The sequence below is a fragment of the Rhinoderma darwinii genome, chromosome 8 (assembly GCF_050947455.1).
Source record: "Rhinoderma darwinii isolate aRhiDar2 chromosome 8, aRhiDar2.hap1, whole genome shotgun sequence".
NCBI classification, from domain to species: Eukaryota; Metazoa; Chordata; class Amphibia; order Anura; family Rhinodermatidae; genus Rhinoderma; species Rhinoderma darwinii.
The window spans coordinates 23831541-23953436 of NC_134694.1; the positions used below are offsets into that span (position 1 = coordinate 23831541).

The 121896-nt window shown below is 44.2% G+C and overlaps 1 protein-coding gene across 1 annotated transcript; it reads left to right on the top strand.

Moving 5' to 3' along the window:
- The first annotated feature begins 48429 nt into the window (after positions 1–48429).
- Positions 48430–120145, top strand: PSMB7 (proteasome 20S subunit beta 7). Its single transcript, XM_075835506.1, has 8 exons — positions 48430–48560; positions 50433–50526; positions 52071–52168; positions 57097–57237; positions 67900–68015; positions 95486–95544; positions 115316–115467; positions 119920–120145. Exons 1-8 carry the CDS (start codon positions 48499–48501, stop codon positions 120029–120031), a joined length of 834 nt encoding a protein of 277 aa, XP_075691621.1. The 5' UTR covers positions 48430–48498; the 3' UTR covers positions 120032–120145.
- Positions 120146–121896: the final 1751 nt, after the last annotated feature.

Below are 121896 nucleotides of genomic sequence, written 5' to 3' on the forward strand. Positions count from 1 at the left end.
CCAGCTGTCCAAAACACAGGCTCAGGGGCACCATGACCAACCGCAGATGGCTAAAACGTCACATGTATTTACTCCTTGGGACCCCACCCAAATCAACCAGATCCCCCATAACATCATTTTGGGAGGGACCATCCCTACTATAAGTCCCTCCCCCACCAAATTTGACCTACTCCAAGGACCCCCCAACCCCGCCACAGCAAGCATATCTTGAACCCCCTCAAATATGCGAGTTCCCCCACAACAACATAGCCCGCTCGATTCCTTCCTGAATCCTCAAGACCCACAGATCCACACCCACTGCATTCAAATGCACACCATCCGCCAACCAAAAATTTCCCACACCATCCTCAAAATCAAAGTGACGCACAAACACCCCGCCATTTCTCAACACAAATGCAGACATAACCCGATTTATCTTCACCCGCGCCCTATTAATCGCCGACACCGACCTGACGGCCCTCCACGATCTACGAGGTACACTCTCTGACCATACCACAACCACATGTGGAAAAAAGGACCATAGTCGCAGCCGATCTAAACGTATGTCACGAATCAGTTCCCGAAATGGATGGACAACCAGGTTATTCCCCCCAACGTGAAGCACCAGGACATCCGCCTTCCTGTCCAGCCCTGCCAAATGATGGAGCTCCGGTAAAACCTTCGCCCATGACATGCACCGGAATCTGAGCCACCGCAAAGTAGCCAACGATCTTGCAAAACCCATATGGCGCCCATCCGGCCGAACTTCTGCCCGAACCGCCCCCCAATGGACATACGAGTATCCCAAGATCCACACCAGGCACACGGAATGATCCAAAAGAAAATCAAGAAACCGTTAAACATGAACACGATCCAGCGGCACGAACCATCGTAATATTTGCCCCAACCACGCGCCCTTATGCAAGCAAGTGGGGGCGAATGTATGAGTGAAAGTGCCAAGATTCCCACCTCCCGATATAGCGCACCACATCAGGTACCAAACCCAAGCTGGCCGCCTCCGTAGCCGCTCCAATCCAAAAGGAAGGCGGCGCAAAGCCTCCAGGCCAATGGACATCAAACAGTTACGGAAAACAGCCGTGAACTGAAAAAAAGAGACAAAAACCCCCATCCGCATGACGCAGCAATGGACCGAACACTACATCGGTACCCCGCAAGTAAAACATCAAGGAGCGAACAGGACACATGATTGCACCTGGCACTGTATCCAACACCACCCGTTTGCCCATTCCTCACTGATACGTTTTAGAATGGCGAATCCAGAACTCTACCCTCCCTTTCAGCTGCGTAACATCCTCCATTAACAATCCCCCCGGTGGCGAGATACTTGGAGACACCAGTTCCCCGAAAAATGCCCAGGAAAAAGCCAATCTAAACAAATCCGACTCATACCCGGAGGGGCCCATCCCATCCACTGCAGACCGCAGTCGTTCCAGCAACTCAAATGACACCGGGCGACGTCTATCACACACCACCCGCCCCCGTCTAAACCCCCTCAGGGCCTGGCCGACTAGAAAATCCTTGTTGAAGTCCCCCCCCGTCCCCTCCATTTGCACCCGAAAGCCAAGGATGCCACAAAGCAATTCACCTTAGCCAACCCACAGCCGACACATAGCCCAAGAAAGCAAACAAGGCAACCATCCAATCATCATCTGTTCCAACCCCATCCAGTTCCAACCACTCTTTCCATTCTTTCCAAGCTGCCTCGTATGCAATCCACATCCCTGAGCCAAAGAAGAACGGATCAGCCGATTCGCTCCTTGCAGACCAGATCACACAAGTGCGGAGGTCAAACGAGACCTCCGGGGCCAAAAGCCGGAACCGATCGCACTGTAAGCGAGAGAGAGAATAATCAATTGAGTTGTTGACCCCCGGGACGAGCACAGCAGTAACCCACGTATTTAAAGACAAACACAAGAGGACTAAGTACTGCAACAAACAGACCACCGGGAGAGAAGACACCGAAACGTTGTTAATTTCCATCACCACCACCATGTTGTCACAGTGAAACAGTACCTTCCTGTTCCTGAAACGCTCACCCCATATTGTAACCGTGACGACAATGGGGAACAATTCTAGGAAAGCCAGGTTATGAACCCAACCCAAGCGGACAAAATGATGAGGTGCCTTCATGCCCGCCGTAGCTCGCACCAACCGTCTACAAAATATCTGACCGATTGGCATAATTTGACATGCAAAATTAAGCTTCCCTAGGAGAGATTGCAAATCCCACAACCTGATTTTTTGTACGTGCCGCGTTTTGCCCACCAGCAACTTCAAATTTTGCAATTTCTCCGGGGGAATGCGGCATTCCATGCGTTCCGAGTCGATGGTGATACTGAAAAACACCATCACCGACCTGGGGCCCTCTGTTTTTGCAGGCACAAGCGCAACCCCGAACCGGCTAGACACCTGCTCTACTGTTGACAACAGATTGCTACACGCCGGGGAACCCGCTGGCCCAATGCAAAGGAAATCATCCAAGTAATGAATGCCATAAGCGCCCTCTTGCCATACTATCTAGAACCCAAGCAACTGCTGCATCAAAGGAAGTGTAAACCACAGGACAGTGAGAAGGATCGATGCCATCATTCACGGAAGCCCCCTTTGGATGTGACAGGTGATGGATAAGCCTAAACTTGTTGGGTTGCTTCTTGGGGACCACCCCGATCGGGGAAACCAAGTCAGAAAAGGGGGGCGAAACAAAAGGACCGCCATTCTACCCAGCCCCACCTTTTTGCTCAACTTCTCAGGCACTATTAATGGGAACTCCCGAGCCGACTTTAGGTTACGCAATGAAAAAGGGACCTCATGTGGAGGGGGGATACAAAAGCCAACCTTAAACACTAACTCCAATAACTTAGCCTTTTCCCTATTAGGGTATCTATCTAGATACGGAAACATCTCTGCCAGCTTCACCGGCGTCTCCCCGATGGCCACTTTTACTGCCCCCCTTTCCCTTCTTGAAGCAATGGGACGACCGATGGGATTCTCCACGGCAAACTGAGCAAGAGTGCTTGAATTTGCACCCTACTCTGAGTTTACATTGCACGTCATTAAACTGCGAGCATAAACCTGTTTGTTTTTTGCTGCTTGCAGCCCTGCCCGACTGTCCTCCCCCTCCCTGTTGTCCATACTGGCCAGAACCCCCGGCCCCACCTGGAAAGGACTTCATGCCAAACCTCACCAGCGCCATTACTCTCAGCCATAGGCCAATATCCTTCTGATCCCACCGTATACTCTGGCGGACTGCGTTACGCTGTCTGAACTGCTCTTCGTATCTGAGCCAAGTCATCCCACCATAAACCCTGTAGGCTTCCCCTATGGCATCTAAGTAGCATAAGAGGCCAGAGCAATTATCCGGCGCCTTCTCCCCAATTATGCTTGCCAATATGGCAAATGCTTGCAACCAGTTTGGAAAGGTTTGGGGTATCAATCGGTACCTACGCTTCTCCACCTCCTCGTTCTTACTCTCCACCCATTTTGGCTTGTCCAAATTAAACTTTTCTAGGGGTAACAGTGAAAATATTTTGACATACTCGTCTTTCCAGATTTTCTCCTTTACCTCAGGTTTTAAATGCGCTCCCAAGGGACCCTCAAAGCAAACGTAAAGCTCCCCCTTTGCCTTATCGTCTAACCGCACCCGATCAACCTCTCCATCCTTATAAGTCTGAACCGCCACCGCTACCCCGGACTCGAGAACTGTAGCCCCCTGCCCCCCAGAGCCATCCCCCACAGACCTTAGCGACACTCCCGTGGCACCTGCCCTTGCAGCAACTGGCGACGGACTCCCCAACAACCCGACACTCTCACACTGTGACAACAATCCCGCACACTCCCCAACAAATCACGGAAACTATTTTCCTCCCCCTGACCCAACCTACCCGCAAAGGATTGCCTAACTGCCCCCCATGGGACACCCTGCCCCGCCCTGGAGATCTAACATTAACGGGAATAATGTAAGGAAATGCGTAAGACTCATCGGGCTGCGCAGGAGCGTCAGCCGGGGGGACAGGATCATCCAGTCGACCTCCACGAAGCACCTAATTTCCAGGATCTTCCTCCACCTGTGTCCCATATCCGGACCTGGAGGGTCGCTCCCGCCGCCCATGCTGGAAAATGGCCATTGACATAGCTCTCCCTGGCCGTTGACTGCTGCCCACCGCCGTTGCCCTGCATGACCACCGACTATGGCCCTCGGGATATCCTGGCACTTTCCTCACGTAGACAGGCAGCCCGTCCGACTGGTACTTCGCCAGGTTGAACTGCCGTAGCTCCGGGCAGGAGTGTTTTACTGGGACTGACCCTGGGGGTAGCATCAGGGCTTAGTCGTGCAGGCGGCCATGCCTTCCTGAACCGCCGCGTATTCACCTTCTGGGAATCACGGTCCTGCGGTCCCCGAGCCGCCTCCCTGTCCCTAGCCTGCATCGCCTGTGCTCCCCCTGCCGAGAGCGTGGGCGCCCTGTCCACCACCGTTCTCCAAACCTGGCCAGCGAGCAGGGCCCTCAGCCATTCAGAGCGCCGCTCATCCGCAATGCCATGCAGCAATTCCGCTACTTGTGGACAAGCCCTTAGTGGTGAGGTAGTTCATTGGGTGACCTACCGTGCCAAACGCAGTAGATATATCTAGAAGGATTAAAAGTATTGACCATTGGATTTGGCCAAGAGATCATTAGATACTTTAGTTAATACAGTTTCAGTAGAAGGCAAAGCACGGAAGCCAGATCATAAAGGGCACAACAAAGATTTAGTAGAGAGGCAAATCCCCAGACAGGTATACACCAGACACTCTAGAAGTTTAGAAGCAAAGAGGTGGTTAGAAACAGGGCGATAGTTAGCAGGGAATGAGGTCTCAAGAGTGGGTTTTTTAAGAATTGGGGTTTGTTTCCTCTGTAACAGTGTCAAATAGAGAGAATGTAACGACGGGGGTAGGGAAACGAACAAGTGAGCCCTAATCTACCCGCCACTCTGTCCCTGCCTACTTGCAACGACCCGCCCTAGGCGACGGGGTACAACTGGGCGGCAGTCCCTACGCTCAGTAAGTGCACGAGACAAACATACAAGGGAATACAAAGCAAAGGGAAAAGGGCAGTTGCCCACGGCAACACCGTGAGCAGCCAGAGTGGTGAACGAGCCAAGTCAAACCAGGAGAGCACGAGGTACCAAACGCAGAGCAGGAGAGTAGTCAGTAAGCCAGGGTCAGTATGGAGCAGGATCAAATAGTAGGAGCTGTAGCTGGGCCAGGAAACCACACGGAAAGAATCACAAGCAAGGAGGAACAGGAAAGGCAGGTATAAATAGACAGAGGGTGGGAGCTAGCTGAGTCTGGCCAGGCTGCGATAGGCTCTCCCACTCCTAAGCCTGCCAGCCTGAGTGGTGGAAGCTGGAGTCAGTCTCAGAGACATAGACTCAGGTGAAGACTGATTACCTATGGGCGTTAACACCGTGCATGGCAGATCCTTTACAGTACCCCCCCTTTTATGAGGGGCCACCGGACCCTTTCTAAGTGGACCTGGTTTATTGGGGAAACGAAGGTGGAACTTCCTGACTAATACCCCAGCGTGAAAATCCCGGGCGGGTACCCAAGTCCTCTCCTCAGGCCCGTATCCTCTCCAATGGACCAGGTACTGGAGGGAGCCTTGGACCATCTTGATGTCCACAATCTTGGCCACCTCAAATTCCACCCCCTCAGGGGTGAGAACGGGAACAGGAGGTTTCCTCGAGGGATCCAAGGACGGGGAGCAGCGTTTAAGGAGGAAGGCATGAAACACGTCGTGTATACGAAAAGATGGGGGTAACACCAGCCGGAAGGAGACAGGATTGAGGACTTCAATGACCTTATACGGCCCAATAAACCGGGGAGCAAACTTCTTGGACGGGACCTTAAGACGCAAGTTCCTAGACGATAACCACACCAGATCCCCGACCATAAACAAGGGGTTAGCAGAACGTTTTCTATCAGCCTGAGTTTTTTGTACGCTCTGGGATGCCTCTAGGTTCTTCTGAACCTGGGCCCAGACTGTGCACAGTTCCCGATGAACGACCTCTACCTCGGGATTGTTGGAACTACCAGATGAAACGGAGGAGAACCGTGGATTAAACCCAAAATTACAGAAAAAGGGGGAGACCCCTGACGAGTTACTGACCCGGTTATTAAGGGAAAATTCAGCGAGGAGAATGAATGAGACCCAATCATATTGACAGTCAGAAATAAAACACCTTAAATATTGTTCTAGAGATTGATTAGTCCTCTCCGTTTGGCCATTGGTTTCAGGATGGAAGGCAGACGAGAAGGACAGATCAATCTCCAACTTTTTACAGAAGGCTCTCCAAAACAGAAACAAATTGTACCCCTCTGTCCGAAACAATATTGACAGGGACCCCATGGAGACGCAGGATATGTTTGACAAACAAGGTAGCTAACGTCTTGGCGTTGGGTAGTTTCTTGAGGGGCACAAAGTGGCACATCTTACTGAAGCGGTCTACTACCACCCACACCACCGACTTGCCTTGGGATGGAGGCAAATCGGTGATAAAATCCATGGAGATATGGGTCCAAGGTCTCTAAGGAATGGGCAAAGAACGTAGTAAGCCCGCTGGTTGGGACCTGGGAGTCTTGGACCTAGCACAAACCTCACAAGCGGCGACGTAGGCCTTAACGTCTTTAGGCAACCCAGGCCACCAATAGTTTCTGGCAATGAGGTGTTTGGTACCCAGGATGCCTGGATGACCAGATAGTGCGGAGTCATGATTTTCCCTAAGTACCCTTAGCCGGTTGTGCAGAGGAACAAACAGCTTGTCCTCAGGAAGGTTCCCGGGAGCTGAACCTTGATCAGCCGCAATTTCAGAGACTAAATCAGAATCAATAGAAGAAATGATTATACTGGGAGGCAAAATACAAGCAGGATCTTCCTCCGAAGGAGGGCTGGCCATGAAGCTACGCGACAGTGCATCGGCCTTAATATTTTTAGACCCAGCCCTATAGGTAACCAAAAAGATGAATCTGGTAAAAAATAGCGCCCATCGAGCTTGTCTCGGGTTTAGCCTCCGGGCAGATTCTAGGAAAACCAGATTCTTGTGGTCGGTATGGACCGTTACCTGGTGCTTAGCCCCCTCCAGGAAGTGGCGCCACTCTTCAAATGCCCATTTAATGGCTAAGAGTTCGCGGTTGCCAATATCATAGTTACTCTCAGTGGGCGAAAACTTCCTGGAGAAGTAGGCACAGGGGCGGAGATGGGTGAGGGACCTGGTACAAGACAGCCCCCACTCCCACCTCGGATGCGTCAACTTCCACGATAAATGGCTCCATTTGGTTGGGCTGAACCAGCACCGGGGCCGAGATAAAGCACTTCTTAAGGACCTCAAAAGACTGGACAGCCTCAGGAGGCCAGTGGAGGAGATCAGCACCTTTGCGAGTGAGGTCCGTAAGAGGCTTAGCGATGACCGAGAAGTTAGCAATAAATCTCCTGTAATAATTAGCGAACCCCAAAAAACACTGTAACGCCTTCAGGGAGGCAGGTTGGACCCATTCCGCCACAGCCTGAACCTTGGCGGGGGTCCATGCGGAATTCATGAGGAGTGAGGATTTGACCCAAAAATGGTATCTCCTGTACCCCAAACACACATTTTTCGGTTTTTGCAAACAGTTTGTTTTCCCGAAGGACCTGGAGCACCTTCCTGACATGCTCAATGTGGGAGGACCAGTCCTTGGAAAACACCAGTATGTCATCAAGGTACACTACAAGAAATATCCCCAGGTAATCTCTCAAAATCTCATTTATGAAATTCTGGAAGACCGCCGGAGCATTACACAACCCAAAGGGCATGACGAGGTATTCGAAATGACCTTCGGGCGTGTTAAACGCAGTCTTCCACTCATCCCCCTCTTTGATGCGGATAAGGTTATATGCCCCCCGTAGATCAAACTTAGAGAACCATTGGGCCCCCTGAACCTGATTAAAGAGATCAGGAATCAAAGGAAGGGGATACTGGTTCCTTACAGTGACCTTATTCAGGTTACGGTAGTCAATGCATGGCCTAAGACCACCATCCTTCTTCCCTATGAAGAAGAAGCCAGCACCTACCGGAGAAGTAGAGGGGCGAATGTAACCCTTGGCCAGGCATTCCTGGATATACTCTCTCATGGCTTCACGTTCGGGACAAGAAAGATTAAATATCCTACCCTTAGGAAGCTTAGCTCCTGGTACCAATTCGATAGCGCAATCGTATTCTCTATGAGGAGGTAACACTTCGGAGGCCTCCTTAGAGAAAACATCAGCGAAGTCCTGAACAAACTCAGGTAGCGTGTTCACCTCCTCAGGGGGAGAAATATAATTAACAGAAAAACATGACGTCAAACATTCATTACCCCATTTGGTAAGCTCCCCAGTATTCCAGTCAAACGTGGGATTATGCAACTGCAACCAGGGAAGGCCTAAAACCAAATCGGACGATAATCCCTGCATCAACAGTACAGAGCACTGCTCCAAATGCATGGAGCCAACAAGGAGTTCAAAAACAGGGGTATGCTGTGTAAAATAACCATTAGCAAGTGGGGTGGAGTCGATACCCACTACCGGGACAGGTTTAAGCAAATCAATCAAAGGCATAGCAAGAGACATAGCAAATTCCACAGACATGATATTAGCAGAGGACCCTGAATCCACGAAGGCACTGCCGGTAGCAGACCTACCACCAAAAGAGACCTGAAAGGGAAGCAAGATCTTATTACATTTCATATTTACGGGAAATACCTGAGCGCCCAAGTGACCTCCCCGATGATCACTTAGGCGCGGAAGTTCTCCGGCTGCATTCTTACGCTTAGGACAGTTGTTCACTTGATGCTTGTCATCCCCACAGTAGAAGCAGAGACCATTCTTCCTGCGGAAATCTCTACGTTGTTGGGGAGACACGGAGGCCCCGAGTTGCATAGGTACCTCTGAGTCTTCCGGGGAGGAACGAAGCAACGGAACCTCGGAAGGCATCATGGGGGAGTCGGAGGAGAAAACACATAAACGTTCACGTTGTCCTTCCCTGAGACGTCGGTCAAGTCGTACCGCTAAAGCCATAACCTGGTCTAGGGAGTCAGAAGAGGGATAGCTAACTAGCAGGTCTTTCAGGGCATTCGACAGACCCAACCTAAACTGGCACCTTAAGGCAGGGTCATTCCACCGAGAAGCTACGCACCACTTCCTAAAGTCAGAACACTACTCCTCAACAGGTCTCTTACCCTGACGTAAGGTCACCAGCTGACTCTCGGCAAAGGCAGTCCTGTCAGTCTCGTCATAAATGAGTCCGAGACAAGAAAAGAAACGATCAACGGAGGAAAGTTCAGGGGCGTCAGGAGCCAAGGAGAAGGCCCACTCTTGGGGCCCTTCCTGGAGCCGGGACATAATTATACCCACCCGCTAGTTCTCAGAACCTGAGGAATGAGGCTTTAAGCGAAAGTAAAGCCTACAACTCTCCCAAAAGGAGATAAAAGCCCCCCGGTCCCCTGAGAACCGGTCGGGCAATTTGAGGTGGGGTTCAAGAGGTGAGGTGAGGGGGACTACCATGGTAGCATCAGGCTGGTTGACCCTCTGAGCCAGGGCCTGGACCTGTAGGGAGAGACCCTGCATTTGCTGAGCCAGGGTCTCAAGGGGGTCCATAGTAGTGACAGGGACCAGGGTAGACTAGGTATGGGCTTGTGATTATGTAACGACTGGGGTAGGGAAACGAACAAGTGAGCCCTAATCTACCCGCCACTCTGTCCCTGCCTACTTGCAACGACCCGCCCTAGGCGACGGGGTACAACTGGGCGGCAGTTCCTACGCTCAGTAAGTGCACGAGACAAACATACAAGGGAATACAAAGCAAAGGGAAAGGGGCAGTTGCCCACGGCAACACCGTGAGCAACCAGAGTGGTGAACGAGCCAAGTCAAACCAGGAGAGCACGAGGTACCAAACGCAGAGCAGGAGAGTAGTCAGTAAGCCAGGGTCAGTATGGAGCAGGATCAAATAGTAGGAGCTGTAGCTGGGCCAGGAAACCACACGGAAAGAATCACAAGCAAGGAGGAACAGGAAAGGCAGGTATAAATAGACAGAGGGCGGGAGCTAGCTGAGTCTGGCCAGGCTGCGATAGGCTCTCCCACTCCTAAGCCTGCCAGCCTGAGTGGTGGAAGCTGGAGTCAGTCTCAGAGACATAGACTCAGGTGAAGACTGATTACCTATGGGCGTTAACCCCGAAGCTGTGCCTGGCAGATCCTTTACAGAGAAAGTACAAGTTGGAACATAGAGAGATGTGGATATCATTTGATAGAGAGTTTGATAGAATAGCTACATCAATCTTATCCTTAAAGGACACCATAAACAGTCCCCGGATGGTCTTAGTTTTATGGTCATATATCAGCTACCAAAAAATAACAGGGCTGGTAATCGTGATCGGTTGCTACTCCAAAAAGAAAGCATGTGGATCTATAATCTCAAATCCTTGAGTCCTTTCGGCTTGAATAACGAACTTAAACTACATACGTTTCTTTAGGTGCGACCTGGATCCCGAGACGCGATCCAGTATCCAGTGCGTGGCTCGGCTCTTGAGAGCCAGGTCGCATCTGTTTTCTCTCTCCTTTTTCTTCCCTTCTTTTCCTTTTATCACACTTTATTTTATTTCACTTTCCTCTCCCCTTTTTTTGTTGTCCTTGGGGATAGCCAGCCATCTGGATATAAGTCTAAAATGTCTGGAATTGTGTAATATTGCAATTACTTACCTTAGTCTGACTTGGGATAATTAGGGTTAAAAGCAGCTTCACAAAATTGATCCATATTATTGGCTGGTGGTTTCTTGATATGGACGACCAAGTCTGATGCCGCAACATACGCTCTGAGGAAGTCACATGAGTGATGAAACGAATCAGCGTTATGTGTGATGTCATACGCTGGAAGTCCATGGTTTGGTTTGGAGACATCTAACATCTGATGTACATGCTTTGCGTGTAATTTGGACGAAGCTGGAATACCGGCCTTTCACTGGATGCCACTCTGCTCAGGTTCGATGTCGGAGTGCGGATTATGCAATATCCAAGGTCGAGGCACTATCCATTTTTAACGACATCTACTGCATTTGATTTAAGTGTTTGACTGGCTCCTTTTGCACCGTGGTCTGGCTCTATAATTGATTGGGAGAACTTAACACTGAAGTGTGATTATCTGACTGCATCTTTACTCTCGATACTGAGAAATTTCTTCAAGCTGCCACTTCTACTGCAGGAGGAACGATACATTTAAAATCAGTGGCCGAGCTTATTAAAGGAATCCCTCGTTGGTCGTCATGTGATGCCATATGATAAATACCCCTTGCACCGACCATACCGTTGTACTGTGTGTCAACATTAATGCTTTGCAGTCCACACTTATGGGAAGCCAGGCCTTTCAGATCTATACTTCTATCTATTTGTAGGAATTACTCTTTGTCTACGACCGCTAAATCCATGGCTCATGGCCGCTACTTTACTAACCAATCTATGACATTATATTGTTAGGTATTTAGCCCTTATCTAGCGGCTTTATTGGATCTATATGGTCCTAATCTTGTATGGTTCTTACATATTTATAATCTCCATTATATTTCATTAATGTAATGTTTATGTGCATTGTGCAATTTTGATTTACCATATGATCTTTAGGAGGAATTGCTCTTCAACACTGGGAACCATGCTATTTATGTCCCGGCCGGGCTTGTGATGTATATGTTTGTTTGTCGGTAAATGCAGGATTGTATCTGCTGCTTTTTATTATATTTAATCAAATTTGTTACTTTTATAGTTATGTGTCTATACAAGAACCTTTTCTCTCCCTTCCCCTCCCCCCCCCTTCTTTGATAGTGTTATGACCATTTCTGGTTGGCACTGTACGGTTGTAGTGAGCTCTGATAGAATGATTATTAACTTAGATTCCCTAAGTTTTTTTTATGTTCTGCCATATAATATGCCAGCTTTCATAAATCTGACTTTTCTGTGTTACGGTTTTTGTAAACACAACAACAACAAAAAAAAAAATAATTTGAATGAAATTAAACATGCATTTTTATGATACAAATATCACTTGATGCAAAGATTCTTCTTTGCAATACATGAGTGAGTCTGAAAATAGCGTTACCAAAACGCCTTAAAAAAAAAGGTACGAAAACATCCATAGACAACAGATTTTCCCAAAAAGTTGTTTGGGTTTTTTTGGGCCAAAATATATTTGGAGTCATATAACAGGAGCATGTAAGCTCTCATTGTGCATGTAGTCCAAGTCTGCATTAATATGTGTATTGAGATATCAGCAGGTTAATATCTGTTCCTCTTTGCAAGGGGTTACGTGACATCTAAACTCAGCACGGAACGTTATGTAATTAAAAGTATTTTTTGTGGTGTGACAGTTTGTTTTAAAACATTCTTTGCCTTAGGGCCATTGTTAAAGATTATTCTGCAGCACAATACAGCTGGCCCAGTGGGAGAACAAGGTTAAAGGGACAGCATATTCCAGTAACTGACTATTCCGGTGAGAGTTCTGGTGCGATAGTTATTTCCCAGGATTCTCACCATCACAAGGTTTGTGGGAGTATAAAGCCAACACATAGGAGTGATGTCAGAGCAGCAAGATAGACATGTCTGGTGTGTGGCCACAGAGAGATTTGCAAAAGAATTGCCCTGAGCTGGGATGTGGCAAGGAGCATGCTGGTCTATAATTAGAGGCGAGAGGCTTTCTTCATTGGACCTGAACAACTGAGGATCCTCCCTAGGCGATAACCCTCAGAGCACCTAGAACACTGCCTTCAGCGTAAGAGAGATTCATCCCACATGTTGTCTGACAACACAAACAATCAATCTTCTCCCCAAGAAATCTATTAAAAGTGACAAACGGACAGGAGAAAAGTCAAAGAGGAAACACAGCTTTTCCTATAATGTATTTTGTGTAAGGATTTGCTATCTATATGACCATGCTTGGCTTTTACTCTGTAAGGTACCCTTCCTCCATTGCATAAATCTAGCACAAAATAGCTGAATGTTGCCAGGGATGACATTTAAGAGACATATTGCAGCAGTTGCGCTAGACCCTGCCAAGGTAGGGATCATACTGTTAAAGCATGTGTTAAAAAAAATAGAAGAATACCTCTGTAATACAGAATGCAATGCTGCAAACCTTAATTTAAAATCATAGGCATACAGGGGTACAATATGGGCCTATAGAATCTTATAGGTTTTGGATTCATATACCGCCATGTGCGTGGGTCCTCAAATGGATTTTTACCCGCCTTTCGTAATGACTAGTTTGGTGGCATTCCCATATCACTTCATAACCAACATTTATATAAAATTACAGAAATCTACTAAATCATATCAATGGTGGGCAGCAACACTGACATTTTAAATATGTGGGCCCCATACCATCAAATGGTCAGAGCCCTCTGAGTGCCATCAAACGTTTTCTATAATACATCACCCCTGTCCTGTGGCCCAAGCACTTGTTAATGATCTCAGTGCCTACGATCTTGCATTCTATTTTAACCCCTTAATGACCCCCCTATTTTAAACCTTAATGACCAAGCCATTTTTTACGTTTTTCCATCGTCGCATTCCAAGAGCTATAACTTTTTTATTTTTGCGTCGACATAGCTGTATAAGGTCTTGTTTTTTGCGGGACAAGTGGTATTATTTAATAGCACCATTTTTGAGGTACATATTATTTATGGATTAACTTTTATTAACTTTTTTTGGGGGGGGATAGAAAAAAACCTGAAATTTCGTCACTCTTTTTCGCGTCCTAAATTTACGCCATTTACCGTGTGGTATAAATAGCACAATAACTTTATTCAGCGGGTTGTTACGATTGCAAAGATACCAAATTTGTATCGTTTTTGTATGTTTTACTACTTTTACACAGTGAAAACACTTTTTTTCAAAAATTATTTGTTTTTGTGTCTCCATATTTGAAGAGCCATGACTTTTTTATTTTTTCGCTGATGCAATTGTATGAGGGCTTTTTTTTTGCGGGACGACTTGTAGTTTTTATCGGTATCATTTTGGAGTAGATGCAACTTTTTGATCACTTTTGATCACATTTTTTTAAGGCTGGATTAAAAGAAAACAGCAATTTTTGCATGCTTTTTTTATTTTATTTTTAACGACATTCACCGTGCGGTAAATTATGTAATAAGTTTATAGTTGGGGTCGTTACGGAAGCAGTGATACCAAATATGTGTAACTTTTTTACTTTATTTTGTTTGTTAATAATAAAGCTGTTTGCAAGGGGAAAAAGTGTTTTTTTCTTTTTTTTCACTTTATTTTTTTTTCACTTTTTCTCAAACTTTTTTTTTACTTTTTTACTAGTCCCACTTGGGGACTTCACTATGCGTTTATCCGATCACATTTATAATACACTGCAATACTTCTGTATTGCAGTGTATTATGCCTGTCTGTGTAAAACGGACAGGCATCTGCTGGGTCATGCCAGAGGCTTGACCTAGCAGGCATTTACTACAGGCAGACCTGGGGGCCTTTATTAGGCCCCCGGCTGCCATCGGAGACACAGACACTCGGCAATCTTATCGCCGGGTGTCAGTGGGATGAGAGGGAGCTCCCTCCCTCTCTCGAAAACAACTCAGATGCGGCGCTCGCCATTAAGCGCCGCATCTGAGGGGTTAAACGGGTGAGATCGATACTGATATCGATCTCACCCGTTCGAGCAGGGATGCCCTCAGCTACCTCTGATAGCTGAGAGCAGGGACATTTAACGGCTCCCTGCTCTGTTTCTTTATTCCGATGCAGCGGCGTAAAAAGGCTATTGCATAGGAATAAAGCCTGTTAGTGACTGCCGTAAAAATACTATGGGGCTGTGAAGGATTTGCCTGACACAGCTTCTGTGTCGACACCCGTGGTTAATCAGCCTGCATCTGTTCCTAGGTCTGCTAGAGTGACTCGATCTGCTACCACTCAGGCTGGTAGGCTGAAGAGTGGGAGAGCCTATCGCAGCCTGGCCAGACGGTTCTAGCTCCCGCCCCTGGTCCACTTATCCCTTCATTTGCTGCTTGTCCTTTGCCTATGATTCTCCTGTTTCCTGGCTCTGCTGTTACTATTGACATCTTCTTCATATAGACCCTGGCTTGACTGACTATTCTCGTGCTCTGCATTTGTTACCTCGTACTCTCCTGGTTTGAATCGGCTCGTCCACTACTCTGTTGCTCATGGTGTTGCCGTGGGCAACTGCCCTACATTCCTTTGCTTTTGTGTTCCCTTGTCTTGATTGTCTGTCGTGCACATATTGAGCGTAGGGACCGTCGCCCAGTTGTACGGGCTGTGCAAGTAGGCAGGGACTGAGTGGCGGGTAGATTAGGGCTCACCTGTCTGTCTCCCTATCCTGACATTACATAATCACAGGCCCATTTACCTTTTGTACCCCGGTCCCTACACACTATGGACCCCCTTGAGGCCCTGGCTCAGCAAATGCAGGGTCTCTCCCTACAGGTCCAAGACCTGGCTCAGAGGTGCAACCTGCGTGATGCCACCCAGGTAGTGCCCTCCACCCCACCTCTTGAACCCCACCTCAAGTTGCCTGACCGGTTCTCAGGGGACCGGAAGACTTTTTTCTCCTTTCGGGAAAGTTGTAGGCTCTATTTCCGTTTAAGGCCCCACTCCTCAGGTTCTGAGAGCCAGCGAGTGGGTATAAGTATCTCTCGGCTCCAGGATGGCCCCCAGGAATGGGCCTTCTCCTTGGCCTCTGACGCCCCTGAACTCTCTTCTGTTGACCGGCTCTCGGACTTATCTATGACGAGACTGACAAGACTGCCTTTGCCGAGAGTTAGCTGGTGAATTTACGTCAGGGTAAGAGACCCGTTGAGGAGTACTGTTCTGAATTTAGGAAGTGGTGTGTAGCTTCTCGGTGGAATGACCCTGCCTTCAGGTGCCAGTTTAGATTGGGTCTGTCGAACGCTCTGAAAGACCTGTTAGTTAGTTATCCCTCTTCTGACTCTCTAGAACAGGTTATGGCTTTAGCGGTACGTCTTGACCAACATCTCAGGGAACGACGACTTGAACGTTTTTGTGCATTCTCCTCTGGCTCCCCTATGATGGCCCCCGAGGCTCCGTTGCTTCGTTCTTGCACGGAAAACTCGGATGAACCAATGCAACTCGGGGCCTCCGTGTCTCCCCAACAACGTAGAGAGTTCCGCAGGAAGAATGGTCCCTGCTTCTACTGTGGGGATGGCAAGCATCAAGTGAACGACTGTCCTAGACGTAAGAATACGCAGCCGGAAAACTTCCGCGCCTAAGTGACCATCGGGGAGGTTACTTGGGTGCACAGGTATTTCCCGTATACATGAAACCTAATAAGATCTTGCCACCGGCAGTGCCTTCGTGGATTCAGGGTCTTCTGCTAATATTATGTCTGTGGAATTTGCTATGTCTCTAGCCATGCCATTGATTGATTTGCCTAAACCTGTCCCGGTAGTGGGTATCGACTGCACCCCACTTGCTAATGGTTATTTTATGCAGCATACCCCTGTTTTTGAACTCATTGTGGGCTCCATTCATTCGGAGCAGTGTTCGGTGTTGGTGATGCAGGGATTATCGTCCTATTTGGTTTTAGGCCTTCCTTGGTTGCAGATGCATAATCCCACGTTTAACTGGAATACCGGGGATTTTACTAAATAGGGTAATGAATGCATGACGTCCTGATTTTCTATTAATTTGGTTTCTCTCGCTGAGTTGGTGAACACACTACCTGAGTTTATTCAGGATTTCGCTGATGTTTTTTCTAAAAAAACTTCCGAAGAGTTACTTCCTCATAGAGAGTACGATTGCGCTATCGATTTGGTACCTGGAGCTAAGCTCCCTAAAGGTAGGATATTTAATCTCTCTTGTTCCGAACGTGAAGGCATGAGAGAGTATATCCAGGAAAGCCTGGCCAAGGGTTACATTCATCCCTCTACTTCTTCGGTAGGTACTGGCTTCTTCTTCGTAGGGGAGAAGGGTGGTGGTCTTAGGCCGTGCATCGATTACCAAAACTTGAATAAGGTCACTATAAGGAACCAATATCCCCATCCTCTGATTCCTGATCTCTTTAATCAGATTCAGGTGGCCCACTGGTTCTCTAAGTTTGATCTTCGGGGGCTTACAACCTTATCCGAATCAGAGAAGGGGATGAGTGGAAGACTGCGTTTAACATGCCCGAAGGTCATTTCGAATACCTCGTCATGCCCTTTGGGTTGTGTAATGCTCCCGCGGTCTTCCAGCATTTCATAAATGAGATATTAAGAGACTACCTGGGGGTATTTCTTGTAGTGTACCTTGATGATATACTTGTGTTTTCCAAGGACTGGTCCTCCCACATTGAGCATGTTAGGAAGGTACTCCAGGCCCTTCGGGAAAACAAACTCTTTGCTAAAATCGAAAAGTGTGTGTTTGGGGTGCAGGAGATACCATTTTTGGGTCAAATCTTCACTCCTAACGAATTCCGCATGGACCCTGCCAAGGTTCAGGCGGTGGCTGAATGGGTCCGACCTGCCTCCCTGAAGGCTTTACAGTGCTTCCTGGGGTTTGCTAATTATTATAGGAGATTTATTGCTAACTTCTCGGTCATCGCTAAGCCTCTTATGGACCTTACTCGCAAAGGTGCCGATCTCCTCCACTGGCCTCCGGAGGCGGTCCAGGCTTTTGAGGTCCTTAAGAGGTTCTTTATCTCTGTCCCAGTGCTGATTCAGCCTAACCAGGCTTGACTGACTATTCTCGTGCTCTGCATGTAAAGGATCTGCCAGGCAGAGCTTCGGGGTTAACGCCCATAGATAATCAGTCTGCACCTGCTTCTATGTCTGTGAGACTGACTCCATCTTCCACCACTCAGGGTGGCAGGCTTAGGAGTGGGAGAACCTATCACAGCCTGGCCAGACGGAGCTAGCTCCCGCCCTCTGTCTATTTATACCTGCCTTTCCTGTTCCTCCTTTGCTTGTGATTCTTCTTGTTTGGTTTCCTGGCCCTGCTGCAGCTTCTTGTACCATTGTCCTTGCTTCATATTGACCCCGGCTTGCTGACTACTCTCCTGCTCTGCGTTTGGTACCTCATACACTCCTGGTTTGACTCGGCTTGTTTACTACTCTTCTGCTCTGCGTTTGGCACCTCGTACTCTCCTGGTTTGACTCGGCTTGTTCACTTCTCTTGTTGCTCACGGTTTTGCCGTGGGCAACTGCCCCTTTCTCCCCCTAGCTCTGTGTACCCTAGTCTCTTTGTCTGTCGTGCACTTATTGAGCGTAGGGACCGTCGCCCAGTTGTACCCCGTCGCCTAGGGCGGGTCGTTGCAAGTAGGCAGGGACTGAGTGGTGGGTAGATTAGGGCTCACTTGTCTGTCTCCCCACCCCCGTCATTACATAATCACAAGCACATACCTAGTCTACCCTGGTCCCTGACACCACTATGGACCCCCTTGAGACCCTGGCTCAGCAAATGCAGGGTCTCTCCCTACAGGTCCAGGCCCTGGCTCAGAGGGTCAACCAGCCTGATGCTACCATGGTAGTCCCCCTCACCTCACCTCTTGAACCCCACCTCAAGTTGCCCGACCGGTTCTCAGGGGACCGGAAGACTTTTCTCTCCTTTCGGGAGAGTTGTAGGCTCTATTTTCGTTTAAAGCCCCACTCCTCAGGTTCTGAGAGCCAGCGGGTGGGTATAATTATGTCCCGGTTGCAGGAAGGGCCCCAAGAATGGGCCTTCTCCTTGGCTCCTGACGCCCCTGAACTTTTCTCCATTGATCTTTTCTTTTCTGCTCTCGGACTCATCTATGACGAGACTGACAAGACTGCTTTTGCCGAGAGTCAGCTGGTGACCTTAAGTCAGGGTAAGAGACCTGTTGAGGAGTATTGCTCTGACTTTAGGAAGTGGTGCGTAGCTTCTCGGTGGAATGACGCTGCCTTAAGGTGCCAGTTTAGGTTGGGTCTGTCGAACGCCCTGAAAGATCTGCTAGTTAGTTATCCCTCTTCTGACTCCCTAGACCAGGTTATGGCTTTAGCGGTACGACTTGACCGACATCTCAGGGAACGACGACTTGAACGTCTTGATGTTTTCTCCTCTGACTCCCCCATGATGCCTCCCGAGGTTCCGTTGCTTATTTCCTCCCCGGAAGACTCGGAGGTACCTATGCAACTCGGGGCCTCCGTGTGCCCCCAACAACGTAGAGATTTCCGCAGGAAGAATGGTCTCTGCTTCTACTGTGGGGATGACAAGCATCAAGTGAACAACTGTCCTAAGCGTAAGAATGCAGCCGGAGAACTTCCGCGCCTAAGTGATCATCGGGGAGGTCACTTGGGCGCACAGGTATTTCCCGTAAATATGAAACGTAATAAAATCTTGCTTCCCTTTCAGGTCTCTTTTGGTGGTAGGTCTGCTACCGACAGTGCCTTCGTGGATTCAGGGTCTTCTGCTAATATCATGTCTGTGGAATTTGCTATGTCTCTAGCTATGCCTTTGATTGATTTGCCTAAACCTGTCCCGGTAGTGGGTATCGACTCCACTCCTCTTGCTAATGGTTATTTTACACAGCATACCCCTGTTTTTGAACTCCTTGTTGGCTCCATGCATTTGGAGCAGTGCTCTGTACTGTTAATGCAGGGATTATCGTCCGATTTGGTTTTAGGCCTTCCCTGGTTGCAGTTGCATAATCCCACGTTTGACTGGAATTCTGGGGACCTTACCAAGTGGGGTAATGAATGCTTGACGTCTTGTTTTTCTGTTAATTCTATTTCTCCCCCTGAGGTGGTGAACACGCTACCTGAGTTTGTTCAGGACTTCGCCGATGTTTTCTCTAAGGAGACCTCCGAAGTGTTACCTCCTCATAGAGAATATGATTGCGCAATCAATTTGGTACCAGGAGCTAAGCTCCCTAAGGGTAGGATATTTAATCTCTCTTGTCCCGAATGTGAAGCCATGAGAGAGTATATCCAGGAATGCCTAGCCAAGGGTTACATTCGCCCCTCTACTTCTCCGGTAGGTGCTGGCTTCTTCTTCGTAGGGAAGAAGGATGGTGGTCTTAGGCCATGCATTGACTACCGTAACCTGAATAAGGTCACTGTAAGGAACCAGTATCCCCTTCCTCTGATTCCTGATCTCTTTAATCAGGTTCAGGGGGCCCAATGGTTCTCTAAGTTTGATCTACCGGGGGGCGTCTAACCTTATCCGCATCAAAGAGGGGGATGAGTGGAAGACTGCGTTTAACACGCCCGAAGGTCATTTCGAATACCTCGTCATGCCCTTTGGGTTGTGTAATGCTCCCACGGTCTACCAGAATTTCATAAATGAGATTTTAAGAGACTACCTGGGGTTATTTCTTGTAGTGTACCTTGATGACATACTTGTGTTTTCCAAGGACTGGTCCTCCCACATTGAGCATGTCAGGAAGGTGCTCCAGGTCCTTCGAGAAAACAAACTGTTTGCTAAGACCGAAAAATGTGTGTTTGGGGTGCAGGAGATACCATTTTTGGGCCAAATCCTCACTCCTCATGAATTCCGCATGGACCCCGCCAAGGTCCAGGCTGTGGCGGAATAGGTCCAACCTGCCTCCCTGAAGGCGTTACAGTGCTTCCTGGGGTTCGCTAATTATTACAGGAGGTTTATTGCTAACTTCTCGGTCATCGCTAAGCCTCTTACGGATCTCACTCGCAAAGGTGCTGATCTCCTCCACTGGCCTCCTGAGGCTGTCCAGGCTTTTGAGGTCCTTAAGAAGTGCTTTATCTCGGCCCCGGTGCTGGTTCAGCCCAACCAAATGGCGCCATTCATCGTGGAGGTTGACGCGTCCGAGGTGGGAGTGGGGGCTGTCTTGTCACAGGGTTCCTGGTCCCTCATCCATCTCCGTCCCTGTGCCTACTTCTCCAGGAAGTTTTCACCCACTGAGAGTAACTATGATATTGGCAACCGCGAACTCTTAGCCATTAAATGGGCATTTGAAGAGTGGCGCCACTTCCTAGAGGGGGCTAGGCACCAGGTAACGGTCCTTACCGACCACAAGAATCTGGTTTTCATAGAATCTGCCCGGAGGCTAAACCCGAGACAAGCTCGTTGAGCGTTATTTTTTACCAGATTCAACTTTGTGGTTACCTATAGGGCTGGGTCTAAAAATGTTAAGGCTGATGCACTGTCACGTAGCTTCATGGTCAGCCCTCCTTCGGAGGAAGATCCTGCTTGTATTTTGCCTCCAGGTATAATCATTTCCGCTATTGATTCTGATTTAGTCTCTGAAATTGCGGCTGATCAAGGTTCAGCTCCCGGGAGCCTTCCTGAGAACAAGCTGTTTGTTCCCCTGCAATTCCGGCCAAGGATACTTAGGGAAAATCATGACTCTGCACTATCTGGCCATCCAGGCATCCTGGGTACCAAGCACCTCATTGCCAGAAACTATTGGTGGCCTGGGTTGCCTAAAGACGTTAAGGCCTACGTCGCCGCTTGTGAAGTTTGTGCTAGGTCCAAGACTCCCAGGTCCCGACCAGCGGGCTTACTATGTTCTTTGCCCATTCCCCAGAGACCTTGGACCCATATCTCCATGGATTTTATCACCGATTTGCCTCCATCTCAAGGCAAGTCGGTGGTGTGGGTTGTAGTAGACCGCTTCAGTAAGATGCACCACTTTGTGCCCCTCAAAAAACTACCCAATGCTAAGACGTTAGCTACCTTGTTTGTCAAACACATCCTGCGTCTCCATGGGGTCCCTGTCAATATTGTTTCTGATAGAGGGGTACAATTTGTTTCATTGTTTTGGAGAGCCTTCTGTAAAAAGTTGGAGATTGATCTGTCCTTCTCCTCTGCCTTCCATCCTGAAACTAATGGCCAAACTGAGAGGACTAATCAGTCTCTAGAACAATATTTAAGGTATTTTATCTCTGACTGTCAATATGATTGGGTCTCATTCATTCCCCTCGCCGAATTTTCCCTTAATAACCGGGTCAGTAACTCGTCAGGGGTCTCCCCCTTTTTCTGTAATTTTGGGTTTAATCCACGGTTCTCTTCCGTTTCACCTGGTAGTTCCAACAATCCCGAGGTAGAGGTCGTTCATCGAGAACTGTGCACAGTCTGGGCTCAGGTTCAGAAGAACCTAGAGGCGTCCCAGAGCATACAAAAAACTCAGGCAGATAGAAAACGTTCTGCTAACCCCTTGCTTATGGTCAGGGATCTGGTGTAGCTATCGTCTAAAAATTTGCGCCTTAAGGTCCGGTCCAAGAAGTTTGCTCCCTGGTTTATAGGGCCGTACAAGGTCATTGAAGTCCTCAATCCTGTCTCCTTCCGACTGGAGTTGCCCCCATCTTTTCGAGTACACGACGTATTCCATGCCTCCCTCCTTAAACGCTGCTCCCCGTCCTTGGCTCTCTCGAGGAAACCTCCGGTCCCTGTTCTCACCCCTGAGGGGGCAGAATTCGAGGTGGCCAAGATTGTGGACAGCAGGATGGTCCAAGGCTCCCTCCAGTACCTGGTCCATTGGAGAGGATACGGGCCTGAGGAGAGAACTTGGGTACCCGCTCGGGATGTTCACGCTGGGATATTGGTGAGGAGGTTTCACCTTCGTTTCCCCAGTAAACCAGGTCCACTTAGAAAGGGTCTGGTGGCCGCTCATAAAAGGGGGGGGGGTACTGTAAAGGATCTGCCAGGCACAGCTTCGGGGTTACCGCCCATAGATAATCAGTCTGCACCTGCTTCTATGTCTGTTAGACTGACTCCATCTTCCACCACTCAGGGTGGCAGGCTTAGGAGTGGGAGAACCTATCACAGCCTGGCCAGACGGAGCTAGCTCCCGCCCTCTGTCTATTTATACCTGCCTTTCCTTTTCCTCCTTTGCTTGTGATTCTTCTCGTTTGGTTTCCTGGCCCTGCTGCAGCTTCTTGTACCATTGTCCTTGCTTCATATTGACCCCGGCTTGCTGACTACCCTCCTGCTCTGCGTTTGGTACCTCGTACACTCCTGGTTTGACTCGGCTTGTTTACTACTCTTCTGCTCTGCGTTTGGCACCTCGTACTCTCCTGGTTTGACTCGGCTTGTTCACTTCTCTTGTTGCTCACGGTTTTGCCGTGGGCAACTGCCCCTTTCTCCCCCTAGCTCTGTGTACCCTTGTCTGTTTGTCTGTCGTGCACTTATTGAGCGTAGGGACCGTTGCCCAGTTGTACCCCGTCACCTAGGGCGGGTCGTTGCAAGTAGGCAGGGACTGAGTGGTGGGTAGATTAGGGCTCACTTGTCTGTCTCCCCACCCCCGTCATTACACTGCATTTGTTACCTCGTACTCTCCTGGTTTGACTCGGCTCGTCCACTACTCTGTTGCTCATGGTGTTGCCGTGGGCAACTGCCCCACATTCCTTTGCTTTTGTGTCTTGTTTGTCTGTCGTGCACATAATTGAGCGTAAGAACCATCGCCCAGTTGTACGCCGTCGCCTAGGACGGGCTGTGCAAGTAGGCAGGGACTGAGTGGCGGGTAGATTAGGGCTCACCTGTCAGTCTCCCTATCCTGACATTAGAGGGGCGGTCACTAATGGGTTAAAGTGTATTGCCAGAGGACTCTTTGCATCCCCATTTTTGATATCTCTAATGTGTTCAGCTATTCGAATTTGAACTTCCCTTATAGTTTTCCCAACATAGAATTTATTGCAGGGGCAAAAAATTAAATACACTACCATCGAGGACCGACAGTTAAGGAAGCTTTTAATATCAAATTTATGACAATTAGAAGAATCAAAGAACACACTGCTTTTCTTCACAAATTTACACTGTGAGCATGTACCACATTTAAACATTCCTTTTAGATCATGTGTAGGCCAATTGCTACTTGTAGCCCTTCTAAATTCTGATCTTACAAGAAGATCTTGAAGATTCGGGGCTTTTTTGATGTCATATTAGGGTGGTCTCCTATCATTTCTTTAATTCTGTCACATAGTGTTAGATGTGACGAATTCTTTTCAAGAGTTACCCTGACTGTTTCCCAGTGTTTTCCATACCTGGAAATGAATCTAATTTTATTTTGTTGTTCAACGGGTAATGGTAGCGATCTTGAATTTTCCTTTTTAAATCCTTTTTGTTCAGAGTTATAAAGCGGAGACTCCCTATCAGTGTGTAACACTTTATTATATCCACGTTTAATACATTTTCCTGAATATCCCCACTGTCTAAAGCGTGTCATGAGCTCCTGTACTTCTTGCTTGAAATCACTAAGGTTGGAACAGTTTCTACATAATCGTAGAAACTGCCCCACCAGTATACCTCATATTAGAGGTTTTGGGTGATGAGTCTGTGCCAACAGAAGAGTATTACCTGCTGATGTTGATTTCCTAATGTACTCATTTCTATCCTATCATCGTTATTCCTAGTCATAAGATCAAGAAAATGAATCTCATGTTCACTGACTGTGTATGTAAGATGTATATTACAGTCATTGATGTTAAGTAAATCGACAAACTCTTTTAGTTTTTCACTTGTGCCAGTCTATACCATAAAAACATCATCGATATATCGAAGTCAAAGTGAGACATACCTCTCGAATAGTTTACAAAGATAGACAGTCGCCAATTCCCAGTATCCCAGGTGGAGGCATGCATAGGATGGGGCACATGATGACCCCATGGCCGTGGCTTCCACCTGCAAATAATATTTATTATCAAAGTTAAAACAACTATGCGTCAGAACAAATTCTAACATCTCTACAATAAACTCATTTTGGTGAGAAAATTCAGACCTATACCTATCAAGATAGTATGCGACAGCTTTTAGACCAGCCCAGTGGGGAAATGAGGTGTAGAGGGATTCAACATCCAGTCCCGCAAGTATGCGGTTAGGTGGCATACTGAAATGATGTAACTTAGTCAACACATCCCGAGTGTCTAGAACAAATAAAGGTAAGCATTTTACAAAATATTTAAATTTTCAGTCAACCAATTTCCCCAACTTATTAGTGAGTCCATCAATCCCAGAGATATTGGGACGTCCAGGTGGCAAGTGTCTATCCTTATGAACATTTGGTAGGATGTATATCATTGGCATTTTAGGCTCCTTTACATTTAAATCACATAATTCATTTTTAGTTATTAAGCCTTCTTCAAAAGCAAATTGTAATTGACGATTCAATTGTTGTGAAATGTAGAAATCTAGGATTATCAGTCACTCGTCTATAATTCGGGGAACCTAGTTGTCTCAATATCTCACCAATATAATAATCCACATTCAGGAGAACCACCTTGTCACCCTTATCACTGGGTTTGATTATAATTCCTTTCATGTCGCGTAGCTCATTCAGAGCAAGTCGCTGATCATATGGAAGATTGTGTTTGACATGGTTTGACCAGTTGGTAGAACCCAGATCGCGGTTAACCCCTTCCATAAAAGCTCTCACATATCGATTAGAGGAAATTGGTGGCATAGTGAGACAAGTAGGTTTTAACCCTGTAAATTCGGGAATGATAGGTTCAGAGTCAACAGGAGTCATAAATTCAGGATTTAAATCCTCAAGAGCACATAGTGCCTCTTCTTCATGGGGAGTGAGATTATTCTCAAAATCGTTTAATTGCTCCTGCATTCTTATTTGAGTTGTGCTCAGTTCTCTGAGAATGAAAGAGACGCAACAAAATCTTGCGTACAAATAATTGTATGTCTTTGTAGACTTCAAATTCATTGCCACCCACAGTCGTCACAAAGGAAAGACCACGTCAATAGAGAAATATGTGCTCTGGTAAGGGAAACATCAGTTAAATTAATGACATTATTTTTAAATCCCAAAGAGTCTATCATTTTGGTCTTTGGCAGTTTCTCCCTCAAGTAATTCTTCCCTCGTCTCGTGTTTCTTTTTCTAAAAAATCAACACGATTAAGGTTATTAGTCCTTGGAGCAGATTTACCTTGTGGAGGGGATACATTTCCGCGACTATCATCTCTATCACTCGAAGTATATTCGCTAGTGTCATATGAAGGTTACCTAGATTGCATTGTTTGTCGACCCTTCGGTCGTGTTCATTTATTTCTGTTTTTATTTCTATCTTTTTGACTCATTTTATTAGAGTGCGTCAGGTTGAAGGAAAATATTTGATTACGTTCGAAATCCAAGGTGTCCCTATGGATTTTTTTCTTTTAGTATTATGCCTCGGCAAAGAAGTGCAGGGCACTTCTTTGCAACGTAATTTGAGCCGTTCTTCATTGAACTCAATGAAGAGCAGCTCAAGATTACAGGCGTCAAAGACGCCTCGCATAATACGAAATTTCCTTTAGTTCTATTTCAACCTCCCTTTTGAGATTGATGTTAAGTTTATCGAATTCAGGATGTATATTAAAATCATCCAGTTTATGTACACATTGGGCAACTTCTAAGTCAATTTTCTTTAACTGTTCACGTTCTTCATCTATAATGAGATTCATGAGTCGTTTGATGTGACCTAAGGTCTCATCATCCCACTTTTTCATGAAATCCCCACAACGTAGATGATTCGCTGGGAGAATATACAATCGTAGGCCTCTTGTTTGTCAACACTACACTAGCGTAAGCTACTTACGCTAGTCTATGACTGGAATTAGACAAGAAGTTGTTGATAGGTTTTTTTTTTTAGCCAAAGCCAGAAGTGGATAACTAAAGGGAAAGGTATGCCGGAAAAACTGATACTCTCCCCTATTTTATATTCACTACTCAGTGGAGGATTAAGTGTACCATGGGTCCTGGGCTGTTGACACAACTTGGGCCCCCTCCTTCCACCTGACACGCATTTCAACCCCCCCAACCCGCTGACACTGTACCCGTCAGTGCCACTGACCTGATGGGTACAGGTTTTACACTAGATACAGCTGCTCTGTATTCAGGTTATAAAGCAGCTATATCTCAAAAAGTTAAAATCATTTTTAGTCAAAAGTATTTAGAAAGTTGCACCAAACACACTGATACACTGTTTTATTAAAGAAAAAAGAAAATAATAATAATAATAATATGACTTGACTAAGATGACTTCTCCCGGCCACGACCCATTTATTAAGTTTTCCGCTCAGATGTCTTCAGCTTCTTACTTTTCAAACATTTCTGCATCTATAAACAAAGATAACATTCTCATGGTGCCGCACTATACGTCCCTATATATAATAGTACCATACACTGCACCTCTAATTATAATAATGCCATACACTATCCCTGATTATAAAAGTGCCATACACTGCACCTCTAATTCTAATAACGCCATACACTGTCCCTGATTATAATAGCACCATACACTGTGTCCCTGATTATAATAGCACCATACACTGTGGCACACACACAGACAAACACACACAGTGCTCCCTGTAAATAGTGCCCCCATATAGCCCTCTGTAGTTAGTGCTCCCATAGATAGTGCCCCTGTAGATAGTGCCCCACATATAGCCCCCCTGTTGATAGCGCTCTACATATAGCCCCCTGAAGATAGCGCTCTACATATAGTACCCCCTGTATATAGTGCCCTACATATAGTCCCCCTGTAGATTGTGTCCTACATAAAGCCTCCCCTGTAAATTGTGCCCCACATATAGCACCCTGTAGACGGCACTCTATATATAGCGCCCCCTGTATATCGTGCCCTACATATAGTCCCCTGTAGATTGTGTCCCACATAAAGCCTCCCCTATAGATTGTGCCCGACATGTAGCTCCCCCCATCTGTAGATAATGCCACCCACACTTTTTAGTTGAAAACAACATACTTTAGATACTCATCGTGATTAGTGCAGGAGGGGGTGGCGGCTGCTGGCTTCAGTTGCGCCGCCGCCCCCTCAGAGAGGCAGCAGGCCGGATGGTGCGGCCCTGCTCTCCCCATTAGCAGCGACCCCATTCCCGCCACTCCTCCCCATTAGAGGCGCCAATATTCCCTCCCAGCCCGCCCCTCCTCCCCTCCCCATTAGCGGTGCCACTTTTCCCGCCCATCGCACTGCAATGCTGATTATTTAAAATGATGTGCGGTTCGGGCACCATATGATGATTTGCTACTGCCACTACTGTTTTTGGCTCATAAAACTGCATCAAAACTGGCATGTGTGATTTCAGCCTAAGGCCAGGATCACACACTATTTTGATGCAGTTTTTGGCTTCGTTTTTTGAGCCAAACACAGAAGTAGACACAAAAGAAAGGAGATGCATTAGTCTTTTCTTTATACCTTTAATTCCTTTTGCATCCAATTCTGGCTTGACTAAAAAAAACAGCCAAAAACTGCATCAAAACTGTATGTATGATCCTGGCCTAAGGCTGTTTTCACACATCTTGGTCAATTTGCATTTTTTTGCAGCAATTTTTGGTAAACCACAGTAAAAATGCACCGATTGTCCACGATTGTTTGAAAATCACGGAAAAAAATTCTAAGGCCCCATTCACACGACCATAAAAAACATCCGTTTTTGCGGACCGCAATTGTGGACTGCAAAAATGGACCCATTGACTTTCATTGAACGCTGACACTTTTCCATAGCGCTACGGATGGGTGTCCGTGCCGTAGAAATGTTCCGAAAATTATGGAACATGTCCGTTCTTTTGCATTTTGCGGGCCGTGCTCCCATACTTTGTATGGGAGCACGGCCCGAAAATGCGGGTGGCAGTCGGCCATGATTGCGGGCACGGTCGTGTGCATGGGGCCTAATTGTCTGCAAGGTGTGTACACAGCCTAAGGCCAGGTTGATACACATGCAGCTTTGATGCAGTTTATGGTGCTGTTTTTACCCAAAAACAGGAGTGGCCACAAAAGAAGGCGATGCATCAGTGTTTTCTTTAGACCTTTCCTTCCTTTTGTATCCACTTCTGACTTTGGCTCAAACAACTGTACCAAAAACTGCATCGAAACATTTGTGGGAATTTTTTAAGACTGTCATTTCGTATGTCAATCTTAATAGTAAGAAAAGTTAGAGTAAACTGCGACACATTTTAAAGAAGAGAATGTCCCTAAATAAATGTGCCGCATGTTTTGGCTGGGATCTTGTGCCACCATTGTGGCGAAACGACTGCAGCCATGCGCCATACATTCCCTTCCCCATCAGACATAAAGATAATAAAATACATACTCACCTCAGCGCTCCGCTACTCCCCTCCGGTTCCCTCATGACTCCAGCGTCGCTCGTACAAGGTCCTGACGCCAAGCAACGTCAGGGCATTATATGCGATGCAGCACTTCAACGTCATCAGTGCTGCGTCGCATACAACATCCTGACATTGCCCGGCGTCAGTACGTTTGAGGCGCATTGGAGTAATGTGGGAGCTGGAAGGGAGAAGAGGAGCATAATTTTTTTTTAATTATTCTTTTTTTAAAATTTTTGTATTTTTATTGTCTAATGGGAGGGATAGTCCATTCGGGGAGAGGCAAGGTAGGGGCCCAGCATGGGCGTCTATCTTGCTTCGCCCCATAGATTGTAATCTACGCCACCTAGGAGCTGGCGTATATTTAAAATATAATTTTTGCCAGTTCTCTGGTGCAAATTATAATAAATATGTTGGGTCTTGGTGCCCACACCCCCTTTCCCCGAGGCCCCACCCCATTCCCACAAAATTGGCAATGTGGCAGAAAAAAAACAAAAGTCGAAAATTGCGACTTTTTGGCCCTTTTGCGACTTTTGTACGCCAGAAAACTGTCTTAGAAATGTTGCTTCCTATATGTGTGATCCTGGCCTTGGGGTTTATTTAGATGAGTGGTTGAACAAAATGGCTTTGTTTTGCAGTGACTTTCATAATTGTGACAAAACTGCGACAACAAAGACTTATGTAAATATACCCTAAGTTAGGCTGGATTTACACCACACATTTACATATATACACCGTGTTCCAAATTATTATGCACATTGGATTTAAGTGTCATAAACATTTAATTATTAGTTTTTCAATTAAACTCATGGATGGTATTGTGTCTAAGGCTGGGTTCATACGACCTATTTTCAGACGTAAACGAGGCGTATTATGCCTCGTTTTACGTCTGAAAATAGGGCTACAATACGTCGGCAAACATCTGCCCATTCATTTGAATGGGTTTGCCGACATATTGTGCAGACGACCTGTCATTTACGCGTCGTCGTTTGACAGCTGTCAAACGACGACACGTAAATTGACTGCCTCGGCAAAGAAGTGCAGGGCACTTCTTTGCAACGTAATTTGAGCCGTTCTTCATTGAACTCAATGAAGAGCAGCTCAAGATTACAGGCGTCAAAGACGCCTCGCATAATACGAGGAGCAGCTTTTACGGCTGAAACGAGGCAGCTGTTTTCTCCTGAAAACAGTCTGTCATTTCAGCCGTAAAAGCCTCTCATCGTGTGCGCATACCCTTAGGGCTCTTTGGATCATTGTAATCAATCTCAGACACCTGTGATAATTAGTTTGCCAGGTGTGCCCAATCAAAGGAAAACTACTTAAGAAGGACGTTCCACATTATTAAGCAGGCCACAGGTTTCAAGCAATATTGGAAAGAAAAAGGATCTCTCTGCTGCCGAAAAGTGTGAAATAGTGCAATACCTTGGACAAGGTATGAAAACATTGGATATTTCAAGAAAACGTAGGCGTGATCATCGTACTGTGAAAAGATTTGTGGCTGATTCAGAGCACAGACGGGTTCGTTCAGATAAAGGCTTAATGAGGAAGGTTTCTGCCAGACAAATTAATAGGATTAGGAGAGTAGCTGCTAAAATGCCATTGCAAAGCAGCAAACAGGTATTTGAAGCCGCTGGTGCCTCTGGAGTCCCGCGAACCTCAAGGTGTAGGATCCTCCAGAGGTTTGCAAGTGTGCATAAAGCTGAAAAAACCAGAGAGGATCCAGCGATAGTGATGTCAAAAATGGGAAAAAACTTGGTTTCCACTTTATTGAATACAAGCTGTCAGAGCTTTAGAATAGAACATCAGGAGGAAAAACATGACTCGATATAGCCATGACTAAGAGCACAGCCTAGTGCTTGAAACGCGTAGGCTAATCTATTGCCGCATCACCACTTTGTTTTTCCTCCTGATGTTCTATTCTAAAGCTCTGACAGCTTGTATTCAATAAAGTGGAAACCAAGTTTTTTCCCATTTTTGACATCACTATCGCTGGATCCTCTCTGGTTTTTTCTGCTATTGCTGCCGTGTGCCGTCGCGGCTGACCCGGGCGATTACTAACACTGGAGTGTCAGATCGGTGAGCTGGAGGTTTCCTCCCATTTCCCTTTTCCTTCTATACTATTACACTTGTGCATAAAGCTATTATTCGGTCACCCCTAAACAATGCTCACAAGCAGAAACGGTTGCAGTGGGCTCAGAAATACATGAAGACTAATTTTACAACCGTGTTGTTTACTGAAGAGTGTCGGGCAACCCTGGATGGTTTAGATGGATGGAGTAGTGGATGGTTGGTGAATGACCACCATGTCCCAACAAGGCTGCGACGTCAGCAAGGAGGTGGCGGAGTCATGTTTTGGGCTGGAATCATGGGGAGAGTGCTGGTAGGCCCCTTTAGGGTCCCTGACGGTGTGAAAATGACCTCTGCAAAGTACTTAGAGTTTATGACTGACCACTTTCTTCCGTGGTACAAAAAGAAGAATCGTGCCTTCTGTAGCAAAATTATCTTCATGCATGACAATGCACCATCTCATGCTGCAAAGAATACCTCTGTATCATTGGCTGCTAAGGGCATAAAAGGAGAGAAACTCATGGTGTGGCCCCCATGTTCCCCTGACCTCAACCCTATTGAGAACCTTTGGAGCATTCTCAAGCAAAATATCTATGAGGGTGGGAGGCAGTTCACATCAAAACAGAAGCTCTGGGAGGTTATTCTGACATCCTGCAAAGATATTCAAGCAGAAACTGTCCAAATACTCACAAATTCAATGGCTGCAAGAAGGTGATATCAAAGAAGGGGTCCAATGTTAACATGTAACTTGGCCTGTTAAGTTTTTTTTGATTGAAAGAGCTTTTGATTTCTGTAAATATGACATCCTGATGCTGCAAATTCAACAAATTACCATTTTAGTTCTCTTTACAACCTTTAAAATGTTTTGATCTCTGTTGTGCATAATAATTTGAAACAGTGCATTTTGAGTTTTTTACTTCTAAAAAAAAATCTGTTATCATTAGGAGATTTGTTCAATAAAATTTGCATTATACTCCAACGGTTGATGGCTTGAAGATTATACTGACTGTCATTTGCATCGACTATTTAAGAAAATCAGCGAAAAATAAAGCAATTAAGCATAATAAATAAATTTGCATAATAATTTGGAACGCGGTGTAGATGTGATCGATAACAGGTGGATACTGCATGTCAGAGACAGTCAGGACCCGCTTTCACTGAAGCTGCCAGTCCTGCTGATCTGACAGATTCGGCTTTTACGGCAAGATACAGTTTCTATATATACACATAGGGCCGCCATCAGGGAGGTATTAGGGGTACTGCTGTAAGGGGCCCGGCCAAACCTAATTGAAAGGGGGCCCGGCAACGGCCGCGACTTGCCTTTGGTAGAAAAAAACAGGCCCCTGAAATGGGGCCCGTTCTTTTCACCAAAAGAATGTCATGAGCTGCAGGACCCCCCTCTCGTCATGGGGGCCGTCAAACACCGCCCGCTCGCGTGCACCCGCGAATGACGCGCGCACCTGCGGACGGACACGCGCAACCACGCGCACCTGCGGGCTCACACGCACACCGGCGCACACACAACTTACCTGGGCCTCCTCCTCCTCCTTCTCCTCCAGAGCGTATCTGCGTAAGGAGAGGGGGGGGAGTCCAGTTGTAGCATGGCGGCAGGCGTTCTCCGATCCCCACCATTTTCTGGAGCCTAGCTGAAGGTGAAGGACTGGACCTGGAAGACATCGCATGACAACAAGGACTGGAGTGGGAGCCAGCAGCTCTTCTGACACAGTGAGTAAAGTGTCTGAAAGTGCTGATTATGTATGGCCCTGTTCACACAGAGTATTTTGCAGACAGAAAAAATCTGCCTCAAAATTCCTTAAAGAATTTTGAGCCAGATTTTGACCTGCCCACACAGATTTCGATGGGAGGTCAGAGGCGGAACCACGGCAAGAAAGGACATGCTCCTTTTTATTTTTTCCGCGACTGGCTCCCATTGATTTCAGATTAAATCAATGTGAGGCGGTTTTGGAAGTTTTTTGGTGCTGATTCTGACGCAGTGTCCGAGTCAATATCAAGGCCCAAAAACTCTGTGAACTGGGCCTTATTGTTAGGGTAGGAACACACTAGGCGTGAACACTGCGGATTTTATGCAACACATTTCATTGCGGAAAATCCGCAGCGTATTACAGTCGCAGCAAAGTGGATGAGATTTGAACAAATCTGATGCACACACAGCAAAAAAAAATTGACCTGCAGTGTGGTTTTTTAAGCCACAGCATGTCAATTTATTCTGCAGAATCGCTGCTCCTTTGTTGCAGAAATGCTGCGGTTCTGCCGCAAAAATCACGAATGAGAAAAAAAAAAGGTATTTTTTTAATTTATAAAAAAGTTTAGACTTACCCCGTCCGTAGTCTAGGTGACGCGATCCTCTATTCTTAGCGCAGCCCGGCCTCCTGTCATGACGTTTCATCCTATGTGACCACTGCAGTGGTCACATGGTCTACAGCGTCATCCCAGGAGGCGGGGCTACCTTCAGAAGAAAGAGATGCGTCACCTAGACTACGGCCGGGGCAAGTCTAAACTTTTTTTTCCCTGCAGGATTCCCACAGCGGACATGCCTCACGAAACCTGCGCCACTAGTTGGTGCGGCCTAGTGTGTTCCTACCCTTATGATGCGCTCCTGGAGCTGCTGCCTGTCTCTAAATTGGTCCAGTAGAATTTGTAATTTTATTTTTTTTGTGAACCAGCTTAAAAAAATACAAATCTTTTGTGTTAGGCTTTGTTCACATCTGCGTTGGAGGCTCCGTTGCAGATCTGACAGAATACTGGATACAATAGTGCAGCATGCTGCACTATTGTTTTCGTTAAAACCACCGACACCCCAACGGAAATACGACAAAACCCATTAAAGTCAATGGGTTTCGTTGGCGGCCGGTGTTGTCCGTTGTGCAGCGGAACAGGGGCTTCTTATTTTTCCGTTGCTCTGCTCTGACAGAAGAGAATAACAGAAAGCTGAACGCAGGTGTCAACCCAGCCTAACATTTTGGGCATTTTGAGTAAAATAAAACTTGCACTCCCATGCAGGCGGAGCTTGTACGGAGCGGCGGTCAAGCATGTACTCTGCTGTTTCCGTCATTCCCATACACTTTGAATGAAATGGAAGCGTGCACACTTGACCACCGCTCAATTCAATGTCCGCTTCACTGTGGGGGGGGGGGGTGCAGTGAGGAGGTTCTGGGGGTTTGGGACCCTCATTCTTATAAACACAAAAAAAAATAATTAAACTGTAAAATTATTGTTAACCTACCTGCTGGCCTGACTTTCTTGCTTCCCGCTCTATCCCTCGTTCTGGTCCCCGTTTTCCAGAACCCAAGTTGGCTGCTACTGTCTCAGACTTGCATGTGGAGAGCGTTGCCTGCCAGTCTGAGACATGCCCAAACCTCCTTCACTGCTCTCAGAAGGACAAGCACCGATGATGTCAGCGCTATGTGTCCATCTCTTCTGACACTTCTGCTGGGTCCTTGATAGGCGTTCCGGCTGCAGCAACATTCTAACTGACAGCGCGTCAGTAGAGGATGGAGGAAGACAGTGCCAGGGTTGGCATGAATCATCTTCTGTATGTAAGTATATCATTGTATGCTTGTCTTATATATTTTATTGTCTGTGGTTTTTTTTACAAGTTTCAGTGTCTTGGACTACATCAGATCGTCGTAGGATCTAATTTTTACCAATAAAATGGTCAAAGCGGGCTGTAGGCGGGCAGTTTATTTCAATAAAGTGTTTTTTATAAATTTTTCCACTGTATAACAGAACTAGTAATCGAGGTGTCTGACTGACACCTCTCCATTACAATCGCTAGGGCTTGGCGTCAGCCAGAGGTGTGCTATGTCCACTTTTGGCTTACACCAACCCCTCCAATCTATTACCCCAGTACCCAACGCACCAGGTGTACTGGGAAGAGCCAAGGAATATCAGGAGCGGCCCATCTAATGTGATGGGTGTCCCCTGGGATGGCCACACGCTGGTGTTTTTAGGATGGGAAGGAACCAATAGCCATGGACCTTCCCATCCTGAGAATTTCACACTGCGGTTGTTGGTTTTTCTTGGCTGGATAGACAAATAGGAGGACCCCACATGCTTTTTTTGTTTAATCATTTACTTATTTTTTTAACTTTTTTTTTTTAAGAAAGGCATTACACTATGCTATAAATACAAAAATATATATAAAAAAAATAAAACTTGGAGAAAATCAATAGCTGCAGTCTAATTATCCGGATGGGAAGGTCCATGGCTATTGGTCCCCTCCCATCCTAAAAACACCAGCCTGCGGCTGCCCATTATGTTGGTTGGGCCGCTCCTGATGGTTCTCACCTCTTCCAAGTACCCCTGGTGCGTTGGGTACTGGGGTAATTTCTGCAAAAGGTGGACATAGCACATCACTGACTGACACCAAGCCCTAGTGATTGTAATGGAGAGGTGTCAGTCAGACACCTCGATTACAAGCGCTGTTACACAGTTGAAAAAAATATAAAAAACACTTTATTGAAATAAACTGCCCCGTACAGCCCGCTTTGACCATTTTATTGGTAAAAATTCGTTTCCACGACAATTCAACATAGGCCAAGAAACGGAAACCTTTAAACAAAACACAGACAGTAAAGCATAAAAGACCTTTACAAGCATACAATGATATACTTACATACAGAAGATGATTCATGACAACCCTGGCGCTGTCTTCCTCCGTCCTCCACTGACGCGCTGTCAGTGAGGATGTTGCCGCAGCCGGAACCCCTGTCAAGAACCCAGCAGGAGAAGTGTCAGAAGAGATGGACACAGCGCTGACATCATCGGTGCTTGTCCTTCTGAGAGCAGTGGTAGAGGTGGGGGCATGTCTCAGACTGGCAGTTAATGCTTTCTATATGCAAGTCTGAGACAGTAGCAGCCATCTTGGATTCTGGAAAAGAGGGAACCGGAATGAGGAAGCAGAGCCAGAAGCAAGTGAGGCCAGCAGGTAAGTTAACAATAATTTTGCAGTATTTAATTTGTTGTTGTTTTTGGACTGAATGGTTGCTTTTTAACCAGTAAGCAGCAGCTCCAGTGTGTGTCTAGCTGGGGTGTATTTAAGTTGCTCAGCAGTCCCATTCTGCAATCTAGCACACCTTGATGTCAAAAGACGGCACGTAAAAAGACGCCCGGGTCAAAGAAGTGCATGTCACTTCTTGGGACGTTTTTGGAGCCGTTTTTCATTAATTCCATTGAAAAACAGCTCCAATAACGTGCGTAAAATACGCCGCGAAAAATGCGAGTCGTTACAAAAAAGTCTGAAAATCAGGAGCTGTTTTCGCCTGAAAACGGCTCCGTATTTTCAGACATATTTTGCTAAGCCGTGTGAACATACCCTTATATGCGTGTGATATGTCCTTATGAGAACAAGGAAAATGATAGCCACCCATCGCACCTCTAAGGGTATGTTCACACGCAGTGGTTTCAGACGTAATTCGGGCGTTTTACGCCTCGAATTACGCCAGAAAAAACGCCCCTAATACGCCTACAAACATTTGCCCATTGCTTTCAATGGGAATTACAATGTTCTGTTCCCACAAGCCTTTATTTTACGCGTCGCTGTCAAAATACGGCACGTAAAATGACGGCTCGTCAAAGAAGTGCAGGACACTTCTTGTCACATTTTTGGAGGCGTTTTTCATTCACTCCATTGAAAAACAGCTCCAAAAACGGCCGTAAAAAAAACGCAGCGAAAAACGCGAGTTGTTAAAAAAAGTCTGAAAATCAAGAGCTGTTTTCGCCTGAAAACAGCTCCGTATTTTCAGACGTGTTTGCTCACTGCGTGTGAACATACCCTAACATAGATCTTCTATGTGGCAACTACTTTTTAGCTAGCAACAAAAATGTGTCCCTGATGATTCCTATAGAAGTACAAAAACTAGGCCATGTATACCTTAGATTGAAAACATGGATACCTATTCTCCAGCTGCCAAGTAGCTGTTACTAAGTAGTCCAGAAGTCTTTGATGTGTATCCCTTCTTTTATACTGTGATATAACGGCAATGACATGTAGTACACAAAAGTGGTTTAACAATAGCGAGATTCTTGAAATGCAATTTGCAGTCTCTACAGTATGATCAATGTGAGGTTTCAGTGATATGTCATTGAAAATAGACAAGATACATTCAGGTTCCTTATTCGTATCTTCTAGGTTATGAGTAATGCAAAGGTGATAATGCAATGTGGATAACTTGTTACAGACAGAAAGGGTGTTATAGAATAGCTGAAATTATTAGGGGAAATGGGATGTGTTAATTACTTTATTTCTGAATAGGAAATTACAATCTTTTACAATTTTTTGTGTATTGGTTAATATGGAGTTAAACCTCCTGGAACTAATGTAGATAATGCAATAGGGGTAGCCAAAAATGAAATTTGATACTGTATTTTTTCTTCTGTATAATAGACTGGTATTTTTTATATAAAATGAATAGATTTGGATTAGACCTTCTACATCACTTCACCTATAGTAGTACCTACTGTACCAGCCCACATAATCACAGTTATATACTGTACACCAGTGGAGTTTTGCATAGGTTCTTGCCACCCAGTAGCAAAAGTATTGGGATCAATTAGGACTACGACCCCTTTTCCAGAGGTCTGCCCCTATGGTATATATGCCCTTGATATACACAACGCTTAAGAAGCACTAGACCAGGGGTCTCAAACTCGGCCGGGTAGGTGGGCCGCATGTAGAAAAAATGTTAAGTGGTCGGGCCGCATTACTTTCAAATTTGATACAATATAAAATTATTGTTAATCAATTAGTTATTTGATCTACTATAACACTATATTACTATAATAATAACAATACTACATTACTATAATAATACCGCTAGGTTTAAAATTTGAGATATTTCTCCACATGCTTATTTCAACAATCCAGTTTTCCAATTTAAGTGTCGCTAAATGCAGTCCGGTGGCTCAGTTAGCAGCGTTTGGCAGACACACATGTCAAGATTGGGCAGCCCCTTTTTAGATAGTGCCACAGAGCCCTCTGTGGATGCTGCCGCAGTGCCCTCTGTGGATGCTGCCACAGTACCCTCTGTAGATGCTGCCACAGAGTCCTCTGTAGATGCCGCCACAGTGCACTCTGTAGATAATGCCACAGTGCCCTCTGTAGATAATGCAACACACCCCTAGATAATGCCACAGTGCCCTCTGTAGATAATGCAACACACCCCTAGATAATGCCACAGTGTCCTTTGTACATGCTGCCACAGTGCCCTCTGTAGATGCTGCCACAGTGCCCTCTGTAGATGCTGCCACAGTGCCCTCTGTAGATGCTCCCACCATGCCCTCTGTGGATGCTGCCACAGTGCCCTCTGTAGATGCTGCCACAGTGCCCTCCGTAGATGCTGCCACAGTTCCCTCTGTGGATGCTGCCACAGTGCCGTCCGTAGATCCTGCTACAGTGCCCTCCGTAGATTCTGCCACAGTGCCCTCCGTAGATGCTGCCACAGTGCCCTATGTAGATGCTGCCACAGTGCCCTTCGCAGATGCTGCCACAGTGCCCTCAGCAGATGCTGCCACAGTGATGTCCGGGGCTTGCCCAGAGCTGGAGTCCCGGAGCACAGCCGCTTCTAGCACTCTGCCTGGGATTCCAGCTCTGCTCCTGACATCACTGTCCATATATGGACAGAGATGTCGGGCAACCCCAGAGCTAGAGTCCCGGGCAGAGCGCTAGTAGACTCTTCCTGGGACTCCAGCTGTGCTCCTGACATCACTGGGACTCCTGCTCTGGGGAAGCCCCTGACATCATTGTCGATGTATGGACAGCGATGTCAGAGGCTTTCCCAGAGTCTCAGAGCAGAGCCTATACTAGTGCTCTGCCCGGGACACCGGCTCTGGGGAAGCCCCAGACATCGTGTGTCCAAACATGGACACCGATGTCAAGGAATTCCACAGAGTCCCGGAGCAGAGCCTATACTAGCGCTCTGCCCGGCACTCCGCTCTGGGGAAGACCCTGACACACTGTCCATATATGGACAGCAATGTCAGGGAATTCCACAGAGTCACGGAGCAGAGTCTATGCTAGCGCTCTGCACGGGACTCTGGCTCTGGGGAAGCCCCAGACATCACTGTTCATATGTGGACAGCGATGTCAGGGAATTCCAGAGTCTCGGAGCAGAGCCGATACCCGCGGGCCACGTGCTTGAGACCCCTGCACTAGACCATAGCAACTTTCCCAGTATGACAGAATGGTTTTGTGGACATATCCTTAAGGAAACTCCTCTTTGTATACTGTGGTAATCAGGTTTGATTGTATTAAAGGGGCTAAGTGCCGGAAATTGAGTTTTCTTCAATCCCGGAAGTTGTGGTGGGAGTGCGGCTGTGTATAACAAATAAAGCTTGTCTATTGTACTATGAAAATCTATGCAATTTGCTTATATACTTTGTGCCTCAATTGCTCATGGTTCTCAATGTCTGCTTGCTGTCATTGAATGTGAACTTTCATTGCTTACTTCAAGGTTATGAAAATATGTTCTGGTCATGAGATGCTCACACAGATGCATTTCTTTAGGATCTGTATTCGTGTCCATAATGATACCAGCACATATAAAACTAGGAAAAAGCAGATTTTCTATTTTTTTTAAGCTGAATCATTTTTTTTAAAACTGTATAAAAGTGCACAATTCATGGACTTCTTTTTACTGGTGATTACACTTTAGTATAAAATTACTGACGGCTGAAAATAAACTGGATTATCTATTTAACACAATGCTGGAGCCCACGTTTAATATTTTACTGTCAATCTTCCATTTAGGAGTAAAATAAGCATAAAAATGAGAACGAAATATTTAACATATATTCTTATGCTGCGACACCGAAAATATATACACCAAAGTACTAAATTATTACTTGAAATAAAACTTTAATCCTTCTTCATTGGCCGCCAATGCTCATTTCCACAGCATACATTCATATGATAGATAGCTCTTTAAAACATTGATGTGATTAAGGCCTTATCGTTGTAAGTTTAAGTTAAAAAAACAAAAGAGCCTGAACAAATGTAATGTCACAATATGGCATCTCCACACACAGACAATGAGGGAGCTTGTAGCTACTGTTTTCTTGCTGAAGGCAATAGTTTAGTAGGGACCATTAAAGGACTCTCAAGGGATCTACCTACCAGAATAATAGCTATCTTTTTTGACAATAGCTATGAGAGCAAAGCTTTGCTGCTGACAGCTTAAACTACTGGTGGACAGCAAAACTTAGCTGTGGTGCAGTGAAAGCCCCTTCAGATCCAGCTACAGACGGACGTGTTTCTAAAATACTTTATATAACTTTTTAGCTTATTTTTTATTAAACAACATATCATTGAATTAAGTATGGTACATTTAATTTAGCTGTCATTCGTGCTAAAACTATTGGTGGAAATGCAACTATAAGTCAAGAATCCTCGGGTTCTCTCTGCTTGGGTCAACTAGATGCCAAGTGGCAATATGCCCACTTGTCTGTAACAATATGCCAGGTTACCTCCAAGCAATAAAGTGAATAGATTCCCTTTTAATTTTTTTCAACCTTATGCAGTAGCATAAGCAGGGCTAGTTTTATAGGAAATGGGGCCCTGGGCAGCAAGTAGAGCACCTTCTCCCCCACTTTCCTCATAATTTTGAAATCCCTGGTTGTTTGGGATTATTGGCCAGTGTGAAAGGGCCTTAAGGCAGTGAAGAGGTAGTTTTGCACAGCAGAGTCACGCACATGGAGCCTGTGCAGCAGTGCACACAAGCCATACGGGTCTGTCATGTATGAAGCCATAATAAAACTCCCATTGAAATGCATGGGACCTATTCGGTACCTCTGTATGTCTCTGATTTTATATAAAAGCATACAGAGTTTTTTTCTGTCCGATTCTGTATGAAAAATCGTGTAGGCTGTAAGCGTAGAGGTATTCTCCAATAGAAGCAATATCTCCATACATACAACACCTGACAACTCCATCTGTACTCCAGCATGTGTAAGCCAAGGGGCTTTGCCCTAGGGAGCCTTACAGCATCCATGCTCGACCATATAGGCTCTGTGCACATGGCTCTGCTTTGTGCATGGGGCCTAAAGAGAATGTCTCCCATATAACCCAACACCTATCCAGTCCAATATAGTTTCCTTTACAGCATCCAATGGGTTTGTCGCCTCACTATCCTAGAGGCCTACAATAACTGGCAAATCTGCCTATTTATGCTGGGATACATCCTCCTGCTCTTGTATCACTCCATAACTAGTTCTTTGTCATTGAGGCCTCAAGAAAATCTGGTTGAAAACTCTACTTGGAGATGTATTAACAGACTTACAGCAGGTTCTCCAGAAACAAAAGTTGATTTACCCACGCAAACTTCTAGCTAATCTCTAAATGTGACCGTAGACGTAAAGATTTTACGATAATAAAAAAGCGGAATGAGAATGCTCGTCAGGTTATAGTCATACACAAAAATATATTTTCCAATAGAAAATGATTTGCATCATGGTGAACATTGTGTGTTTGCATTATATTTTTCAGTCCATAGTGAATTAAACTCCATGACTGAAGCATAAACGATTACTGTTCCCACAAAAAGATTCGATTTCCTTTGGATATATGTATCATAGAAGCAAACCATGAGGCTGATATGGTTGCCCGTAGAGAGAAGGAGCTAACCCTAGTTGTTCCCATCCCTAATGGGTGTCGAGAATCTGTGCAGAACTCCCCTCTACAGGAGGTTCCTGTGACTTTGTGAAGGTGTTTCATTTGTTTACTTGGTCCTACCATGACCCGTGCCTGTTCACCCATATTGCATCTACTCCGTCAGTCCTGACCTCAGAGTTTTATGACTAAGCATCGAGAGCCGCACCTGCCATGAGGCAAAGTGAGCCTCTCGCCTCAGGCGGCACATGCTGCCTCTCTGCAGGGGCGGCAGCGCCACTGAAACCAAATGCCACCACCCCCTCCCGCACTACGATTGTATCTGCGTGTATAGGACACAGAACAGATTACTAGCACACAGGGGAGGCTACATGTAGGGCACTATCTACACCGGGCTATATGTGGGCCACTATCTACAGGGGGATCTATGGAGGCCACTATCAACAGGGGGATCTTTGTGGGGCACTATTTACAGGGGGCTCTATGGGGGCACTCTACAGGAGGCTCTATGGGGTTCACTATGTATGGGGGGCACTATCTACAGGGGACTGTATGTGGGGCACTATCTAAAGAGGGCTCTATGAGGGGCACTATCTACAAGGGAAAACTATGGGGCACTATGAGGGGTATTATCTACAGGGGGCTCTAGGGGGCACTTTCTACAGAGGGCACGATCTACAGGGGCACTGTGTGTGTGGTACTTTACTTTACAGTGTGTGACACCATTGTATGGTACTATTAGGGCATGGCCCGATGTGTCGGAATTACTGTGGAATTTCGCAGAGAACAGTCTGCAGTGGAATTCTCCTGCGGCCGTTTTTTACATTTGTTTCAATACATTTTTAGGTGAGTTAGTTCAAACATTGCGGAAAACTCCGCTGCGGACCATAGGCTGCAGTGCGGAATTTTCCCTCCGGAGCATGCACTGTCTGTTGCGGAGAAGAAGTGGAATTTCACTGCGGATTTCAGCCTTTGCAATGCAAAAACTGAAGTCTGTGGCAAGTCCGCTGTCTTTTCTGCAACGTCTGAATTACCTGTCAAATATGCAAATGTTGGTGCAGATTCGTTGCGTAATTGCCCCAAACCTGCACCAACATTTGCAGCGGAAAAACTCCTCCACGTGTGAACATGCCCTTATAATTAGAGGCACAGTGTATGGTGCTATTCTATTTAGGGGCGTAGCGTGTGGCACCATGAGAATTTTATCTTAGTTTATAGGTGCGGAAATGTTTGAAAAATGAAAAGCTGTAGACATCTGAGCTGCAATAAGCAGACTAAATTTTGGGTTTTCATTAACTGTTAGCCATAATCATCAACATTAAAAGAAAAAAAAGGTCTGGAAATAAATCACTCTGTGTGTAATGAATCTATATAATATATGAGTTTCACTTTTTGAATTGAATTACTGAAATAAATTTACTTTTTTATGATATTCAAATTCATTGAGAAGAACTAGTATACGTATAAGGTTGGTTCTAGTGCTGTATTTATGTACTGAGCTTGGTTCTGGTGCTGTATATATGTACTGAGCTTTGTTCTGGTTTAGTATATATGTACTAAACTTTGTTCTGGTGCTGTATATATGTACTAGTCTTTGTTCTGGTACTGTATATATGTACTGAGCTTGGTTTTGGTGCTGTATATATATGTACTGAGCTTTGTTCTGGTGCTGTACATATGTACTGATCTCAGTTCTTGTGCGGTATTTATGTACTGAGACTTGTTCTGGTACTGTTGTCAGGGTAAACTTCCTTTTCCCCTGTTATCTCACACCGAATAACCACCCCTGTAAATTGAAAACTGAAAGAATGCATGGAAAAAAGTACACCAGACAGACAAATGTTGGACATCTTTCCCTCAGTCAAGTAGGAAGTGAACTGAAACTTTTTATTGAACAAAGAAAAGAAACACAAATCTCCTCCCTAGAGATGTGGGATGTGCTTAAGCCCCATTGGCTCCTCAGCTGTGAGTTCTTCTGTACACTCCTCTTGCATTCCAGGGGCGGTGTCTCCATAGGCGTGTTTCTCATACAGACTCAATCTTGTTTCATTTACAAATCTTTGTGTAATATACTGATTTTTAGTTTATATAAAGTAATAATGTTTTTGCAAACAATATACATGGTAATGATCCCTGACACTGTGTGTATATGTATATATATGTATATATACATATATATATATATATATATATATACTGATCTTTGTTCTGGTGCTATATATAAATATATATATATATATATATATATATATATATATATATATATATATATATGAATGAGCTTGGTTCAGGCATTGTATTTATGTACTGTGCTTGGTTTTGGTGCTGTATATACTGTATGTGCCGATCTTGGTTCTGGTGATGTATTTATATACCAAGTTTGGAGATATATATATACACATTATATATAGATATATATATATATATATATATATATATACACATATACAAACAGAGAAAGCAGCAGCACTCAATCTCAGTAAGAGTGCTGCAAGATTTATTTCTCCTGTATATATATATAAATCAGCATCATGCACTCCTCTCCATTCATTTACACAGCGCATAGGGATCCTGTTAGATCTCGTTGTAACCTGTCATTTACAGCGAGAGCTCGCGAGATTACGCTTCCTCTGCTGTAACTACCACAGACAGAGTAACGAAGTGCAGGGATTGTGAATAGACATCCCGTGGAATGTCTATTCACTGTCTAAACACTTCAGTATTGTTAATGTGTTAGTATAAGACAGCACATAAGGATCTAACCAGATCCCTATGCGCTGTGTAAATGAATGGAGAGGAGTGCATGATGCTGATTGGTCAGCGTCATACACTCCCCTGTACAACGCCCACTTGGTCTAAAGTAAAAATACGCCCACTTGGGCATTAAGCAACTCATTAGCATAAATCTAAAAACGCTAATAAAGTGGTAAAATAGATCGTTTTTTTAAAATAAAAAGAACTGCTGTCACCTACATTATAGCGCCGATCTCCTTATGTAGGAGATAGGGCACTTATAATGTGGTGACAGAGTCTCTTTAAGTATAATAATATTACAAGTTATAGTTACTAGATTATCGTAGATGGGTCATTGAGTTAGGAAGGCATTTTTCCCCTAATATGAGGAAATTAGTTTTTTGCCTTATGGGGGAGGGGAATTTCCTTCCTCTGGATCAACATTGTAGGAGAACAGGCTGAGGGATTGACTTGTCTTTTTTCAACCTCATAACCTATGTTACTATACTACCATGTTACACCCACGTATTATTATATCACATATCATATAAATTAAGCCCTATCCCATACTGTCGGAAATTGTTATTTAACAGAACATTCAGTTGCATATATATTGTTAGAATATATAGCAGTGGGGCTGAGCAAAATCAGTAGTTTTAGACAGCAAAGCGCCATATCTAAATGCAACCAGCATCAAGATATAATCTTCTGTCAACGGCGAGATATGAAAGGCGGAGACTCTGCACAACACTCGGTATATACCATTCAGGCAGTCACTTTATTGTGGTGACATAGTTGCCATGTAAACTTTGTAAATCAGCCAATATGGTGGTGGTGATGTTAGAACCAGGCAAATTTGAGTAGATTCCAGGGCCCACATGTGGTGATCTGGTTAAACACCTTCTATACTTGTCAAGCCAGGGTAGACAGAGCGCCCACTATGTGTCTGTTGTCCAACAGCCCACATACACCTGGAGTCAGCTATTTACACCCCAAGGCAGGGAGATCTCTCTACACAGCGTTATTAGTGCGCTACAGAAAGACAAAAGGAATCCTATACATGTTACATCATTAGGATTTCCTGTACAGTAGAAAGTCCCTGGGTCTAGATCAGAGCTGCAAATCCTGTGTCCCAGGGGCCACATTCTGCCCACGATGCCGTTATGTGTGGCTCCCCAACCATCAGGACACAGACATACCTGTCTGTGTCCAAATGGTCAGTAAGATGCTGAGAACGAAGTGTGGACATTAGATGGCAGTTCCGTTCTCTCTTCACTGCAATGATCATACAGTAGATAGCAGGTGCAGGACATGAAAGGTACACGTGAGCAACCACTAGAGGGCCCTGCACTAGGTATACGTTTGCCAAACTTCTGACATGTCATAGTGACATGTCAGAAGTTTTGATTGGTGGGGGTCCGAGCACTGAGACCCCCACCAATCGCTATAATGAGGCGAACAGACACGAAGCGGCTGAGCGCTTCTGCCCCTTCGTTATAGCTATTGGTGGGGGTCTCAGTGCTCAGACCCCCACCAATAAAAACTTCTGACATGTCACTATGACATGTCAGAAGTTTGGCAAACGTTTAGTTACCCTTTAAAGCGCACCTATACTTTCAAAAAACTTTTGATATGTCATGATGTCAGAAGTTTTGTTCGGCGGGGTTCCGAGCTCTGAAACCCTGACCGATCGCTAAAACGAAGTGGCAGAAGTGCTCAGGTGAGCGCTGAGCCGCTTCGTTTCTGCCCGGCTCTGCTCGGCTTTCCTCAGAAATGTATGCGCTAAATAGAAAGTGTCCGTACACTGCTCGCTCAGCTTTTTGAGGAAAGTCGAACAGAGCCGAGCTGAAACTAAGCGGCGGTTTATAGGGGGTGATTTTTTCACATCTGAATTTTGTTTCCCCCCAAGAACTATATTGGAATTTATGGCTTATAAAAAAAAAACCCTGTATCATATGTATATTTTGTAAATCCGCCTTTGTTATTCTATACAGCAAAAAAATTATGCAGATGTTTACCTGTCAAACACTTATTTGCTACACAACCTATGAGTACGTCACAGTATTCCTTGGATGTTTTTGTTTTGCTATACAAACATATCTTTCTGAGATAGAGAGAGGCTTAGTGCTTGTCAACACATAATGGAATTGCTGCAGAAAATTTCTGCAGCAATTCTGCAGAAAGTAGCAGAGATTCTGCTGCGGAAAAACCGCACCATTTCCTGCGTTTTTTACTGCAGAAAATGCAGATTTTGCTGTGTTTTTCTCAATGTTGGGAAATGGTGAAATCTTCTCTGAAAAACGCAGCAATTCAGTCCACTTTCCGCAGCAGGAATTGAAATGCTGCGGTACTAAAAATACGCACCGCGGGTCAATTTCTGGTCGGAAATTTTACACAGCGTGTGGATGAGATTTGTTAGATCCCACCCACTTTGCTGCTACTCTATTCTGCTGGGTATTTTCCATCCGCAATTCTGGACGGAAAATACGCAGCAATTCCGCTACGCGTGGACAAGCCCTTAAAGTGTCAGTCCAGTTACACTCTCCAGCTCGAACTAATATCGCACGCTGGGGGGTACTGTTGTCATGGCAACTGCAATATACCCGTTGAGTATTCATTCCTAATTGCCATGGCAACAGTATTGCCCAGCATGCAGCAGTGTTTCTTCACGCTCAATGTTAGTTTGTGTGGAAGAGTATACCTGGACTGTCTCCGTCAGCCTTATAGACAGTGATTGGAGCGGCAGTGGACATGAGCAACCGCCGCTCCATTTGAAATCCTCCTGTGATTGTGTAGTGAGGAGGAACGGAGGTCAGTTCTGGAGATCGATGGGAGTCCCAGTGGTGGGGCCCCTAACGATCATACAGTTATCACTTTGTGGAAAGTTAATAATTGTGGGAAAAACCCCTTTATCTGGCCCCCGATGCAAAATAACAATATTGTAACATGGCCCCCACCTTTCATTTCCCATTTATGATAGCAGTGTTTTTTTATGTGGCAGGAGGGCCTTCGAGCCCCTTCAGGCATCAGAGCCCGGGTGCGACCCGTACCTCTGCACACCATATAGCTACACCCCTTGACTTGGCCTATAAAGTGGTAAGAAAGAGTTTTTAGTTCATGTTTCCAGGAAGACACCTGAGGTAATACTTTTTGTTTAGATTTTGCTGCGGATCTGTGAGCTCTTGTGTGTGTGTGTTTACCAACTTTAAAGAAATTACAGGGAGAAAGTAGGTACAGCACCCCCGGATAGCCTGATCACAACGCCATTCACAGTGCCCCCCAAATTTATTGAGACTGAGTTGCCCTATAATAAAGTCTCATCTAAATCAAGATATTTTGCATCCAATGCAATCTATAATAATCAGTATTTACAATATTTGTCCCATGATCAAATCTGTAATTCACATCACATAACAATTCTGTTTGGAAATGGTATAGTATACGCATACAATATTCATTTACCAGCCATCCTGATTGATTTGAGCCCCCTGAATTGAGGACACATGTGGTGTAAGAATGTGAAAGAGATAATTAAAAGGATTTATCAAAACAGTTGCAAAGGAAAAGTGGAGCAGTAGCCAATCATATTCCAGCTCTTATTTAAAAAAGAGCTTCTGAAGAATGAGATCTGCAATCTGATTGGTTGCTATGGGCAACTCCTTCACTATGCACAGGCTTTAATAAATCTCCACCACTATGTGTAAAAAGAAGCATATTAGGGTGTAGAAGATGGTGACTGGCTTTAACATCATTTAGAAACCCTATAATAATATGCTATTTCTGTATTAAAACTTTGATTCGTATTTGTTGGATAACGACTGCTGTACTACAATTCCCATAATTCCGAATTGGTCTTAGGGACAGGCAGAGAATTGCAATGAATTATGGGAGTTGAAGTTCTATAGTATCGGAAAAGCAGCGGCGGTGACTTTGCATTTGTATGAACTTTATTGAGAACACAAGACGAACACTAGACGAACACTAGAATAGGAAGTTATCACATTTGTTCTCCCGGCACCGGAAGTAGTCTCATTCTCAGGAAAGATGGCATCCGTGACTGTGCGATCTCCTCTTGTTAGCGGGTTTGAGTTCGGGAACTGCAGGAGGTGAGAGCGCAATTCTCGGGAGGTTCTGCGCTGCCTGTAAATGACGGCTCCAGTGATGACCATAGAGGTCCCCGGCATTATCCTACAGAAGGAATAGGGAGAGCAGACTCCTGACAGGCTTCACGGCGTGACTCAGGGTTCATAGACATGCACCAGACAGAGCCTGCACGCTATGTTACGTCTATAATGTAACCAGGGGACCCTGAACCGCCCAAGCCAGTAACCAGGGGACCCTGGGCGGCCCAAACCAGTAACCAGGGGACCCTGGGCGGCCCAAACCAGTAACCAGGGGACCCTGGGCGGCCCAAACCAGTAACCAGGGGACCCTGGGCGGCCCAAGCCAGTAACCAGGGGACCCTGGGCGGCCCAAACCAGTAACCAGGGGACCCTGGGCGGCCCAAACCAGTAACCAGGGGACCCTGGGCGGCCCAAACCAGTAACCAGGGGACCCTGGGCGGCCCAAACCAGTAACCAGGGGACCTTGGGCGGCCCAAGCCAGTAACCAGGGGACCCTGGGCGGCCCAAGCCAGTAACCAGGGGACCCTGGGCGGCCCAAGCCAGTAACCAGGGGACCCTGGGCGGCCCAAGCCAGTAACCAGGGGACCCTGGGCGGCCCAAGCCAGTAACCAGGGGACCCTGGGCGGCCCAAGCCAGTAACCAGGGGACCCTGGGCGGCCCAAGCCAGTAACCAGGGGACCCTGGGCGGCCCAAGCCAGTAACCAGGGGACCCTGGGCGGCCCAAGCCAGTAACCAGGGGACCCTGGGCGGCCCAAGCCAGTAACCAGGGGACCCTGGGCGGCCCAAGCCAGTAACCAGGGGACCCTGGGCGGCCCAAGCCAGTAACCAGGGGACCCTGGGCGGCCCTAATCTGGTCGCTGCGCCACCCAATCCGGTCACAGGCTGGCGCTGGGCCGCTCAATCCAGTAATTGCAATAAATGTTTTAATGGGGGATTCGTTAATTCATCTTGAGGTGGGATCCCAATTGATTCAGAAAATATAGTAGGTAGACAGGTGCTCGAATCCTATGGCACTGCTGTGAGATTTCCATCGCTTGGATTGTCAGACTCGGGTCTGGTTATACAGCGGCATTTATTCCTTGTACTGAGTGCATGTCCGAGATGCCAAGATGAATCTCATGACTACCTCTGATGTGGCACGAGCACTGCAAGGACTTTTTGATTTTTCGACTCTCTGCATGTGGACTCCTAACCAATGTTAGATCCTAAGATCATGACAGCCCTAATCATGGGGGGGTCGCGGGTCTGGTGGACTTAATGCACCCATGTATTACATCCACTACCCCCTGCGTAGCTCGCTGCAGCTTCCCCTGGCAATGACATTTGATTATATTGGGTAGAAGAGCTTCCCTGGCGGCTTCACTCACATGAAGGGTTCTGCAGTTGGGACGACCCCTTTAAGTATGAATTCCCCTTTAAACATAAATATTCATGTATAAGCCGAAAACACTTTGTGACCGGTTAGCATAAATCACTGTGGTGAGTGAATATGGGGGTGTCTTATTCCAAACTGTTGGGGGAAGTGTCCCCAAGAATACTGATATGTATAAAGCTTACACCCTAAAATATTACACACCCCTATAAACTGCTCTACCCTCACCTACGGTCTTTCCATCATAGATTGTAAGCTCTTGTGGGCAGGGTTCTCTCTCCTGTACCAGTCTGTCACTCAGAAATCTCATGATTATTGTACTTTATTATTCATGTTATGTATTTATACCCCTCTGTGTTATATATAATATGTACAGCGCCCTGGAAGTTAATAGGGCTATGAAAATAAATCCTATATAAATCTGACTTTGCCAGTTCTCAGGTGAAAGCTCTGGTAATAATTTATTATGTTCCTTTCAATAGAAATGCTCTTCTGCAAAAGGAATTGACACAAAAAGGACACAAGCTTCCGGCAGCGCGCAAAACTGGGACCACAATTGCAGGAGTGGTGTTCAAGGTAAGAATCTAGGAATGTGCTGGTCACTCCTTACTATACAATACTTAGTATTCCTGGCAAATACACAAGGTCCCTTGATGTTGTCTCCAGAACTGATTAATACTTGGAGGTCATGATCCAGGACCTATCCCGTCTGTCAGGACTTGTAAAGTGGTGTCAATCCCATTGACTCGTTGAATGTGAGGAACACTTGTGTGCAGAGATCTGTCATCCGCCAGCAGCATGTCAAACATATTTCGGAAACATATCGCTGTTTAGGAAATGGCACAGAAAGGGAAAAAAATTAGTTTGGGAGTCCGACTTTTGCAGGATTGACACTGTACTGACCACAGAGGACAGTTTCAGTGCAGTCAGGCCATGTAATTGGCCATCTTAAAGGGGTTGTCAATTCACCTGGTCCACATAGGTGATCAGTATGTGATTGGTGGGGGTCCGTCACCTGGACCCCGCACCGATCATCTGCTTCGGCTGCCTCCGGATGTTATGAGGGGTTTTCGGAGCCAGAAGCGGATGGCTTCGTACAATGCATAGCGGCCGTGCTGCAGAACAGCAACTCTGCTCCTATTCACTTGAATAATAGCAGTACTGCAGCTCGGCCGCTATTCCGTGACCGGAGCCATCTGCTTCTGGCATAGACATCTGGTAGCCGGAGCAGCTGATTGGTCCAAGATATGGGTGTCGGACCCCCACCGATCATATACTGATGGCCTATCCTGTGGATAGGTAATCAGTTGTCCATGCGTGGACGACCCCTTTAAGTACATGACGTTTGGTCCATACATCTGACGTATGTTGGCAAATTAAAAATATATCTACTAAAATATACTGGGATGTTCCCAAGCTTGGCGAAGTGTATGTCAATCATGTGTCCTGTCAATATACGTTTCACCAGTTTAGGTGTGAAAATCATTTGTTTAAGATATTAATAGTATAGTATGGTTCGCTATTTGGCACTTTGGAGAGAGAAGGGGAATAAATGTGTATTCGTATTTTCTCATGAGGACTACCCCTTTTCATATGCCCTGTTGTCATAGAAGAGGGTCCCTCGCATCTGACCCCCTCAACGAGCTATAGTTTAGAGCTGCTCACAAAGCTAGTCTCACTCTGGCAGACAAGCCCTTCCATGTATTGTCAGCCATTCACCTAAATGGCCAGTGTGTAATCCAATATCTCCCCTGACTCAAGGATTCCAGACTGGAGGGTGCATTTGAACCTACTAAATGGACTAAAGTTGGAGCTGGACAATAGCTGCCTACCTATGCCCTTCCGGGCTGACACTATTGAGCCCTCTTGCCCATTCAGCACAGGTGATCAGGTTTATTGTACACACTACCCTACAGTCCTGTCTCTTTAGAACAGGAGGCTTCCACTTTCTCAAGGTGCAGTCATGTAGATAATGCAATGAAGTCTTCTCATTTGGAAACCTTTCCTTATGTGGAGTATTATCCACAATCCATTAGCGTTTCTAATAAAACAGGTACCCTATAGCTCTTCTTTCAGGTTACATTATCAGCCGTTCTAAGGACAACTGTTTTTCTCCATAGGATGGAATTATACTTGGCGCTGATACCAGAGCCACAGAAGGGATGATTGTAGCTGACAAGAACTGTTCTAAGATCCATTACATCGCTCCTAATGTCTAGTAAGTGTCTGTGTAATAAAAGGTCATGGAAACAAATATTAAACTGTAAACTATTCACTGCTAAAACAAACAAACAGTTCAGGGGTAATTTCCTACTTGAAGACATTAAATGAAGCCGCATGTTTTTGCATTTATAACAGGAAATTTATCAGTGAATTGGATAAAATATTGAGCGCTGGTTTGTCCATCTGAAAACCGAATTTATTGGATATACGTGTCAAGGATGACTTTTTGGGAGTTTAAGGGTAGGTTCCCACGTGTAGAAAATCCACAGCGTTTACGGTAGCAGCAAAGTGGATCAGATCAGTTCAACCAATCTCATTCCCATGCTCCGAAAAAATCTGCTCATAATTTGTGCAGAGTTTCAGCTGCGGCGCGACTTTGCATTTCGCAGCATGTCAATTTATGCTGCGGATTCTGAGCAGAGATGCTGCGTTATTTTACCCATACACTTGTATAGGGAGCATATAATGTGTTGTAAAAAAATTTTCTTTTGTTGTGGTCTTTACAGTGATTCCACAGTTAAAACCGCAGTAAATCCACAGCTGCATATCAATTCTTCACACTAAATCCGCAGGTAAAACTGCTGCAAAAAATCTGCGGCTGTCCCTGACTAATTTACCTGCGGTTTTATGAGGTTCTGCTGCAGATTTTCCTTTGCGGAAATCCGCCCTACTTTAAGGCCTGATTCAGACGAGCGTGTCCGTTTTGCATTTGCAAAAAACGGACCATATTTAAATGCATTTCAGTTCTCTGAGCCATCCGTATTTGTTCCATGTGGCATCAGTTTTTCATGTTAGGGCTGGTGCACATTTTTTTTTTTTTTTCTCAACATTTCTTTAGCAACTGTTGCGTGAAACGCAGACAGCACACGGATGACGTCCGTGCGCTGCCCATGATTTTCACCCACCTAAAGACTAAAATGGGCGACGTGGTTCGCAAAAACGGACCAGAATAGGACATGCAGTGAGTTTCATGCAACGGAAACACGCGGAGTGAAAAATCACGGACGTCTGAATTTCCCCATTGAATTGCATAGGTCCGTATTGTTAACGGGCATCACACAGACGTATACAACATTCGTCTGAATAAGGCCTCGGCTTACTCACACGAACGAGTTCAAACTCTGTCGTGAAAAACAGCAGTTTTTCATGTCCCAGTTGCACCCTTGCGGGACCCGTTTTCACGGATACTTCATAAACTTGAGTCTATCGAGGTGTCCTTGAAAACGGAAGAAAATAGGACGTGTTCTATTTTTCCAACGAACCCTTCACACGGTCCGTTAAAGGGTTTTTCCGATATCGATTTAACGTTTTTCTATTGGGATATTCCGGTTGGGTTTAACAATGCTGCCCAGCTTTTTTTTTTGGCATGCATTTTACTCAGTGTCAGCGCGCAGTGGCCGATCTCCGCATTGCTTACATCAGGTACTATCGCTACTCACCCGTTTCTTGTACTCCCATAGCCTGCAAAGGGGAATTAAGCGTAGGCTGGGGGGAGGACAAGCCACGCAGGCGCTGTGAGAGCAGAGGGTTGAGCCTGCATGGTGAACACTGTGTATCAACCACGCATGCTCCAAGACGGGGGAGGCAGAGCATCCGTCCACCCCTTCCCACAGTGTACAGTGACGTCAGGAATGACGTGTCCATACACTGAGCCCACCGGAGAAGGGACGTGATGGCGGAAGTGCGGATTTACTGTGGGTGAGGCATCAGGTGACCGCATGCGAGATATAGCATTAGGTGCAACTATGGAAACGCAAGTATATTACAAACTGCATTGATTTTAGATGCTTAGTTAGGCCCCATGGACACGACCGTAAAATCGCCCGTAAATATGGACCGTAATTACGGACCCATTCATTTCTATGGCCGACGGACACCTTCCCGTGTGTCTACAGGAGGGTGTCCGCGCCGTAGAAACCTTTCTGAGAAAAATAGGACGTCCTATTTTTTTTATTCTCCTTTCTAATGGGAGCACGGCCCGTAAAAACGTCCGCCTATCGCCAGCCGTGCCCGCATTTACTGGTCGTAATTACGGGCACGGTCGTGTGCATGGAGCCTTAACTAGGAGTTAGTTACTTGGTCTTGGACGTTTTTTTAAACGGTTTTTCCGTGTGACCAGCCCCATTGTAATACATGCGTCCGCGTAACGGCCGTATACGGACATATACAACGTTCGTGTGAGTAAGCCCTAAAGGTGTGTCATGTAGCAATTCATTCTGCTGGCTTCTACGTGTGGTCTTTTAAGGCTGGATTTTCACGTCGCCTATTTGTGGCAGATTTTGATGTGTTTTTTTTTTAAATTTTATTTACCAAAGCCATAGATGGAGGAAGGAAAAGTATACATTTTTATTTCTATATTTTCCATTTTCTTTTTAAAGCTGACCCAACTCTCCAATCCGTGGTAAGATAGAACATGTCCTATCTTTCCGAAGATCACGAATGGTACTCGGGTGGCACACACGGTCGTGTAAAAGAGCCCTTAAAGTTCGTCCCGTAGTGTAATAAAAAAAAGTTACATTAAATAAATATAAATTAAAAATAGTCTCACACCAAGAGAATAAATTTTTTTTTTTTTAATAAACAAATCACGAGAACAAAAAATATTAATATTTGTTATCCTACTTTATTTTTTATTTTTTTTATGCGTTCTGCCATTATAAAATAAGTTCACAGAAATTAAACGCTGTTTTATAAGTATCCCACAATGATGACTAACAAAAAAAACGGCAAAACTTACGTTATGGCTGTTGAATTTTCAGGAGATTAACCCTTTCATGACCAAGGGTCATTGATGCCCCTGTGTCCAGGTCAAATTTTCCACTTTTGATATGCACATAATATCTTTGCAACTGCTTTGAATATCACAACTATTTTTACAAGACTTATGAGGCTTTCATTTTCTAGATTAGTTGAATTAATTCCGTGTTTTTAATTTTTATTGTGAGCAGACAAATCACAAAAAATGTGAGAGCCCCTTTTTTTTACATTTTTTTTATATATATATTTATATATATATATATATATGTATGTGTACACACACACACACACACACACACACACACACACACACACACACACACACACACACACCAGAGCGCTGTAACAATTATGGCGGATTCACACTAATGTGATTTTCACGCGCCTCGCATGGACCTATGTTAGTCTATGGGGTCGTGCAGACAGTCCGTGATTTTTACGCAGCGTGTGTCCGCTGCGTAAAACTCACGACATGTCCTATATTTCTGCGTTTCTCGCACATCATGCACCCATTGAAGTCAATGGGTGTGTGAAAGTCACGCGCAGCACACGGAAGCACTTCCGTGTGGCGCGCGTGATTCGCGCAACAGCAGTAAAAAGTATGAATGAAAACAGAAAAGCACCACGTGCTTTTCTGTTTTCAAACATACAGTGTCATAATGATGGCGGTTGCGCGAAAATCACGCAGCCACGCATCCTACGGGGCTGACACACGGAGCGGTTAAGTACCTTTTGCGCGCGCAAAGCGCACATGTTCGTGTAAATCATAGTCTCTCTCCGTCACCCTGGATCGAGGGGAGAGTGTAGAGGGCTATAAGGCTATGTACACACTACAGTGAAAAAATAGCAGTCAACAACTGATCAACTGTGTCAGTTTTTCATGGATGTTTTTCATCAATGTCTCTTAAAATTTGTATCCATTTCTCGGCCGTCTAACCGGTATTGGCCATCCATTTTTCATGAACGTTAAAAGAATGTTTACTTTTTTTTTTTTGGCCCAACCCCCTGAAAACACCACAGTGCCCATGTAGATAGTGACGTAATACCACTGTAGATAGTGCCACATTGATGGTGCCAGTGCCCACATAGTGCCCACTGTAAATAGTGCCACACACACTGCCCATGTAGATAGTGCCACAGCGTCCCCTGTAGGGAGTGCCAATATAATGCCACAGTGCCCATGTAGATAGTGCTACATCCCCTGTATATAGCACCCTCTGTAAATACCACCACCCCCCCTGTAAATAGCGCCACCCCCCCCCCCCCCCCGCTGTATTTAGCATCATTACGCCCTTCCTGTAAATAGCACCACTATAGCTCCCTGTAGGAGCGGAATCCCTTTGGCCGGGGATTCCGCTCCTACAGGGAGCCCCTGACGCCTCTGTCCATATATGGATAGTGACACCAGGGGCTTCTCCAGTAGCGGAATCCCTGGCGTGTGTTGGCCGGGGATTCCGCTCCTAGAGAGAGCCACTAACGTCAGTATCCAAATGGACAGTGACATCAGGGGCTCTCTCTAGAAGCGGAATCCCCGGCCAGTGCGATATTATACCAGGGATTCCACTCCTAGAGGGAGTTCATATGGTGCTATCTACAGCGGTGGGTTGCTATCTCCAGGGGTGGGTGGCACTATCTACAGCGGTGGGTTGCTATCTCCAGGGGAGGGTGGCACTATCTACAACGGGGATGGAGAGAAGGTGGCGGCTCCCTCAAGGAGGGCAATCCCTGGCTGGGGATTCCGATGCTGGAGGGAGCTTAGGTGGCGCGATCTACAGAGAGTTTGCACTACCTACACGGTGTTGTGTGTGGCGCTATGTACAGTGGGGGGGTGTATTCCGGTGCTCTCAAAGCGCTGGCAGACATGAGTGCAGCGCTGCTGACAATGAAGCAGCACTGCACTCATTAAACCCGTTCTAGGCTGTCAACGTCTACATACGTGACAACTGCACGGGGCATCAGCAGTTAGAACGTAAATAGCCGTATGGCAGTTGTGATGGGGTTAAAGTAAAAATATTATTTCTTGTCCCGAGTATTCGTCCAGATCTCAAGCTGACTCCATATGTGAGGAAAATGAATGGGTTAATGGCTTAGTACAGTCAAACTTCTGGTTCGATAACCTTTTCAATGCCATTACATTTCTAACGTGTTGATATATTTGTTTCTTAGCTGTTGTGGTGCTGGAACAGCAGCTGATACAGAAATGACCACCCAGATGATCTCGTCCAACATGGAGCTGCACTCTTTGTCAACAGGACGTTCACCCAGAGTAGCGACCGCTAACCGAATGCTTAAGCAGATGCTGTTCAGGTAACAAAACTTTCAGCATTAAAGATAAAGGGCTTATTTTTGTGGCAACATGTGGGCAAGGTGTCTATGTGGCCCAGGCCAGTTGTGTGGGTGCATCAGTGCAGAGGGGACTTGAGTGCACACATGCTCCAGGGTTTTATTCGGGACAGTTTACATGATTTGCCATTTACTCAAGTACACATACCCTTCAATTTTGTGTGACTATTTTCTGTATTTGTTTTTGTAACTATTCAGAGGTATGATTAAAGCGTGCAAAGCTTGTCAGGGGACTTCTCAGGATAAGCTGTCATTTGTGTGTACATGAGGAATAACACTATTTCTGGGCATTATAGGACTTGTATGTGGCATTATTTAGCAGCTATCTCTAATTCTCAGTTGTCTTAAAGGGGTTTTCCCATGAGGGACATTTATGACTTATCCACTGGATATGTTATAAATGTCAGATGCCGGTCCCAGCTCTGGGACCCGCACCTATCTCTAGTACGGGGCCCCCTAAACCTTGTTCTGCCGCTCTATTGCGGCTGTATTCCGACCATTAAAATGATCACATGGTTGGGATTTACGAAAACAGCGTACCTCGCTGAGCTACGCTGTTTTCGTAAGTCCCATAGAACTGAATGGTAGTTACAGAAACAACGTAACTCGCATGCTACGCTGCTTCCGTAACTGCCATTCACTACTATGGGCTTTACGGAAACCGCGTAGCTCAGCGAGCTACGCTGTTTACGTAACTCACGACTATATAAGCTTTTTCATGGTTGGAATTCACCTCATTCAGCCGCAACACAGAGCGGCTGAATGGAGTTAAGTCGGCCCCGTTCTGGAGATAGTTGCGGGTCCCAGAGCTGGGACCCGCATCTATCTGACATTTATAACATATCCAGTGGATATGTCATAAATGTGTCTCATGGGAAAAACCCTTTAAGGCTAGTGGGTGGAATTTAACAGCTATCATGTCTTCTACACACTGCACACATAGAAGAGGAGAATCCTGCTCTCCTATCTCTATCACATATATAGAGGCTGCAGTAGCATGGAGGAGATTATACAGCAGTAATAAATAGTGTAGATGAGAATCCAGCACTGGGGTGACACAGAAATCTAACCATCCTTGTCTGTCTGCTCCTGCTCATCCCCTCCATAGACTTACATGCAGCATGTGTTGCTGAGTCGCACTCTCTCTGCTCCTTTCTCTTGCTCACCCCTCTCCTCCATAGACTTGTATGGATAGACAGTGAAGTGACACACCCCCACCTTCTGAGAGAGACACCTAGTGGCAGTAACTTCACACAGAATTTGCATAGATAAAACTGAATTTCAAATGGAAGCTGTCATGATTTATTTTTTTTGGTATTTATTAGTGTTGTGACTTTCTAATTTTTACTGTTTTCAAACTTTTACTTCTCTATGGGGGCTGCCATTTTTTTTTTTTCATCTCTATGTGTCGATTAAGGACACATACAGAGATGCTATACGGCACATACATCCCCCATAGAGAATGCGAACGGGAGCCGTTCCATTCTCAGAAGCGTACTGTGTCTGTGTGGGAAAGGCGCATGCGCCGCTCCCACGCTGACCAAAACAAAGCTCGTTCGTAGAGAGTAATCCAGCGCCATTTTCATGTGGACCAGAAGCCGCTGCCGCACAGTAAGATGACGACTTCCGGCCATATGTTCAATGAAGCGAAGGCGCAAGGAATAGGAGCGTAGACCAGCGGAGGCGGCGGCAGGAGCAGGTAATTTATGTACGCGTGATACTGTCTGCTGAGCCCTGTATCTAATCCTCCTAGCACTGTGCAGTAGCTCAGAAAATGGAGGCACATAGTGTAGAAGGTTTGAAGAAATTCAAACCCCTCCTTCTCCTGGCACTAGCCAGAAGAAGGGATTGTGTGAGGACACTAGAGGAGAGTGTATGCACCCCAAATTTGCAGCATAAATCAATGAGGTTGCTTTACCACAGTGACTATGCTGCAGTTTTGGGAACTGCTCCCTCTAGTGGCCAGCACATGGAAATTTTATAAATTAGAAGCTAATTTATATTTCCTGACTTCTGAAAAAATTAAAACAATGTGTAATCACTCAAATACGAATTATTTAACCTCTTAACGCCGAAGGACGGATATATCCGTCCTCAGCAGCTGCTAGTTCGCGCAGGAGGACGGATATATCCGTCCTGTGATCGCGTGGGTACTGACAGTTTACCCACGCGATCAGCGGCAGGAGCACGGCTGTTATACACAGCCTGGCTCCAGCTGCAACTGCCGGAATCGAAGCGACATCTAATGTGTTTGACAGAGGGAGGGAGCTCCCTCTGTCATCCGATCGCTCCCCCGCAAAGAAATAGCGGGTCGCCGTCGGGTTTCCATGGCAGCCGGGGGCCTAACAAAGACCCCCAGGTCTGCCTTGAGCAAATGCCTGTTAAGCGATGCCGGAGGCATGACCTGTCAGTTTTACACTGACAGGCAATAATGCTTTGGTATACTAAGTATACCAAAGCATTATATATGCGATCAGCAGATCGCATAGTGAAGTCCTCTGGTGGGACTAAAAAAAAAATGTAAATCAGTTAAATAAAGTTTGAAAAAAATAAAAAATAATTTGTCAAAATCAAATAAAACGATTTTATTTAGTAAAAGTGCCAAAACAAATCACACATACACATATATGGTATCCCCGCAATCGTAACAACTTAAACAATAAAATGAACACATTAATTAAATCGCCGGATGAACGGCGTCCAAAAAAAACGCAAAAAACAACGGCAAAATTCCTTCTTTTCTCCCACTCCCCCCATAAAAAAATAAATAAAAATTAATCTATAAGACCTATGTACCCCAAAATAGTACTAATGAAAACGACACATTGGCCCGCAAAAATCAAGCCCACATACGGCCACATCGACGGAAAAATAAAAAAGTTACGGCTCTTGGAATGCGGCGATACAAAATCAAGTAATTTTTTTCTAAAAGGCTTTTTATTGTGCAAACGTAGGAAAACATATAAAACCCTTACATATTTGGTATCCCCGTAATCGTGCCGACCCATAGAATAAAGTTAACATGTTATTTGCGCTGCATAGTAAACGGCGTAAATTTATAACGTGAAAATCAATGCTGGAATAGCTGCTTATTTTCAATTCTCTCCTAAAATAAAGTTAATAAAAGTTAATCAATATATTATAAGCATCTAAAAATGGTACAATTACAAAATACAACTCGTCCCGCAAAAAACAAGCCCTTATACGGCTATGTCGACGGCATAAAAAAAGAAGTTACGACTCTTGGAATGCGACCGTGAAAAAAACAAAAAATAATCCTTGGTCATTAACGTGCAAAATGACCTGGTCATTAAGGGGTTAACTGAAAAAATAATAATAATTTCTAGCGACACATTCCCTTTAACAGTAAGTAAGTTACAAATTTCAGGTTTACTATTCGATCAGCATAAGTTGTTTGAAAAGTTAGTGTCCATTTAAGATTTTAATGCCACTTTCCAAAGATAACCTAAGAATTTAGGATCATCCTAATCTGTGCTTTCAAGGGGATTCCTAGAATCAAACTAGATCATCTATGCACAGGATAGGTGATAATTTTGATGATCGCTTGGACCCCCACAGATCGCCGGAACGACGGTCCCGAATACCCAGAACTCCTCAGTGTCCCCCTTTCCACCCGCAGTGTGGAGGTGCTTGTTTGGATCAGCAGTTGGTCTATGAGAGTGATGGAAACAGCTGATCGCTGTATTAGGCTGTTACCGTCATTCCCATAGACTTTGAATAGAGCGGCACCGCACATGCTCGACTGCTGCACATCTAATGTCCTGCTCGCTGCGGTCTAGCAGTGAGGATGAACAGGGGGATCTTGCGATTGGTGGGGGCCCCAAGTAAACAGAAAATGATCACTGATCCTGTGGATAGATGATAATTTTTGATTCTGATACAACCCCTTTTAGTCTTGAGTTCCAGGTACTTAGAATGGTGTCTGGGGTAAGTCCAGAGATGTATTAAAAAGTTCCCGCATTATAATAAACTCTTAAGAAAGCAGCAGGGGATATGAGAATAGACTATGCTTAGTAAGCACTGATCTAACAGCATTGCTCTATGGCTCCTGTTAACCTGTATAGAAGCCAGATATAAAAGAGCGTACCAACCAGGCCTCTAGTGGTCAAACTGGGAGGGAGAAAAGCTCATGCTCCTCTAAATAACATTGGAGAAACACAGATTCAGTATAAGTCCATCGCAGTGTATGGGCATTGTGTTACAGAGCTGTACAATACAGATCCCCGATGTGGCAGTGTGGATAAGGCCTCACCATGATTAATCATGTATATAAGGGAATAGTGTAGGGCTGGGCTGTTGACATAAATAAAAATCAAGATTAATTGAACATGTAACCTTGATTGCAATTCATCAACACTTTTAGGCCACACCCGTTTTGCATGCCACTCCCCCTATTTTCATGCCACGCCATTAAATTAATATAGATCTCCTAAGCCTGCTGTGTACTACTGCATGAAATATACCTCCTGACACTGCTCCCCACACGGTATAATGTCCCTATAGCTGCCCCCACGCAGTATAATGCCCCCATACAGCCCCAATAGTGCCTAATAAAAATATTAAAATTCATTCTCACCTAACCCCGTTCCATGACGAGAGGAGGAGATCCCTCTGCTGCTCCGGTCTGTGTGGCTCGCCCATATTTTCGGATTCTGCTGGACTTCTGCCATATTCCGGTGTTGAATTGTCCTCGCTCCTCCCCCTCCCGCCCCATTTACTACTTGTTTACATGGTTGATAGAGGTTATATATAGGGCTGATGGGAGTTTTGTACGGGGATCATGGCGGGCTGGCATATACAAGGATGATGGGGTCCCTGTATATTATTCCTGTATATTACCCCCGTCATCCCTGTATATTACCCCCGTCATCCATCAACCGTGTATGTAACCCCCATCATCACTGTATATACCGGTCCGCCATCAACAGTGTGTGTAACCCCCATCATCCCTGTATATAACAGTGAGCCATCAACCGTGTGTGTAACCCCCATCATCCCTGTATACACTAGACTAGGGTGTGATTTTTTTTTATTTTCTCAAAGACTGTTTAATAGTTTAAAATAGTTATTTGTGAATCAAACATTCATGTCCTGTACACAGGGTGGGCCATCAATGTTTGACCGGTGGATGTCGGACTCCTGGCCCCCTGCCGATGGGGCTTAGCGGCAGTACCAGGCCGCATATGCATGGTCCATAATGCCAGGGTAAACAATGAAGGCCCAGCGGACTCTTCATTCTACTGATCGGCGGGGGCCATCAGTGTTTTGATTCCTGCAAAACCCCATTTAGGCCGCTTTCACATCTCATAATCTGGCATCTAATGGGTCCTATCCATTCCAGATTGAAGGAAATTTGTGGTATAAATAGGGCGTGGTGCCAGAGGTAAATAGATTAGCCAGAAAAGATCTTGCCGATGATATGTCAGAATTTTAATACATTTTTACATATAATACGATTTTTATGCAAAATAGTTCTCTTATGATGGGAGAGTCTTTCTAGTGTCACCTATAGTTGGCGCTAGAGACTTTTTTTTTTTTTTTTTTATGGAGATCTATTTTCAAACTTTTACCCAAGCAGCATTGCCCTAAACCATTGCTTCTCAAGCTGTGAGTGGTCTTCCTGGTGAGCTGCCCCCTTGTTGATGAGGCAGTTTTCACAAGTGATCATGAGCTGCACCGTTAGTCAGTAATGTCTGGTTTAGCATCACAATTGACTCCTTTTGTGCTTATATTAATGCTATACTGGGTTGAGAGAACAAATAAAAGGTAAATTGAGCAATCGTTTTTCATTTTGGCATGGACTACAACACGTCGGGGTGAGGCCCAGGCATTGCAATGTTTGGCTAGATAAAAAAAAAAAAAGTTAAAAGTCCTGACCTAAAGACCCCCTGCCAGCTGGATCTCACCAGGACAACCCATACTTTTAATTCTTGCATTTGTCATCTTGTTTCCAATATGAAGACCTATTCTTATCCATAAATGCCAGAAATAAATTTCCTTCAAATTATGAATGGCCAAGATTTAATTCCTCTTTAGTGGAGGTTCTTGCGTGTCTTGACCCTGCGGTCGGTTGACTGTTTTTTGCCGCGCCGGTCAGTTGTGCTTTATGGTAAAACGTCAAGCTCTGCTGCCGGCTAAGCATTATGGAACGTGTCAGCATGCGGAACGCTTGTACGTGTAGCTCTACATAAACCCTCTTGTTGACAACCAGTGGGGAGAAAAGCTTAGACCCCACTGAACAGAAGACAATATTCAAACTGTGCTGACAAATGATATTGTTTCCAATTCTCTGGGCTCCGTCCTGTCAGCCATTGTTCTAAAGCTTTACTTTACAGGAATTTGAAGCGTTGTCTGCGCCGGAGATTGAATCGCTTCTCATTGTGTTCATTTGTCTGACAAGGAAAAGCAAGCAGGAGAGAGGCTCTGCATGGCAGCTCCACCATGAAATATTTATACCAATTGTAGCAGCGGAACAGTTTAATTCTGCAAGGAATTTTCAGCAGCTCTAGGCAGACGCCGTACATCACTGCGTGAAAGCAAATGGGGAAGTGCACAGCATTTTAAAGTTTTACGGAAAGGAGATCTGGGTTTCTGCCTCTGGCTTAGTGTCAAGCATCAGACTTTCGCAAATCAATTACATTGGACTACTTTAGTTTTAGCAAGTTTGGAAAAAGGTGTCAAATAAAAGGGAGCTTTGTGCCGTTTACACAGATGAAAAAATCCGCTTTATAAAGCTAAAGCTCCCGTCTCGTTTAGTCAAGCGGGGTGTCGGCGTACGTCTTTATACGCAGTTTAACATTTCAGCTGTCGGATAAGAGGCAAAGTCATTGGGCGGATGAAAAATTAAGGCTCTGTTCACATCTGAGTCGTGACTTCCGTTTATAATAGAATCGGCAGAGCTCTTGGCTTCTATCGTTAGACTGATAGCCCGGCGACTGACAGACCCCATTGACTAACGATGAAGTCCGTCAGTGTTCCGCCGTCATTTTAAAGGAAAGAGCATTGCTTGAAGCGCTCTTCCTTCAAATCGGACAAGGGCTTTGAACGGCTGCGGACTTTGTGGCTGTACGAGTTCTAGGGAATATAATGTACAACAGTAATCAGTTGAGTAAAAGGGGGTGCCTGGTTCAGAAAATCAATTTTTGAATACCCTATTCTGAATTAATAGAAGGGGATGCCCCATTGAAAGTCTCTTGCTCTGTAGTGACCTGGCATGCCTGTGTGTTATATGGACAGCCTGTTGATTTCAGTGGGTATTGTGTAATGCTTTACTTTTCCTCTATGGTGGCGCTGCTGGGAAATGGAGTACTTGCTAACCGGTTCTCTCACCGATTCCAACTGATTACTGGAGGTCCCACAGTGGGGCACCCTTATCATTCGTGAGATCCTTAACAAAAAGAGATTGACCAAATTGGAAATCCCCCTTTAGACTGGGTTCACACTGAGATTTTTGCAGGAGGAAAATCTGCCTCAAAAGTCAGTTTAGAATTTTGAGCCAGATTTTAATCCGCCTTCACGCCGATTTTCGCTGCATTTTTCGCCGGCGGCCATTGAGCGCCGCGGGCAAAACATGCTGCGAAATACGCTTTCTCTGCCTCCCATTGATGTCCATGGGAGGTTGGAAATGCTTGAAAAAAGTCCAGTTGGACTAAAACGTCGCATGGGTGAATAAATAGCTCTTGCTCTTTTTGGAAGTGCTGCCTCTGTCCATTTTTTGTCTGCTTGATATCCAGGACCGCGGACCAGGTCTAATTGAGGCGTGCACCCACTTGCAGTCCAGTGCTGTGGAATCTTTTCGTTTCATGGGAGGTCGGAGGCATAAATGCCCGAAGATAGGGCATGTCGCTTCTTTTTCCCGCGAGACGGTTTTTCTGCTCGCTGGAAAAAAATGCCTCCGCCTCCCATTGAAATCAATGGGAGGCATTTTTGCCCATTTTTTGGCGCGTTTTCCGACGCGGTTTCCGCGTCCAAACACTTGTCAAAAAAACTCAGTGTGGCCTCCCCCTTAAAGAGCACTGAACATATAAATAAATATAAACAGGGGACAAACTTGCCCACACTGGTCACAGTCTGCAGCATATTTATTATTGTAGGAATTTTCTCTCTCAATCTAAGCCCCCAGTTGTTCAAAAAAAGTGATATCTAGTATGTACTAGCTGTGATAGAAAGTAAATGATCGCCTCCCTGTCGTTCTCACCACTTAGGCCTTATTCAGACGAGCGAGTCAGTTTTGCGTCTGCAAAAAATGAACCGTGTTTCATGCATTTCAGTTCCGTGTTGCGTCAATGTGCTTTCTGTGTGGGATCAGTTTTTTCACGTCTGTTTCTCCTCTGCAAGCACTTCCAGGGTTTTTTTTTTCTCTGCATTTCTTTATCAACTGATGCGCGAAACACGGATGTCTTCCGTGTGCTGTCTATTTTTTCACGCACCCATAGACTTCAAAGGGCGACGTGGTCCACAAAAACGGACCAAAATAGGACATGCAGTGAGTTTCATGCAATTGATGGAAGCTGCGTGAGAAAACAGGCGTGTGAGAATAGCCCCATTGCTTTGCATGGGTCAGTGTGCAGTCCCTAACTTTAACGCGCAGCACACGGACGTAAAATACGCTCGTCTGAATAAGGCCTTAGACTAAGTATCTTCATGCTGTTGCTCCAAGGCCCGTCGTTAAAATGTCTGAATCTGTGCTGCACATGCTCAGTAGTGAAGTTACTCCTCTGAAGACCGGAGCAAGAAGTTCACCACTGGGCGCAGGGCCGTGTTAGCACTTTATTGGGCCCAGTGCAAAAGTTTAATGAGTGGGGTCCCCCTACCACCTCCTGAACAGACTGGAGAGTTGAGGGTTAATATTGTCTTAGTTCCTGTTGATCGGGCTGCACTGAGGACTGAGTGTCCTGTACTTATCACACTTAGGGTATGTTCACACGGCCTATTTACGGACGTAATTCGGGCGTTTTTGCCCCGAATTACGCCCGAAAATAGCGCCTCAATAGCGCTGACAAACATCTGCCCATTGAAAGCAATGGGCAGACGTTTGTCTGTTCACACGAGGTGTAAATTTACGCGCCGCTGTCAAATAACGGCGCGTAAATAGACGCCCGCGTAGAAGAAGTGACCTGTCACTTCTTTGGCCGTAATTAGAGCCGTTATTCATTGACTCCAATGAATAGCAGCGCTAATTACGGCCGTAATTGACGCGGCGTTCAAGCGCCTGCACATGCCGGTACGGCTGAAATTACGGGGATGTTTTCAGGCTGAAACATCCCCGTAATTTCAGCCGTAACGGACGCCCTCGTGTGAACATACCCTTATCCTGCTCTGCTGTGAAACCTCCTTCCTGCTCCTATATCCCCTTCCCCTATATCCAAAGTCCCCTCCGTCCTTGGCACCCAGCCAACCTGCTCAGCTGAAGCTGCGCTCCTCTCCTCCCAGGCAGCCTGGCAAACTCTGTCTCCCTGACAACCAGGCACGCTACAGAGCGTTCAGTGGCGCGACGCTGAACAGAACTATAGGAGGGAGAACAGCCAGACCAACACCGAAGGGGAGAAGGAAGACGGGAAACCAATAAAGGTGAAGGATGCAAGGGTTAACAGGGGATGAATACACAGGGGAAGATGCACATCACTCGCCCCATATCTGGGTGTCTGCCCCCAAATCTCCCCCTTACAAGTTTTTATCTGTTCCTGCATCCAGAGGATGCAAACACAGTTGAAAAGTGTGCGCGTCGACAGGGGGGCAGGTGCACCCCCTGACCTATGGTTAAAGCGTCCCTTACTGGGGGCACCTGCAGTCATCCCAGAACTGCTAGAGAGAACAGGAAGACCATAGTAGGGCAAGGACTTAATATAGCCGTTACATATCGCATATACGTTAAACTTTTTTTAATTATTTTTTTATTCCCATTCAAACTTGCTCCTGATTTCCGGGACATATACATAGATAGCTGGTAACCGTGATCTGAGGGCACCCTGTTCTCTTCTCTTACAACATTACAAACTGCACATACATTTATCTCCCCGCACATAATGATGGTTTACATGACAATAAATGATCATCTGCACTGAAGGCTCCATCGCGCTGAATATTTGTCCTGTCAAAGCGCAGGACACATTCACGGAACCCAACAGTCTGTTGGGCACTGGTGGTAACCTTCATGCTCTGTGTCCGGCTATTCTTTGTGGTTTGCGTTATAAACAGAAACCATGACGCAAGTGTGACCAGAGCCTATTATATAATTATTTTTTTTTAACTTGCCAACTTTGGCCCATCACAGGTTTGTAAGTATTTTCCAACTTGCAGGATCTGTGGTTGATGCTCTTATATGTAGGTCTACACATCCCTGACTAATCTTCTTGCATTGGAAGGGGGGAGACCTCCATAGATCACTTTAGATCCACTTCATACCCTCCTTCCACATTCACCAAGGTCAGTGGGTTAATTTTAGGCATGCAGGGTATTGTTTTGTGCTTTATGTATTCCGTATTTATTCCAGCTGTTCCACTTTAATTCCCATAATGGAAACCGTGGTGAAAATCTTTTGTAGATCACAACCACTTGATGGCGCTATAATTCTATTTACAATATATATTTTCTCTCTTCTGACAGGTACCAAGGCTACATTGGTGCTGCCCTTGTACTAGGAGGGGTGGATTGTGCTGGCCCACATCTGTACAGCATTTATCCTCATGGGTCTACCGACAAGCTTCCTTATGTTACAATGGGTAAGTAAATACCCTTCTGGAAATTGTGCATATATTCTTCTTTGCCATTAGGGGTTAATTGCGTTACTAATAATAATAATTACTTGAATATTGTTTGTTTATATACCGGTACTTTTTTTTTTTTCTCCTTGCAGTAGGTACTTAAAATATTTTTTATTCTAAACATTTAGGGCATGTCCACAGAATGTTATAAATGTGATAGGGGGGGTCTCATAACCCCCATTCATCGATTCACGTTCCCCGCAGTCTTCATAAAATTCATTGGGGAGGTGCGACTTACCAAAAGATCTGGCAAGCCGTTATTTGAGTGCTGTAGTTTCGTGCAGTATGTTGCTGTATTGTTTTTCGCCTTCAGGCTTTGCATGTTACCCAGTCTATCCACTAGGTGATGCTGTTGCACAACAGAAGTGTTTTTTTTAGGCTTGGTAATGTAACTTGTGTTATTCTGAGTTTGTGTAGATAAGAATAATTGCCAATGTTCCTGTCATTTGTACATATGATGAAGTTCTTTTTAATTATATCTATACATTATATGTACGATCACTTTTTAAAAATATTGCTGTCCATTAAGATCGCCTAGACTGGTTACAAAAAAGTAACACATGCCACTTTGAGAAGCATAAGGTCTGTGGGTTTATGGTCTAACATAAATAGCAATGTTCAATTCACAGACCGCAAGCAGAGATCTCTTGAATGTGGACACAGGCATCTGAGTATTTACTAGCTTGGATGTGTAAATTAAATCCAACCTATATTTTATTTGAAACCTGGCACATTGATTAACCCCTTAACCGCCAGATTGCCAGTTTACAGCGACATCTTTTGGCGTAGCTGTGGAAGAGACTGGTGGGCGCTCATGGAAGCACTCATACTCTAAGCAGGAGCTGTAACTAACAGCTCCTGAACTTAAAGAAGCCGGAGTACAGCTGGGATCGGTAAAAATTCCAACCTCCGCTATTTATTTCTTTAATTGACGCGGTCCGAGACCGCGGCATAGTTAAAGGGGACTCTCCTCTTCTTCGATTGCATCTCCGAGAACAGTGAGGCGACCGGAGACTGGGGGAACCCTGTGCAGTCATCCTTGGGGTCCTAGAAAGGACCTCAGGGCTGTCTACTCGGTATGCCTGCTGTTATGGCACACTGTCATATTGACACCGTGTAATATATTAGTATACAGGCGTATGCTAATACATTATAAGTAAAAAATAAAGTTGTAATTAAAGTTATGCCGTCATGGGATTAAAAATTTTTTTTTATAAAAATAAAAAGGTCAATAAAACGTCATTATTTTGCATAAAATGTTATTGCCCATACGTACAAAAAAAACAAACCCTGCGCATATTAGGCTTCGTTCACATCTGCATCAGGGCTCCGTTCATGGGTTCCATCTGAGCTTTTCGTCTGGGGGATCCATGAACAGAACCCTGATTGAAGCCATAGCCTTCCGTTTGCATCACCATTGATTTCAATGGTGATGGATCCGGTGCAAATGGTTTCCGTTTGTTACTGTTGTTTAAGGGTTCATTGTTTTGATGGAATGAGTAGCGCAGTTGACCACGGAAACCATTTGCATTGGATCCATCACAATTGAAATCAATGGTGATGCAAACGGAAAGCTATGATTTCAGTCAGGGTTCCGTTCATGGTTTCCCTTGATGGAAAGCTTAGACGGAACCCATGAAAGGAGCCCTGACACAGATGTGAACGAAGCCTTGTGTATCTACACGACTGTAATAACCTGAAGAATTTAACCGGTTATTTAGCGTGAAATGTGAACGGGATAAAAAATAATGGCGCAAATAGCTTTTTCCTATATTAACACCTCGGCATATATTATGTAACTTACACAGTACATTTTTTCCTGCCACCAAACCACGCAGAAAAACAAACAAACCAGGCCTCATATAGCCACGTCATTAAAAAAAATAAAAGGTTATTGCTGCTGAAAGGCAGAGGCAAAAACGAAGCCGTCATTAAGGCCTATTCAGGCCTGGTCATTAAAGGGTTAAGTGCAGAAACTATGTAATGTAATGAAATTAAAATGAATGAATTCTGAAAATCTTTCCTTTCATGACCTAGTGGTGTTTGTAATTCAGCACCTATCTACATAACCAGTATTCGACCGGGGACAATGTTTCCTTTTGGGCACATGTGGCTTCTTTCATCTCCTGTGTGATTCCTCTTGGGCCAGTCAGCAGTGCTGAGTGGGATCCTGTGGCATGCTCTGGGACTGCTTACATACATGTTTTTGCTTGTAAAGATTTCCAGAAGACGACGTGTAATTATTTGTGCCCTAATTTAAAGGTGATGTCCATCTCTGAGCACCATTTTTTTTTATAGTTATTACTGTTTATATATAAATATAATTTTCATAAAAAGAGTAACTTTGTAAATAGATTGAATTTGAGATCTTGTTCTTAATAGGGTTGTCCAGTCATAAGTAATTGATAGCCTACCTTCAGGATAGGACATCAATATCTGAATGCTGGGGAACCGACTACAGTCGCCCCCGCCAATCAGCTGTTTTGAAGTGAATCGGAGAAGGCTGTAATACTGTGAACCACCGCTACAAGAGTGTCCAATTCACCGTACGAGCAGATACTGAATGAAGGGGAAGCAGCGCTTTTACGGGCGCCGCTGTCCCTTCAAAACAGCTGAGCAGCGGGGGTGCCGGCAGTCCGATCACTACTGATCAGCTGTTGATGGCCTGTCCTGAGGATAGGCCATCAATGTCTTATGACTTGATAACTCCTTTAACTTAAATTACAGCCTGTATTACAATCCAGAGCTGAATTCACAATTCTGGTGGTTGGCATTGGAAACAGTCGACAAGCTTGTCATCAGACGCAACTTTAACGACTTAGCTGGCCAACTAATGAAGTGAGACAGTTTCCTACATCATATTGTTGTACAGTACGAGTTGTAAAGATCAAACTACCCAGACTGCAGACACAGAACCAGCTGAAAGCTGGGAGATTTCAGAATGCATCTCTAGACTAGAACACAAGGTGTTACTCAGGATCAATACATGTACTAAGTCACTAAACTTTCCGTAAAGTAGTAATCTGCATATAAAGTGAAAAATGGTGCTTCGTGGTGAACATTCACGTTACACAAAGTCTGTCACCAGACAGGACAATTATTAAATGCTCTAATAACCGTATCCAAGTGGGGATGCAATTGCATCCACTGAAAAGTCCCTGCTGAGGGACTGTGCGTGTGTAATCTTCATGGAATCTTTAATAATAGTAGCTGAGCTGGTCATGTGATCCCATTCAGCCAAAGTGGTAAGAGGCTCCCTCTAAATTTGACTTTTCTAATTGATCTCTGCTAAAGTTCACTTTTAAATGGGTTGTCAGAGTACAAAAAAAACTAGTACCACAAATAGTAATGACAAAAAAAGACATTACTCGCCTGCTAAATCCCCACCCCCCCACCCATGCTCTGGTGGGCCCGCGATGGTCTGTTTAAATTCCAGCAGTGAGTTGTTTTTTTTTTTTTTAAATTAACATTTCTTTTACTTTTTACACTATACAGAGCCGCTGTATCGTGCGCTAAATCCTGTTCCCGACAGGTCCACGGGATTGACGGGTTCACTGAAAGTGGGTCCTGCGCGTCTGACACACAGGATCACCTGTAATCTATCACATCGAAGTTCTGAATTTAGATGTGATAGTTTACAGGTGGGTCCCGCATGCCCGAGACACAGGGCACACTGTCACTGAACCCGTCAGATCTGCAGGACTGACTGATTCAGGTCATAGCGAACGATACAGCTGCTCTGTATAGAGAATACAGAGCAGCTGTATCTCAAATAGTTAAAATAATTTTTTGATAAAAACGAATTATGATAATAATTACACTGACTGACTTTTTCTTATATAAAAAAAAAATGCCTTTCAAGGGTTTACATGGCCTTTAATGGCAATACTGCTGCAGCCTGTGATTGGCTGTAATGGTCATGTACCAGTGCGGCACATACATCACTGCTGGTGGAATATTTGTGTTTTTTTTTTTGCTTTTCTTTTCATTATTTCATTACGTTTTCTGTAGGCTTTCTTGTTTTTGCACTCTTGGACACCCCTTTATATTATTAGACTACACTACATTTACACAAGCATGTCCGATTTGTGTAGGAGAACAATGGAACATTTTTCATCCATATGACTGTCCGTGTTGCGTCTGTGGTTTCCGTGTGTCAGCACTTTTATTTTCTCCTCGAAGCCCTCCATGGGTTCACCCTTCTTTTTTTTTTTTTTTTTTTTTTTTTTCTCAGCATTTCTTTAGCAACTGATCCATGAAAAACAGACCGCACATGGATGTCATCCATGTGCTGTCTGTTTTTTTCACAGACCCATAGACTATTATGGATGTGTCTGGTCCGCAAAAATGAACCAATATAGGGCAGGCTGTGAATCGCTTGCAATGGGCACGCTCCAAGAACAAAGCAAAGCGGATATATAGATAACCCCATTGGATTGCCTGGGTCAGTGCGCTGTCGTTATTTAAACGGACCGCACTCTGGCAAGAAATAAGTTTGTCAATCAGGCTTTACTGCTGTAGTATTTAGTACCAACTTTTATTTTTAATATTTACAGCCAAAAAGTTTTTTTTTTCCACTCCTTATTACGTTCTCCACCATTCCTTCTTATGAGACCTTTTTAGTTCTTTTACTCTTTGTATTTAGATTTTCTACCTTCCGTTTCTTTGCGAATTGCGTTAAATCAACATTTATACATCTTTTTTTGACTGCTTTTTCTATTAATTACTGGAATAGAAATCTATTAGTCGTCACAGTAAGCATAAAACGGCTTAATATCTTGTCACAGCCCTCAAGTTTTGAAGCCATGAAGATCTGTTTCTTCCATTTAGTTAGACGCACCATCTCTTATGCCGCGCTGTTTAACCAGATAATGAAGCTGTTTGGGCATACGAGAGATGCTGCGTAAGGTGCCGGGATGATGGAAGGATGTGGCACTATAGAAAACGCTGATGCCAGCAAGGTGTTCTGTCATTAATGAGTCAGTCATTCTAATGAGGCTTTTTTTTTTTTTGGCATTTTTTACCCTTTACCCTGGTATTTTTTGTTGTGTCGGAGTATGGTATTGTTCACTTCATGTTGGCGTACGCACCGTGAAAGATCCCGGCTCATACACCAAATGTATCCATAGGCCTCCGTTCACCCATACGCCTTCTATAACTTAGTAGAATACACTATTCTCTCTATGTACTTGATGTGAATTTTGGTGGAATCTTAATTACTCATCAAATGTGAAACTTTTTATAAGTGAATGATTATGCTCACGTCTATATTATAGCTCCATACAACCTCTAAAGTTTTGCGTAGCTGTAATGCTGCACACATAGACTTCTATGGGGCTCTACTGTACCTCCAAATATGTGGTTTGACATGTGGGCATATAGATTTTATTTTTTTTCTGTCTGAAATAGCCCAAAATTGCGTCATTGTTCCATTGGATGCCGTATTACGGAGCTATTTTATTCACCAAGGAGCAAGGCTTCTAAGAGAGAATAACCCTGTAATATGACGACGTATGGAGTACCATATACCAGCGCACACAAGCGTAAAATGGAGTGGCAGGGACTCTGTCTCCGTAAAGCCTCTTGCCGTGTACGTGAAGCCTTATCCATACTATGGTCTGTCCCAGCTGTTTACAGCGAGGCCTCATCTTTAGAGCTTCTTTAACCCCTTAGCAACATCCGTACATGTACGGCGGATGTGCTCTACCCCAATATGGCGGAGACTCAGGTGCGGATTGGTCGCCATGGCGGCCGGAGGCCTATTGAAGTCCTTCAGGTTTGCGATTCATGCTCTGTTATTGCCGGTGGCAAGGCTTAATAGTATAACATCGATAAAGGCAATGCACTGCAATACAAACGTTTTGCATGAGCGATCTAACGATCGCATGGTAAAGTGTCCTGCGTGGGACTTAACAAAAAATGTTCAGTTAAAGTTTTAAAGAACAAAACAAAAAAAAACAACTGAAGTTTGGAAAAAAAAACAAACTACTTTTATTCCCATTTTTTGCCAAAAATATTCTAAGCCTAATCGGTCTTGCTGCGTTTGTAAAAGTCAGGCCCCGCAAAGAATAAGCCTCAACACCGCTTTATCGACGGAAAATTTAAAAAGTTATGTCTCGAAATATGGCGACACTAAATCACTTTTTTTATTTATTTTTTTTAAGTGATTTTACAGTACAACATGTCCTTTTTACCGCACAGTGAACATTAAAAAATCAAAACCTCAAACACGATGGCAGTATTGCGTTTTTTTTTCTGCCCAATTTCACCCCACAAAAAAATTGAAAAAAAATCCGTACATTGACTAGTACCATAAAAAAACAGCAACTCGTCCTACAAAAACCACACCCTCGTGGCTATATCGACTAGGGAATTGCATAGATAACTATTCCCTGCTACAGTGCTATTTATGCCTTCTCTTCCATGTAGATGTATTTGCAGAATACAGGCTGTTTTCCGTCATCTATACTCCGTCCATGTCCTCTGATGGTAACCAGTCTGTGAAATTGTAATTCTCCATGTTCTTAGAGCATCCAATGTAGTTGTTAGGGGGATATTATAATGATACACTAGGGAATTGATATTTATGCAGTTTGATAATTTATTCTTTATAAAGTCAGAGGTTGGTCCATATTTTATAATGGAGAGTAGTATAATAATCAGTTAGTCTGCCCAATACCCTTTTCTAATATGACCTTAAACAGTGAGCAAGAGCAGGTAAAAGAATGCAGCACGTTGTGTGATTAATCGCTGGAAATACAACAATCTCTAAATCTGGTAAAAAGAGAAATAATTATCCAATTTAGACCAGTTCTAGTATGGTAATATTTTTTCTACATTATGTACATATTTATTTTAAAGACTGTCCTAAGAATGTCTTAAAAAATACCTTTTGGATTCGGCACCCCAGCCTATAAGGTTTGTGATTTTTTTTTTCTTCTTTTTTCTTTTCTTTTTTCTGTGCAATACATCATGTGACCAAAGAGGGCACTGCTGCTTTATAAGTGGATAAATGCTAGACGGATAGTGGAAGCAAAATATGCATTTCGAAATAATAATGTGTACGTTTAGGTGTGTATATGTATGTATACGTATATATGTGTGTATGTATATACGCGCACACATACAAACAAATAAATATATATATATATATATATATATATATATATATATATATATATGCTTTTTTTTTTTTTTTTTTACAAAATTTCCCAAAAACACTTAGTAGCATTGATATGGGTAAAATGTTAACCTCTTGAAGCGTAACTAAACGTTAGATCAGCTTTTTATTTTCTAGCAGCGTGTGTAATATAAATATATTTACAGTTCTGTACATATACTATACAGTTCTCTATAGAGTAGCAGGCAGTAGCTGAGCGCAGGGAAGAGAATGTGATGAGCTCTGCTGCTGTCCGGTCTCTAGTATGTGAAAGACGCTTCAGTAGCAGAAGAAGCGCAGGTCTGGTGAGGGTACAAGGGAGCCGCCGCCAGGCCTGCGCTTCTTCTAGTGATTCGCCTTTCACATACTAGAGACCGGACAGCAGCAGAGCTCATCACATTCTCTTCCCTGCGCTCTTCTGCTGCCTGTTACTCTATAGAGAACTGTATAGTATATGTACAGAACTGTAAATATATTTATATTACACGCACTGCTGACGTAACGATGGGGCCGCCGTACGCACAGGCAGCAGAGTCTGTACAGAGACTAATTCAAAGGTGTACGGATTTCTGCTAGCAACAGGAAAAATACAAGAAATAAAATGTAGAAGAAAAGTGTCAGAGTGGCCATTTAAAACACATAGAACACAAAAAGGAGCAAATTCATTAACGTATATTACAAAATATATTTATATTACACATGCTGCTAGAAAAGAAAAAGTTGTTCCACTTTAATAACTAAGGTTTATTTTTTTTTCTACACTTTTCTGACTTTCCAATACTCTGAAATTCTGAAATGCCGCTTTTACAATTCGATATGTCAATACTTGCCCATATTTGATATGGGTACAAAGGTGTCATATCCAGGGTTTGTTATAGTCTGAACACAATCAAAGGCCCCTTGCCAATGGGGCGTGTTCCTACATGGGCACTGTCCAATCAGTGGCAACAGTAGTGACACACCCTACTGACCTAGGCAACACATTTAGGGTATGTTCACACGCTAGACTAAAAACGTCTGAAAATACGGAGCTGTTTTTCGGTGCATTTTTTGTGGCGTTTTTTTACGGCTGTTTTTGGAGCCGTTTTCAATAGTCAATGAAAAACTGCTCCAAAAACGTCCCAAGGAGTGTCCTGCACTCCTTTTTCGCGGCAGTTTTTTTACGGGTAAAAAATGGCCCATCGGAACAGAATGCAGTTTTTCCCATTGAAATCAATGGGCAGATGTTTGGAGGCGTTCTGCTTCCGATTTTTCGGACGTTTACGGCCTGAAAAACGGCCGTGAATAGGCCGTGTGAACATACCCTTATTCATACATTTCCAGGAGGAGTAACAGAGGGACGGTACAATGCAGCATTCATAAGAAAGATGCTCCAGCATTGTTTTATGGGGATTGCACGTATTCACTAAACCAGATGTCAGGAACGCTGGTCCCATTTAAAAGAGATTTGACAGCTAAGCGTTAGTTGACAGCTGGCAGTAATCTATACATAGTGAAAATGGAGGAAATAATACACTGATCATGTCTTCCCCTGCACCTGTACCCTCAATGCATGACCCAAAAAAAGATGCCGATGTATAAATGTCTTTACAAGTTTCTATGGTAACAGATTGATGCTTCCACGTTCCGGAGAATAGTAGCGTGCCAGTGTAAGGATCCCCGTTATATCAATATCACAAGTATCTAGACCTTTGGTGGATCTGCTGTGAGCAGTCCGGATGCAGGGTGGCTCCTCGGCGGGAGTTACTTTGCCTAAAATATTAGAGTACTGCTTATACTGATCTTACTTGGCTCAGTTTGGATTTTGATTATATGCACTACTGAAGACTTGGGGGGGACGAACGAATGAATAACAAGTTCTCCTTTTGGATTTGGTATGAACATGTTCGGTCCATATCTTCGTAGGTAATATAGCAAAACTTTACCACTATATTCCCTGTAGAACCTGAGCAGAACACATCAGGCCGGGCTGCCTAGATAGTAATATAAGCTGCAGAGTCTCTAGAGGGAATATGGTTGTTCCATTTCTCTAAACTGGCCATAGACAAGATAGTGTCCCTCCGTCCCACCAACATTCCCATATGTTGCTATAAGGCACTTGTCTTTAAAGGAGGTTTTCCCATGTCGCCCTGGCAGCTCTCCTGACATGTCTGTTTTAGTAAATACTTGTATTCTCAATAAAATAACAATTCTGGAGCATGTTTCCTTAAATCTGTTTGTTGTACCTGTCCTCTATTGTTCCTCCTGGAAATGTATAATTACATTGCTAACTGGGTGTTGCTGTTCCTCATGTTCCTCATGTCATTGAGGCGTGTCCCTCTCGACAATGGGACAGCATAGTGTCCCAATCTATGCTGTCAAACCATGACATTATTTTCAGGAGGAATAACAGAATAAACCACATCAATGGGACCTGATACAAGAAAAATTTCTACATTACTAATAAAATGTGGTCTGATACAAATACAATCTAACTCATAAGGCCACATGCACACGACCGTGGCCACAATCACGGCCTGCGATTGCGGGCACGGCCGGCCGCCGACTGACAGCCGCATTTTCGGGCCGTGCTCCCATACAAAGTATGGGAGCACGGCCCGCAAAATGCAAAAGAACAGACATGTTCCATAATTCCCGGAACATTTTCACGGCACGGACACCCTTCCGTACTGCTACGGAAAGGTGTCCGCGTTCAATGAAAGTGAATGGGTCCATTTTTGCGTTTTTTTTTTACGGTCGTGTGCATGGGGCCTAACACAAATCGTTGTGCTGTTCATGTCTTTTATTGGGCACATTGAGTAAACATCCACAGTGCAGGGAGAAAAAGTAAGTGAACCCCTAAATTTAATAACCTGTAGCGAAAGTTTCCTGTAACTACAAATAAGATCTGCACAACGTTGAGGAGGAATTTTGGATCATTCCTTGCTACAAATGTGTTTCATCCGTATTTCTAGGAGGCCAAGTGTGGATCTCAATAGGATAAGGCCATGTTTAAACAGTGCAGATTTGACATGTATTTTTGAAGCCAAAACCAGCTACAGATATTACACAGAAGAAATATGTAACAGAAGGCCTTATAGGTCTGCTCTCCTAAATCCAATTCCGGTTTTGACTTAAGAAAAAATATAAGCATGCTAAACCTGCACACTGTGAACAGCGCCTTGAGGTCAGACTTGGCCATTCAAAAAAACAAACCCTCTCTTTCAACCATTCTTTAGTTCATTTGCTTTTCTGCTTTGGGTCATTGTCTTGTTGCGTCACCCGACGTCTCTTCAACTTCAGGACATGGACTGCTGCCCTTACACCCTCCTGTAAATTGTTTCGATACACCTTTGAATTTATTACTCTCTCAATGATCGCAAAGTAACCAGGCCCTGATGCAACAAAACAGCCCCAAACTATGACGCTCCCTCCACCATACTTTACAGTTAGAATGAGGTTTTGGTTTGTAGTGTTCTTTTGCCTCTAAACATAGTCTTGTGTGTTTGTACTAAAAAGTTCCATTTTTGTCATCTGTCCATAGAATATTTTCCCAGAAGCGTTGTGGAACATCCAGGTGGTCTCAGGAAAACCTGAGACGGGCTGCAATGCTTTTTTGGGACTGCATCTTCGTGGTGTCCTTTCATGAAAACTATTCTTGTTCAGTGTTTTTCTAATAGTGGGCACATGAACAAAGTGTTTCGTAGTTTGTGAAGTCGTCAGTAGGTCATTTGCTGTTACCCTTCAGTTATTTCAACTTTCAGAATTGCCCATTGTGTTCTTGGAGTGATCTTAACAGAACTCCACTCGAGAGAGTAGCAACAGTCCTAAATTTTCTCCCATTTGTAGACAATTTGTGTAACAGGGGATTGATGTACACCCAGCTGTTTAGCAATGTTTTGTTTGTTGTTTTTTTTTGTTTTGTTTTAGCCTTATTTGAGTTTCATTCGTCTCTATAACCTGTTTTCTAAGTTCCTCTAAAAGCTGTTTGCCTTGAGGCATGGTTCACACACTAAGGCCTCATGCACACGATCGTAATTACGGGCCTATAGACTTCTATTGGCCACGGGTACCTTCTCGTATGCTTACAGGAAGGTCCTGTGCCGTTGAAAAATATAGAACATGTCCTATTTCAGGCCGTAATAACGGCACAGGCAGGCACATAGAAGTCTATGGGGCTCCCGTCATTACGGGTGGCTACGTGTGTGCACCTGTAATTACGGGAGCGGCGTTAGGCGATGTCACTGTCCAGGGTGCTGAAAGAGTTAACTGATCGGCAGTAACTCTCAGCTTCCGGGAGAGTGACTACCGCTGGAGTTAATAGTATTAAAAGTTAACTTACCTGCTTCTTCCTCCAGTCCGGCCTCCCGGGATGACGTTTCATCCCATGTGACCGCTGCAGCCAATCACAGGCTGCAGCGGTCACATGGACTGCCGCGTCATCCAGGGAGGTCGGACTGGATGTCGAGAGGGATGAGTCACCAAGACAACGGCCGGATAATTATGAATTTATTTTACTGCGGAAAGGGCTGTCCCTTCTCTTTATCCTGCACTGATCGAGAGAAGGGCTCCCGATTTAGTGCAGTGCAATTTTGCAGCGGAAACGTGCCCGTAAATACTGGTGCAATACGGGTCGAATACGTGTGACCAAGGACCCGTATTTACGGGAGGACCAAAATACGTTCGTGTGTATGAGGCCTAACCAATCTTTCTGGAGAAGAAACAATTAGTCAGTAACCAGGCTTTGTGTGCCTTTAATGGGCAAAGTACCTGTGAGACCCACACAAATTCATCTCCTTCATTTTATACACCTTTTGCCAATTAGCCAATTATTTTTTCTCCCTACACTGTGGATATTTACTCATTGTGCGCAATAAAAGACACGAACAGTACAAGTGTTTGTGCGTTTATTAGTTTAGTTAGCTTGTTTGTCTATAATTGTGACTTACGTTATGAAAGATCATGTTTTATTAGTAATAAATGCAGAAATCCAGGGTTAATTTTTCTTGCAACTGTAGGTGCCGCTTTATTGGACAGTTATGAAATGTGCAACTCGTTTTTTGGGCTGACAACTTGCAGGGGAAACCCCTACCAAAAAAAGAAATTAAAAAAAATAATAATATATATATATTTATTATCAGAATTACCTGATTTTTTTCTTTTTTTGATATTGTGTAATTCCGCCATTATATTGCATTTCTTTGCTGGAAACAAGTTTTCGATTATCAGATCCTGGATTAAAGGAATTTCGCTGTGTACATGGCACATTAAAGAGGCTCTGTCACCAGATTTTGCAGCCCCTATCTGCTATTGCAGCAGATAGGCGCTGCAATGTAGATTACAGTAACGTTTTTATTTTTAAAAAACGAGCATTTTTGGCCAAGTTATGACCATTTTTGTAGTTATGCAAATGAGGCTTGCAAAAGTCCAAGTGGGTGTGTTTAAAAGTAAAAGTCCAAGTGGGCGTGTATTATGTGCGTACATCTGGGCGTGTTTACTACTTTTACTAGCTGGGCGTTCTGATGAGAAGTATCATCAACTTCTCTTCAGAACGCCCAGCTTCTGGCAGTGCAGACACAGCCGTGTTCTCGAGAGATCACGCTGTGTCGTCACTCACAGGTCCTGCATCATGTCAGACGAGCGTGGACACCGGCACCAGATGATTCTGCAGCAGCATTGGCGCTAGCAGGTAAGTCGATGTAGCTACTTACCTGCAAACGCTGATGCTGCTGCAGAATCAACTGTAGCCTCTGGTGCCGATGTGTCCCCGCTCGTCTGACACGATGCAGGACCTGTGAGTGACGTCACAGCGTGATCTCTCGAGAACACGGCTGTGTCTGCACTGCCAGAAGCTGGGCGTTGTGAAGAGAAGTGGATGATACTTCTCGTCAGAACGCCCAGCTAGTAAAAGTAGTAAAAACGCCCCGATGTACGCACATAATACACGCCCAGTTGGACTTTTACTTTAAACACGCCCACTTGGACTTTTGCAAGCCTCATTTGCATAAATATAAAAATGGTCATAACTTGGTCAAAAATGCTCGTTTTTAAAAAAACAAACGTTACTGTAATCTACATTGCAGCGCCGATCTGCTGCAATAGCAGATAGGGGTTTCAAAATCTGGTGACAGAGCCTCTTTAATGAGTGTTTTGGGCTGTGGAGCAATACAAGGCCGTGCGCTTTCTTTCATATTTTTCATATTTTTATATGGAGGTTGTAAAATGTAACCTTTTCCCTGCCATGGTCCGTAAGGCGTTAATATTCATAGCGAGGTTTTCCCACTACCGTGGCTTAGTGCCAATCTCAAACTGCGCTTCTAAGTCCTTTTACATACTCTGTAAATAATTGATGGATTTGCCTGCCATGTTTCAAAAAGATGTCCCGCTCTACAGCCTCCACCAGAAAATGAATGGTGAGCGAGCAGGTTTTGCAAAAACAGTTTTGTATGTTATTATGAAATAATAACTGACACCAGAGTCCATTTGCTGATGGAAAGCTTTCTTACGTCTCGCAAGGGGGTTTAAGAGATACTCTGTGCTTACTCAGGAGTGAAAGCATCAAATTAAAGTGTTTGTGCTGACAAAGGAGAAATTGGGATTTCAGCAAACGATGCAAGATTGTGTGATTGCTCCGCTCGTCGGCGAGAGCAGCCTGGCCAGGCCTTGTAATGAAATGCATGCATACAATTAAAGCCACTTGAAGTGTGTAGCTCGAGGATGTGTTCCGTCAGTCTCTGGTGACCGCAGCCTCTCCCCGTACACCGGCTCCGTTTCATATTCATAAATCAGCTCTTCACACATTGGCAGCCTAGGTCCCACAGAGTAGGCAGGAGCATCGGGAGACCAGGCCTTGCAGCCAAGAACAGAAGTGAAAAATGATCCCACTTGATGGGGGCTCCTGGATTTATGGCTGGAAGGAAGAGCAAATTGAATAGCAATGAGAGTGTGTGAATAAGCACCTTGTCAGGAGATCTGACACTGACAGATGATGAGGTTCACAGATAGAGCTTTCCACCCTGCACTGTGGCTTAGAGGTCCTGCTTGCTGGGAAGGGATGACTTCGTCATTGGGCAATACATCTTTCTTTGTATTTAAGAATATCAGGACGTATCCTGTGTTGGTCCTATGATGGAACAGAGAAAAATAGCAACTGCTCCCCTGAGACTTGCGTGAATTGAGAACTTATAACTGTATTGATGATGCCCTGAGAGGTGTTTATATAGTAGGATGTATAGAAGCAACTACTAGGACATAGGGAATATTGCACATTGGAGAAATCCACCACATTGTTTTCCTGCGCGTTCAAATGTGTGAGACCATATTGGTTAAGGGTTGTATGCAAAGTCCTTTATAATGGTACTAAATATAGATCATGTAGTATAAAGGGGTGAAAAGCTGCGGATGCCATTTATGTAGATGTGTGTACGTTTTCTTAGAGGTTCTCAGAACTAGAGATGAAGCTGATCATGGGGTCAGATATTTTTCTATCATTATACAATAGGCTGTAGGTTAAGCGTCCCTTTTAATGATCACTGACATTCATGGTCGTCCTGGTAATTTTGATGGTTTGGTTTAATCACAACATTTTTTTTTTTTTTTGCCGGCTGTGAAAAATGTGGTGACTGGACGGTGGACACAGCGACTCTGTACTACGAAGCCACAGGGACTCCATGTGGCACAATATGTCCGATATATGCTCCTCTATAAGCAATACTTGTAGGGGAGAATACCTCTATAATACAGCATCCAATGCAGAATGCTATGATTTATCTTTTTCTGTATGAAGTCAGAGGCGTACGTAGGTAGACTTAGATCCCATAGAAGTCAATGTGCATGAGGCTTTAAGATGTAACCCCTCTCCAAATGTGTGCTCCATATGAGTGTGTTCCTCTGTTGTATTTGTATCTCCCATTCTCCATAAAGTGTTTGGTAGGGAAACCCCTTTAAGGTTTTGACCACATCTCACTGGGGCTGTATTATGGAGATATATATATATATATATTCCCCTACGTATACAACTGACGTATGCCACTTCATTGAGATATATATATATGTGTGTGTGTATGTGTGTGTGTGTGTGTGTGTGTATATATATATATATATATATCTCAGTATTTTAATTTTTTTCGTGGTGGCCCACTGTACAAGAAAGCAGTTTGTCGATGCACACCACCCCGGCTGAGGCCAAAAGGATACCTTTTAGGCTACCGTTGGGTGAATGGGGGCCTATGGCTACGTTCGGTGCATGTGATTTGAGCTTACCCACTGAGCCTTAAGGAGGGTCCCACGCATTCAAAAAAGAACCTGCTTTATAGACGACAATAAGGATGGGTAGAACTTGCTGAAAGACCTCGGTCCCGATTCTGCTTTCCTGTACGGAGTGTGGTGGGTCTGTATATCGTGTAGGAGCCTCTCCTGGGTGCATAGACCCTTTCAAACATGGAGAGCTATTACTGGGTGATATGTTCATGATCTGCTGATCCTACACTTGCATTGCTGTCTCACAGTCAGCGGGGAGGCAGAAACCCAACAGGATCTGTCTTCGTTCTCTTCACTTTGCTGCCTGTAGGGCTGTGTGTTATTAAACTAGTGAGCCCTTTCATGCTGCACATAGACGTTAGTTTGTGAGTAGGTTCTGGCAACAGCCTAATGTCTGTGGGCACTGGAAGACCCGCAGGCCATGTGTTCTGAGAGGGAATATTCTGTATTTGCTGTATTTAAATAAGCGATCTGGTCTAACGACGTAACACACAAGTTAAGCAGATCAGAATGTACGTCTTAATGTAGTGGTCAGCTTTATGGTACAGGACAACACGAGGTCCAGTTGGAATGATTGTTGACCATTTATTATATTTAGTCATGCTGTAACTGAATGTGTTCTGTACAATAGTAGACGAGTTTCCTATTGGAACGGCTCATCTTCTGGTTACACGGGGCCACATAACCAAAGTGATGCGAGCTGTAACTTGTTTTTTATGTCTCCATTGGGACACTCCAGCTTGTGCTATACTGTGCACTATGACTTGTATAACGGCTCCAACTTTTTTGGAGCATTGCTTTGAACTAGACTGACTTCATGCCCTGTTACTCAATTGCATGACGTGACTATACAGTTTTCAAGTTAACTTGTCCTATGTCCGAACCTCTCATTGCCATAATTAAAGTCCATTTCAGCTTCTTTCTTAGGCCTCATGCACACGACCGTAAAAACTCCCGTTATTACGGGTCGTAATTACGACCCGTAATAACGGGCTCATAGACTTCTATTGCCCACGGGTACCTTCCCGTTTTCTTACGGGAAGGTGCCCGTGCCGTTAAAAAAGATAGAACATGTCCTATTTCAGGCCGTAATAACGGCACGGACAGTCCATAGAAGTCTATGGAGCTCCCGTAATGACGGGTGGCTACATGTGTGCACCCGTTATTACGGCAGCGTTGCTAAGCGACGTCAGTAAATAGTCACTGTCCAGGGAGCTGAAAGAGTTAACTGATCGGCAGTAACTCTTTCAGCACCCTGGACAGTGACTACCGATCAGAATAAAGAGCAACCTGTAAAAAATAAGACGTTCATACTTACCGAGAACTTCCTGCTTCCTCCAGTCCGGTCTCCCGGCCGTTGCCTTGGTGACGCGTCCCTCTCGACATCCGGCCCGACGTCCTGGCCGTCCCTGGATGACGTTTCAGCCCATGTGACCGCTGCAGCCAATCACAGGTCAATCACAGGCTGCAGCGGTCACATGGACTGCCGCGTCATCCAGGGATGTCGGGCTGGATGTGAAGAGAGGGACGCGTCACCAAGACAAGTATGAATTTCTTTAACTTTTATTACAGAAAGGGCTGTCCCTTCTCTCTATCCTGCACTGATAGAGAGAAGGGGTTGCCGATTAGTGCAGTGCTATTTTACCGCCAAAAACGTGCCCGTAAATACGGGTGGAATACGGGTGACACCGGACCCATATTTACGGGCACGGGTCCGTAAATACTGGTGCAAAACGGGTCGAATACGTGTGACACCGGACCCGTATTTACGCCAGTATTTACGGGTGGGAAAAAATACGGTCGTGTGCATGAGGCCTTAGTTTGCAAATTATAAAAAAATAATTTTTAACCCCTTAGTGACCAAGCTTGTTTGGACCTTAATGACCAAGCCAAATTTGTCAAATCTGGTATGTGTGACTTTATCAGAGAATAACTCTGTGAAAGTTTTGAATATCCAAGTAATTCTGACATTGTTTTTTCGTCACATGTTGTACTTTATTTTAGTGGTAAAAGTAGACTGATACGATTTGCGGAAATAACTTAAAAAATAGAAAAATTGAAGAAATTTTGTAAAAATTATCATTTTTCCCTATTTTTAACTGCAATATGTCACATATGTACACACATACTGTACAATTTTTTTTATTAAATATATATTTCCATCTCTTTACTCTATTTTGGCAGCACTTTTGAAAAAAAAAAATAATTTTTGAGCAATTTAGAGGACTTACAAGTTAAGTAATAATTTTATAAATTTTGTAGTACATTTTGTTTTCCTGCACCAAGCCAGGTTTTCATAGGCTCATAGGTGTCAGAATGGTGGAAACCCCCACAAGTGACCCCATTTTGAAAACTAGACCCCTTAAGGTATTTATTAAGGGGTGTTGTAAGTATTTTGACCCCACAGTTTTTTTGTAAGAATTCATGCAAAGCAGGCATAAAAAAATATAATTTAACTTTTTTCATAAAAGTATCACTTTGAAGACCGATTTCTTTGTAAAGCGACCATGAGAATGAAGAAACACACCCAAAAATCTATCACCCTGTTTCTCCTGTTTTCAAAAATGCCCCCATTGTGACCCTAATGTGTTGCCTGGACACACGACAGGGCCCGAAAGGGAGGGAGCACCCGGAGGCTTTCAGGACTCATATTTTGCTTGAAAATGTTTTAGGCCCCACTGTACATTTGGAGAGGTTTTGAACTACCAGAACGATAGAAACTCCCCATAAACTACCCCATTTAGAAAACTAGACCCCTTAAGGTATTTATCTAGGGGTGTAGTGAGTATTTTGACCCCACAGTTTTTTGCTAAATTTAATGCATAGCAGGTGAAAAAAAAAAAAAAATTCACTTTTTTCATAAAAGTATCACTTTGAAGACCGATTTCTGTGTAAAGCGACCATAAGAATGAAGAAACACACCCCAAAATCTATCACCCTGTTTCTCCTGTTTTCAAAAATGCCCCCATTGTGACTCTAATGCATTGCCTGGACACACAGCAGGGCTTGAAAGGAAGGGAGCACCCAGAGGCTTTCAGAACTCATATTTTGCTTGAAAATGTTTTAGGCCCCACTGTATATTTGGAGAGGTTTTGAACTACCAGAACGATAGAAACTCCCCATAAACGACCCCATTTAGAAAACTAGACCCCTTAGGGTATTTATCTAGGGGTGTAGTGAGTATTTTGACCCCACAGTGTTTTGCTAAATTTAATGCATAGCAGGTGAAAAAAAATAAAAATTCACTTTTTTAATAAAAGTATCACTTTGAAGACCGATTTCTGTGTAAAGCGACTATAAGAATGAAGAAACACACGCCAAAATCTATCACCCTGTTTCTCCTGTTTTCAAAAATGCCCCCATTGTGACTCTAATGCATTGCCTGGACACACAGCAGGGCCCGAAAGAAAGGGAGCACCCGGAGGCTTTCAGGACTCCTATTTTGCTTGAAAATGTTTTAGGCCCCACTGTACATTTGGAGAGGTTTTGAACTACCAGAACGATAGAAACTCCCCATAAACGACCCCAATTAGAAAACTAGACCCCTTAGGGTATTTATCTAGGGGTGTAGTGAGTATTTTGACCCCACAGTTTTTTGCTAAATTTAATGCATAGCAGGTGAAAAAAAATAAAAATTCACTTTTTTCATAAAAGTATCACTTTGAAGACCGATTTCTGTGTAAAGCGACCATAAGAATGAAGAAACACACCCCAAAATCTATCACCCTGTTTCTCCTGTTTTCAAAAATGCCCCCATTGTGACTCTAATGCATTGCCTGGACACACAGCAGGGCTTGAAAGGAAGGGAGCACCCAGAGGCTTTCAGGACTCATATTTTGTTTGAAAATGTTTTAGGCCCCACTGTATATTTGGAGAGGTTTTGAACTACCAGAACGATAGAAACTCCCCATAAACGACCCCATTTAGAAAACTAGACCCCTTAGGGTATTTATCTAGGGGTGTAGTGAGTATTTTGACCCCACAGTTTTTTGCTAAATTTAATGCATAGCAGGTGAAAAAAAATAAAAATTCACTTTTTTCATAAAAGTATCACTTTGAAGACCGATTTCTGTGTAAAGCGACCATAAGAATGAAGAAACACACGCCAAAATCTATCACCCTGTTTCTCCTGTTTTCAAAAATGCCCCCATTGTGACCCTAATGTGTTGCCTGGACACACAGCAGGGCCCGAAAGAAAGGGAGCACCCGGTGGCTTTCAGGACTCCTATTTTGCTTGAAATTGTTTTAGGCCCCACTGTACATTTGGAGAGGTTTTGAACTACCAGAACGATAGAAACTCCCCATAAACGACCCCATTTAGAAAACTAGACCCCTTAAGGTATTTATCTAGGGGTGTAGTGAGTATTTTGACCCCACAGTTTTTTGCTAAATTTAATGCATAGCTGGTGAAATAAAAAAAACAAAACACTTTTTATATAAAAGTATCACTTTAAAGACCGATTTCTTTGTAAAGCGAACATGAAAATGATTAAACACACCCCAAAATCTATCACCCTGTTTCTCCTGTTTTCAAAAATACTCTCATTGTTGCCATAATCTGCTTATTAGACCTGTGGCTGGGCCAAAAAGAGAGGGAGCACCCTTTGGCTTTCAGGGCACAATTGAATAAATTCTAGGCCCCATATCATGCATTTAGAGGCATTGAGCTGCCTGAACAAAAAAAAACCACGCAGAAATGACCCCATTTTAAAAACTAAACCCCTAAAGGTATTCATCTAGTGGTGTAGTGGGCATGCGGACCAAAAATGTTTTAAATGAGGAAATAATGGGTATCATTTCAGACACTATGGGTATATAATGTTTTCTTCAAGCTTTTATTACGTTTCCACATGAAATAGAGGAGACGTGGTAGAAGGTTATTTTGTTAGAAATACGCCACATTAATAAATTTGTGCGGCACAGAATAGAAGTGAAGCCGTGTATTCATAATGGATACATGTCGCTATAGACGTATTTGCCTGTACTTATGACTATGTCTTGCTGAAGAAGCAGTTGGTGCCATTATGATGTCATTGTGGACAGAATTCTGTCCTAATATAAAATCAGTCAGAGAGGAAAAAATAAACTGTACTGGAGTGACGGGCAATATCTTCAAACAAATGGAGGAAAATGTATCCAACTATGTTGCAAACTCGAGTCTGTTCACTAGATAGAAGAACACCTGCAGGGCTGTCATGACAAGGATTTTTTTTTTCAGTGACTGGTTGTACAACGTCTCTTTAGCTCCATCAATCCTTATGAGGGACGAATGTGCCAAGTGACGCGGTACACCATAACAGACCCCTGCCCGGCAAGGTAGGAACCGCTATGTGCACAAAACAACCAATCACCTACAGAATATATAAAAGGACAGTGTCCAAAACCATCTATAGGAACAGTAAAGGATCACTAATCCCCAAAATGATGTCAGTATTTCCAGAAGAACCGTAACAAAGCCCATGGTGTATTGATAAGGAACAGCTCAATTATTAGAGATCCTCCAAATAAAAAAAAAAGATCATGCCCGTATCACGGTACAGAATTAGGAATGTAACAGCTGTATGTGGCAGGACATAGTCATAAGAACAGTCAAAATAAAAAAATTGTGGATGTGGGATTTTGTACTGGACAATTAATTCCAGCACTTGATCACCCACAAATAAATAAAAAAAATCATAAGGGGTAAAATTAGTTTCACGGTCTGAAAAAAATGTGCTCTACAACCTCTCCCACAAGAAATAATCCCTACTTGGAAAGCCCACGAACTAAAAAGAAAATATAAAGAAATTGACTCCCTAAAAAGGCCCCCAACCCATTATTTTTTTTTGTGTTAAATTCTAGTAATTTGCAACCGTGTGAAAGGTTTCGAAACAGGGATAGTTACAAAGGGCTGGTTTTGATGGACACATGGGGCAATAAAAGCGGGTATCCCTCCTCCTGCCATGCCTGCTACATACCCGACACCTTTTTTGGGGATATTTTTGGGTCTCAGTGGAGGGAATAGGGTGTAAAAAGTGGCGCTCTGAAAGCCTGCGCACATCCTCAGATTCGCAGGATTGTGCCGGTATAGTGGACTCAAAAAGGAGATGCTCAATGACCTTCTCCTGAAATTGAAGGAAAGTGAGCGTTCCTTGGGCTTTTTTGGAAATAACAAAACTGTTATAGGTAGCAACCTGGATGAGGTAGATTGCTACCTTTTTGTACCAGGCCTTATTTTTGCGCTTCACCAGGTAAGGCTGAAGCACCTGGTCGGAAAGGTCTACACCCCCCATAAATTTGTTGTAGTCTGTTACACAGACAGGTTTCTGCTTTGCAGTGGTAGCCCCCCTCTCCGTAATTGCCACAGTGGTGTCCGTGTGTACGGTGGACAGCATGTAGACATCCTTCTTGTCGGCCCACTTCACTGCAAGCAATTCCTGACTTGCAAGGGCCATGGATGTTCCCTTTCCCAAACGCCTGGACACCAACTGTTGTGGGAGTCCCACTCTGTTCTTCCGTACTGTCCCACAGGCCCCTGTATTTGCAGCATGGAGGGCTTTATAAAGGGCAACGCTGGTATAAAAATTGTCTGTATAGACGTGGTACCCCTTGTGCAGAAATGGCTCCATTAGGTTCCACACAATTTTGCCAGAGGTGCCAATAGTTTCTGGGCAGCCTGGGGTATAAATTTGTCAGTCCCTGCCTTCATAGATTTTGAAACCGCAGGTGTAACCCGTTGTGCTCTCGCACACTTTGTACAATTTCACCCCATATCTGGCTCGTTTGGAAGGGATGAATTGACGAAAGGAAAGACGCCCTTTGAAGCTCATGAGCGATTCATCTACTGACAAATTTTTGTCAGGGGTGTACAACTTTAAAAATAAATCATTTAGAAGGGTGATTAATGGCCTTAATTTATTAAGCCGATCATAAGCTGGGTCACTTCTTGGGGGGACTTGGGAATTATCAGTAAAATGCATGAATCGCATTAGGGCCTCATAGCGGTTTCTGGACATCACTGCTGCAAATACAGGGGTAGCGTGGACAGCACTACAAGTCCAGTAGGACCGGACAGAGGGTTTTTTAACCAAACCCATATTGAGGGTAATGCCTAAAAATTTTTTTATTTCTGGGACACTTGTGGGGCTCCACATTCTGGAGTACATAGATGCAGGCTTTTGTAGAACAAACTGCCTAGCATACAGATTAGTCTGCTGGACTATCAAGTCTAGGACCGTATCACATATAAATAAATTAAAAAAATTATAGGGGGTAAAATTTTGGACGTCGACACTAATTCCTGGGGTCGCTTCAAATTGGGGTACTTGGGGGGAAAATGATAGTGCAGGATCCCACATCACGGGAGGGACTGCAACACTCGGCCCTGCACTTGACACCTCTACAGCGACTGACGTATCCACCACCATAGGACTATGGGGTTCAGCGGTGGAATTAGAATCGTCACTGTCACTGTCTGGAACAAATTCTGAAGCGGTGTCTGTTTCGCTTTCAGAAGTGTCGGAACATAGCAAGGCGTAGGCTTGCTCCGCGCTGTACATACGCTGAGACATATTTAGAGATGTGTATGTATATATATATATATATATATATATATATGCCCTATAAGTCCTAACCCTAAAGTAAACCTAAAATCCTAAAAACGACACAAATTATTTTTTTTTTTTTTATATATATATTTTTTTTATATTTTTTTTTTTTTTATATAACAGACGTAAAATTAATTCTAAACGGCCCTAAACACGAACGCTAAACTAGCCCTAACCCTAAAGTAACGCTAAACTAACGGTAAACTAGCACTAACGCTAAACTAGCGCTGACGCTAATCTAGCGCTGACGCTAATATAGATTTGATATATTATATATATATATATGTATGTATAAGAACGATGATTTTTTATCACTTTTTTTCTTTCTTCACAGCACAGGACTTAGACTGATTTCTCTCTCCTCTCAGAACAACTACAATGGGAGGAGAGAGAAACACAGCCCATGTCCTGGCTGTGTTTTGAAAATAACTGTCAGTGATCTCTGTGATAGGTTTTATCACAGAGATCACCTGATCAGGGACCAGTCACAACGGTCCCTGATTGTTGCTGTGCCAGATGACGACACAGGTAAGTTATGCAAAGCGCACTCGGGCGCCATTTTGGGGGGGGGGAATCGGACCGTGGGGGGGGGATCGGACCGGGGGGGGGGGGATCGGACCGGGGGGGGGGGATCGGACATGAAGGGGAATCGGACGGGGGGGGGGGCGCACTATTTACCCGTTCTCTCTCCTCTCTAAGGAGTTATTCCATGAGAGGAGAGAGAAATGGCGATTATCCGCCGGTTTAGCGTGAACGCCGTGAAATAGCGATTCACGGCGATCACGTGACCAGAGACCACTCGTTATGGTCTCTGGTCGTTGCCCCGAACTCTCAGCTACCTCCGGTAGCTGAGAGAACGGAGCCCCGATCTTTAATTTCGGCGCTACTTTAGGCTAATGCGATCACGTTAAAAGGCGTCGCATTAGCCTAAAGCCCATTAGTGAGGAACGTAAAAAGGCGTACTGTTGGTCACTAAGGGGTTAAGGGGCAGATTTAGAATCCAACACTACCTGATTAAGGGAACATTACGGACAAGAATGTTGCCTAGTGCAGGGCCGGAGTGGGTAGTGCGTGACAAGGATTGGAAGTAAAATTTGACGTTATGGCCCGTCCCCTTCAGGATTTGCTTTAGGCATAAAGCAATGCTTCAGTTTAGTCTGGTGTATTCCTTTAATCAGATAAATTAAATACAGTATGGGAGGGTAGCTATAGGTACATTATACTGCATGGGGCAGATATGGGGGCATTACGCTGTGTGGGGGCAGCTATGGGAGCATTATACGGTGTGGCGGCTGCTATGGGGCATTAGGTGTTGGGAGGCACTTTAAGGGCATTATACTGTGTGTGGGCAGCTATGGAGGCGTTATACTGTTTGGGGGCATTATGTATATACCAACATCACTGCATATTACCCCGATTATCCCTGTATATAATAGCCTGCCAACATCTCTTTATAAAAGCACCATCATCCCTGCATATACCAGCCCACCATTATTCCAGTACATAAACCCCATCAACCCTATATATAACGCCCATTATCCCTGTATATACCATTGGGACAGGCACTGTCTGCTTGCTGTTTCGCGTGGGCATTGAGGCTAAACAAGAAGTAAATGGGGCGGGCATTGAGGACACCATGGACCAATAGGATGACTGAAATGCTGATATATAGCAGAAGTCTAGCGGAATCTGAAAGTATGCGCTGAGCCGCACTGCTGGAACGGGGTTCGTGAGTAGGTATCATATTATTTTTATTAGGCTGTATGGGGACATTATACTGCGTGGGGACCGCTACGGGGACATTATACGGTGTGTGGAGGAACTAAGGGTGCATTGTACTGTGTGGGGGCAGCTATGGGGACATTATACTGTGGGGGGGGGGGGGGGGCAGTGTCAGTTGGTATATTATATACAGCAGGCTCAGGGTGAAATATGGATTCAATGGCGTGACATGCAAACCGGGACGTGGCCTAAATCGTTCATCAATCGTAATTGAGGTTACATGTTCAATTAATCGTGATTTTGATTTAGGTCATCGCCCAGCCCTAGAGAGTGTTTGATATGTTGGCACAGTGAGCTCCAGAGTAGTGGGGGGATACACAGACTAAATCTTGGAGATATTTGTGTGGAGCAGAGAAGTTTTGCGGGGACCGGAGATTACATGTGGAGAGGCATCGGGAGATTCAGGCAGAAATTTGAGAGTGCGGACTGCGTTGATTGTTTTTGCCCATTTCTTGTCATGTATTTGTGGCTGATGAGCCTGTGTAGGGACTGGCAGAGAGGAGAGGTGGATTGAGGATGGGATGGAAGGAGCAGGTTGCTGTAATCTAGGTGGTATATGCATTTGGCATACAGTGACCAGGAAAGAAGGAACAACATTATGAGCATCGTACAGAACCTCATCTTTATAATGAGACGACCATTCCCTTTAAGATCATTTATCCCATGGCAAAACTTCTACAATATGACTTTGTCTTTTAGTGAGCGATTTCTGTCAATCTACATTTTTAACGAACCTTTACATTGTTTATGGATTTAACTGGACACTAAAACATGATGTTTAACCGCGGCGGTGTGTGAGCCCTCTGGCAGAGAACAGGTTAAACGCAGCCTGTTTGTTCATATACGTTTTGCTGGACATGCATTTAAAATTCCCCAAAGCCTCTTTCAGTCATGCACAGAATAAATAACACCACCTATAATAGACTCTCATTGCCCACCACATGTAGGACAAGCCATTGCTGGGTACACGGTTAAAACCTGCTCAGGCTTTAGTGGTGATGTATGAGCCTCTGTAAGGGTAATGATCCTAAACCGCAGCGATCTCCTGTAAGAGCAGTATCTGTCATATTCATTGGGATTACCACGCTCATTGATTTGTGTCTGTAAATCTGCAGTCCCTACCCTTTAAATTTGATCTCTAATTGGGCCTCCTTAAATGGTTCAGACCGGGCTAGTGTGTATATCCTCGGAGCGCTGTCACCGGCAGCATCTCTCCTCCCATTATACATTCTGCAGATTTGATGGAATCAGCAGGACTCCTCATTTGAAACAGTTTAATCGTCTCCTCTATCCTCGCGTTAAACCATTGAGGTGGTCAAGCGATGCACACAAATCATCCTAAATGGAAAATATAGCTCTCTCTGTGACCCAGCTAAATAGATAGAGCTATGCAAAACAAGTTAAAAAGTAATAAATGCCAGAGGAATCTTTTAATTGGAATAAAAAATTAGACACAACTTTTATTTCCTCGCCAATGCAGCTGCATTCCAGTACTTTACCATGGCGTCTGCTGAAACGGTTCTATTATGTTTATGTAATACAACGGATTAACTATGCAGGATGGAAACGCCAATCTTCATAGTGCTGAATTGCTTTTATCTCCCCCCACCTTCACTTACTCATAAGGACTGTATGGGTGCTGCTTGGCAGAAGGTTCGGTCACATTGATGGAGCGTGGGCCAAGGGTTGATTGAACAAAAATATCCTGTGAAATGTTTAGGAATTGTAACCATTTTTCTACACAGTCTCTTCATTTCAGGGACTCAAAAGTAATTGGACAAATTAACATTACCATAAATAAAATAGTTTTATTAATACTTTGTAGAGAATCCTTTGCAGGCAATGACCGCCTGAAGTCTGGAACCCATGGATATTGCCAAACGCTGGGTGCCCCCCTTTGTGATGTTTGCCAGGCCTTTACTTCTGCTGACTTCAGTTGTTGCTTGTTTGTGGGTCTTTCTGCCTTAAAGAGCCTCTGTCACCAGTTTATGTGCCCGATCTCCTACCTAATCTGATCAGCGCTGTAATGTAGATAACAGTGGTTTTTATTTGTAAAAACGATCATTTTTGAGCAACTTCTGAACAATTTTAGATTTATGCTAATTGTTTTCTTAATGACTAACTGGGCGTTTTTTAAACTTTTTAACAAGTGGGCGTTGTAAAGAAAAGTGTATGACGATGACCAATCAGCGTCATACACTTCACTTCATTCCAGCCCAGCTTGTTTCACTGCACAGTGTGATCTCGCGAGATCACGCTGTGACGGGACTTCCTCCCACAAGTCCTTCACCGAACCGATGGAAGAGTCAACAGACATCGCCTCCATATCTGTTAAGTCTTCCATGGCTTAACATGGATGTAGCGGCGATTCACAGTATTGCAGCCTTCTTCCATTCACTTCAATGAGAGAAAAGGCTGCAATACCTGTGACTCGCCGCACAATCCGTATTGACGATTCACTGTGAGGAAGAAGAAATTAAGCGGGGGTGCCGGGAATTGGACCCCGAGCAATCAGCTGTTGATGGCCAATCCTCAGGATATTCCATCAATTTTTAGATGATCAATTATGCTGTATTTAGAAAATGGCTTGGGTTGTCTGCTGAGTCAGCTGGTAAACACATGAAAAAATTCATAAATCAGTAACGCTATGAATTATTTTTCAGGCTCGGGCTCTTTGGCAGCAATGGCAGTTTTTGAGGACCGCTATAGACCAGACTTAGAGGTGAGTGACCTTTTGTATTTGATTTTCAATGCATTTGTCTGTTTCGTTAAACAATAGTCCTATCTCTGGTGTCAACAGGTCACATTTACTCAAGCCAAAATCAATACTTCCACCTTAATTACCAACATAGGATTGACATGGTAGTATATACTGTACACGTCTCTCTGCATATCTATGCGTCTTTCTGAAACATAAAGGAGTATATATCTATAACCTCAGGATGAGAATTAATAATCTATCAATGGCAACTTGTAGAAGGTAACAAAATTAGATGAATGCAATAAAGTTATTTGAACTGTAATAAAATATAATGGAGGATTATTCAACTATAAAGCAGAGGCGGTTTACCGGTTTTTTTTTCCAGACTATAAGACTAGGATGCACCCAGATTTAAAGAGGCTCTGTTCCACATTATAGGTGTACTACTGTGAGGAGATGGGGGCCTATCTCACTGCTTTAAGATATGAGAGTAGAAGAACTCCTACATGTCTATTACAAGAAAACGGTATCATTTCATATTCTATATATCTATAAAAAACAGACAACGCTGTTAATGATCAGGCAGAGCGCTTATAAAAAAAAGAACGGGAATCTGGCTGTTCATAGCGTCACAGTCCTCTCTCTCCTGCCTGGCACTGATCTGTCAGATGCATGAAGCCGCATGGCACATCGTTAGGAGGGAGTAAATCACCAAGTAGAAGCCCCATCTTTTACCCTAGACCACCAGGTAATAAAATGTTAACGCCCCTCTTCTACCTTATGCCACCAAGGAAAGGAGCATTACCCTAAACCACAAGATAACTAAATAAGAACCCTTTCTTCTACACTAGACCACCAGGGAAGGGAGTGAGTAATCTTCACAACCCAAGGACTCAAACTTAAGCCATTCCACTATCATTATACCCCCGGTGTTCTAATAGGACACTTTTTTTTCTTTTCTTATGTGTAGTTGTTTAAAGAGGCTCTGTCACCACATTATAAGTGCCCTATCTTCTACATAATGTGATCGGCGCTGTAATGTAGATTACAGTAGTGTTTTTTTATTTAGACGAAACGATCATTTTTGACTTGAGTTATGATCTATTTTAGCTTTATGCTAATGACTTTCTTAATGGACAACTGGGCGTGTTTTACTTTTTGACCAAGTGGGTGTTGTACAATCAGTGACCGATCAGCGTCATACACTTCTCTCCATTCATTTACACAGCACATAGCGATATAGCTATATCGCTATGTGCAGCCATATAAACACACTATAACGTTACTGCAGTGTCCTGACAATGAATATACATTTACCTCCAGCCAGGCCATGATGTCTATTCAGAATCCTGACACTTCTGTAGCATCTGTGTGATACTTACAGCAAGGTAAGCGTAATCTCGTTTTAAATGACAGGTTACATCGTAATCTCGCGAGATTACGCTTGCCTTGCCTTGCTTTTTCCGTAGCTCCTGAGTTCTAGAAACAGTGAAGTTTGCCATGCTACGCTGTTTCTGGAACTCCCGACCACCTATTATGGAAGCGGCCGGGAGGCAGCAGGAGCCGAACAAGGTAGATCCGGGTTTTTAGGGGCCCTTAAACACTGTTATCCTGTGGATAACTTTAATACCAGACACAGCCATTTGACAAGAGTGGTGTGGTTTCTGTAGGTAAATAGCAGACCTTTATTATTCCTCATCCTGGTCAGCCCATTTAAGATGGTATTTTGCATTGGGACATTGTAGAAGAGAAGTTAAATGTAATATGTGGTCCACCAAATTAAAGGGATCCTGTCATCAACATCTTACCTGTTAAACTCGCCTGACCCCTCAATGGCCCTAGCTGTCCAGAGTTCTTTCCTGTTCTCTTCTTTCCTGAAGTCCTCCTCTGTCTGTAAATATCGTCGTTTAAACTCTTCCCGCCTTTTATGGTAATTATTTTTCCCTCTGGGATGCAGCTTCTTAACCCCGCCCACCGTTGCCACCTGTCTGGCCCTGACTGGCTGAGACACTGGAGGAATGAAAATCTGACTCTTTTCAGATGAAGATTTGACTCTTTTCTGCTCATTTGCATACGGTGTGGGACCACTGAAAAACGGAATACTAAAGTTACAGAGCTTACTTAGAACATATTTATAGCTTAGATGACAATGATTTTTCACCCACTTTTACCAGGTATTGCTGGCTTTATAGCTAAAATGCTGGTGACAGGTTCCCTTTAAACAGATATTTTGTCAATGTGAATGCAGCACAGTAAGCCTGCTTTTGAGTATGGGATGCACATAAAATGTATTAGATTCAGTTTATATAATGAATATTTTCCAATAATATCTCTTTTTTTGGGGCATTTTGGACCTCGTTTACCAGTACGGCGGACCTTGTTTACCTAGTGCAGTAGAAACACCGGCTGCCTCAGCCTTTCTTTAGTGCCATGAAAGCATCCTCCGTTTCTACACCTATTCTGCAATACTGGTGAACGAGGTCCGAGAGGACTGAATCATCCTTGAGAAATCTAGTCTTGCAAATAGTTATTGATATGAACTGAATCTAATAAATCTTATGTGCATCCTATTCTGAGTGCCGTGGATTTTTCTCTATATACACTAAGGGGTTGAATTCTCCGAGCACCACTACATCTTTATCCAAGTGCCGATCTCACCGACTTGCGTAATCCTACTTTTGTACATGTTCTCCCAGCCCCGGTTAGCACAATTAATAGCGGAACCTGTTCGATTTGGCAGCAGAGGATTCAAATGATATTGCATATCTGCCTCGCTGAGACCCTATCTTTTATTGACCACATAAATTAGCAGTCTTTTGGGCAATGGTTACCGCTCAGTTAAGTCACATCATGAAGACAAGCTGTCACGCATACTAGAATCAGTCAATACAAATCAATATCGTAATGCCTCCAGTGTAAAGGTTGCTGGGGGACTGAGCAGTAATGGGCAGCGCCTTGCCGGTTTATGTCTGAAGTCTGTATTACTTTTATTGTTTTCCTTTTATATGACTCGTGGATGTTTACTTTGTACAACACAGTTGAGCAGGTCGGGATACAAGACCCCAACAGGAGGTGTTTGGCTTTTTTGTATGTGTGTTCTATTCTAAATGCGTAAAAAAAAGATGCAATAAGAACTCACTTCAATAACTGGTTGGGTATGGGGCAGTTTTCTCATAAGCTAAAAGTCAGTATGTTTTTGGTACAAATATACTTTCTCCAGTTCTGTACTTGTACACTAGTATTCTTTGTAGTCTGGAGTGCCCCTTATAGACAGCAGTCTGAGTTTTTAGTGTGAGCCTTTCTAAAATAGCAGTCTAATCTTAATATTGACCCTCCTATAACATCAGTCTGACTGTTTAATCTGGAGAGCTATAACTGCAGTCTCGCTCTGTAGTCTGGACTGCCCCCCATGTCCCCTAATAACTGTGTAAGGGCCGTGTAGTCTGGACCGCCCCCTCCAACGGCCTCCTATCAGCTGCGAGATCTGTCTAGACTAGCCTGTGCAGCAACAAAACTATTTTTCTTTTTTGACCTGAAGTCGTCACAGTAGGAGTTTATTTTTAGCTTTACCAGTAGTATAATATTTATTAGTATATATTTATTATTCATTTTAAGAGGACTGACTTTTTTAAGTTTAAAATGGGTTGTTCAGGATTAGAAAAACACGGCTGCTTTCTTCCAAAAACAGCACCACATCTGACCACTGGTTGTGCTGTTTTAGTATATGCTAGCCCCACTCAATGCAGCTGAGATGCAGTACCGAACACAACCCATGGACAGGTGTGGCGCTATTTTTGGAAAAAAAGCAGCCATCTTTGTGTAGTCCTATATAACCTATTTAGCACAATAGAGGTTGCGTGGAGCCATAAGGCTCTTTTCACATCTGTCACGTGGCTTCCATTTCTCCAGCGTATTCTTTCTGTCAAATCTCACCAAATTTGTGACCGAGGTATCGAATGGAGCCTTCTACACAAATGTTAGTAGAACCTAATGCGTCATGTGCATAGGGCCTAAGCGAAACATACATCATAAGACCCGGCTGAAGTCTGGGCATGAAGTGATAACCGGGCAACAAGTGACCAATATGACCCATCTGTTGTCCGCTTTTGACCCCCTTCACCAGCATGTCTAGTAATGATGCCAGCAGTATCCATCACTTATCAGGTACGGGGTCTGCTAAGGGACCACACACACTCTGTGGTAATGCATACAGATCTCCTATTATAACAACTTGTATAGACGGGTTACTAGTGCTGATGAATGGATCTGCCAAATCAAAGCACCAGCGTTTGTTCACATCTGTCAGTGAATGTATTTATGTAAGGCTGGGCTGTCTGAGAATTACTAACATTATATTCCACGTGTGCAGAAAGCTAATTGAATTCATTGCGTTCTGTATAAACCAACTATTGCACAGTAGACCCTGAGATATTAACCCTTTAAATACCTTTAGTTTACTATTGGACGCGCTTACAAAAAATTTTAGCAGATAAATTAGGTTAAGTTCACACTGTTTTTTGACGTGGAAACCGTGTCGGAATCGGCGCCAACAAAAGACCCAAATTGCGCCCTCCTATTGATTTCAATGGGAGGCAAAGGCATTTTTTTTTCTTTCCTGGGTGCCTTTTGGCCGCTCGCGGGAAGAAACAAACGACAGTCTCTTTCTTCGAGCGGTTTCCGCCTCTGACCTCCAATTTGAATCAATAGGAGGCATAAAAAAAAAACCACGGCGCTCACGGCGGAAAAAAAATAAAATGCTGCAAATTCCTCAATGAATTTTGAGGCAGGTTCTGTTTCTGACCACAAAAATCTTGTGTGAACTTGCCCTTAGTTATAACCTTGCACTTTAATCTGGCATGTGTACACCTGAGCGGTATATTCTCTAGACTGGTTTTTTTTTCTGCTTTTTTTTTTTTTATCATTTAAAAAAACTACAATACAAAAGTGAAGATTTTGCTGGAAGATCGGGACCTCCAGGATTACTGTGCAGTCTATTGATCGTGTCATCTCGTAAACTCCACCACTGCTAGACCACGTTTACCCTTGTATGAGAACTGCTCTTTTACAAAATCTTTGGGCTGTGGGGCAGATTTACTAAGCAGTGTAAACCTAGACCAGGCAGTGGTGCCCCAAATGTATTACATTGGTGCAATGCTAGATGATAAATGTGGTGAATCCAGCTAGACATGTTAGACGCTTGTCTCCTCCTTATATCACCTTTGGTTTGGCTTAATTTGCGACACAATTTTGCAGATAAACTTTGGCACGTTTTAAGGCGTTAGACATATGTTTTAAAATGTAATGCGCCAATTCGTGGTTTATTTTTTTTGGACACATTCTAGGCGCAGACACATTAGTAAATCTGCCCCTATGAGTTTATTCTGGATTAGTGGGAACTCTGCAGCATGTGGATAGATTTCTACAACAAAATCTGCCGTGTGTGAACGATAACCTAAGTATTCCATCTTATAGTCGATGGTCACTCTGTGGCTTTCTGCTTTAATAGGGGCATGACAAACGTGTATAGGTAGCCTAAGGGGAAGCACTAAACCGTTTAAGTCTAGTAAGGTCAAGCAACTAATAGACGGCCACTATTACGATTGGGAAGACAGAAAACACCATCTTCAACATTGAGCATTGCCAATTTGACTAGCAGTTCTTTGTCACTCAACCAGCTTTAATGGGACCTATAGGGTTTTTCCACCATATTAAGTGATGGCTAGGATATGACCTCACTTTCTGATTGGCGGGAGTCCGACAGCCTTGGGCCCACACGATCCTCAGAACAAAGGGGACACAATGCTAGTGAAGTAGCACTCCCATCCACCTGCTGGCTGTGCAGGGAGCTACAACACAGTCCCTGTGCTGTGAAAAAATTAAAGGAACCTTGGTCGCTTCATTCACGGGATCGGCAGTGTTTCTGGAGATCACGTTTTGGCGTATCCTAGCAATGTGCCATAACGTTTTAATATAGGAATACCCTTTTAAAGCAAATTGACTCAATGATGCAGATGCCAACACTAGCTTGGCGACTTGCAGTCTAAAATCAGGAGAGGTCATGTTGCTCCAATGAAAACTGAGCCAGTCACCCGAAAGATTTGTGAAGTTCTGAAAGGGGTTGTGCCAGAGTAGAAAAACACGGCTGCTTTCCTAATGAAACCGCACCACGCCTTTGCACAGGTTGTGTGTGGTATTGCAGTTCAATAGAGCTGATCTTTAAGATCATTCACAACCCATGGACAGATTGGGCGCCGCTTTTGGAGGAAATCCATGTTGTTTTAATCTGGTACAACCCCTTTAACTCCCCATCCAACACAAACTTAATGTCTTCTGCGACTTGATGGTTTGTCATATGTTGAAGTCCATTAATCATGAGGAAATCTGGGGAAGGCTTTCTTGTAAAGCTGAATATCTTACACTATGGCATCCGTAACCCTGCCATACATAAAGATCATGCCTAATAATAATCTGAGAATAGTTGGAATTCTTCCAGATATAATCCCATGTAAACACACTCACATTCTGCTCGGACATTAGAAGCAGTTGCCTGTGCAAATAGAGAAAAAATTAAAAAAAAGCTTTCCAGGATATTACTGTCAGATGTCAGCATTGGCTGGAATATTAATGAGAAGCAGCTTAATTAAAGGGAGCCGCACCGACAGCGACACAACGGAGGGAGACTAATAAAACTGTAATGAAGATGATTCATAGAAGTTTTGATCGGGATGAAGACAACACACGAATGCAACAAAACCCTTTCCCTTGTCAGGCTGCTAAACCCGTGTATCCGTAGCCGGCGCTGTTCACGTGGGGTAACTGTTTTGATATCCTCCATGAAGGGCAAAGTGGTATCTTCTCAGACACCGGCCGTCCTATTTGCATTTAGTTGTTATGCGGGATGTGGCCAAGATTACCCATTGTCGCGAGTTGCCACAGCGAGCAAGAGAATAAACCCCCTTGAAGATTATGGTTCATTAAAACTGGAAGAAGATTAATATTTTCCCTGTCAAGATCAATACGGCTTCTCCTGCACTAATTGTCAGAAAAGCTCGCGGAGGCTACTGAAGGATGGCAGTGTGTGCGCACAGTAGATCACAGGGACACTATTCAAAGGAAGGCTGTCCTGCACCCTCTGGTATCGACTTGCAAATTAGCAGCTGGATTCTAATTAAACAAGCTTAATGAAAGGAGCATTTGAATACTGCCGAAGAATTAAAAAAAAAAAAAAAAAAAAAGACAATCCTTATTCCCATTCTCTAATATGTCCTGTATTGTGGACCCAGGGAGATGGCGATGCCATGTGTGGTAGATTTTATTATCCGCATTATATCACTGGATCGTTGTATGGCTTCTGGAAGTGGGTATAATGTAATAATCAGTGCACATCAAAGATATTTCTTCTGTTTTCTGCATTGTCTTTCACTGCCGGGGGTCCAGTAATACCCCCCGGTTGTCTCTACTTCATGGTGGCTTTTCCCATTTACATGTGTTTGAAGTGATGGGCAGATCGTTCTTTGTCTATAGCCCTTTAAGGGAGAGGAGATAATAGGTAATGGATGAAGGTAACCTGCACTTCATGATCACTGCTACCTTGGTTTTCATTTAGTTTTGTTACCCTGTTCTTTTTTGTGAACCGTTACCCGTATCTGAGGCTCTGGTACCATTACATTTGGCCAGTATATAAATGCGTAATTTTTGCTTTAACCTAGCTGAACATTGAAGATATCCCCCCCCCCCAAAAAAAAGTTAAAAAGCATATTAAAAAAAAATGAAACCGTGAACGTGTGAACAAGGCTTTAAAGGGGTATTCCAAGCTTAATGTTATCACTAGGATATGCCACAACCTTCTAATTGGTGGGGGCTCAATTTCTGGGGCCCGACTATCATGAGTGTAGGGATCTTTGTAGGGATCTTTGTCCCTATGGTCTATTTCCTATACAGCGGAGATCCAGGCCACATGCTGTGCAGGGAACTGCAACATAGCTCCATTCAGGTGTATAGGGTGTGTTGTAGTTCCCTGTACAGTAGGTGGCTGGGAGAACGTGGGTGTTCCTAGAAATACTATGAAGGAGCAGCAGCGCTTAACCTGCTCGGCGGCTCCCTTATTGTGTGGAAAAGGTGGAGTCAGCAGCAATTGGACACCCACCGATAGGGCTCACACAGTTGCCACTGGTTAACACCTTTCACCGGTCATCACTCAATTTGCACTGCATGTTGGTTTCTCTCTTTTTGCCCTAAATTGAGTGCTGATTTGCAAGGTTTTCCAACTCCAGATTGCCACCATTGCTCAAGCTGGTCCTAAGGAGCAAAGTGTGTCACCAGCAGGTTGGTCAAACCTCCCCCGCTGTATAATGGCCTGTTCACGGTTAAGGACGTCAGGAGAGCTCTAAAGGAACACACTAAATGTGTCTCCATTAGCTTGACAGAGGCCAATAGTGTCCTTTTGGCCTCAGTCGGACTGGTATACATTAGTATACCCCCCTTTTTTCTCTTTCTTGAAGGAAAACTACGCTATTACATCCTGCAGGATCCCGCAAAAAAACAAATGCCACTTTAGATACAGGGCATTCGGCAAGTCTTCAGACCCTTTCACTTTTTCACATTTTGTTATGTTGAGGCCTTGTGCTAAAATAAAAATTCAAGTTTCTCCCCGTCATTCTGCACTCAATACCCCATAATGACAAAGTGAAAACAAAACTTTAGAAATTTTTGCAAATTTATTAACAATGAAACAATCAAATTTCGCATAGACATAAGTATTCAGACCTTTTGCTATGACACTTTAAATTTCGCTCTGTGGACCTCCCATGTCTTTCGATCTTTGAAATGTTTCTACACCGTGATAGGAGTCCACCTGTGGTAAATTCATTTGATTGGACACTATTTGGAAAGACACACCCCTGTCTATATAAGATCTCACAGCTGACGATGCATATCAGAGCAAAAACCAAGCAATGATGAGGAAAGAACTGTCTGTAGAGCTCAGAGACAGGATTGTGTGGAGGCAAAGATCCGGAGAAGGGTACAAAAACATTTCTGCTGCACTGAGAGTTCCCAAGACCACAGTGGCCTCCATAATTCCTAAGTGAAAGAAGTTTGAAACAACCAGTACTCTACCTAGAGCTGGCCACCCCACCAAACTAAGTAATCGGGGGATGAGGTGGTAAGAGGTGACCAAGAACCCAATGGTCACTTTGGCTGAGCTCCAAAGATCCTGTGTGCAGATGGCAGAGACTTCCAGAAGGTCAACCGTCACTGCAGCACTCCACCAATCTGGGCTTTACGACAGAGTGGCCAGAAAGAAGCTGCTTCTCAGTAACAGGCACATGAAAGTAAGCCTGGAGTTTGCACAAAAGCACCTAAAAGACTCTCCGGCCCCATGCACAAGACCGTATTTTTGTCCACCCGTAAATACTGGCGTAAATACGGGTCCTTGGTCACACGTATTCGACCCGTATTGCACCCGTATTTACGGGCACGTTTTTGGCTGCAAAATTGCACTGCACTAATCGGCATCCCTTCTCTCGATCAGTGCAGGATAGAGAGAAGGGACAGCCCTTTCCGTAATAAAAGTAAAATAAATTCATACTTACCCGGCAGTTGTCTTGGTGATGCGTCCCTCTCTTGACATCCAGTCCGACCTCCCTGGATGACGCGGCAATCCATGTGACCGCTGCAGCCAGTGATTGGCCTGTGACTGGCTGCAGCAGTCATATGGGCTGTAACGTCATCCCAGGAGGCTGGACTGGAGGAAGAAGCAGGGAGCTCTGGGTAAGTATGTACGTCCTTTTTTTTTTTTTTTTTTTTAATTTACACAGCTTTATCTATATTGTGATCGGTAGCCACTGTCCAGGATGCTGAAACAGTTACTGCCGATCGTTTAACTCTTTCAGCACCCTGGACAGTGACGTTTTACTGACGTCGCCTAGCAACGCTCCCGTAATTACGGGTGCACACACGTAGTTACGGGAGCCCCATAGACTTCTATGGGCTGCCCGTGCTGTAATTACGGCCTGAAATAGGACATGTTCTATCTTTTTCAACGGCACGGGCACCTTCCTGTAAGCATACGGGGAGGTACCCGTGGCCAATAGAAGTCCATGGGCCCATAATTACGACCCGTAATTACGGGAGTTTTTACGGTCGTGTGCATGGTGCCTCAGACTGTGAGAAACAAGATTCTGTGGTCTGATGAAGCCAAGATTGAACCTTTTGGCCTCAATTCTAAGCGTCCTGTCTGGAGGAAACCAGGCACTGCTCAATCACCTGCACAACACCACCCCTACAGTGAAGCATGGTGGTGACCGCATCATGCTGTGGGGTTGGTTTTCAGCGCCTCGCTCGGAGAGACTGGCCTTGGTTGAGGGAAAGATGAATGGAGCAAAGTACAGAGATATTCTTAATGAAAACCTCATCCAGAGTGCTCTGGGTCTGCGACTGGGCCGAAGGTTCACCTTCCAACTAGACAATGACCCTAAGCACACAGCCAAGACAACACAGGGCTCTGTGAATGTCCTCGAGTGGCTCAGCCAGAATTCTTATTTGAATCCAATCGAACATCTCTGGAGAGACCTGAAAATGTCTGTCCACCGACGGTCTCCATCCAACCCGACAGAGCTCGAGGGGATCTGCAGAGAACAATGGCAGAAAATCCCCAAATCCAGGTGTGCAAACCTTGTGGCACCATACCCAAGAAGACTGGAGGCTGTTATCCCTGCCAAAGGTGCTGCAACTAAGTCCTGAGTAAAGGGAAAAAATAGATTTTATTTTAGCGCAAGGTCTCAACATAACAAAATGTGAAAAAATTGAAAGGGTCTAAAGACTTTCCGAATGCATTATAAGTGACGTATACTATTGTTTTGGCGTACATCACAGGAATCCCTGTAATGGATATGTTATTGGGTTCCAATACCCGTTAAACTGACACAATTAGTCTATTAGTCTATGGTGACAGATGCTAGACATCCCTCACAGCCTAGGTTTAATGTATACGCCAGAAGCTATGTGAACAGGGCCTAATCTGTGTCTATGGTAGAAGGTAAGGACTGCTTAATGGCATGGACATGTTCCTTGTTCTGTATTGGCTGTTATTCACACTGCCTATGCCCAGCATTTGAGCACAGTGATCAGAATGCTGCCATGTCTGACAAATTTGCCATTCTCTCTTTGGACCAGTTCTACTTTTTTATTATTTTTGTCTTTTATCTTCTAGTTTCCCCTCTCCCTTTTTACTTGTTTACGCTATCACTCATCGGCCCACCCCTGATGCTTCTATTTGTGACTGACATTTCGTAGCTTTCCCTTGTTATTCAAATAGCAGTTCTTTTCTTGCCACAAATCTGTGACGCATCCATTGCAAAGCCCCCGTTGTTTTTCCACACATTGCATTGCGAAAATCCACGCAGATCTGCTACATATTCCTAATATTTTCTAAATCCATAGCATGCTCTCAAATCTGTAGAGTAAGAAAAATCACAATATCCCCATTCATTTAAATGTGTCTGAACGTGCCCTGTCATTGACTTATGTTCGTTGTTATGTTATTAGTTATCCCAATTTAAGGGTTTTTTCGAGACGTCTGCTGTTTTTTTTACAAATGGGGCTGAGCTGCAATACCAGACACAGCCTGCAGACAAAAGTGGCGCTGCTTCTAGAAAAAAAAAAGTAAATGGCAATGGGTTTTTCAGGATTAGAAAAAGCATCTAGGATGCCAGTCTGCTGCCGCCTCTTGTAGCTTGTACAATATACTCCATGCATTCTGCAGCTTGGTATTTCTTGTTGCTGGAGATCCCTTCCGGTTTGCCCTGTCCTTTTCCGTGATTCCATTTCCTCTCTGCTGTCTCCTTGAACAGAGAACTGCCAAGACTGGATAGAATAAAATCTGGGGTGGCATCTGCTGTGCCCCACAGTTACGTAGCAAGACTTTGAAGATGTTTCAACTTAAAGGAGCTGAGGGCTACAGGCTTAGCCAATTTCTGCAAGTTGCCGGAGCTTTGGCTTTGTGCCTTTTGAAGATGAGCTGCTAAAGCTCCTGCCACTGCCTCAAGCGTGCTAACACCAGCAGGATGTGTTTTTGTGTTTTTTGTGTTTTTTATTTTTTTTTCCTCTTCGCCTTCGCACATCTCGTATGTATGTAGCACGTACTTTGTCAATGCCAAATGTGACAAGCCTTCCTCTAGATTGGCCCTGCCCGGAAGCCTTCACTACAGTGATAGATAGCGAAGAGCACAAGTGCCACTTTTCCAGACTGATTTATGGTCATATTTCGAACGTCGGCCTCTGGAGAAACTCTTATGGATTACCAAAGACCGGAGCTGCTTCACTTCTTAGGTCTTGCAGTCGTTTAAAGACTCTGATGCCATGCACCTGATATCCATTGCAGAACTGCATTCATTTGTCATGTGGGCAGCTATAGATCTAACCCAAGCAAAGACTCCCATGCCGGCCTGTGCGCCGCCGTTACATCTTCTTATTGACTCGCAGTTCTCGGCTTGCCTCAGGATTGTCAATGGAAGAACTAAATGCCTCACTATTATGATTTTTTTGCAACATTTCTGGGAACCCTAATATGTAATCATTGACTATTGCTTTAGTCCCAAAAGTGCTCCTATTGTTTTGTGGTACCAACTAGTAGAGACTGCTACTAGTTGGCAAATTGTATGGAAGTGGCCGTCTTGTGCAGTAGTTGTCAAACTATTCTTCTTATTTTATTTTTTTATTACGTTCCTCAATCTATTAATAGTGGGAGCGCTCAGCTGTTTCCATAGTTGTATAGGACAGCAGCGTACATGCTCGACGGAGGGGCACAGTGATTGGTGGGAAGTCTGATTGGATCCCCACCAATCGAGTGGTTTATACGCCAGTCTGAATACATTAGGTGCGTTTTACTCCAGCACTCTTTTTAGATTGAGGTGAACATCTCTGGCTCTCCATTTACGTTGCGCCAAAATTTTCGCTCATTTTTTAGGTGAATTATAGTGAATTTGTTGAGTCCCGTCCCTTCTGTTAAGCCCCACTCACTTTTTGGTAAAGTGCCACAAAGGTCGCAGTTTTCTGTAATATTTTAGACTTTTCTACATTTAACGCTACTGCTTCATCCTATGGTCCATGTGTTGTGTTGGTTGCCTGAAGTTATGGCTACCACTTCACCGGTTTATCTATTCAGCCCCTGATATTTTATGCAAAATGACCCTCAACGTGGAGGATATGGTACAACATTCTGATTGGTGCTGGTCCGACTTCTGTGACTCCAATCCACTCCCCCCCCCCCCCCCACCCACGGCCTTTTCCCGGAACAGCGGCACTCTTGGCCACCATTCAAGTGGAGCCACAATGGTTAACTAGTGCTGCAGCCCCTCCATTCTGGGGGTCCCGGCAGTAAGTGGGGCATCTTGGTGCGGATCAGGGAAAAATGCTGTAACACAATGGACTGTTTTCACATGTGTCGTGTTGTCTTTTCCATATAATCAAATGGATGCACTGGCGTCACTTATAGAAATCACTGTCTTTTATAAGCGTGTCGTCTTTTTGATCAGCTGTCAAACTGAGATCAAATCGTAGAAAGATGTCTGGCCATGTGTGAATCTACCAATATATTCCAATGACGTATTCACCATTATCGTGTAAGGACCCGTTCACATGTTCCAGATTTGATGAGGATTTCGGTGCGTCTAGCGCTCTGAAATTCGCCTCCAGTGCATGAGAATGGGGGGTTTTGTGAAAATGGGCTTCACAAGCAACAGAAAATGTGCTGCTTATTTTTGCCGATTCTGCACGGAATCACTCCACTCCGATTAGCCCCGTTGAATGGAGCCATAGGCTCTGTTCAGACGTGTCAGGCTTTCCTAACTAGGCCGGTTACTGTTCTGGAGTCCAGGAAAGCTGGTTGCCAACCTTTCTGGGAGCTGTAATGGCAGCCATATTGGCCGTTGCCCAGCTTTCCGCTGGTGAAATGAAGATAGATTTGGCGTACGTTTCTTGTGCAGAATGTTGTGTAAATCTTTAGGTTCCGGTGTTTAATGACACTTCTGGTGGGCGGTCGTGGCTTTTGATGCTGTTGAAAGGACGGCATTTTCCTGCTGAATAAACCAATCTCGCTGTTTTCCACCAGGTTGTGGTTTAGAGCCCTGTATGTTTCATTCTGGCGGGTTATGTGGCATAAATGAATAGATAATGTCTACGACACTAACCTGGATTTACATTCTTTTACTAGGAAATATAAACTGCTGATTAATTCAGTATAGAACTCAATTACAAAGTGAGCGCCTCTCTGCGGGGACCCGTCACCCTGCAGACAACAGATGCTGAATTTATACCCAGGCATCCTCCATGCTGCAATGAAATATTAACATATTTTATTGCATGTTTGAGGTGCAGTGAAGGGGGTGTCTGGCTGCGAGTAGACCCGCGCTGGTCTCATGGTGGTAGAACGGAGATTTGGACAGGCAGATTGCACCCGGCTGTGGCCGCAGGTTACATTGTGTATTCGGTTCATTTGCGTATATCACTATATATTTCTATATGATCGGTTCTGTTTATACAGATGTAGCAGTGCTGTGTTTGTCACCTTGCACTACTCGTCACGATATCAGAATCACATTTGTGGTTTTACATAGGACTGCATGCAAAAAAAAAACTGCAGTATTTAATGCGGCTTTGTGATACTGAGCTGTGTGTATTTTCACTTGGGCACCCCATTTCTATATCCTTTATTAGGGACCCTGCTTCATTAGCTGGAGTGGTGAGCCGCTATCCCCGGCAAATACAAATGGCCGACTGTAATTCTAAATTTCCCCGGCAAGACCTATAGTAGTCAGCGGAATGGCAGACCACCTGTAAATATGTCCTGTCGGGTGAGACCCCCGTTAGCTGCCACAGACTAGCCTACTGTGACATGAGCCGTGCCTAATGACAAGTTCAGCTCTGCTACATCTGACAAACTTCTGCGACTTCTATATATACAGTTTTATGTGGATGACTACAGCCCAATATTACACTGGAATTGTATTCCATAGGTAGGCTGTGTATATATTCCCTCTTCTGTATCCTGTCGGCTCTTACACAATTCCCAAATCCCCTTGTGTAAATTTAATTGCCCTCCGATAGGAGCCGAGCTGATGTGCAGCTGTAAGTGGTCATTTGGCCGATACAAGCCATTTATTATGTAGCTGACAGCGAGTCCTGCATCCCGTCACTGGGTCCCTCATAATTGCAAGACTTTGGTGTGCTAAAAGCAGTTTATTTTTCCTGCTGCACACACAAGAAGCTGGTTAACCCCTTCCAGGTCATCGCTCCGCATTGTCCCTTTACAGCCTTGACTCTGTTCACATCACGGTCAGCCATGTATATGTAAGCAAGTTCTCCTGATGTATACGTCTAAAGTGTCACGGGCGTCTGCGTTTTACTTTTATAAAGTTAGTCACGGGAGTGCGTTTGGGCTCTACGCTTGGCCTACAAGTTTTGTAAAAGTCTTACTTCTTCTTTATTATAGACCTTGGGCTTAGTGTCGTTTGTACGGTTTGAGAAGATTGACACCGATGTCGCCATTTTCGGTAACATCACAACAAACGCTAAGAGTTGTCCAGGATTACAAAAAATGGTTGCCGGTTTTTCTAGAAAGAGCGCCACTCTTGTCTATGGGATGTGTCTGGTATTGCAGCTCATTTCCGGGATTTTTGGCTTAGATGTAATACCATGTACAGCCCACGGACAACAGTGGCACTGTTTCTGGTAAAAAAATAGACCAATTCTTTTTGTTTCTAGTATAGGTTTGGCCTTTCTTTTTCTAGTTCAGACCTCTTAGTAAATGTAGCTTATGTTTGGCTGTAAAATATTAAGCGCATAAGATGTTAATGTTCCTGTTGAATGACATCAAGGCCACCTGCCAGAAGGAGGTTTTTGTCTGGTTCACCGTTCATCGTCCTAACCTGCCGGCAGTAGAAGCGGAATATCCACAACCGCCCTCCTTCCAATAGCGGAATCGTAAAAGACCCATCAAGGTAATCCATCAGCACCTGATCCTGCACAAAATACCTTACTCCCGACAGCCGGCTTAAAGCTAAGATTTAATACAGCCCCACGTCTGCCATCAAGCAGGACTCGACAGTTTAAAGCTCATTCTCTAAATCTCTGCAGACTTTATGGCCAGCCGAGGGCCCATATAAAGTTTAATAGCACTACAGCACATAAATCATCTTTTAAAGATGCCGCGAGCAGCTCCGATATTAAATGCAGACAATTGTGTGTGTTATAAATAATTTATCAGACACCATTTCAGATTGCCCATCCAGTCTGACTTGTTTATTTTTGCCCTTACTAGAGAATTCCTCTGGCGCTTCTTGAGAGAACCATTACCGGTCAGTTTAATGAACTCTGGGGCTGTTCGGGCCACCACGAGCCGCATGCCGCAGCTGTGGTGACCGATCTGGACCCCTCTCCTGCCTTCTCCAAGTGTTGGCCATTTGTCATCTGCTGGTAAATGGCTGTGCACATTGGAGCCCAGGGACACATTGTGTGATACAGTGATGGAAGCAAACGGATAGCTCTATAAAGAGCTGCTTGTCACCGCTGACTCGTCTTCCCGTACATCACTCTTATTGTAATCTCATTTAAGAAGCAGCACAGGCCCAAGGGTAACATATTCCCAGGTACTTTGGACTTCGCAGCCATAAACTACTCACAGGCCTGGTTATTTGCTCCAAAACTTTCCTTTCTTTAATTACACGCAGGCTGCTTTTTCTTTAAGAGGCGAGAAATAGCTGTGGGCGGCAGGTTTTACGGGTGTGCTGTTCTATGTGGATGTTTCTATGCAAATGGCAGGAGCAGCGGACACTGGACCAGCAATATCCGCCACATTCGTCCTCGCACGGTGCTAGCCTCACATGTTTAATGTCACCCTCCTGTTTGGATCCACTTAAAAATATACTAGGGAATTGTATTTTGAGTGGATCCTTTAAATTCTAGTCATTTTAAAAAATAAATTAAAAATTATATATATATCTCTCTATCTTATTCTTAGCGGACATCCTGAAGTTGTGGATAAGCAGAATAAGTGACAGTAGGGTTACTGCAAATGACCCATTCATAGAATACAGTGGGGCAGATGTGCTGTTCAAGATCCGCTACAATTCTGGCGTACAGGCCGTGCGCCACATCTATTAACGGTTTTACTTGACAAGGGGGAGTGGCTTAGATAAAAAGGGTGTTGCTTAAAATGAGCCAACTTGCACCAAAATTTACCGCAGAAAACTGGTGTAAACTAAGCCAACCAAGAAGTGAAATAGAGAAATGTCTAAAGTGTCTAGCACAATGCGCCAAACATCTAGTGTCCACCACGTTAATACATTTGCCACTTCTGACTACGTTTTCTAAATAGACAGTATTTGTAAATCTGCTCACGTGTCTGAGGGAGATTTAGATCTCAAAACATGTCACTTTATGGCTATGTCCACACGTAGCGTAAACACCGTTAGAGTAATACAGTAGCAGCAGATTGGATGAGACTTGAAAAAGCAGCCGAAAAACTGTTCATAAATTGACCCGCGGGGTAGTTTTTTTTTTTTTTTTAATATGCAGAATGTCAATTTGTGCTTTGGAATCACTGCTTTTCTGTTCCTTGTTTTCCCCCATTGAATTCAATGGTGAGGTAAAAACTGCAGCAAAGCGCAAATTACATCAGAGGGACGCGTCGCCATGACTACGGGTAAAGATAAGCTTTTGTTTTTTTAAAACTGGTGTTTTCCACAGTGGACATTTAGTTTGAAAAACTGCACCACAATTTGGTGCGTTTTTTTTTGGACAGAATTCACTGCGAGGTCTTGGGTGAATACGCTGTGTACTCATTACACATTGTATCTGCCCTATGTGAACATGGCCTAAATAAACGAAACACACCAGCGGGCACCGCACATTTATTGCCACATACCCTGAAAAGCTTCAATAGTCCAGACAAAAAACACACACGGGGGTATGTAAATGGCAAAAGTCTATAGACACTGAGTGTATCACAAAAAAAGAGACATGTATTAATGACTAATACCCCACATGGACATAGATAAAATCACTTAAAATGGCAAATACATGCTAGAGCTGGTCGTCTGGGGGATGCCACCCTGATAAGTGGCTAAACACAAAAATAAACCTACCTAAAGACTCCTCAGATAACAAATGTAATAGTATAAACATGGATGGAAAGAATATTGCATCAACCCATTAAGGATACATATCCTGTGAGATCAAGGAGTATCCAATAAGAGGAGAAAAAAAGGTCTGGAGGCAAAGGTTTGAATGTATACTTAATGGTTTGATGCAATATTCTTTCCATCCATGTTTATACTATTACATTTGTTATCTGAGGAGTCTTTAGGTAGGTTTATTTTTGTGTTTAGCCACTTATCAGGGTGGCATCCCCCAGGAGACCAGCTCTAGCATGTATTTTCTATTTTAAGTGATTTAAAGTATGTCTATGTGGTGTATTAGTCATTAATAAATTTATCTTTTTTGTGATACACTGTGTCTATAGACTTCTTTTTGCCATATACATATCCCTGTGTTTTTTGTCTGAACATGGCCTAAATGGTCGCTAACTTATCTTGTTAGCTCATCCATCTTCCCCCTGTTCACTCACTTTAAATGTACTGCTTTCTGTCTTGAGATAGGACCATAATCAGCTCACTAAGGGATCAGGTTACAGCTGTCTATAAAAGTCAATGGAGAAGGGAGACCGAGCAGAGTGTCACAGACACACTACGCTGCTGCAGCTTCTTAGTAAGTGAGATATGTCACCCCAGTGCTGGATTCTCAGCTACACTGCTCATTACTGCTGTATAATCTCCTCCATGCTGCTGCTTCTATATATGTGATAGGAGAGATTCTACTCTATCTCTGTGTGCTGTATATTTGTCATGAGCTGTTAGGCTCCACCACTAGTTCAGAGACTATTGAGAATTAATGGTTGGAAATAATGTAATTCCTCATGAACACTCATATGACAGGTTATTCTGAAAAGTCACCTGATAGGTTTGGTACGCTGTAAGGATACTGTTATTTTTTTATTATCGTTTCAGGTATGTCCACTTGGTGGATTAGCTGTGGATTTTCCGCAACGGATCTCATTACGGAAAATTTGCATTGTATTACAGTAGCAGCAAAGTGGATGAGAATTGTACAAATCTCATCCACGCTGTGGAAAAAATTAGCTGAGAAAACGTACATAATTTGACGTCTGGTGCGGCTTCAAAATCCACACCATGTCCATTTATGCTGCTGAATCGCTGTACTTTTGTTGCAGGGTTCCATCATTGAATTCAATGGGTGGGGAATCCGCGGCAGAACACAAATATTGCAATTTTTTTAGCTGCGGAAAAGCTGCGATTCCGCCGCAAAATTCTATGGACATTTCACTCGACGGCCGTCACACGGATGCGTGTATTTCAATGGGGCCATAGACACGGCTATTTCAACAAATCGTGTGAAGGGTCTGTTGAAGAATAGAACAGGTCCTATTTTGTACCGTTTTCACGCTCTGCAGCGTCAAATAAAATCTGCTTTGGTTTCCTTGTCCCATTCTCCATGCCATCGACGGGCACAGCTAAAACAACTCTACTAGGTTTACCTTCAGAAACCGTGCCACTCTTGTCCAGGAGTGTTGTATGATATTGCAGCTCGGCCGCGTTCACTGTTCTAATCTTATAACTCCTGTGCACTCAGTCCCTGTTGTATAACCTGATTGGGATGAAGACATCCGTATAGATCATATTATGTGGAAACTGATGTGTGCATATATTTCTTGCAGGAAGAAGAAGCCAAACAGTTAGTGCGTGATGCTATTGCCTCTGGAATCTTTAATGATTTGGGATCTGGAAGTAACATTGATCTGTGTGTGATTACCAAAAACAAGGTGGACTACATACGTCCTCATGATGTGGCCAACAAGAAAGGAGTGAGGTGAGTGTGAAGACTCGTTAGCTCTGTACATAGTTAGTCACATGTCCATCAAGTTCAACCAAGGGATGGGAAAAGGGAAGGTAAAAATTTCTACACATAGGAGCTGATGTTTTTTCGTTCTAGGAAAATATCTAAGCCTTTTTTAAAGCCATCTACTGTCCCTGCTGTGACGGCTCCTGCGGTGACTATTCCATAGATTCACAGTTCTTACAGTAAAGGCTTGTCGCCTCTGCAGGTTGAACCTTTTTTTTCTCCAGACGGTGGGAGTGCCCCCTTGTTTTTTGAGGGGTTTTTACATGGAACAGGTTTTCACTATATTTCTTGTATGGGCCATTCATATATTTATATAAGTTAATCATGTCCCCCCTTAGTCGTCTCTTTTCAAGGCTAAATAGGTTTAATTCTTTTAATCTTTCCTCATAACTTCGATTCTCCATGCCCCTTATTAGCTTCGTTGCTCTTCTTTGTATTTTTTCCAACTCCAGGGCATCCTTTCTGTGAACTGGAGCCCAGAACTGGACTGCATATTCTAGATGAGGCCTCACTAATGCTTTGTAAAGTGGTAATATTACATCCCTGTCTCGCGAGTCCATGCCTCTCTTAATGCACGACAATATCTTGCTGGCCTTTGAAGCAGCAGATTGACACTGCATGCTGTTATTTAGTTTTGATTTACAAGTACACCCAGATCCTTCTCAACAAGTGACTCCCCCAGTATAGCTCCCCCTAGGACATATGATGCATGCAGGTTGCTGGTACCCAGATCCATAACTTTACATTTGTCAAGTAGATGCCCAAACTCTTAGGCCTAATTCACACGAGCGTGGCGCATCTTGGACATGAAAAACGGTAGTTTTTCCACATCTGAGGTGCATCCGCTCTCAGCGCTGCAGGACGCGATGTCTCGCATCCCCTATAGATCAGAGTCTATGGAGGGATGCGTGAAAAGATAGGACATGTCCTATTTTCCCACGGACCCTTCACATGGTCCGTTGAAACAACGGCTGTGTGAACGGCCACATTCAATTACATAGGTCCGTGGGACGGCCGCTGTTTCAACAGCTGTCCCACGGACGTTTAACACGCTCATGTGAATTAGGCCTTAGTTTGTTTAAATCCGCTTGCAATTCACGAACATCTTCCATAGACTGAACCTTACTACATAGCTTGGTGTCATCTGTAAAAATAGAAATAGTGCTATTTATCCCATCCTCTATATTATCAATAAATAAGTTGAATAATAGTGGTCCCAGCATGGAACCCTGGAGTACACCACTTATAACCAGGGACCATTCAGAGTAGGAATCATTGACCACAACTCTCTGGATACGGTCCTTGAGCCAATTCTTAATCCAATTACAAACTATACTTTCTAAACCTATAGTCCTTAATTTACCCATTAGACGTCTATGGGGGACAGTGTCAAATGCCTTTGCAAAGTCCAAAAACACTATATCCACAGCGGCCACTCTGTCTAGGCTTCTGCTCACCTCTTCATAAAAACAAATCCGGTTGGTTTGACAACTTCTGTCCTTAGTAAAACCGTGCTGGCTGTCACTTATATTACTATTTTTTTGTCACATACTCCTGTATATAGTCCCTCAAACCTTTTCCCCACGATGGATGTTAAGCTTACTGGTCTATAATTACCCGGGGAAGACGTAGAGCCCTTTTTGAAAATAGGCACCACATTTGCCTTGCGCCAGTCCCTTGGCACTATACCAGTCACTAGAGAATCTCTAAATATTATGAAGAGGGGGACAGAAATACTGAACGAAGTTCTTTAAGGTTCTAGGGTGTAACCCATCTGGTCCTGGGGCCTTGTGCACATTTATTTAACTTCGCTTGGTCCATCTCTACATTCATCTAAATCAGTATATCAGCTGATATATTAACAGCACTGGCACCGGCTACATCAGCTGTTCTTTCTTCGGTTGTATATACAGAGCTGAAGAACCCATTTAGTAACTCTGCCTTCTCTTGATCCCCTGTGATCAACTCCCCATTACCATTATCTAGGGGTCCTACATGTTCAGACCTTGGCTTTTTAGCATTTATATATTTGGAGATTTTTTGGGAATTTGTTTTACTATCCTTGGCCACCTGCCTTTCATTTTGTATTTTTGCTGACTTTATTACCTTTTTACGGATTGTATTAAGCTCTCTCTAATTTACAAAGGCTACAGCTGTACCCTCAGATTTGTATTTTTCAAATGCCCTTTTTTTGTCACGTATTGCCCTTTTTACAGAAGGTGTAAGCCATGTGGGGTTTACTTTGTCGTTTATACTTGTTACCTATAGGAATAAATTTTGCACTATAATTACCCAAAGTAGATTTTAAAATCTCCCATTTATTATTCGTACCATTATTTGACATTAGTTCCTCCCAGTCTATATCCTGAATTGCAGCCCCCATCCTGGGGAAATTGGCCTTCTTAAAATTAAATGTTTTTGCCCTCCCAGCCTGCGTTTATTTTTTACAGTATAGGTAAAATATAACTATATTGTGATCACTGTTACCGAGGTTCACACGAACATTGATATTCCCAACAAGCTCTGCATTATTAGAAATGACCACATCCAACAGAGCTTCACCTCTAGTCGGGTCTTCCACAAACTGGCCCATAAAATTTTCCTGCAACAGGTTGAGGAAATGTCTCCCCTTTGCAGTTGAAGCCGAACCATCACACAATTAATATTCTGGTAATTAAAATCTCCCATGATCACTACAGTACCAGCCAGTGCAGCCTGCTCCATCTGTTTATATATTTGCCCTTCTATCTCTTCAGTTATATTGGGGGGTCTATAGAGACAAAATGTAATATTTTCAGTGTTTACCTCCCTTTGTAATTCCAGACACAAGGTTTCAACCTCCTCACAATCTTCACCCACTATTGCTTCTTTCATACTCACCTTCATATCACTTCTTACATACAGACATACACCACCACCTTCATATCACTTCTCATATACAGACATACACCACAACCTTTCCTATTTGTCCTGTCTTTCGGAAACTGTAAAACCCTGTAGATGAAGAGTCCGGCCAAGTTTCAGCAGCACCCACTATATCTATATTTTCCTCCAGTACCAATATAGTCTGACCCCTCTCTAACCTAACTACCCCTTTATTTTCTACATTGAACTCCTTCCTCAGCCCTAGTTTAAATACTCCGCCACCCCAGCTAGAATTCTCTCCCCCAGCACAGTGGACCCCCTTCCATTTAGGTGCAAATCATCTGTTTGTACCCCAATGAAAAGTCAGCCCAGTGCTCTAGGAACCCAAATCCTTCTCCTCTACACCAAGACTTCAGCCATGAATTTAACTCCCACTGTTTTTCCTGTGATGCGCATGGTACAGGCAGTATTCCTGAGAATACAACCGTGGAGGTCCTTCCCTTCATCTTGTAGCCTAGTTAAAATTATTGTTAAGGTTCCTCCACCTAACATGTATTCTATAGTTGGTACCCACATGGATCACTAAATCTGGATCATGACCAGCCCCTCCCAGTAATTTATCCACCCGTTCCACCATATGCCGAACCTTGGCACCAGGGAGACAGCAAACTATTCTGTTGAGGCGGTCTTGGCGACCAATTATTCTCTCCGTCTTCCTGATTATAGAATCCCCTACAACTAGCAATTGTTTTGCCTTGCCTGTATTACTATCCTGCTGACTACTATCTGGCCTGTTATCCCAGCTGTGGGGGAGATCAGTATCAACTAGGGCTGCCATTTGTGAGAGCGACAGCCTCGCATAATCACCCAACTTTGCAATTGTGCTTCTAATCTCTGAAAAAGGATTGGCTTTTCTTTGACCCCTTTCTTCTGCTCCTAACTCCATAAACCCAGCTACTTGCCTGGTCCTGCTGACCCATGTCTTCCCCCTCCAGGTCTGCCCTGCTAAGTGCTTCATGAGCTCCAGATTGTCTATTGGCTTCAGTGTTGCATTTTCCTCCTCCAGATCTCCAATGCGAGCTTCCTGGTGAGCAACATGTTCTAATCTGCCTCCGTGCTCTTCACTCTGGAAGATCCTTTGTCAGTCGTGTGTCCATATTGCAAAGTGTGCCCTGGTGAATGTCTCTAATTTAGCTATCCTTTATCCCATTTGCTTGATGTCAGTGAGCTTTTGCGTTAGTAAATGGAAGGAAAGGCACAAACTGTACTCTACATTTACTAACTCTGGCTTTTTAACTCCACTTATATCACAAGCCACTTACTCCACCAAGCTCAGAGTGAGTCCTGCAGCCTACTTTAATCCAAATGAGCGCAGTGACCCCTCCCCCCTAATCAGAAAAGAAGAAGCCACGAAAAAAAGGCATCTAAATTGTGCAAGGTTTTGCAATCTTCTAGTTGTAAGCACTCAATTGCATTATATCAAGGGATACGGCATCTTGGGGGGTGCCGGCTGCTAACTTATTTAGAGATCATCAAGATTTTTCTCTTTTACAGGACAGGAAATTACAAATACAAGAAAGGTACAACAGGGATTCTGTCCGAAAAGATTACCCATTTCAACCTGGATGTGATGGAAGAAAGTGTGCAGACTATGGATATTTCCTAATTTTCATTGCTCCTGGTGGCAATAAACCTGGTATTTGTAGTACATTTCAACACAATACATTCTTCCTCCCTCTTGAAACATTTGGTTGGAAAATAAATATGTTCTTGTCCTTTACTTGGTAAAATGTGTGGTTTGTAGCATAGATCTAGTGTAACCTTCCTCCTAATACATTTATTACTTGCCAACAGATACTAATATGCATGGAAAATCCATCATAAAATCAGGGTTAGGTGATATCAAATGTCTGAGCCCCTTAAGGGTATGTTCACACGAGGTCATTACGTCCGTAATTGACGGACGTATTTCGGCCGCAAGTCCCGGACCGAACACAGTGCAGGGAGCCGGGCTCCTAGCATCATACTTATGTACGACGCTAGGAGTCCCTGCCTCGCTGCCGGACAACTATCCCGTACTGTAATCATGTTTTCGTACATAAGTATGATGCTAGGAGCCTGGCTCCCTGCACTGTGTTCGGACCGGTACTTGCGGCCGAAATACGTCCGTCAATTACGGACGTAATGACCTCGTGTGAACATACCCTTACTGTGCACTAATGAAGATGTGGTGCCCTTTTGAGTAAGGCCATGTTCACACAGCGTATTTCGGGACGTGAACCAGTTGGGTTACGCTCTGAAATATACTTAGAGGCTCTGTCACCAGATTTTGCAACCCCTATCTGCTATTGCAGCAGATAGGCGCTGCAATGTAGATTACAGTAACGTTTTTATTTTTAAAAAACGAGCATTTTTGGCCAAGTTATGACCATTTTTGTAGTTATGCAAATGAGGCTTGCAAAAGTCCAAGTGGGTGTGTTTAAAAGTAAAAGTCCAAGTGGGCGTGTATTATGTGCGTACATCGGGGCGTTTTTACTACTTTTACTAGCTGGGCGCTCTGATGAGAAGTATCATCCACTTCTCTTCAGAACGCCCAGCTTCTGGCAGTGCAGACACAGCGTGTTCTCGAGAGATCACGCTGTGACGTCACTCACAGGTCCTGCATCGTGTCAGACGAGCGAGGACACCGGCACCAGAGGCTTCAGTTGATTCTGCAGCAGCATCGGCGTTAGCAGGTAAGTCGATGTAGCTACTTACCTGCGAACGCTGATGCTGCTGCAGAATCAACTGTAGCCTCTGGTGCCGGTGTCCTCGCTCGTCTGACACGATGCAGGACCTGTGAGTGACGACACAGCGTGATCTCTCGAGAACACGACTGTGTCTGCACTGCCAGAAGCTGGGCGTTCTGAAGAGAAGTGGATGATACTTCTCATCAGAGCGCCCAGCTAGTAAAAGTATTAAAAACGCCCCGATGTACGCACCTAATACACGCCCACTTGGACTTTTGAACACACCCACTTGGACTTTTGCAAGCCTCATTTGCATAACTACAAAAATGCTCTTTTTTTAAAAATAAAAACGTTACTGTAATCTACATTGCAGCGCCTATCTGCTGCAATAGCAGATAGGGGTTGCAAAATCTGGTGACAGAGCCTCTTTAAACGCTTGCAAACACCTTCACATTGATTTCAATGGGAAATACACTGTGTAGTTCATCCATATTTTTAATGCTGCTGGATTAAAAAGCAACTCCAAAAAACTCTTAGGCCTCATTCACACGGCAGGGTTTCCCGGCCGGGTGCCGGCCGTTCATAAATCGGCCGGCACCCGGCTGCATTAGGAATGATAGACCCCTAATGGGGCTATTCACACGACCGATTTTTTGACGGCCGGAAAATCCGGCCGTCAAAAAATAGGACATGCTCTATCTTTGCCCGGGCACCCGGCCGCCCGGCTCCCATACAAGTCTATGGGGCCGGGTATTACACGGCCATCACCGGAATGTGTTCCGAGTGATGGCCGGGTTTCCCG

What these genes read in the sequence shown, in the direction of transcription:
- PSMB7 (XM_075835506.1), top strand. Translation starts at nt 48,499, where the DNA reads ATGGCATCCGTGACTGTGCGATCTCCTCTTGTTAGCGGGTTTGAGTTC. An exon ending in TACATCGCTCCTAATGTCTA is followed by an intron (nt 52,169 to 57,096) that starts GTAAGTGTCTGT and finishes TTTGTTTCTTAG; the next exon opens with CTGTTGTGGTGCTGGAACAG. An exon ending in GCTATAGACCAGACTTAGAG is followed by an intron (nt 95,545 to 115,315) that starts GTGAGTGACCTT and finishes TATTTCTTGCAG; the next exon opens with GAAGAAGAAGCCAAACAGTT.